The sequence below is a fragment of the Cinclus cinclus genome, chromosome 26 (assembly GCF_963662255.1).
Source record: "Cinclus cinclus chromosome 26, bCinCin1.1, whole genome shotgun sequence".
Classification (NCBI taxonomy): domain Eukaryota; kingdom Metazoa; phylum Chordata; class Aves; order Passeriformes; family Cinclidae; genus Cinclus; species Cinclus cinclus.
The window spans coordinates 5535748-5657054 of NC_085071.1; the positions used below are offsets into that span (position 1 = coordinate 5535748).

Here is a 121307-nt window from a genome sequence, read left to right on the forward strand (position 1 = left end):
AGGAATGTCCTGCTCAGCTCAGCTCCTACCTTTGATGGTGAGGTTGAAGCAGCCCAGCCTGTCCCCAGACAGGGAATCGGAGCCGCACTGCAGGACAACAGCGCTGGGCTGGAACGTCTCCATCACTTTGGAGATCACCTAAACAACAAAGTCTTGTCACCCCCCTGCCCACAGGCCACTGTCCCAGCAGCACAGGGACAGCCAGGCACGTGGAACCATCCCTGGAGCTCCCACAGCTGCCCTGACACTGGGGCTCTCACACCGAGGAGCTCCCGCACAGACCCCGATTGTCTGTGGGGGGAACAGAGCCCTTGGTGAGTGTTACCACAGGAATAAATAAATTTAAAAAAAAAAAAAAAAAAAAAACCACCTCAATAAAATCCCTCAAAGAACGGTCCCAAGGACCAAGTGGGACCCACAGAGGAACCCTGAGCAGGAGAGGATGCACTCACAGGTTTGAAAATGGCTTCGTAGGACTCGTCGTCGATGCCGTCGCGCAGCGGGTAATTCACAGCGTAGTATTTCCCTTTGCCTGCCCCGATGTCCTGGGGGTGAGAGAGGACACCTGAGCTCACCAGAAACCCAAATCCTGCTCCAAACTGGACTCCACATTAAGCAAATATTTAATGGCATTAATATTGTTAAAGATTAATTTCCTGCAGAGATGCACGGCAGCGGTGTGGGTTGGCCGGATCGGTCAGCGAATCGATTCAGTCATCAAATTCTGCTTTAAAATAAAAATATTTTACTCTGAAATAATAGGTATTTTAATATTTCTTTTATCACTTTACTCTGAAATAATAAGATGTTTTAATTTTATCACTCTCGCACCCAAGGGTTTATTAAAAATTGCTATTTTATTTATGGTGCAGCACCAAGCTCATGGCAGGGCTGAAAAAAAGATGAGAGGATTTAGATCCAAAAAAAAAATCCACAATTCCTGTAAAAATCCCAGAAAAAGAAGTAAAGAACCTTTCACCCCCGAGAACAGAAGTTGTGGCAACGTCACAAACCACAGGTGACACGGGGCTGAGTCACAGCAGGAAATGCCAATAAAAATCCACTCCCTCAAACAAATTCACCCAAGAGTTTGTGTCACCAAAAATTTCACTTTTGAGGTAATTAATTTTTTTTTTTTGGTGAGCACAACCCCACCAGAGAAAACTGAGAGCAAAAATTTGGATAAATAATAATAAACCGAATAAATAATAAGTTGAACAAATAATCAGAGAACTTCCCATCCTCACCTCTGCCCTCAGAAAATGGCCGGCACACAGGGACAGCCAGAAAAAGCTGGAAAAACCCAAATTTCATGGGAAATTTTGTGGTTCTCACCCTCAGGTCCCCAGTTCCTGGGAAATATTCTCCATATTTGTGGAAGGACACGGTCATGACTCGGTCTGTGGTGTAAAAAGCCTCCTCCACCCCATCCCCGTGGTGGATGTCAATGTCAATGTACAGCACCCGTTGGTGGTACCTGGAAAAAAAATCAGAATATTGTGTTTATTCCCAGCAAAAACTGCCTGCAGAGCAGAGGAAACTGGGAGGAGAGCATGGAATTCAGGCCAGGATTACCAGGGGAAAGAGATGAAGGAACAGAAAATAAAGTGATTTTTGCTGGTGAGTTTGTGTCAGATTCAGCCAATAAAGTGCATTTTTAATTCACATTTTTAAGGCAGGTTTTGGTCAGATTCAACCAATGAATTGCTGAATTTTTAATGCAGATTTTGGGCAGATTCAACCAATGAATTGTATTTTTAATTCACATTTTTAATGCAGGTTTTGGTCAGATTCAACCAATAAATTGCTGAATTTTTAATGCAGATTTTGGTCAGATTCAACCAATAAATTGCATTTTTAATTCACATTTTTAATGCAGGTTTTGGTCAGATTCAACCAATGAGTTGTATTTTTAATTCACATTTTTAATGCAGGTTTTGGTCAGATTCAACCAATCAATTGCATTTTTAATTCACATTTTTAATGCAGTTTTTGGTCAGATTCAGCCAACAAATTGCTGAATTTTTAATGCAGGTTCTGGTCAGATTCAACCAATAAATTGCTGAATTTTTAATGCAGTTTTTGGTCAGATTCAGCCAATGAATTGCTGAATTTTTAATGCAGTTTTTGGTCAGATTCAACCAATCCCTTGCATTTTTATGCACATTTTTTCTGCCTTCCCCCAGTGAGGTTTTCCTGGAACCAGAAGCTGTCACAACCACAGGGGAGCGACAAAAAATCAGCAAAAAATACAACACCCCCCCAAAAAAAAAAAAAAAAAAACACAAAAACAAAAACAAAACAAACCAAAAAAAACCCCTAACAACAAAACTCCAAAAATCCTCTACTGCACAAAGGAGAGGCGAGCAAAGCTCAAAAAATCATTTTTGATGGGGGGAAAAAATAGGGAATAAAATCAAAATACAGATGAGGAAGCAATGAGGGAGGGAGAGCAGTGGTGCTGCCCATACTTGAGGAGTTCCAGGATGGCCAGGACGATGTCGTTGACGTAGCAGAATCCAGAAGCTTCTGATTTTTTGGCGTGGTGGAGCCCTCCTGCCCAGTTCACTGCAATGTCTGTCTGCTGCTTGTTCAGCTTCACAGCACTGGCTGGGGGAGGGAAGCACACAGAGGTGAAAAACAGCAGTGAAAAAGCCTGAGGTAGAGATTGAAGTGAAGATCCAGCTCCTCCAAGGGGGTTTTTTTGTGGAAGTTCCTGTTCAAGGTTCTGGATGTTCCCCACAAACTAAAGGAAAATGGGGGATATTTTGAATTTTTTCCTGGTTTTGATTCACAAGACAGTCACCAGCTGGGGTCACACTGGAGACAATTTGGGATTTATCTGAGATATATTCAGGTTATTGAGTGAAAATGCATCCAGGTAAAAGGAAGTTCTCCTCCTCACAGCCCCTTCCATTAATTTTCTGCACGTCCTGGAATCTCCCAGGATCCAAATAAATTCTAAACTCTCCAGCCCTGGGAGCAGAGAGAGAGAGAGCACAGAGCTGCTTTAAAAGCTGCTGGTGGCACAGGAAATGCACACTGGAGGTGTCATTGTGGCAGCAGCAGCCACAAAGCTCTCACACAAACAGCTCCCCAGCAGCTTTGCTGTGAATAGTGAAAAAATAAAATATAAAAAAAAAACCATTTCAATGTTTTCAGCTCTCAAACCTTTCAGTTTCTGTTTTGCCTCATGTCCAGAGTTGATGTTTTTTTAAAATCAGCAGCGAAAGTCAACTTGTTCTGTTGTTTTTTTTTTCTTTCCAGGTTGTGTCTGCTCAAGGTAAGATTTTTACAATTTTTATTTTCATGTAAAGCTCAGGTTGATTTTTTTTTTTTTTTATTCAACCGTGCTGTTGTGGTTTTGTTTTAACTCTGTCACTGGTGATGTTACAGAGCCATTCACACCTTCAGGGAGGCAACCCAAATTAGTGATTAACAAATGGAAAGGGATTCAACAGGCAAAGCTTGGAGAAATCTGGATTTAATGATGGAGTCAGCAAGAGGTTCAAAGGGACAGAACTACACAAAACACAATAAAAAACACACAGGATTTGTGATCTTACCAACAGATCCTCCAGCAGAGAGCTGACAGAACTCAAAGAGCCCATCAAACACAGGGCAGTCCTCCCCAACATTAACTGGGAAGAGAATGGAAAAGAATCATTGCAATAAAACCAGAAATAAATAAAGACTAACAAAAATAATAATAAAAATTCTGCAATAAAAATGCAGAAATAAAACCCAAATCTTACACCAACCGTCTGGATTCGAAAAGCGGCCAGAAATTGTTAAAACATAAATTATAATATAAAATAAATAATAAAAGCTAAGGGATAGATGTGAAAGCCAGGGACTGTGTTGTTGCCATTTTGAAGAACTCACATCTCTGCATCTGCTTGCTGTACTCAGACATGTTGTCAGGGCGGATGGACCTCAGGAATTTGATGTAATCATCACTGTGGTACTTGGTCATCTCCTCTGCATTGGCCTTGTGGGGACGCTGCAAGGACAGCAAGGAGTGCTCTGCAATCATCCCCTCCCCTGATTCCCATCCCAATCCCAGATTTACCCCCAGGAACTGCAAAAAATATCAAAGCAGAGGTGTTGAGTAGGAAAAAGTTGAATTTGAAAGGTAGGAATGGTGCTGTTGGTGAGTGGGTATGTACAGATGTGGGAATAAATTTAATTTCAAGGATTAAAAAATAAAAAGCAGTTTTCCAATTTTCCTCTCTGAAGTACAGAACTCCTCACTTCAACACTGAGAAGGAGCCAGGAATACACAAATACACCACAAATTGAGGTTTATTCCTTTCCTCTAGGAGAAAAGCTCCACAATTAAAGCCTGAAAGATAAATTATGACATCTAATAATGAGCAGCCCCACACTTACATAGATCTCCATCTTCCTGTAGAGCCCATAGTTGAGCAGGAGGTTGTGGGTCATACGGATCCTGTGGGGTTTCATGGGATGTCCTTGGCCATAGTAATAATTCCCAACATCCCCTGGAAGCAGAAAGCAGAAAAGAAATTCACAGAAAGCAGAAAACAAATTCAAAAAGCAGAAAGTAAATTCAGAAAGCAGAAAACAAATTCTGAAAGCAGGAAAGAAATTTGGAGAGCAGAAAAGAAATTCCGAAAGCAGAAAACAAATTCTGAAAGCAGAAAAGAAATTTGGAAAGCAGAAAGTAAATTGCTGATAAATTCAGCAGAAATTTCTGAATTTATCCACAACTTTTGGAGAGGGAACTGCAGCCCCCTCTGGGATCTGTTTCTCCACCTTCCTGGCACACGGATATCCACGGATTCACCCTCAAATAAGGCAGAAGTCTGGAAGTTCAGGGGAGGTGAGGCAGGGAGTTTGGAATGGCACCAGGGGAAGGAAGGGGCAGGAATTGGTGCTGGATCCTCTCCCACCCCAAAGCATGGCATGGTTCTGCCAGCACACAGGAAGGCTCTGGGGCCAGAGGAGCTCTGGGCTGAGTGCCAGGAATGTCTCCCAGGTTTCAGGGAGGGCAGGGAGCAGGATCCCCGGGGGCCAGGGGAGTTAATCCCGGCTCAGACAGTGACTCAGCCCCGGAACACCCGGCCTGTGCCTCACTCTCCTCCTGTTTACCCAAGGGAATTGGGATCCAGGGAACTCTGAACTCAGCAAACACCACCCAGCTCTGCTCTCACAGCTCCACGTTGTCTGCAGCCCTTTTTATTCCTTGAAGCCCTCCAGAGGATTCCCAAGCCTTTCCAGCCACCTCCCAGCAATGATTTTATGGGACTAAAGGAACAAAGTCGCCTCCCCACGTGGATTTTCTGCTCCAAACTGAGCTCGCACTTCACTGCTAACTTTAATAAAAACTGGGGTTTTATTCACCCTCCTTTCCCAGGGGGACTCATTTCCCTGAAATTCAGAGGAATTTCACTTTCAGATTTCTGCCTGCTGCCTGATTTGGCTGCAAGCCTCATTTTCCTGGGAAACCAGACCAAGTTGTTCTTGGGGTTGAACAACTCCTGCTCCTTTTGGGAAGCAGCAGATCCAATCCCAATCTGGTCTGGCCGGTGACTCAGTGGGGAGAATTCAAATTTCATCACCACTCTCCACCTTCAGCAGAAGCATTTTTTCCTCCTGTGGACCTGCAATCTATTTTCATACAGGAAAAGGAGATGCCAGAGGAGCAAATCCCACATCCAAGCAAGTGTGCTGCTGGAATTTACCTGTCTGTGGAGCTCTGGGGAAATGTTCTTTCAGTAAATAGGATGGTTTTCAGTTAAATACTTTTTTTTTTTTTCAGTGAAAATAATTATATTTTCTACAATTTTGGAAATCCATGCTGGTGTTTTCCCAGGGTAACCATCCTGACAGTTTTAGGGATGTATTTTATTATCTCTAAATCCAGGTTTGGGGGAATTTGGAAGAGATCTTTGAGGCTCTGCTTAGAAAATACCAGCACAGAATCCTGTGAATCTTTTAAAAAAATCACCATCAGCTGTCCAGGGAATGCCCTGGGCCAACCCTGAGCTCCTGTTCCCTGTGCTGAGCACATCCCAAGCCCTTTGGATCCATGGATCAGCTGCTCCTGGACGTCAGAGCAGATTAAGGAGTGTGAATTTAGCAGGTTCTGCTGGGGTTAAACAAATCCCTTCATGGGGAGCTTTGAATGGAGGTGTTCCACCCAAACCTTTCCACAGCCCCTCAGGATTCCTATAAAGGACCCTTTGGATACCATACCCCAATTCCTTCATCCCATGAAATTCAGGGAATTCCCACACCAGGTTGGGCTGTTCCAACCTCACAGTGTGGAGGATGAAATAATAAAAATAAAGGGCTCAAAGAAACAAATTATTTATTTCCCCTCAGCCGTGGATGTTCGAGAGCTGGTCACAAAAGAACAGTGAAAAAAAATATATATATTTTTTAAAAAAAGGCACTAAAACCACAGAGTATGGAACCCAAATTTGTGAAATTCCTGCACAGCAAAGACCTGCAGGGCAGCAGCATTTCACACAAAACAACTCCTTATTTTGTATTTCACATATAATTAAGTGCCTTTAAAAATTATAACCCAGAAGGGCTGAAAACCTCACATTTGAGGAAAAAAAATTCACATTTTTAGAGGGGATAAAAAGCCTTCAGCACAGGATTTGGAAGAGCCTCCTGCACTACTCCAGCACTGGGCACATCCTTTGAGAGGGGAAAAAAACAGCAAGACCAAGTTTTTATTTGATTTCAGGCTAAAAACCGTGATGGAACAGAGAACTGCACAACAGAAAACGAGTCAGGGTGCCAAATGAAAAGGGAAAAGGAGAGGGGCAGGACTGGGATTTCTCCCCCAGGACACCCAGTGAGAGATTTGGCCACTCTGTTCTTTCCCTGCTCCACAGGGATGGTGAGGCACAACCAAAATCCACAACCCAGAAGTGAAGGATGCTCCTGGACAGACAGCCACGCTGGCTCCCAGAGCCTTTTTGTTCCTTCCTGACACCAAAATCACCATCCCAGGAGTGGCTCTTCCTCCTCAGAGCCCATCCAGAGCTCCCCAAAATCCTCCTCCAGCATCTCCAAAGCTTCTCCTGGCCTCCTGTCCCTTCCCAGCCTTTCCCATCTCCCAAATCCCCAGATCCCCAAACCTCCCCATCCCATTCCACCCCTCTGATTTTTCCCCACTCTTCCCATTCTCCTCCCCATATCGCTGCCCTGCCCCCTGCACTCTCCCTATGCCCCTCAACCCCAATACAAACCCCACACAATCCTTGATTCCCATGCCCTGATCACCCCCAGCATCCATCCCTGAACCCCCAGTGACCTCCCCACAACCTTTAAACCCGCCCCTCACCTCCATATCCTCCAGTGGTCCCCATTACCAACCTCTCATCCCACCCCAGCACCCCCATCGTCCCTCAGTGACCCCCATTACCCCCACAGACAACCCCACCGCCCTCCCCAGTGACTCCCATCACCCCCAGTGACCCCTCACCCCCAGTAATCTCCATCCCCTCCCATTCTCCCCTCACTCCTCGCCCCCTCCCCTCAACCCCGCCTCCTCACCCACCCCCCCCCACCATCACCGATGCCCCCTCAGCCCCTCACTCCTCCCCGCCCCGGGACGGCTCCCCCGAGGCCCGGCGATCCCGGTGGGTGCCCGCAGCCCCTCACCATCGTAGTAGTAGCAGACTTTGCGCTTCGTCCCCTGCGTCAGCGCCATTTTCCTGCCTCCCCTCACAGCGCCCGACCCGCCGCCGCACCGCGCAACCAACCCTGCCCGCCCCGGGCCCGCGGCCCCACCTCCCGCGCCCGTTCTATCCAATCACAGCTCTTTGTTCCGTCCCCTTCCGCCCTATGACCAATCCCAAGCCGTAGCGGCACCTAGCAGGTTAGGTTGAGCGCCGGGGCGCTTGGGCTATACCACTGCTGCGAGGGATGGGGGAGACGGCTGTACCATCTCTGAGGGGGGGGCAAAAGAGGAGAGGGTCCAGGTGGGAGGGGAGGAACCATTCCCTGAGGGGGGGGCAGGCAGGTGGGGATGAACCATCCCAGGAGAGGGGGGTCCCCAAGGCAGGGCTGACCCACGTGGGTGGGCGAGAGAGGGGCCGGGGGGATCTCACAGGGCTGGGGTGGGGTCAGGGGGGTCCAAGGGGCTCCCCGGAGTGGGGTGGTGCGAGTGGGGTCCATCCGCCGTGGGTCTCACCCCGCAGACCCCATCCCATGGCAGCCTGGCACTGCGAAGCCCCTCGCCGCTGAAAAGGCTTTTATTTCCCCAAAATTATTGTGGGACGAGTCCTGCAAATGCCGTGGGTGGAGAAGGAACATCCCACGGCTGAGGGGTGCAGTGGCCATCACCGGGGGGCAAAGGGGGGCACAGCCAGAGCGGGGTGAGGTGACCCCTGGGCACCTCCTGGGGGGATGGAGCCTGGATCTGCCCCCTGGAAAACGCAGGGACAGCAGGGTGGGCACCCTCCGGGCACCAGCAGAGTTCCCTGTGCCATCCCCCAGCTTTTCGGGGGGTCTGCTTTGGCCGTCCATCCCCATCTGAAGGGGGCGAAATCCGCTGCTCCCAAGCTCTGGAGCGCTTCAAATCTTCCCTGCAAGTTCCAGGCAGAGCTCACCCCCAGCCCGGGGTGATGTCCATGGGGATGGGGGGTACCCCCAGCACCCCAAACCAGGGCTGTGCAAGCTGCAGGACCCTCAGGGCTGCTGCTGGTACTGGCCCTCGGTGGCGGTGAAGAAATCCTCGAGCACGCTCTTCATGAACTCGAAGGTGGGGCGCTCCTCGGGGCTCTCCTTCCAGCACTGCCTCATCAGCTCGTACAGCTCTGCGGGGCAGTTGTCCGGCTGGGGCATCCGATAGCCCCGCTCCAGGTTCTGGATCACTTCGGGGTTGGTCATCCCTGGAGGGAAGGAGGGAGGGCAACACGTCTGGGTCACCCCTGTGGTGTGGGAGCCACTCTGGGGTTGGTCATCCCTGCCAGGACAATGCCCAGGACTCAGTTTGGGTCACAGGAACCACCCCAGGGCTGGTCACCCTTGCCAGGGCAATGTCCAGGTCTCAGTTTGAGTCATCTCAATATCACAGAGACCACCCCAGGGTTCCTCAACCCTGCAGGATAATGCACAGGTCTTGGTTTGGGTCATCTCAGTATCACAGAGAGCACCCCAGTGTCAGTCACCCTTGCCAGGACCCTGTCTGGGTCACTCCCAGGCCACAGGAACCACTCCAGGCTTGGTCACCCTTGCCAGGACAATGCCCAGGACTCAGTTTGGGTCACCTCAGTGACACAGAGATCCCCCTGGAGTTGGTCACTCCTACCAGTGACCACTGTGGCACCCAATTTGTGCCACCCCCACCTTGCAAGGACCACCCCAGGCTTGATCTTCTCTGCCAGGACAACACCCAGAACCCAGTCTGGGTGACAGGTACCACCCCGGCCTTGGTCACCCTTGCCAGGACAACACCCAGAACCCAATCTGGGTCTCGGGTACCACCCACCCTCCCAAAACCGCACCTGGGGGAACCTCCCATCCCCTTTCAGCCCCTCCAAGCCCTCCCCAGGTGGCTTTGGGGGCCGTGTCCGGTGAAGCCACGCCGGGCTGGATGGAGGGCAGGGAGCCGGGCTGGATGGAGGGCAGGGAGCCAGGCTGGCAGAGGCGTGCGTGCAGCACTGCATGCACACACTCGTGGGCGTGCCAGCCCCGCAGCTGCCCCAAAATCCTGACCTGGATACGGGATCCGGCCGTAGGTGACGATCTCGGTGAGCAGGATCCCGAAGGACCACACGTCCGACTTGATGGTGAACGTCCCGTAGTTGATGGCCTCGGGTGCTGTCCACTTAATCGGGAATTTCGCCCCTGGAAAGCGACGGGAGGGGAGGGGATAAAGAGCTCTGGCTGAGCTGGAATCATCGCGCTGGGTTTAATCCGATGTGACAACCCCCAGCCAGGCTCTGTCGCTGCCTGGGGGCGAGCTGGGTTTGGTGGCCGAGCCCCCCTGAACCTGCGGTAGCCACGGGAAGCAGGAGCCCTGGGTCCCCCTCCAGCTGCGGGGAGAGAGATGGAGAAGGGGAAAACATCCTGGCACTCCCTGCTGCAGCTCCCCAGAGGTCCAGGCTGCCTGGGGGTCCCTGTCGCGATGTCCCCAAGCTCTGTGACCACCCCACCCCCCCGGGCTGGGCTGGGCTCACCCTCCCGTGCCGTGTATTCGTTGTCCTCGATGAGCCGGGCCAGCCCAAAATCGGCGATTTTGCAGCACAAAGTGTCCGAGACCAGGATGTTGGCGGCCCTCAGGTCCCTGTGGATGTAATTCTTGGCTTCGATGAAGGCCATGCCTTCGGCAATCTGTAATGATGAACGGATTGCAATTGTTAATTAACAGCTCCAGCCCTGCAGAGCTCTCCCAGCTCCATCCCCATTTCTCTGCTTCCCTCTCACCTGCGCTGACATGTCCAGCAGTTTGGTGATGCTGAGCTTGACTCCTTCCGAGGTCTTGAGGAAGTCCACGAGGCTGCCTGTGATGGAAGCAGGAGTTGTCAGCTCCTGGGGGGCCATGGTGGGGGTCACAAAGGCACTGTCCCCCCCCAAAAAAGACAAAAGGCTCTGGGCAGGAGAACACACAAAGTTCTTTTTCCCCAAGATGGAGGTGGGAGAGAACAAAGAGGGCTGGAGGCAAAGCAATCTCTCAGATTAACAAATTTCCACACGGGCAATCTCATTTTTACTGTTTTTGGAGCCTGCACTGGGAGGTGTTGCAGTCACACCCCTGGAGGAGTTTAAGAAATGACCAGCACAGCGCTCTGGGCCAGTTTAGGCAGCGATTTTTCACAGCTTGAACTCTTCCCTGAACATCTTTTCCAGCCTTAAAATTCCAGAGCTCTGTGGACACATCCCTGTGCATGGAGCAGCACCTGCAGGCAGCCGGGGTGGCCTCACCCTTCTCCATGAACTCGGTGATGATGTAGATGGGCTCCTTGGTGACCACAGCGTAGAGCCTCACCAGCCGCCGGTGCTGCAGCTTCTTCATCAGGTTGGCCTCGGCCAGGAAGGCGCTGGGGGACATGCTGCCAGCCTTGAGGCTCTTCACTGCCACCTTCGTGTGCCCGTTGTACAATCCTTGGGGGAAAATCAGGGAAAAAACGGGATCCAGACACAGGGCAGGTGGGAATGGTGGTGCCAGGTATGGAGGGCGGCTCCAGGGAGCATCCCAAGGCAAAGAGGAGATGCTGGAGGTTCCAAAAGTTGGGTGGGAGTTGGGAAGATTGGCTGGAGATGGGGTTTGACGGCCCAAAATGTTGTGGGATGGAGGGATGGAGGGGAGCAGGGAGAGATGGGATGGGATGGGATGGGATGGGATGGGATGGGATGGGATTTTGGGATGGGATTTTGGGATGGGATTTTGGGATGGGATTTTGGGATGGGATGGGATGGGGGGAGCAGGGTAACCTCGGTGGCTTCCCCAGAACAGCACTCAGGGAGCAGGAGGGGTTTATGTGGCTGGATCTGCCTCCAAGCCCCCACAGCTGCTCCAGCACTCCAAGCACAAGGGACACTCCCAAGTGAGGACAAACCCAGCAGCTCTGCAGCTCCATGATCCCACATGTCCCCCCTGTCCCCACCAGCAGTGCAGGGATCCAGGGATGGCAGGAAAGGGAAGTTTGTGCTGGGCTCTCCCTTCTTCCAGGACCCTCAAAGCCCCAGTCCCACACCTTGGGCTGTGCTATGTGAGATCCCAGCTGGATTTTTCCCAGCTGGAGGATCCTGCTGCTCTTTCTGGTGCCCCAGCCTCAGCCTGACTCACCCATCCAGACCTCTCCGAACTGTCCCGCTCCCAGCTTCTCCACCAGCTTCAGAGACTCCCGCGGCACCTCCCACTCGTCCTGCCACCACGGCTTCTGCGGCTTCTGTGTCCGGCAGGGCTTGCCCAGGCGGCAGCAGAGCCCGTCGGAGCTGCCTGGGCCAGGGGGAGGCAGAGCTGGGCCAGCGTGGGGCACCCAGCACCAGCCAGGGCTTGGGTCCTGCTCATCCCGTCCTGTTCCATTCCCTTTCTATCCTCCAGCCCATCCCATCCTGTCTCAAAATCCCATCCCAAAATCCCATCCCATCCCAAAATCCCATCCCGTCCCCGTCCCATCCCATCCCGTCCCGTCCCGTCCCGTCCCGTCCCGTCCCGTCCCGTCCCGTCCCGTCCCGTCCCATCCTGTTCCCGCCCCATTCCCACTCATTCCCACTCATTCCCATTCCCCATCCCCATCCCATTCCCGCCCCATCCCGCACGTGTGTAGTGCTGCACCAGCTCCCTGAGGCTGCCGAAGGGGCTGCGGGGGGAGATGTAGAAGCCGCCGCTGTCCAGGTTCCGGATCTTGTAGTGCTTCACCGTCTCTCCCTGGCTCTCATCCAGGTCCCGCACGGACAGCGAGTACGAGCCTGGGGACAGGGACAGGAACAGGGACAGGGACAGGGACAGGGTCACCCGTGGGACCCCAGCCCCCTGCTGTGCCCCCCCAGAGCCCGAGGGAGCCGCGGGTGGCACCTTTGGAGGTCTCGCTCTCTCGGATGAGGAAGGAGCCGTGGGTGTTTCCCGAGGCCAGGAGCTGCCTCTCGGCGTCCTTGCGGCTGATGTTCTTGAAGAACCACCTGGGGGACACGGGGTAGGGATAGCGCTCAGGGGACCCGACCCTTGGGGGTTTTTTTTGGCTCCTTCCCAGAGCTCAGATCCCGCCGGGACTCTGCTGCTGCTCGCTCCCTACTCACGGCTCGGGCTCCAGGCTGTTCACCAAAGCCACGAAGTTGTGGGGGATCAGTCCCTCCTGACCCGTGGTGAGCGACTGCGCCTTCCACCACTCCCCATTCCTGCAAGGACACAGCGCAGTGAGACCCCCCCAGACCCTGCAGGGACCCCCGGGGGTGCTGGGACACCTCTGGGATTTTCTCACTCTTCCAGGACACGGAGCTTCTCCCCCTTCCGCAGCCCCAGGTCCCCGTCGTGCTTGGGCTCGTAGTTGTACAGGGCCACCACCAGCTTGTCTGGGGGGACAAGAGGAGGGACAGGGTGGCAGTGACCAGTTTGGGGGTGTCACCGGCACCCCGCAGCCACAGCCGTGCCTCACCTTGTATGGGGGAGCACAGAGGTGACGGGGACTCGTAGGACACCAGAGGGTCTTGAACCTCAGAGCCGTTGCGGATCAGCCTCTGCCAGGGGACGGAACCCTGTGAGCCCTCAGCCTGGGGGATTTGGCCACCTCTGGGGGTGTTTGGCCACTGGGATTGGGGTCTGTGAGCCCCTCCTGACCTGGCGTTTGCTGTCGGACTCGATGGGGTAATTGCAGTGCTCGCAAATGTCGATGTTCTCGATCCAGTCCTCGTCGTACTCCGAGCTGCAGCAGCAGCCCATGGTGGCTGCAGGGGACAAAGGTGACACAGGGAGCCTTGGGACCTGAATCCCTGCCTCTCCTCCTGCTCCAGCAGGTCCCTGTCCCTGCATCCATCCCTGGATCCATCCCTGCATCCATCCCTGCATCCATCCATCATCCATCTATCCATCCATCCATCCATCCATCCATCCATCATCCATCATCCATCCATCATCCATCCATCCATCATCCATCCATCCATCCATCCATCATCCATCATCCATCATCCATCCATCCATCATCCATCATCCATCCATCCATCATCCATCCATCTATCCATCCATCATCCATCCATCCATGCATCCATCATCCATCCATCATCCATCATCCATCCATCCATCATCCATCATCCATCATCCATCATCCATCCATCATCCATCCATCCATTCATCCAGCATCCATCCATCCATGCATCCATCATCCATCCATCCATCCATCCATCCATCCATCCATCCATCTATCCATCCATCCTTCCATCCATCCATCATCCCTCCATCCATCATCCATCCATCCATCATCCATCATCCATCCATCATCCATCCATCATCCATCCATCATCCATCCATCCATCCATCCATCCATCCATCCTTCCATCCATCCATCATCCATCCATCATCCATCCATCCATCATCCATCATCCATCATCCATCCATCATCCATCCATCATCCATCCATCATCCATCCATCCATCCATCCATCCATCATCCATCCATCCATCATCCATCCATCCATCCATCCATCATCCTTCATCCATCCCCCCATCCGTCTGTCCATCTGTCTGTCCATCCACCTTCCCACACCACCTGGCCCAATCCCAGCCCCTCAGCTGATCTGGGAGCATTCCCTGACTCTCTGTCACCAGCCCTTATTCCCTCCTCATTTATCCTGCCTTCATTAATTAAAACCACTGAAAGCAATTAGTCCCCAGCCTGCGGCCGCCTCCTGTGCCGGCTCGTCCCCGCCGTGCAGCTCTGGAGCTGATCCCTCTGCTCTCCCTGCACGTACCGACCTCATCATTAATATCCCATTAGCAATTAATACACTCCTGCAGCTCGGCCTTAACGAGGCTTGCCCATCCCTGATCCTAAAATCAGCTCCTGTGCGCTTCCAAATTCCTTTTCCTACAAATCCATCATCCAGCCCCCGTGGATATTCCTAACCCCCGACCCCTGGAACACCCTCAGGGCTCAGCCAGGGTGGTGGCACCGCTGTCCCTGTCACCGCTGTCCCTGTCACCGCTGTCCCTGTCACCGCTGTCCCTGTCACCGCGGTACCACCACGGCACTGATGTCACCAACGCTGCGTGGGCTCTGCCATCACCCCCGGGCACCTCTGGCCTTCCTGAGAAATGCTGAGTTTGGCACAACCCCTGGAGCAGCGCGTGGGCTCCGGAAAAGGCTCTTCTGCAGAATCCCCCCCACCCACGGGGCCAGGATCCAGCTCCAAGTGGCTCTTCAGGGACCCAGCTGTGACTTCTGCAGGGCCTGGGGGGATTTTGTCACCACGAGCCAGCCCAGGTGTGTCACCCCCAGATCCAAACCCCGCCGTGCCAGCTGGGAGGTGGCAGCCAGGCCGTGCCAAGGTCCCCGTGCAGTTCCCGGTGCCCGGCTGGGCTGGGAGATGCTTTGCTGGGGTGCTGGCATTGTTTGGGTTTTTTTCCTCTTTCTCCTGCCTGGGAGTCTGGGTTTTCAGCAGCACGCTCAAAAATCCATCTTTTCCCGTGGTGCCAAGGGGGACACAGCGGTGGGGGGCTTTGTTTGAGACTTGGGGGGGGGGGGGTCCCTGGGGAAGGTTTGGTGTTCCTAAGGGTGGTTTGGGGTCCCTGAGGAGGGTTTGGGGTCCCCGAGGTGCTGCCAGTCCCCAGTGCCAGTCCAATCCCCCCCAGCCTGTGCTTCCAGGTTTGATTTTCTACACCTCCCTCAGGTGCAGAGGTGGCAGGGACACAAGGACTGTCCCCACAGCAGCCACAGGAGCAGGTGACAGGAGATTTTGGCCAGGAGAACACTCAGAGCGAGGTCCCCATGCCCTACAACGCTGGTCTGGGGACTCAAAACCCATCCTGGTGCCTTCAGCTCCTGGTGACACCTATTTGGGGACAAATTTTGGCACCCAGAAAGGGGTTTGGCCGCACTGCTGGCAGGGTGACGGCGTTCAAACACAGATTTTCTTTTCCTGACTCTTTCCTTATAGTTCCCAACACCATCAAAACTTCCTACATTTCAGCTGGTAGCCAGAAGAGTAAAAAAAATCCAAAATTCATCAACATTTTCAGGGCCTTTCTCAGCAGGACTCAGCTCAAACCCGGAATTTATGGACAAGAACGACAACAAAGTGCCTGCATTTCTTGGCCAGGGTGAAAGGACAGCTGAGAAATCCCAAATCCATCCTCCTGACCCCATGGAGGAGCTCACCAGAGCTCTTCAAACACCTCCAGCAGAGGAGAGCAGTGCCTGGAGCTGTTTTTTCCTCCGGGGTGAGGAGGGAGGTGCTGCTATTGTGCCTTTTTTTTTTTTTTTTTCTTACAGCCCCAAGCCACAACGTAATTTCCAGCCCAGCAGCAGCCGTTTCACCTGCATTCCGGGGGATAGATTAAAAAAAAAAAAAAAAAAAAAAAAAAAAAAGAGAGAAAAAAAGAAAAAGGGTGTTTGAAGTTTTGAAGTCGGTTTTTTTTGTTGTTGTTTTTTGGGGGGTTTTTTTTGGGGTTTTTTTTTTGTTTTATTTTTTTGGTGGCTGCTTCTGTGCAACCGAATTTCTTTGTGCCAAGGGGCCTGGCAGGGAGGGGTGGCTGTGGGGGTGCCCCCTGTGCGTGCTCAGGTGTGCACGGTTGTCCTCTCCAGGTGTGTCCTCCTCTCCCTGTTTTTTTGATTTTTGTGGGGTTTTTTTTTATTTTATTTGGAGCCCCCCAGCTCCCTGTCCTGTTCTGTCCCTTCCGCCCACGTGGCCCTGGCCAGGTCCTGTTGGTTTGTCACCGGTGTGGGTGGTGAGAAGCGCTGAAATCTGGGCTGACCCCATCCCTGATGTTCTCCCAGGTTCAACTCTGTGTCCTTGAGCCAGCTGTGAGCCAGCTGTGAGCCAGCTGTGAGCCCTCTGGGTGATCACCCAGCGCTGGCAGTGACACCAGGGACCGTGTCCCCATGTCTGCCACTGCAGCAGGGAGGTGTCTGCACTGAGACAGCACCAAAAAATGGCAGTTTCTGAGCGCCCGAACCCCCCAAATTGGGCACCAACCCTGAAAGATCGGCACCGAGCTGCTGCCTGTCCCTTGGCCACAGCCCTGGGGACAAAACTCCTGCCGTTCCCTGGGGACAAAGCTGCTGCCTTGCCCTGGAAATGGGCTTTGGGGAGAGCCCTGCAAAGGTTCTGGCACTGCCACCCCTGGCAGGACCCCCAAGCGGGCAGGGGACATTGGGACAGCGCCTTTCCCACCACCTGGGAGACCCCAGAGGGATTTGGGGATCCCAGCCTGGCTCCCCCCATTCCCTCCCCCCCCGGGTTCCAGCGCTCTCATCCCCACAAGAACAAACCCGAGCCCCCCCATTTCCACCCCTGCGAGGGGCACTCGGAGAGCGCAGCTCATCCCTCTACCCCCCACAGGTGCTCCCCAAATCCCACCTGGAAGCCCAGACCCCTTGTCCCGGCTCTCACCTGATGGCAACGAGGTGAGGACCGGCCGCTCTCAGAGTCCCATGTCCCGCTGGGGCCGCGCCCGTCACGTCCTCCCCATTCCCCCGGATCCTTTGGGGTGCTCAGAGGAGCCCCCCGAGCTCCTCTGGGATTTTTTGGGGATGCTCAGAGGATCCCCCCGAGCTCCTCTGGGATTTTTTGGGGATGCTCAGAGGATCCTCCCGAGCTCCTCTGGGATTTTTTGGGGTGCTCAGAGGAGCCCCCGAGCCCGGCTGGGATCCTTAGGGGTGCTCAGAGGAGCCCCCCGAGCTCCTCTGGGATTTTTGGGGTGCTCAGAGGAGCCCCCCGAGCTCCTCTGGGATTTTTGGGGTGCTCAGAGGAGCCCCCCGAGCCCGGCTGCGCTGCCACCGCCCGCTCCTGCTCTCCCCGCCTTGCCCCGGCTTCCTGCCTCATGAGCAAACTCAAGAGGAGCAGACTCAAGAGGAGCAAACTCAAGAGGTTCTCAGCTCGCTCCCGACCGCAAGAGCGAGTGACAAACCCCGATGGCTTCCTGCCATCCTCGGGTCCCTCCTGGCCAGGGTGGGCGAGGGGATGCCGAGAGCCTGAGGTGGCACCTGCTGCCCTCGGTCCCCTGCGCTGTCCCCTCCCCGTGCTCTGTGCCAGGCTGGCCGTGCCCTGCCACACCCTCGGTCCCCTCTGCCCCTCTCGCACCCCCAAATCCCCTCCTGGCACCCCCAGACTCCTCCTTGTGCCCCAAGATCCCCTGTGCGCTGTGGGACACATCCTGCAGCTCCCGGCCCCCTCTGCCGCTGTCACCTCCGTGCCACCGCAGGCTTTGGGAGCCGCGGTGACAAAGGCTGCAGCTGAGGGGACACGCCGTGGCCCTGGCGGGGTGGCAGCCCTGTTTTGGAGGCAGCTCAGAGCACAGCAACCGCAGCAGCATTGTGTTGGCTTCTTTGATACAACGTGAAGCCACGGGGAGCTCGGCGAGGCACGGGCAGGAAGCCCGGAGGTGTTGTTGGTGGGGGGGGGGGGATTGTGGTAATTTGAGGGGCACATTCGGGCTCTCCTCGTGTCCTGGGAAGGAGAAACAGCTCCCAAAATGATCCCTGGGTCACCCCGCAGCTTCCCTGGCACTGCTTGTGCAACGGGTTCTGTGAAAGTCACATCCCAGAGCAGCGCCTGGAGCTGTCACCCTCCCAAAAAAGGCCGGGAGCCACATCTGGTAGGAAAAAACAGCAGTTTCCACCTTCACCTCCTTTTATTCTGCCTCAAAGGGTTGCTCCCCACATTCCCACCGGGATTGACCCCACCACCTCCATGGCCAGGGCCCAAAACCATTCCAGAGCCATTCCTGTGCCATTCCCAGGTCACTCCCGTGCCATTCCCGTGCCATTCCAATGCCATTCCCAGGCCATTCCCAGGTCACTCCCGTGCCACTCCCGTACAATTCCCGTGCCATTCCAGTGCCATTCCAGTGCCATTCCCGGGCCATTCCAGTGTCACTCCCAGGCCATTCCCGTGCCATTCCAGTGTCATTCCCAGGTCACTCCCGTGCCATTCCCGTGCCATTCCCGTGCCATTCCCGGGCCACCACAGCATGGCATCACCCCGGTGGAGCAGCACCGCCTGCCCCGAGTCCTGAGAGATTTGGGGAGGGATCTTTGAGCCCCAAACCCCGCCGGGCTGCCCGCGGGGCTGGCTCAGCAGAGGGAGAAGCGCCGGGAGTTGATGTTCATGCGGGTGACTCCGATGTGCTTGAGCGGCGTGGAGAGCAGGAAGGCGGCCTTGGGGGGGATGGTGCAGAGCAGATCCGAGTCTTCCTCGCAGCCCTCGAGGCCGAAGGTGGCGTCGTCCAGCATCTCCTTGTGCTGGTGGCAAGCTTGCTCCACCTTGAGCCGGTGCAGCCGCGCCCGCAGCCGCATCAGCTGCTGTGCCAGCCGCTGGTCCAGAGCCTGCATGTCCCGCTGGGGGGAGAAGGGAATGGGGATGCAGCAGGGATTGGGCTCGGCCAGGGCACAAACCCAGCGTGGGCACGGTGACAGCGCGGGGACAGCCCGGGTTGTGCTGTCTCTGCCACCCCCGGAGCAGCAGAGGCGGTGACAAGAGCTGACCCCCGCAAGGCCACGACCCCCGGGTAGAGCTGTGACACCGCAGAGCCACGGGAAGAAACCCCAAAAAACAAAAAAAAAACTTGGGAAAATCCGTGTACAACCAGCGAGGCGAGCAGAGGAGCTCAGACCGCGACCCTGCCGTGTCACCATCGGGCACGGTGTCCCCATCCCGGTCCTTGTCCCCCATGTCACTCACCAGCTCCGTCCTGAGCCACTCCAGAGCCGCCTCCACGGTGGCAAAGCCACAAACGCCACCATCCTGCTGCTCCTCGGGGCGCCCGGGGTTTTGTGGTGTCCCCCAGGTGTCCCCGGGGCTCCGAGCACCCCAGCGCTGCCCCCTCACCCGAGCTTCCCACTCCAGGTACGAGGGTCTGCGCGTCTGCAGCTTCAGCTTGGCCGTCAGTGCCTTCACGCTGTCCAGGTTCTCCTCCTCCCAGGTGGGCTCCTCCTCGCCCAGTTCCTTGAATTTCAGCTGGCTGAAAGCCATGGTGAGATAAACAGAGCCCCCCAAAAAAAACCCTGCTGATCTCTGCCTCCTCAACACCTCTCCCCGGGGAAATGAAGCCCCCGCTCTGACCACGACCACCCAACCACTCCGTGCCCCGGCTGCACCCCGTTCCCGGCTATTTATCCACCCCTGGAGGACAAGTCCGATGGGCAGGGATTTCCTTATCCAGAGGAGTGCAAAGGAGGAGTTGTATTCTTTTTTTTTTTTTTTTTTTTTGGCTTGTTGTGTTTAGGAATTTTTTGGGTTTTTGTTTTTTGGTTTTTTTGTTTTTTTTTTTCCGTTTCTTTTCTTTTTTAACATCATTGTCTCCGCCTGGGAGGAGACTCGTCGTTCCCGGACGGAGCCTTCACCGGGCATAGAGGAGCGGGAATGATTTATCCCCGGGTTCAGCCTCTCCCCCGCCCTTTTGGGGGCCCAAAAAAAGCCCAAGGAAGGAAAAAGAAACGGGGGGTGCCCACGGGGGGCAGCCGGGGTCCCGCACCCGGACGGGACCTTAAGGTGGAACCGCTTCCGGATCTGTCCTGTGCCAGCTCCTCCCTGCCCGGAGGGGTCCAGGGACAGCGGAGGCAGCTCAGGGGTCTCACCTGTGTCCCGCGGGTCTCACCTGCCCCGTAGGTGCCCACTCCTGTCCCCTTCAGTCGCCCCCAAATTCTCCGCCTGCTCCCCCCCGCGCTGCTCTCGAGTCCCGCTGTCCCCTCGCGTGTCCCCCCGCACGGGTCCCCCCGGTGTCCCCTCGATGTCACACCGCACGCAGTGACCCCCCCCCCCCAACCTTTCCCCCAGCCCCAGAGCCAGCCCCGGGCATCACCGCGTCCCTCCGGACCGGGCCACCTTAAACCCGACATCCGCCGGCCGGGCCGGGCCGGGCTGTGCGGGGACATCGCTGCCAACCCCCCCCTCTCCGCTTACACCCCGAGCTCCCCCTCCTGCACCCCCAAATCCCCGCCCTCGCACCCCGAACTCCCCCTTTAATGCCCCGCTGGCACCTCGAGGTCCCCTCCTTGCACCCCAAAACTCCCAGTGTGCCCCTTCCCCAAATCCTCTCCTTGCACCTTGAGACTCTTCCTCGTGCCCCAAGGTCCCCTGCTTGCACCCCAAAATTCCCGCTTGCACCCCAAAAATCTTCTCTTTATGGAGCTCTGAGGTTCCCTGTTTGCACCCCGCGTGTCCCCCCAGGTCCCCGCGTGTCCCCCGCCCGAGCAGGTAAGCAGAGGGGTGACCGGGGCAGGAGCACCGCCACCCACCCTCCTCCTCCTCCTCCCTCCTGCTCCCTCCCCAGCCCCGGGGGTGGCTTTGGGGACAGCAGAGCCCGTGAGGACCCTGGCAGCCCCAGCTCGGCAGGGAAGGACCGGGAGCTGCTCCCTACAATCCCATTCCCACCCCCCCCCCCCCCCCCCCCAAAAAAAAACCCTCTCCAGCACAGCCTACGGGAGGAGCTGGAGCCAGCTCAGCTCTCTGTGCCTCAGTTTCCCCATCGCCTACTGGAGGGAATGTCGCGCTGGAGGTGACAGTGCCAGCGCGGAGAGGGGACAGCCCGCGTGACGCGCAGGGAAGGGAAGGGAAGGGGTTTCCAGGCGGGCCGAGAGCTGCAGGATTTCCCCTTTTTCCCTCTCCTCCCTCCCCTCGCCGGGCAGAGGCAGCGCCCATGGAGTTCTCGGAGCTGATCAAGACGGCGACAGTGGAGAACGTGCTGCTGTCGCGCCCGGGGCTGCCGGCGGTGCGGGGCACCCTGTGCATCACCAGCCACCACCTGCTGCTCTCCTCCCGTCCCCGCGGCGACCTGGAGCTCTGGCTGCTCATCCGCAACGTGGACGCCGTGGAGAAAAGGTGGGGCTGTCCCTTCCTGCCAGCCCTGTCACCCCTGCCCGAGCTGGGGGATCCCCCCCGTTCCCTCGGTGGGCACCCCACGGGCACCCGGCCCAGCCGTGCCCTTCCTTCCTCTTCCTCCCGGGCCTCCTCGGCAGCGGCGGGCATTGACCTCCTCTCGCCCTCAGAGTGCACAATTTAGGCTGGTACCAACCCCCCCGGACTGGCGGCTCCCTGCGGGACACCAGGTGTGGCTTTTTTGGCTCTTTTGCCTCTGCCACCCACCCACCGCGCCGCGCGTCCCGGCAAACGAGAGCCTCAAGTCCGGCACAGCTCCGGGGGGAGAGGGCAGCTCGGTGCTGTCTGTGTGTCCCCCCCCGGCAGCCCTGATCCTCCATCCCGCCTCCAGCAGGATCTGCGGCTCCTCCGGAACCATCACACTGCGCTGCAAGGACCTGAAGGTGCTGCAGCTGGAGATCCCGGGCATGGAGCAATGTCTGAACATCGCCAGCTCCATCGAGGTGAGCCCGGCCGGCGAGCAAAGGTTTGGCCGAGGGAAAAACGCAGCCGTGTTTGCTCTGGCTGTGGCGTTAACTGGGTAAACACGCAGCTCCGGCTGGCACACGGGGACGGTGCCAGCGCTCTGCTCCGCGCTCGGTGTCCCTGAGCGGCTCCGGTGTCCCTGAGCGGCTCCGGTGTCCCTGAGCGGCTCCGCTCCCGCTCGTGTCCCCGCCGCAGGCGCTCTCCTCGGTGGACTCGGTGATGATGATGTACCCGTTCTTCTACCGCCCTCCGAGCCTGCGGCTGCAGCAGGGCTGGCACCGCTTCCCCCTCGAGCGCTTCTTCCAGCAGCTCTCCTCGCAGGTGAGCCGGCCCGGAGGGATCCGCGCTTCCCCCGCCCCGGGCCGGGCTCGCCGTTGATGTCGCCTCTCCTCCAGACGAGCCAGTGGCGGCTGAGCACCGTGAACCGGGACTTCAGCGCCTGCCCCTCGTACCCTCCCGCCGTGATCGTGCCGGCGGCCGTGGGCGATGACACCGTGATCAAGGCGGCGCGGTTCCGGCAGGGCGGGCGATTCCCCGTTCTCAGCTACTTCCACCCCAAAAACGGCACCGTGAGTCCGTCCCGCCCCTCGGCCCCCCGTGCCTCTGCCCGTGTGCTGTAGGAGGAGGGATTCCATCTCCATAGAATTCCAGAACTGGGTTGAAGGGGAGCTGGGAGATCATTCAGTGCCACCCTTGCCATGGCAGGGACACCTTCCACTGTCCCATGCTGCCCGAGCCTGGCCTGGGACACTTCCAGAGATCCAGGGGCAGCCACAGCTTCTCTGGGAACTCCATCCCATCTATCCCTTCCCTCTGGCAGTGGGAAGCCATCCCCTGTGTCCTGTCCCTCCATCCCTTGTTCCCAATCCCTCTCCAGCTCTCCTGGAGCCCCTTTAGGCCCTGTGAGGTTCTCTAAGGTCACCCTGGAGCGTTCTTTTCTCCAGGCTGGATATTCCCAGCTGTTCCCTCCTCTCCTCCAGGCCCTGCTCCGCAGCAGCCAGCCCCTGACAGGTCCCAACCGCCGGCGGTGCCGCGAGGACGAGAAGCTCTTGGGGACAATCCTGGATGAGGGCGAGCGAGGTTTCATCATCGACACGCGCTCAGCCCAGGCGGCCAAGCAGGCACGGATGAGCGGCGGCGGCACCGAGCCCAAATCCTCCTACCCCCAGTGGAGGAGGCTCCACCGAGCCCTGGACAGGTGAGGGCTGGGTGCTGTCCCCTGTGTGCCACGGGGACGGCGCCACCGAGCCCCCCACGCCTCCGTGCCCTCCCGCAGAGGCCGGCAGCTGCAGGAGAGCTTCATCAGGCTGGTGGAAGCCTGCAGTGACCCCTCGCTGAGCATGGACCGCTGGCTGGCCCGGCTGGACAGCAGCCGCTGGCTCGGCCACGTCAAGGCAGCCCTGAGCACGGCCTGCCTGGCTGCTCAGTGCTTGGACAGGTAAGGAGGGGCTGCACCTTGCTCACTTTTCCCAAGTCCCCAGCGTGACCCAAAATCTGGGTGTCACCCCTGGGATCACCACGGCAGGGAGGACTCCAAGGTGCTGGTGCATGGGGCGGAGGGGACAGACACCACGCTGCTGGTGACAGCGCTGGCCCAGCTCATCCTGGACCCGTCCTGCCGCACCCTGGAGGGATTCCAGGGGCTGCTGCAGAGGGAATGGATCGAGGTGAGAGCTGCAGCGCTGAGGAGGGTGGGGACGCCAGCCTGGCTGGGTGCTCTGACCCCGCTGCCCCCATAGGCTGGGCACCCCTTCCACCTGCGCTGCGCCCGCTCCGCCTCCTCCCACGCCCGAGGGAAGCAGGAGGCGCCGCTTTTCCTCCTCTTCCTCGACTGCGTGTGGCAGCTGAGCCGCCAGTTCCCCTTCTCCCTGGAATTCGGGGAGCAGCTGCTCCTCACCCTCTTTGACAACGCCTACTCCTCTGCCTTCGGCACCTTCCTGTGCAACAACGAGAAGGAGAGGTCTGTGTGGGGCCACCACCACCCTGCAAAAACCCCTCCTGGCTGTGGCTGAGGTGACACCAAACCCTGCTGGGGGCTGAAACTTGTCCCACCTGTGCCCCCCAGGAGCCTGTGTAAGGTGAAGGAGAGCACACACTCGCTCTGGGCCTGGCTGAACCAGCCTGAGGAGAAGCACAAGTACCTGAACCCTCTCTACTCACACAACCCCTTGGTGATCTGGCCCTCGGTGGAGCCCCAGAGCATCCAGCTCTGGCAGGGTGAGCGGGATCCTCCCAAAATCTGCCCTCGGCTCCCAGCTGGGCTGGCTCAGGGGAAGCTGCTGTGCCTTTGCCTCTCTGACAGGGCTGAAATAACACCCAGCCCCTTCTCTCCCAGGTTTGTTCCTTCGTTGGATCCGTCCTTCCCAGCACCTCGATGAGGCCTGGGCAGAGATCCAGAAGCTGGTGCAGGGAAACAACTCCTGCATCAAGGAGAGCACAGGGCAAAGGCTGAGCCAGTCCCTCCCTGAGCCCACTGCTGGGACAGAGAGTGGAAGATGAAGCGTGGACAGTCGGGTGAACACGAGATTTGGGACAAGGTGACACTGGGTGTTCCCATGGGAAGGGCTGTGCAGGACACAGACCCCATGGACAGATTCCCCCTTCCCAGCCTTCAGCTGCCCAGCCTGAGCTTGTTTCAGTAAATCTCTCTCCCAGCCCTTGCCTGCGTCCTGCTCTTCCATAGGGAAGCTGCTCCTTCCTTCTGGGATCTCAGCAGTACCTGTGGATGGCTCTGGAGATAAAGGGCAGGAGGTGACACAAATAACCCCAAGAGGACACACTAAACCAACAATCCCCACTAAATCACAAAGGCTGCAGCCTCAGTGTCGTGCCAGTGGCTCCGAGCTGGGAGCCAGCCTGGGAATTTTGCCCTTGGGCCCAGTTTTGAGGAAGGAAAGAGGAAAAAAAAAAAATAAAAAAAGAAACACCACCTCTCTGGAGAGACAGGAGGGTGGGAGGGTGAGGCTCTGCAGCACGAGGTCCTAGGGCAGGAAATAACTGTTCCATGAGGAAAGCTGGCTCGGGGTCAGCCCAGCAGATAAACAAAGGGGCCGGGCGCGTGCGTGGCAGCTGGAAAACAATTCCTGGCTGCTGCACTTCCAGCCTTTTCACACTTCAGGGCTGGGTCTGAGGCTGTGGAGCCTCCCTGGGATGGAGTTCATGGAGGGGCAGAAGTCCCAGGAGGAGCAGCACTGCTCCATGGGTGTGGAACAAAGCACTGACAATAGAGCTGGGAAAACAAAGTCCTCGGGTTAATTTTTGGTTCAGATGTGGAAAAAAAACAACAAACCAACTAAAAAAAAAAAACTCAGAGAGGTGGTTTGCCTTGTGTTTAGAAAAGATTTCTATTTATTTCCTCTTTTTTTCCCCTCCCCTGATTTATAAATATGCCCAGCAGGCAGGCAGCCAACCCAGTTCCCTTCACTTTTCTTCCAGTAAAAGCCATTCCTGCCCTTTGCTTGAGTTCCCACTTCCCCAACTTCCCCCAGCCCCCAAAATCGCTGCCAAGAGTAACTTGAGGCCTGTCCAACAATCCTGTGGTGGAGCCCACGGACTGGGCAAGGGGTTGGAGAAGGGAAAAGAAGAGGAGAGGAGAGGGAAATTTCTCCTTCAGGCTTCAAACTCGAACTCGAAGTACTGAGGATCGAAGTAATGGATGCGGACGTAGCCGTCCTCACCCCCACTGCTGTAGCTGCAGGGAGCAAAGGGAAAGTCAGGAATGCTGCTGGGAGCAAAGAATGGGAAGTGTGGCCTCACCACCCCCTCCTAAAAATCATACAGGAATGACAAAGGGAGAAAAAAGATCAGTGATGTGGCCAAAGTGTAGGGCAGGATGTGAGTGACCCCCTGGGCTGGCAGAGAATGGGAGAATTCAGGTGCTGGTTTCATTCCCACCACACAAATCCTGTGAGTCTGGTCATATCCCAATGAAAAAGTGGGATTGGGGACACTGCAAGATCCCCAGGGAGCCTCTCACCTCTTCCCATCAGGGTGGAAGGCGACGCTGTTGATGGGCCCGAAATGCCCCTTGACTCTGCCAAACTCTTCCTCAAAAGCCAAGTGGAAGAACCTGGCAGGAGGAAGATTTAAATTGTCACAAAACCACAGAATCCTCAAAAAAAATAATAAACCTAAAAAACCCTCTCAAGGGCTTCTCCAGCACTGCCAACTTCCCAAAAGAAAGGGAAATGCAATCCTTGGGATGTCAGGAGTGCTCTGGGTGAGGATTCAGACCAACCTGGCCTCAAATTTGCCAATCCTGGTAGAGGTCGTGGTCACATCCATGGCCTCCTGCCCTCCACCCAGCACGACCTGCAGGGGAGAGAAACCAGAGAAATCACAACCCTCCAGTGCTTCCCTCTGGGGTTTTGGGAATCTTGGGATCACTGAGGTTGGAAAACACCTCAAAGATTGAGCCCCAACATTGATCCCCACCTTGAAACCAGTTTAGAGCAGTGAGTGCCAGGTCCAGGGGTTTCCTGGACATCTCCAGGGGTGGTGAGTGCCTCCAGCACCTCCCACTAATCCATCAGCAGCCCTCCAACCCTCAGAAGAACTCCCACCTCCCTGACACATTTGATCAAAGGACACAAAACTTTGTTCCCAGTGTCCCGGCAAAATTCCCCAGGCTCATTCCAGAGTCCTGCTTTTAGGCTGGATTGGGAACACTCCCAATGCAGGAATCCCAGGATTAGTTTGGATTAGATTGATCTGAGGAACCTCATCCTTACATGGTCAAAAATGGGGGAAAGGGCAGCAGAATTCACCGGCCGCTCCGTCCGGAATGTCTTCAGGTGCTCCAGAGATGTGCAGTCAAAGAGCTACGAGGGAAAAAGGAGAAATTTATTAATTAAAATTAACTCACACAGCTCCAGCTGCTAGGCCTTATCTGGATGGATGCTCCCTCTGCAAGTTCAAATCCCAAAAATACTCCTCCAGAAAAGGAAATCTTTCGCCTTCCAGAGGTGGCAAAAAAAAAAAAAAAAAAAAATTTCAATGCTTGACTGTTCACTTAGCACCTCCCTTTCCTCACTGAACATTCCCAAGGAGCACAACCCCCTCTGAGCAGAGATCCTGCCAGGAAATCTCCAGAGGCTGCTGGAAAAGCTCACCTTGGCTGTGTTATCCTTGGAAGCAGTGATGAACATGGTCATGTCCCGGGAGGTCTGGATGTCGTTGATTTGCTTGGTGTGCTCCTTGATATTTGACAGCTGCTCCCCTGACTGGAGGGGAAGAGGAATTTTCAGGGAGCTGGGGAATGATTCCCTCTTTAAAACAACCTGGGAGATCATGGAATAGAACCCTGGAACGGTTTGGGTCAGAAAAGAATTTAGGAATGGATTCAGTTTCACATCCCTGAACTGAGGTGTCACCTCCAGCCTTGCCTGGAGGAGCCTCATATTTTAACAGGGAACAGTTTCCAGGGGGCTGGGAAGTGATTCCCACATTAAAAATAACATGGAATAGAACCCTGGAATGCTTTGGGTTGGAAGAGAATTTAGGAATGGATTCAGTTCCAGGTCTCTGCTCTGTGTCAATTCCAGCCTTGCTCAGGGGAGCCTCCTGAATATTAAAATAAATATTTAAATTCTCCTTGCTGAAGCTGCTGTTTACAGCCCCAAAATCCCACATTCCAGCCCTGATCCCCATGGGAACGCTGCTCCAGCCTCCCCCCAGGCCCTGACCTTGGCACTGAACTGGTTGAGCTCCCCATTCTCATGGCCAGCAATGATGAACTCCCCGAGCGGGCCCCACACGGCGCTGGTGATCTTGGAATCACTGCAGGGAATCTTCATGTAGGGCTCGCTGTTCTCTGTGAGAAGGAGGAATCAGGAAGCCCAGAGGGATTGCAGCCAGCATTCCCAGCCCCCTGAGAGCCCAGGGGAAGCTCACCAATCTGGCTGGGGTCCCGCAGGTCGAAGAAGCTGACGAAGCACTGGTATCCCATCTGCTTATCCGTGGAGAACATGATGATGTTCCCTCCAAAGTCGAAGCCACACGTCCTCACGGCAGAGCTGGTCTTCACCAGGGCCAGCTGCTTCCCTGGGAACAGCACAGGGATCATTGGGATCATTGGGAAAGGAGGGCAGGGACAGCAGGAGGGGCTGGGAGTCACCACTGATCCACTTGGGAATCACTGCAGGCTATCCCAGCTTTTAGCATGGAATGGGCTGGGCTGGAAGAGTGGAATGGGTTGGGCTGGAAGAGTGGAATGGTTTGGGTTGGAAGAGTGGAATGGTTTGGGTTGGAAATGTGGAATGGGTTGAGTTGGAAGAGTGGAATGGTTTGGGTTGGAAGAGTGGAATGGTTTGGGTTGGAAGAGTGGAATGGTTTTCCAGCTCTTCTCAAGGAATGATTTGGGTTGGAAGAGTGGAATGGTTTTCCAGCTTTTAGCAAGGAATGGGTTGAGTTGGAAGAGTGGAATGGTTTGGGCTGGAAGAGTGGAATGGTTTGGGTTGGAAGAGTGGAATGGTTTGGGTTGGAAGAGTGGAATGGTTTGGGTTGGAAGAGTGGAATGGTTTGGGTTGGAAGAGTGGAATGGTTTTCCAGCTTTTAGCAACAAATGGGTCGGGTTCAAAGAACTGAATGGTTTGGGTTTGAAGAATGGAATGGGTTGAGTTGGAAGAGTGGAATGATTAGGGTTGGAAGACTAGAATGCTCTTCCAGCTTTTCTCATGGAATGGGTTGGGTTGGAAGAGACTTAAAAGCTCTCCCAACCCTGGCCAGGGACACCTCCCACTATCCCAGGTGGCTCCAACCTGGCTTGGGACACTTTCAGGGATGAGGCAGACACAGATTTCTCTGGGAATTCCATCCCAGCCTCTCCCAGTATCCACCCAAACCTCCAGTGGGAAGCCACTCCCCGTGTCCTGTCCCACCATCCCTTGTCCCTCTCCAGCTCTCCTGGATTTTCCCAGCCTGGCTCTGTGGCCATCCCAGGGGATGTCCCCCAGGCTCAGGAGGTGTCCCCAAGGGGAATTTGGGAATGGCCTCACCTGTCTCACAGTCCCAGAGCCGACAGCTGTTGTCTGCAGAGCCGGTGAGGACGTGCCTGGTGTCCCCTGTTAGGGACCAGTTAGGGAATATCAGCCCCAAATTCCACCGGCTGGACACTCAGGGAGTGTTTCTGCACCAGATTAAAAAGGGATTTGGGGGGCAAAAACTACCCCAGGAAAGGCAACGCAGAGCCCAAGCGTTCCCATTGTAAAATCTCACCAATTTCCCATGAGATTTGAAAGAAAAGGCTCAGTTTCTTGCATTTAAACAACTTTTCCATACTTTCGTCTCTACAGCCCGTGGAAAAATCTTCCCAAACATACAGGGAAGCAGCACAAAGCACAACAAATCCAAAAATTTGTTGGGATGTTATCCCAAACAGCAGCAACGCAGGAAAACCACCCAAAAAATGGGGAAAGGAGGCAGCAGAAGAGTGAAATGCTCCTCTTTGAGAGGAAAATAGGAAGCAGCCGGGAGGAACCGCCGGGAATGAATCAGCCACTAAAATATGGGATTAAACCGGTTTTGGGGATCAAAGGATACAGTCGGCATCCACACACCACACAGCTCCCGTGTGCCCATTGTAGGTTCCCAACCTCTCCCCATTCACGGAATACCAAACATTAACAATCTGCGAGGAGAAAAAAAAAAAAAAAAAAAAAAAAGATAAAAAAATAATTAACGATCAGCGTGTTAATTAGGGCGCGTTAATTACCTGGGGTGGGGAGCACTCACAGGATCCTTGGCCACGGTGAAGAGCAGGTCTCCCTCGCGGTTGTATTTGATCTGCGTGATGGAGCGCTCATGGCCCTGCAGCAGGATCGGCTTCTGCAATTAATGATTAAATAATAAATGAGCGATGGGAGGGAAGCGGGGCTGAGGCCGGGGGACGAGCGCAGGCCCCGGTCCGGGACTCCTGGGACACGGAGGGGCAGCCAAGCCGCGGGACCGGGAGCGTGGAGCCGCTAAATCATCTCTGGAGACCACAAACCGCGACCCCCGCGCCCGTGGCGATCTCGTTCTCACCATGGCGGCCGCGCTGAGGCGTGAGGGGAGCCACACTTCCGGTTTGGGAGCGGAAATACGTCACAACATAACGACAACAGAGATGCTTCCGGGTAAACCAGGAAGTGCCTCGGCGTTACCATGACGACCGCAGGTGAGGGGAGAATAATGGCGGCCGGGAAGATTTGTTTGGGAAGGAGGGAAAACGTGGCTGAAGGAGGCTGTGAGGGCTCAGAGGAGGTTGTGGAGAGGGGATCGGGCTGTTCTGGCAGGGATGCGAGCACGGAGTGGGAAGGAGTTGAGGGATTATCCCGGCACTAGCGCGGGCTGCTCCGAGCTCCCTCCGGGCCGGCTCTGGACGCTTCCCGCTGTTCCGCAGGCCAGGCCGCGGCTCTGGCGCTGGTGGCCGCGCTCTGGGGTGGCAGCGGGCCCTTCCTGAGGGTGGCATCGGCGGGCGTGGAGCAGCAGCGGGGCCGCGGCCGCCTCCGGCAGCTCCTGGCAGAGCTGCGCTTCCTCGGCCTCAACCGCAAGGTGAGAGCCGGCTGTTATCGCTAATAAATTAGTTATTGGCTTTTGCACGTTGGTATTAATTTTGCATGTTGTTGTTAGTAAAGGTTTTGGTATGGTACCATCTCTAATTCTCTTTTGATATAGTATAATTCCTTGGTTTATGTATGCACAGTGTAGATTATATATAAATAGTAGTGCGATAAAGATATCGTAGGCCTTAGCATAATGTTAAAATAGATATTTTTACAAATAACAAATTATTCGTTTTTGCATGCTGTTATTAATCACAACATTTTGACATGGCACAATATATAATTCCCTTCTAGCTGCTTGCTAAAAGCACCACATTGGCCACAAAAGCTGACATATTCTATTAAAAATTATTATAAATTGTATTTTCAATGTTATCACTCAGACATTAGCTGAGTTATTCTTACCATTGTCACTTATATATGTCAATAAATTTAACATAATGTACAATACGTAATCTGTCTTTTAATATTTTGCAAAAGCCTAAGATATATACTATACTACTATATAAATAAATATATATATAAGCTCCACAGGACATTGGCTACAAAAGCTGACAGATTATCCTATATTAAAGCAATTAAAAGCGATTACACCTATATTATATTCAATAAAAATTAAAATTATGAATAATAATGTACAAAAACTAATATACAACAGGGAAAGCCAATGACTACAAAGTTATTTAGAACAAGCCTCACCCAGATTTGTGTTTTCCTGCAGTACCTGGTGCCCTTCCTGCTCAACCAGGCTGGCTCTCTCCTCTTCTACCTCACCTTGGCCACCACAGGTCAGTTCCTGCTGCTTTTTTTTTGGGGTGGGTTTATGAGATTTTTAGATCAGAGCTGTGGGTTGGTGAGTGGGTGAAACACCAAGCATCTCCTTTGGAAATAATCAGAAATAAATCAAATTTCTCTAATTGAAACTTGCATTTCAGACCTGTCCCTGGCAGTTCCACTCTGCAACTCCCTGGCTTTGATTGTGACCTTGGTGACTGGGAAAATCCTGGGAGAGGACATTGGTGGGAAAAGTGAGTCCCACTTCCAGCATTTCCTCAAGAAATCAGCTTTGATTTGATTTATATGATATGATTTGGTTTATAATGTGGGGCTCTGATCTGAACACTCCAAACACCCCACAAGGCTTGAACTGGGTCAGAGCAGCTTTGGCTGCATGATTTGAAAGGGAATTGAAACAGATTTTAGGGCTGGGCTGGTAAATTTAGAACCTGATTTAAGCTTAAGAGAGTTTCTAGGCTTGAGCTTGTCCCTCAGGAGATAAAAACTGAATAAAATGCCCACCATGGAAAAGGAATGGCCCAAAAGCCCCCAAATGTCAACCTGCCCTGCTCAGGTGGTCAGGAAAAAGCACGAAATTGGAAAGTTTCAAACTTCCAGGAGCTGGAAAAGCAGCTGGAGGTTGTTGTTGGAGGCAGATTCCCAGTTTGTCCCTGTTGCTTCCCACAGGAGCTGTGGCAGGAATGGTGCTCACCATGCTGGGAGTCTCCCTGTGCGTGGCTGGGGCCTGAAGGAGAAGCAGAGCAGCAGAACCTGATCCAAGGCACCTCCCCTCGTGGCTCAGGGGGCTCCAGGCTCAGTTTTGGGATGGCAAAATCCATGGATTGCATTCCCTGAGCACCAGGCCCATCCTAGGTTCAGCCAGTTCTGTGCCTTAAGGGATTTTTGGTGGCTCTTTTGAGACCACAGTTGTTAAACTGTCTTGTGCTCAGTACTGCAGGGATAAGAAATGGTTAATAAATTATCCATTGTGACCTCCTGGCACTGATGGATTTTTTTAATTACCCCAAACCCTTCTGACCACCCCAAAACCCTTCAGCCAGCCCCTCATTGAACACAAACCCTTCTGCTAAGCCAAAACCAAACCCTCCTGAACACACCAAACTTTTCCAGCCACTCTAAACCCTCCTGGCCATCCCAAACCCTCCTGAGCAGCTTCTTGGCTACCCCAAACCCTCCCTGCCGAGCCCAGCTCCTTCCCAGCCCAGTTTCCATGGATGCAAACCCAGCAGCAGGAAGTTGTGGCCACATCCAACACCCTCAGAGCACCAGGAACCACAGGGCTCTTGGATTTTGATCCTCCAGGATTTATTCACAAAAAATAAAAATAATTCCAGAACAGAAGGATCCTCATCTGCAGTGTCCACACAAGGGTCAGGGAGGGAACCACAGCACCACGTGGGAAGTCCCTTTCTGTGGGACCTGGAACATCCCTGAGCTGAAAGAATTGACAAAGCACCAGGTCCTTTCCTGGCTTCCCTGGCTCTGCCCCAGGAGAGAATTCCCAGATCCAGAGGAAAGGCAGGAATGAGCCTCATCCATCACTCCCTGCCGACCTGCACAGCAATCAGGGAACTCCTCCCCACTCAGCACTTCAGTGTTCCCAAAAATCCACCACGTGCAGATCCTGGATATTGCAGAGCCAGCCCAAACACAAGGATTCCCAAGTGGAATCCACAGAGTTCTGTGGGTAGAGCTCATTCCTGCTGCCTTCAGCCATTCCAGCACCAAAAGCACCAGCTAGAAGTGAAAATCCTCCTTTTCCCAACTGGATCATCCAGCTCAAGAAAAACGGGGATGTCGTGGATCAGGACACACCACAACCCCCCTGGCTGATGATGTTTAATCCTGCTTGGACCAAATATCCACAAAAGGATTTTCTTCCCACATTTTTTTCTGGAGTTAGAAACATCCCACAAAGGTGGAGCTCCCCTTGAGCTGCCATTGTCACATCAGGACTGGTGCTGCTGCTCCAGGGTTTCTCCACACCAATCCAAGAACTCAGGAATTCCGGAGTGGTTGGGAATTCCCAGCTTCTGTTTCAGCATCAGGAACTGCGAGCAAGAGAAAAAACAAGCACTGGTGATGAAATCCCTGCCACATCCACTCCAATCCCTGGAAAAAACTGAATGCAGCCCCTTCCAGAAGTGTTTGGGAAGAGGCAGCAGCAGCTCCTCACGTGTTTCCTGCTGGCAATGGCCTGCTGGATCCACAGCAGCTCCATCAGGAGATGGTTCCTGTGGGACTGCAGCTCCGAGCGGGGAAGGCCCTGCAGGTCCGCTGGGATTTCTGCCAAAAAATGGGAGAAAAACAAAAAATCCGGATTGTGGGAGCTGTTTTAGCTTTCCCAAGATATTCCTGAGGTTTTGTGTCCCTTACCTGGGCTGGCTCCCAGGTGGCTGCTGTCCCATTCCGAGGCCACGCTGTCCTTGTCCCACTCCTGGCTCCCTGCCAGGGTTCTTCCCTCCTTTTCCAGGCTTTTATCAGCACCAGACCCCAAATTAGGGGGTTTTGGGGTTGTCCCACTGGACAGGGGGGCTGATGGGGGGATGTTCTCAAAGCTCCCAGCCCACTCTGCTCCAGGGGGATCCGGCTTCTCCAGGGTTTTTTTGGGAATGGTCTCATTCTTTGCAGCCTCCGAGGGCTTCCTTGGAGAGGGCTGCCCAAAGGAAAACAAAAAACCCAATACAGGGAGGGGAAAAAAAACACAAAGAAAATATTTTAAAAATCAAGAAAGTCTAAAAGAAAATATGAAAGAAATATGAAGGAAAGATGAAGAAAATATAGAGAAAAATACAAAGAAATATTAAAGAAAATATTAAAATACACGAAAGAAAATCTAGAAAAGAAAATACAAAGGTCTGGAACGTAGCTCTGTTTGACCCATCACAAAGTTTTTCCAGGGCCAGGATAGAAGGGACCAGGGAAAAGGGAATCACCTGGGCAGGGTTGGGACAGGGCAGGGGAAAAAACTCAGGACCTTTAACAGGTTACAATTCCTATTCCTGGGAATGCTCCCCATTCCAGGGAATGTTCCCCCCACTCCCCATTCCAGGGAATGCTCCCACTCCCCATTCCAGGGAATGTTCCCCCCACTCCCCATTCCAGGGAATGCTCCCACTCCCCATTCCAGGGAATGTTCCCCCCACTCCCCATTCCAGGGAATGCTCCCACTCCCCATTCCAGGGAATGTTCCCCCCACTCCCCATTCCAGGGAATGTTACCCCCACTCCCCATTCCAGGGAATGTTCCCCCCACTCCCCATTCCAGGGAATGCTCCCACTCCCCATTCCAGGGAATGTTCCCCCCACTCCCCATTCCAGGGAATGCTCCCACTCCCCATTCCAGGGAATGTTCCCCCCACTCCCCATTCCAGGGAATGCTCCCACTCCCCATTCCAGGGAATGTTCCCCCCACTCCCCATTCCAGGGAATGTTACCCCCACTCCCCATTCCCGGGAATGTTACCCCCACTCCCCATTCCTGGGAATGCTCCCAGTCCCCATTCCCGGGAATGCTCCCCCCGCTGCCCACAGACCTCGAAGCGTGGCCGCTGCAGAACGCGGCCGGTCCAGCGCAGCTGCCTCAGGTCCCCCTCGATCTCCAGCACCACGGCCTCGAACTCCTCCCGCAGGCCCCGGAGCCGCCTCCGCAGCAGGAACCCCCTGGCACAGGCCTGGCACGGCCCGGGGGCAGCGCTGGAACCGGGCCAGGCCCGCGGTGCCCCCGAGCCCCTCCCTGCCCGCACCAGAACCGGCACCGAGCGTGGCTGAGCCCAGGGTGGAGCATCCCCCCCCGCGTCCAGATGTGCCCTCATGGCCCTTTCCAGATGTGCCCCCCACAGGCCCCATCCATCTTCCCTTCTCTAAATCCCATCCCTCCCCTGAATCCCTTCCCTAAACACCTGAATCCCCTCCCGGTCCCCCAGCCCTGTTTCCCCGGCGCTCTCCCGCACCTGCAGCCGGGTCACAGCACGGACGAGCCGCCGCCGCTCCTCGGCCTCAGCCCCGGCCCGCGGGCCCAGCGCGGCCGCCATGACCGCGGCGCCGCCTGCTGACGTCATCGGGCCGCGACCGGCGCCGCCATGGCGGGGGGGACCCGGCCGGGCCCGGTTTGGGGGTCCGGGAGTGGCGGGGACAGGGACAGGGTCGGGGTCAGGGCGCCGCGTCCTCGGGGTCCGAGCTCTCGGCCAGGTGCAACTTCTGTCTGAGAGCGGGTCAAGGGAAGCGCCAGCACCGTGACTGTCACTAGTGTCATTGTCATTGCTGGCATTGTCACCGTCATCGCTGCCGTCGCTGTCACTGCCATCATTGTCATCACTGTCACCACCACTACCACCTCCACCACTGCCACCACAGTCACTGCCACCCCTGCCACTGTCACCGTCACCAGCCAAGGATACATGGAGCTGCTGAGCTCTTCCAGCTGTGGGAGCAAAGGCAGAGGCTGAGGGGCCAGAGGGGACCCCGGGGGTGTCACAGCGCTGGCAGGGGACAGGGCTGACACTCACGTGTGCCAGCAGCTGGTCCAGGTTCCTGTCGGCCGCCACCTTCTTCTGCTCCTCGGGCAGTTCCTCCACGCACACGTCGAGGCCGAAGTGCAGCCGCGCCAGCTTCTCCTGCATCTCCCGCACGTGCTCCAGCTGCTCGAAGGAGCACTCCTTCCCTGGGGAAAGATCCAGAACATTCCATCCCACCCTGCTCCAGGAAGAGACCCATCACAGCCCCAGCCCAGTCCTGACAAAGAACCAGGACATTCCCCCATTGCAACCATTCCCTGGATGCATGGGAAGGAGCTATCAAACCTTCCAGCCCATTCCTTCCATATAGATCCATCCCAACCCTCAGCCCATTCCTTCTTCTCTATGGATCCATCGCTCCATCCATCCATCCATCCATCCATCCATCCATCCCTCCATCCATCCATCCATCCATCCCTCCATCCATCCATCCATCCATCCATCCATCCATCCATCCATCCTCCAGCTCATTCCTCCTTTTGGATCCAGGACATTCCCCCATCCCACAGCTTCGCCGTACTCATGGAAAGGATCCATCCTTCCCTATAGATCAAACATTTTCCCCATCCCACCCTTTCCTCATGGATTCAAAATTCTCCAGCCACAAAATTCCCCAGCCTGTTCCCTCTCCATGCCCATCCCATCCCAAAATCAAATCCCATCCCATCCATCCCTCCTATCCCGTGGATCCACCCCACCCCTCAGCCCCCGTTCCCCCCCTCACCGAACGCCTGCAGTTTTCCCGAGTGGAAGTCGCTGAGGAGGCCGAGCAGCCCCCCCTCCATCTCGCACACATCGGACACATCCGTGAGGAAGCTGTGCTGGAGAGGGGCCCCCCGGGACCCCCCCGCGCCCGCCCGCGCCCGCTCCTTGCTCGTCCTGCGCGGGGAACACGGCGTTGGCATCGCCCCGGCCGCTCCCTTCGGGGTCCCCCGGGTCCCCCCCGGCCGCACTGACCGGCGGGGCCGCGGTCGCTGCCGGGGCGATGGCAGAGAGGGCAGCGGCAGCGCGAAGGACGTGCTCTTGCTCGGGGGAAGCGGCCGTGGGGCTCCGGAGGGCAGCGGCTGAGCCAGGCAGGGCTTGGGGCTCCGCTTCTTTCTCCGCTCCTCCATGGCTGGGGGATGCGGGGGATGCGGGACGGGCACCCTGAGTGCGACGGACACGGCGCTGGGAGGCTCCTTCCCTGCACGGAGATGATGGCTCGGGGAGAGAACGCGGCTGCTCGGGGACCCCCGGGACAAAAGGGGGGACAGCCAGGGACACCGGGACCCCAGGGACAAAGGAGGGACAGCCAGGGACACCGGGACCCCCGGGACAAAGGAGGGACAGCCAGGGACACCGGGACCCCCGGGACAAAGGAGGGACAGCCAGGGACACCGGGACCCCCGGGACAAAGGAGGGACAGCCAGGGACACCGGGACCCCCGGGACAAAAGGGGGGACAGCCAGGGACACCGCGAGCCGCACCAGGGCTCGGTGGAGCGGGAGGACCGGAGCAGGAGCTCTGTTTTCCCGTTCCCGGGGGCTCCGCTCTCCCCGCATCCCGAGCATCCCCGCAGGAGCTCGGCCGGGTCTGAACCGCAGCCGCAGCTCCGGTCGGGCTCCGTCTCTCGATGGAAAAGAAGATTTTGGCCCCGAACCATCCCGTGGAGAGCGGGACCGCATGGGGACCGTCACCCAGCCCTTTGTCCCGCCGAGCCCCCTCGAACGGCCCCGGGACGGGGCAGCCCCGGGAGCTATCGGAGCACATTTGTCCCCTTTGTCCGCAGCCTCCCGCCGCTGTCCGGAGCGCCACGGCCGGGACTGACCTGCGCCAGGCCCGCTCCGGCCTCCGGGACCCGATGGACACCCCGATCCCGCCGGACACCGTCCGCACAGCCTGGGATTTGCATTTAAAGGGAAAGGGAACTTCCTCCGGGCACCGCCGGACACCGGCTGCTCGCAGGATTCTCGGACCTGGCCCCAGCCTCATCCCCGGGATCAGCATCCCTCAGGATCGGGAATGGGGCGGGATCCGATCCCCGAGCCCCCGGGGTCGTTCCTGCCACCCCCCGGCCGCGGGCTTTACCCCGAGTCCCCTCCGGTGTCCCCGCAGTGTCGCGATCGCAGGATCCGATCCGTCCCTGCTGGAAGGAGCCGGGCAGGGCCTCCAGCCCTGGCGCAGGGACGGGATTAAACAAGTCCCGTCCCCCCCCTCTCCCGTTCCAGGCAGAGCGCGGCTGCTCCGGTAAATCCCGGCAGGATTTTAAACCGATTTTGGACGTTTTGGAGCCGATAGGGGCACAAGGGACCAGCCGGGGGTTTGGCAGCCCCAGGGCCGGGACTCTCAGGGCTGGTGGCTCTTGGTGGCTGCAGCATCCCGGGGAGGGAGAGGCACGCTGAGCCAGGTGCTGGGGACACGCCAATGTCCCCCCTGACCGGGGACATCCCAGCGACAGCAAAATGTCCCTCCCAGCCTCCCCCACTTCGTTCCCACTGGGAATGCAGGAGCTCTGGGACGCAGGGAAGCTGTGATGTGGACACCCCGCAGCCCACAATGTTCACTCCCCCCCCGGTAAAGGAGAGACAGCAGAAGCAGCAGCGAGGGTGGGAGTGTTTCTATTGGATACAGGATACACACGACAGCCCCCGCGGGGGTTTCTGTACCGTAACAGGGAAAAGATGGGGGGGGGGGAAAGGGGGTTTGGTGAATTTCTAAGGGGTTTTCCTTTTACTGAAGTCCAGATCCCGGCAGCAGCCCTCGCCCAGCCCGGCTGCTGGGAACGGGGCGGTGCCACCCGGCCGGGGCTACATTCATGGAGCATCCCGGAGGAAGGGGCTGGAAGACAAAGCCACCACAGCTCCAGGGATTGTCCCAGGGGATGTCCAAGCCACGGCTCTGTGGAGCCTCAGAGCCTGTCCCTGCTGCCTTCCTTAGATCTGGGTTCCCTGTAACCCCCTGGAGGAAAAGGGGACACAGAGGCAGGTCCTTCATGGAGGGAAGATGTGAGAGCAGCTGTGGTGCCAGAAGAGAATCCCAAACAGATCCACTGGATACATCCACGGTGGGGAACGTCTCCAGGCAGCTGGCTTCATCTTCCAGCACAAGGAAGGCAATGCTGGGAATAAAGTCTGTCACAAAGAGAAGCTGCAGCGAGGTTTGAAGCGAGTCGAGTCTCCCAAAACAACACCGAAATGACAAAGTCTTGAGAAACTAAGGAAAATCCCAAAACCTGTGCCAGCAGGTCCCACTTCTGTCCCTAAACTCCCTCCCAGCACATCCAGGCCCCGCCGGGCCAGGCAGCACTGGGGAAATCTCTTCCAAGCACAGAGGAAAGGCAGAAGTGGGGCTGGGGCAGCGCAGGCACGCCCAGGCAGGAAGGAGCAGCCCCAGGGCACAGTCCGGGAGCAGATCCCGGCGATCCCGCTGGAGCAGCAGCTCGTGGAGCACGCACAGCTCTGAAGTTTGATCCTTCTGGAGTTCCCAGCTCCCCAATCCCTGTGCACAACGATGCAAAAACACTTGGGAATTAGACCTTTGGATTAAATGTTTAATACACTTTGTGCACGTGTGCGTTCAGCAAAGAGGCAACTGTGAATCGTAAGGCGGTTTTGAGACACTGGCAGGGCCTGGGAAGAGCAAAAAATTCCCGGGGGTGGGACCAGGCACCCCGTTCCTGCTTCTCCTTGTCCCCATTCCAGACACAGAACCCCTGGAGAGGAGGGGAACGGCCTCTTGTGCCCTCAGCTCACACACCAGCAGGAGCCAGTCCAGGAGCTCCCTCCTGCCTGGCAGAAGGAAGAAGGAGAAGCCAGCGCTGAGAACGTTCTGGAATTGTCCCAGCTCTGCTTTCAGCCCAGGGTGGAGTCACTGTGACGGTGGAGACGTGTCCCTTGTCCCTGGGCCCTGGATCTGCTCTCCTGAGCCTGCCAGTGACAAGGTCCTTTAGTGAGAGGGACGAGCAGTTGAGGCTCCATATTTTCAATATTCACACAGCCAGGGAGCTGGGTGGGCCTTTCTGCTTCTCATGGATATCCATTAAGTGTTGCCCTGCACATTTTTAGATATCTCATATATATATTTTTTATATATATATATATATATATATATAAAATCTTAAAAAAAACCCTCCAAAAAACCTAAACTAGGAAATCTCACATCCCCAGGAGGGCTGTGTCCTGTCTTTTCCCACCTGTCCCAGGACAGGCAGAGGAGAATCTAAAGCAGCTCCCAGGTCACCCTCCCTCAGCCCAGCTCTGTGCCCAGCCCGGGGCTCACTCAGTGCCCTCCTCAGTCCCGCTCTGCCCCGCCCCTCCCGTGCTCAGTTCCGCCGGGATTTCTGCAGGATCCGGGTTCTGCGGGGCCTTTCCCGAGCTCTGGGAATCCGGAGCTGCCTCGGAGCTGTCCCGGGGTGGCTCCTTCAGAGGCTCCAACAGGTCCGTGTGGGCACACAGGTCCTGCACTTTCTTGTTGAGGTCGTTGCGCTCCGTCTGCAGCGCCCGGCAAAGCTTCTCCAGGCGTTGGATCTTCACCTGCAGCCCCTCCAGCTCCTTGTCCCGCAGGGTTTTCTGCAGGACAGAGGCAGAAAGGGAGAGATGAAAGCCCAGAGGGATAGGAGGGGATAGTGACAGGACTGGGGGATGGTTTTCAATGGAGGAAGGGAAGGGTTAAGTGGGATATTGGGATGAAATTCAGGGTGGGGCACAGCGTGCCCAGAGCAGCTGTGGCTGCCCCTGGATCCCTGGAAGGGTCCAAGGCCAGGCTTGGAGAAGTTTGGGATAGTGGGAGGTGTCCCTGCCCATGGCAGGGGGTGGAACTGGAGGAACTCCAAGATCCTTTCCAACCCAAACCATTCCATAACTGATTCTAGGGAAACCTGAGGTGAAAATCCCCGTGACCAAGCAAACCTTCAGCACCCAAAGCACCAAGGAGCTTCTTTTTCCCTTTGCCCCCACAGAGCACCAAGGCAGGAGCTGTCCTGTGCTCACCCCACCCCTCCCCAGCTGCTCCAGAGCCTCCCCTCACCTCTTCTGCCATCTCCAGGAGGGCCTTGTTGCTGCTCTCCCAGCGGGAACGGTACATGGTGGTCTCCTTCTCCAGCTTCTTGATTTTCTTGGTCATCTACAGAATCACAGAAAGGGCACAAATCCAGTCACAAAATGTCCTGAGTTGGAAGGGACCCACAGGGATCCAAGTCCAACTCCTGGCCCTGCTCAGGACACCCCAAAAATAAACAAACCTCAGGAAGAACATTGCAGTGACATCCCACAGTGACATCATGTGTCACCCCAAATTTTGGGTGCAGACCCAAAATTAACTGGAATTATGGAGCTGGGGCTCTTCCAGCTCCCAGCAGCACAAAGGAAAAAAGTGTCACCCACCTTCTCCATCTCCTGTTTGAACGTGGTGAACACTTCGCTGCTTTTAGAAAGGGTGTTCTGGAATTCCTCAAACTTCTCTGTGTACAGAGCCAGCTGTGGGGAGAGACAGGGAGCTCAAGGCACCCAGTGCCTGGAGAGGGGAGAGGTCAGCCAAGGGCTGAGCTGCTGCCCTGGGACATGGACAAACAGCACGAGCTGCTCTGCCAAAGGAAAATTCAGACCCAGGAAAACTTCCTCAGAGCAGAGCGCTCTACAAACACCTCCTGGCAGTGGCAGGCTGATCCCATGACTGCTCCCAGTGCTGGGAAGCCATCCCTGAACAAAGCCTCAGCTCACCAAAACCAAACCCCAACTCAGGAGGGATCCTGCCCCTCTTTTCCACATGAAGGAACTTTGGGTTGTTCGGGGAGGGAGGGAAACCCCCAAACAAAAGAGGCAGAGCACACAGAGCAGGGAGCTCACCTGCTGCTTGAGGTGGGTCTCCTGCTGCTTCATCAGTTCACACATCCTCTGTGATTCCACAGCTTCCTTCAGCAGCTGGGGAAGAGCAAAGCAGTTATCTGGGAATGCTCTGGGTGCAGCCCTGCACAGGAGAGGCACGAGGAGCACAGAAGGGCTCCAGCCTGGCTCCCAAAGCAGACACTGGACGTGCCAAAATCTGGGATAACATCCAGGGATCCACACTAAGAGGCAAAAAATGTCCCCAAGCAACTACTCCCAAGACTTACAAAGTCCTTCTCCCGCTGGTGCCTCTCCTCTGCCTCCTTCAGCATCTCCTGGGCCTGCTGCAGTTTGGCATCCACCAGCTGCTGCTGCAGCTCCTTGTGCTTGAACACCTTGTCAATGTGCTGTGGGGGGGGACAGCACAGCTCAGGGAACATCCAGAGCTTCCCCCTCCCCTGTGGCAGCAGGAGCAGCCTCTCCCTGTCCTGACCCACCTCCTCCCTCAGCTCGTACTGCTCGATGAGCTTCTTGAGCCTCTCTGCCAGCTCCATGTTCTCCTGGCGCAGTTTGGAATTCCTCTCGTTGTGCTGCTCCATCTGCAGCTGGATGTCGTTCAGAGTCACCTGGAAGTGTGAGGTCACCTCCTTCCTCTTCTCCTCCTCCTCCCTGGCACGCTGGACACCTTCCTCCTGCATGAGGGAAAGGGAGAAAACTTCCCAAAATGATGTTGCCAACCCATCCAGCCTCCCATTATTCCTTATATCCATCAGGAAAGGGCTCTGGGGCTTCCCCCTTCCCTTCCTTCTAAAATTCTCTATTGTCCTCAGAGATACACAAACTTTTACAGAAATGCTTGTACATAGCTGGGCTATAGTAAAATAAAATAAAAAAAAATCTTCAACATTTGGTATCTCTGAACCAACAATCCATGATTAATTCGACAGAAGAAATGTCTGAAGATTACTGTATTTTCTTTTTCTGCAATTTCAAATGGCATCACATGGGCTGAACTGCATTTTGTGGAGGCACCCTAAACTGTGCTCTAGGGATTAGTGAGGGTGTGAAGCTTCACAATGAAATTTTCCTGCAAGTTTTTAACAAAAATCAGACCTGTCAATTCTGACCACTGCTATGAACATTGGCCAGGCTACCGGGAACCTGAAATAACAACTGGGATACTGCAGGTGACGATGGCTCAACACCAAAATTACAGCACTGCCCCCATGGCACAGCGAGGGCAACCACTGGCAGAGGTCAGTTTGCCCAAAAGGCTCACGAAGAGCCCATGGAGGGGCACCCAAAAGCTGGGGAAGGAACAGAAAATCACCTTGAGGGTTCGGTTGTGCCTCTGCAGCTCCCGGCACAGGCTCTCCAGTTTGCTGCGGGCCAGGATGGCTTTGCTGTGCTCACTCTGCAGGTGATCCTTCTCCTGCACCAGCTGGCTCTGCTTCTTCTGCAGGATCTTCATCTGCTTCTGTGAGTTCCTGTGCTCTTCCAGCTGGGAGAGGGAAGCACGGGGAGTGGGAGAAGCACGGGGTGTGGGGGCTGCAGGGCAGAGCTGACCCCACTGAGGGGACATGAGCTTGCTGTGCCCCAAGGACAGCTCTGTGACACTTCTGAGCAGGGCAAGAGTGACACAGAGCACAAGGACAGGGGACACGAGCTCCCTGTGCCCCATGGACACTTCTGAGCACACAGGAGTGACACAGAGTACAAGGACCTTTCTCTTCCTGAATTCTCATCCTGCTGGAGTTGGAAGGAGCTCCACGTTCCCCCAGCACAGGGAAAGGCCACCCACAGACACTTTGGACATGCACAAGCAACCCCAAACCTCCTCCAGTTCCAGATCCATGCTTGGAACACCACCTTGGCTCTGGTTAAATGTGGGATCAGGCTTTGTGTGTGTGAAAACAGATCAGAGCTTCTCTTGCACCCAGATTTGCCAAAATTTCTTCTGTCCACGCTTCACAAACTACACCAGGCTGGACCCAGCAATGCCCATCCTCTCTTATCCAGAGATCCCAGGACACCACAGAGCTCCAGAGTGTCCCTGGAATGTCCCTCTCATCCTACCCCAGCCCCAGGACTCACCAGCTCAGCGTATTTCTTGCAGAGTGCTGCCAGTTTCTCCTCTGATGTGCTCAGGGTGTTCAGGGTCTGCATCAGCAAAGTGATTTCCTTGCCTGGAATGAGACATAGAGTGGGAATAATGCAATAGATAGGATAAAATGGCTTTACACAGAGTTCTGGAAAGGTGAGAAAAGGAGGGACTGAGCAGGTACCCAGTGCATTCCCAGGATTTCCCCATGGTGGGAGAACAACTGGAGCAGCTGGATTTTGGAGGGGAAAACCATCCCTGGGCCGAATGGAGCCAGCTGTGCCCAGCAGAATAGAAACCCACGGAACTCAGAGGCTGCACTGGGTGCATTCCTCACCCCCACAGAACAGCAGGATGATCCCAAACACACCCATGGTTCTGACTTCCCTGAGGATGAAAAGTGTGGGATAAAATCCATTTATCCATGCATTGATAGCCTCGGGCACAGCTGGAGCAGGGAATCCTTCACCTAAACCCTTGGGGAGCAGGGAATCCTTCATCTAAACCCTTGGGGAGCAGGGAATCCTTCACCTAAACCCTTGGGGAGCAGGGAATCCTTCACCTAAACCCTTGGGGAGCAGGGAATCCCTCACCTAAACCCTTGGCTTTCTTCTTCTCCTGAGCTTTCTTCTGATCCCTCTCGCCGCCCTCCTCTCCAGGCCGGAATTCCTCGTTTCCCTTGGTGCTCTCCTTCTCCCCGTTCATCTCGGGGCCTCCTGGTTCCTGTTCCCCGTTCCTGGGGGATTCACTCCGTCCCTTTTCGGGTTCCTCGGGCTCGGGAGGCTCTCCCTGCCCTCCGTCCTCCCCCTGGTTCTCCTGGCTGGCATCCACACAGTAGGTGTTGAGGATGTCCTCCAGCTGCCGGCTCAGCTCCTCCGAGACGTCGCGCACGGCCGGCCGGGAGGGTTTGGGATCTTCCTGTGTGAGAGGAGCTGGGGGGAAAAAAAAATAAAACATTTGGGCTCCCTCCTCTCACCATGCTGGAGGTTTTTCCTAGCTGGATTTGCAGCAGGATAAGCTGCTTTGTTCCCTGCCTTGACAATGGCAGGGCATTCCCAACAGCCTCTCCTTTGATCAGCAGAGCATGACCAAGCCCCTGACATCTGTCTAGAGGGAAAATTCCCCCCTCTCCTCTCCTTTTTTTTTTTTTTTTTTTTAAAAAAAAAAGGAAAGAAGGTTGTGTGTGAGATTTTTCCTCCCTGGAGGAATTGGTAGCTCCAGGGCTGGGTTTTTTAGCATGACAATGGATTTTAAACCTGGGTAAGAGCAGCTGAATCTCTGGGATCAAACAGGGATGGAACAGGCAGAACATCCTGGCAGCAGCCAGGAAAGGGGAACTCCTCCATGGCTGCACACACACAGAAAAAGGGAGAAAACCCCAGGATTTTCTGCCCTGGAAAAGCAGGATTTTCTGCCCCTACAACGAGCTGGATACAGCAGCCCAGTCTCACATAGAAAAAGCAACTCCCTGGCTCTTCTCAGGCTCCAAACTGCCCTCACACATTCCAGGGAAGGCCAGCACTGCCCCCAGAACCCCGAAGTCTCCAGGGGTCCCCCACCTTCCAGGGGAGCTGCAGCCTCTGGTGAATCTCCCTCTTCCAGCCCCATCCCGCTGCTTGTTCTGGAAGGACGTGGAGCTGCTTTGGTCTCCACTGCCTGGTTCTTCATCACAGCCTTTCCACCCTCTCAGACTGCAGAAACAGAAAGGGAGATGCTTTAAGGACATCTAGAGGATTTTTAGGATCAGCTGGGCTGGAAAGGAAGAAGCCTGCTCTCAGCAGAAGCTCTGTGCTGAGGAAAGCATCTCTTGATTCCCAGTTTGTGTCAGGATAATTCCCACTGGAATCCCCCCATAGAGCAAGGCAGCACCTCCCAACCCACAGACAACACAATTTTCCCACTAGGCACAACCCCCTCAGCCCTTCCTGCCCTTCCCAACTCTTGGGATTTCAAAGCTGGCCCAGAAATCAGAGCCTGCACAGCACAGAGATCAATTCCTATTCAATTTCCCAGCTAAGGTGAACCTGAAATCCCAGCTCCTCATCCTCACCCCCTCCACCTCCGAGGGGTTTGGATGTTCTCAGCCTCTGTGTATCACACTAATTGGAAGCTGGGGGTGTGGACTGCTGGTCCGGAGGGGAGGAAGGGGCTGTTCCCAGATCCCACCGGGGCTCCTGGAAGGAAAACCCGAGGGAAAAGCGGCGGCAGCGCCCGGCCCGGGTCAGCACCCACGTGCGGGATGGGATCTCCGGGACAGCGCCCTTCACCGGCACCTGCCCCGCGCCTCGGGCGCTCCTTTTCCGCTGCTGCAACCGCGCAGCTCCCGGTGATAACCGGGGCTCGGGGGTGATAACCGGCCCGGCAGCACCCCGGCCCACCGCTCAACCGCCACCGGCATTCCCGACCCGGCCATCCCCGCTCCCCCGCCGCAGCACGGCCCGAGCCGCCCTCGTTACAGCGGCAACCGGCAGCCCCGGCCCAGCCCCCGGTGGAGCCCCCGCCGTCGCCCCCCCGTTACAGCAACCCCGCGCCGCCCCCCTCCCCGCACCGCGGTGACGTCACTCGCGCACCCCGTGACGTCAGCGCCGGCGGTCTGACGCAGATGTCGTCTAGTTCCTCAGCCAACGGGCGCGCAGGGCACGGCGAAGGCCCGGCGCATCGGCGGGGGAGGTGGGTGCCGGTGCCCGGCCGGTGCCGATGTCGCGGCGGTTGTGGCGGTTCCGGCGGTACCGGCGCGGAGGGAGCGGCTCGGCCCGGGGCCTCCAACGGCCGCGCGTGCGCCCGCCCGCGCCGCCGCCCAATCAGCGCCCGCCGCGCGGGGGCTGCCGGGAAACACCAGGGATAAGCGGCAAGCGCGGCGGGAGGCCCTGAGGGGACTACAGCTCCCGGCGTTCTCCGCGAGAGAGCGGCAACAGGAACTACAGCTCCCGGCATGCTCAGCGCGGGAATGGCCACAACAACTACAGCTTCCGGCCTGCTCTGGAGGCCTGGAAGGAGGAGAAGGAAGAAGGGAAGGGGGAAAGGAAACTGAATCCTACGAGTACCGCTATGCCCCGGGGTTGGGGAAGGAAAGGGGGAACGAGACACGAAAGAAGGGAACAATGGCCCAAAACTCCCAGCATGGCTGCCCTGGGGAACAACAATTCCCACCCTGCTCCTCTGGAGGCGGGGAAAAGGCAAAACTGTGGCCTACAGCTCCCAGCACGCCCCGCACTAGAAACTACAACTCCCAGCATGCCCCGCGCGCCATCCCGCCGTTACCGGGCACCGGGACCCCTCCCAAGGACACCAGCACCCCCAGGACAGCACAGCCGGACACCTGCACAGGTGGACTTTATTCGTTCCACAACAAGGGCTCAGCTCGCCCCCCGCACCCCCGAGCTCGGTGTTGGCTCCTCGGTTTTTCACTGAAATAGCGGCAAAGTCACTCCAAAGGCGCCGAGGGAAGCTCCGCGTTCTGCCCCAGGGCATGGGAAGGAGCAGGAGGAGCAGCAGGACACCCCTGAGCCCGGGGGGTTTCCAGGTGTGCCTGCCTCACAGTGCTTAGTTACAGCAATTACAGAAATTTCAAGATATATTTTTCTTCTCTGTGGCCCAATTAGACAAATATCTCCCTCTCTATAATATAAAAAATACAGAAATTTGCCATTTTTTTGGAAGTACAATGTGCATTATCCGACTGTGAGCAGGAGGTAAACCTGAAAACCTTGGTGCTGTTGGAGCTCCCATCACCGCTGGCAGGTGGAGCCAAAGCTTCCTCCACGCCAAACCACCCCAAGGCAGGAAAAAACCCAGAATTCAGCCCATGTTTCTCATGGCAAATAAAAGTATTTCAAGTAAAGATGAAGGTGGGTTTCAGCATGTCAGAGCTCTGAGATCAGTCAGTACAATGCAAACCAAACCTGTGCAACAGCAGCTGTGCTTCCTGCTCCAAAAAAATCCACCCCAGTTCCCATCTTTGGGCTCTTGTTGCTTTTTTGTTGTTGGTGTTTTTAATCCTTGGAAATAGCACTAGCAGTTCTTAAAAAAAAAACAAACAAACAAACAAAAAATCTAGAGAAAGGGAAGCAGCAGGAAGAAAAAAAAAAACAAACAAAAACTTCCCAGCAGTGAGAACTTCTCGTTTTTCTGTCCATTTTCAGTATTTTTCATCAGGGAACTGGTCCTGGGATCACCAGGACTGTTCAACTGAAGGAGGAAGGCCAGGGCTAAACTTTGCTCTTGGCATGTTAAAGAGTCTTTAATAAAGAATAACGTGAAAAACAAAAAAAACCCAACCAAAAAGCAGAAAACAAAACAAAAAAAATAAGAAAAAAATTAAATAGATCAACCCACGTTTTGTAGAATTACTGTGGCCACAACTGCTTCCTCCTCTCTGTGTCCTCACCCAACCCAAGGCTGGAGTACCCGAGGTAAAAACTGCATTGGGGAGACACCACCACAAAGAAGAAGCCACCAAGAGGTGCCACCTGTCACCTCTGTGTCCTTCCTGCCTCCAAAAACAACGTGAGCAGCAGCCCAAAGAAACAAAGAGCAGAAAAATTCCCCTTTTCTCCAGGAGTGCTGCTTGTATTTGTTGAGTTTTCCTAAAACAGGTGGTGTGGGTTTCCAGCCTTCCCAGCAGCTTCCTCTCCCAAACTTTCCAGAAAGTCTGTGGTGGTTTATTTGGGGTTGTGGGGTTTTTTTGTTGTTTTGTTTTTTCTTTTTCTTTTTTTTTTTTTTTTTCTTTTTTGAGGGTTTTCCCCAGGATTATAGCTGGAATCCTTCCATGGGAGCCTCGGATTGCTGGAAGATGTATTGCTGCTGGTTCTCATCCACCTGGGGAGCCACACCTGCGTCGTCCTCCACCCCAAAATAGTGCTCAATCAAATCAAAGGCTTTCTGGTAGATCTCTTGGTTCTCATGGCTCTGGAGGAATTCGATTTTATCCAAACCTTTGGAAGAAGAAAAAAAAAGGGTGGGATGAAACAAATCCATTCTCCGTCCTCCAAAGGATTCTGTGAGAACTGATACTGAAATTATTCCAAAGATGTCCCCTGATCTCAGCTCTACCAGGCAGGTTTAGCTCATCCAGATGTGCTCCCAGCTGCAGGCTAATCCCAGATTCCAGTGGAATTAAAAATGAGGGATTGGGTAGCTGCAGGGGGTAGGGAGGAGCAGGGCCTGTCCCAGGAGCCTCCAGCTCTCACTGCCCCAATTAAATCCACTGCTGCACTGAGAGCATCCATGCACAACACACCCTCAGGAATTCCAGGAATTATCCTTCCAGGGAGAATCAGGACACTCAGAGTAATGAGAGGGAAAAGCAGACACTGGCAGCTCACAGGGAATTTCTGACCAAAATAGGAATTTGCTCCTCCTCAAAGCATTAAGAGCAGGACAAAAAAAGAAAAGAAAAAAAAAAATCCACCAAATTAAGTCACTCCAGGGAAAAGCAAAGTCTCCCTGGATTTCCAGTGTAAAACTGGGTACAGTCAGAGCAATTTTAGATCCCAAACTATCACTTTTTACTTAACTCAGCACATTTCTGGTTAATATTCCCACCAGGTACAAACCACGATCTTCAATTTTGACTCCAGGTAAGAGCTTTCACTTCCAAGTATTTTCTCATCACCCACTAAACGAGTTTGAAAAGATTTTTGGAACAAATATTGGCTGGTTTGGAATATAATAAACCCTTCAAGAGAGCAGAAAAGCAACCCAGAGACCCCTGCAGAGCCCAAAGCCCCACCTACCATAGGCCTCCTCAATCAGGCTGCAGTAGGGGTTGATCCCAGACCCACTCTGGTTGGCTTCCTGCTCTCCCAACCTCAGGATGTTTTCCAGCCCATTCAATGCCACCAGAACAATCTTGGAGTCCATGACAGTCAGCAGGTCACACAGAGGTTTGATACAACCCAAATTCACCAGGTACCTGCAGAGAGAGAGAGAGCAGCACCAGCATCACTGCGTGCTCAGGAGCTGGGAAGCATCACCTTTGGAAAGCAAAGGAGATGAGTCCAACTGAAATCCAGAAATTTACCTTAAAATATGCATTTACAGATCTGCAAGGTTAATTTTGATCCGTTTATCTTCATTTGTTCACAGCCCTGTTTTCAGTTTGTTTTTTTTTTTTTTTTTTAAGGGAGCCACTTTTGAAATCCAGGTGCTGCTCAAATTAAGTACACAATGGATTTTAATCTGTCATTAAATTTAGATATTTAGCCTCAACGATCCAAGGAGAGATGGAGAAAGTTTGGGATTAGATTATCCTCATCCAGGAAGTTACAAATGACAATCCAGCTCTGCCTGTCTCAGTTACTCCCCAGAATTTCTCCAAATTTTGCCTGGAATTTTTGAAATTTCCCTCACAGCAAAGCTCAAATGAAGGTTTTGAAATCCAGGTGCTGCTCAAATTAAATCCACACTGGATTTTAATCTGTCATTAAATTTGGACATTTAGCTTCAACAATCCAAGGAGAGATGGAGAAAGTTTGGGATTAGATTATCCTCATCCAGAAGGAAATTACAAATTACAATCCTGTCTCAGTTACACTCTAGAATTTCTTCAAATTTTGCCTGGAAATTCCCCTCAAGGCAAAGCTGCTAGGAATTCACCCAGATGTGCTCCAGGAGGAGATCCTCAGGGAATACCTGATCTGCTCTGGAGTCCCTCCTGATGTGGCATTGGTGATGGCCCAGGCTGCCTCTTTCCTCGTGCGGAATTCTGCTTTCTGCAGGATTTCAATCAGCACTGGGAAAATGTTGGCATCTATGACTGCCTGGGAAGAGAGGGCAGGGAGAGGGGCTTGGCATTGGCAGCACTTCCAAAAGGCTTCCCAGCACCTGAAAGAAAGCTCCACCTCCATATCCCAACGTGGAGAACTTCCCAAGATTCACCCCTGCATTGATTTTTGTGGTTTAGTCCTCGGCCAAATCTTATTAAAGGCAGATATTCCATAACCAGCACAGCAGACAATCCCTGGAATTGCATCAATACTGTGGGAATGATGAAAGCTCTGCTCTGCTTGCCTATGTAGGTCAGGAAAAGGATAATTAAACCTCAATGAGCTCCAGCTCTTCAAAGGGATTGAGGATGGAGAAATAGGGGCTGTATCTCCTCTAATTCCAATGATTCCAGACTGGGGGTTTCAGTCCATGTGCTGCTGTCATTCCCAGTTTTTAGCTCGTTTGGCTGCAGCAAATTTGCAAAATACTGCAGAATAAGAGATATGAACCAATCCAGCCTTTAAGGGTCAGGGTAAGGAAAAAACTGCAAATCCTTAATGCTAAACCTGGAATGTGGGATCACTGCAGGCAGGCTGGGGAAGACTGTACCTGGATTTGTGCTCTGTTCCCTGCTGTGATGTTGGATATGGTCCAGCATGCCTCTTTCCTGATGGATTCCTTGGGACTGCTCAATAAATGGAGGAGGCAAGGCAGGGCTGAGCAGTTTAGAATCACCTTTGGGGAGAAAGGAAGCACAAAGTGAGATCACCAGTGCCAGGCACTGCATTCCCTGCAGGAAATTCCTCTCCTCTCACCTGGGTCTGGATGTCATCCCCTGTCACGATGTTGCCAACTGCTCGAAGAGCTGGAGAGGCCACTTTGTAATCGTTGTGCCTGCAGGAAAATTGTGCAAAATACAAATCCAACTCCATCAGATCACCGGGATATCCACAATGTTCCCATCATCCCACCTGTGTGATTTCCTTAGGATTCCACCCTCTGCCATACAGAACACAGGGTAAGCTGAGAATATTGCCATTGAAAACAAAGCTGCAACACAGTTTGATCCTTGGCATCCTGACTGCACCCCCTTTTCCATACAGATTTTTGAGAAAAAGCCAAGCTGATTTCTCCTAGCTATTATTCTTTGATTTGCCTCATAACCAAGCTTCCCTTTGAAGTTTGAGAGCACACAACACTCTGCAATCATTAAGGAAATCCGAGAAAGGAGAGAGAAAGTTCTTCCCATTTGTCTGTGCAGTTGGCCCACACTCAAAAAAGTGGCTGAGTTTCCAAAGTTTGGAGTGCTCTGATGGGATTTAGATGGATTCTCACTCAATCTCCTGACAGATACTCACATTAAGAGCTCCACCAGCCTCCTGCACACCCCTGAGTCCACCACAGCCTGGATCTTCTCGTTGGGACCATCGGACAGGTAGGACAGAGCCCAGCACGCGTCTGCCAGCAGGTCAGAGTCACTGTTGAACAACAATCGGGACAACACTGGCAGGCAGGGGGACACCTGCAACAACAGCCACCACCCAGGGTTAGTCACCAGGCCAGGACCACCACACCTGCAGGCAAACACCTCCTGCTCGTGCTGACTGCTCAGGTAAAGTCCTGCATCCCTTCTCCAACTCAGCAGCTCCAAAGCCACCTCAACAGCTTTGTTGCTGCACTTAAATTACACTGAGGAGCTACGCTGAGCTTTGGGAGTTTCTGTAAAAGACTTAATATTCATACCAAGTTCACCTCAGTCATTTATAATGGGTTTATATTGACACTCAATTGGGATTTTACTCTTCACCACAGGTTCTCCAGCTTTGATATGTGAGGTTTCACTTTAAAAAAGTGAGAGTATGCTGATTTAAAACATTTTTTGTGTTGCCAAAGGAGGATGAGAAATCTGAAAAGCCAGCAGGACCTTTAGTTAGGTTCCCTGGACAGGGAAAGGGAAGACAGCTCACAGGAGTCCTGGTTTTTAGCATATCCAGGTCTCAGAATAGTTGTTGGTCATAACTGAAGTCTCAAAATTCCAGAGCTTTTAAGAAAATGGTTTAGAGAAACCTTCTAGGGAAGCCTGGGCCTGTCCCTTATTTGAAGGGTTCAGCAGAAAGGTTGGGAAAAATTAAACATCCAGATCAACCTCAGCAGGAAAAACATCACCCTGTGCCCTCCTAGAATTCAAGAGCCCCAAAGAACCCAGACAATCACCTGAACTGTGTGTGTCCCCATCACCTGGCTGCCATCAAGGCTTTTCTTCTCACCTTATCAAATTCAGGAGGTGGACTCTTCCCTCTGCACAGGTTTGACAAGGCCCAGACAGCATTTCGTGTCATTGTCAGCCTGGTGGACGTGGTAAGGAGCCTGAACAGAGAATTACCAGGGATTATTGTCCTTGATGTGGGAGCAGAGGGACCCAAAATAATTAAAACTAAAATATTTAGCTCCAATTCAACCCAGGCAAACAATCCCAGCCATCACCAGAGACCAAGGGACAGGAACTGCTCTCAGTCTGAGCTCAGAGTGTCCATCTGGGACAAAGCCTCACTTTTCCCTTTCATCTTTAATGAAGATTAATTCTTGCCAGAGCAGCAAGAGTCCAGGTGTGACAGATCTACATTATCACCATGCTGAGGGAGGTGCTGTGACAGACCTGATCCTGCTCCAACCCCAAAAAAACCCCCACAGCCCCAGCAGAGAGCAGGAGCTGAGGGACTCCCTGTGACTCCAGGAGGAGCAGGACCTGCCTCACCCACAGAGCAGAGTGAAGGAATGTTATCCACAGAAAACTGCTCTGAACCAGAGCTTTGATTCCCAGGGATCCCTCACTGCCAGAGATTCTGTGAGAAATGCTTCAGAGATTCCCACTCTGAATCAAAGATTTGATTCCCAGGGATCCCAGCACTGCCAGGGAATGTGGAAGGAATTTTATCCATAGATTCCCACTCTGAAGCAGAGCTTTGAATCCCAGTGATGCCTCACTGCCAGGGAACCTGTAAGGAATTTTATCCACAGAATCCCAGTCTGAACCAGAGCTTTGATTCCCAGGGATCCCTCACTGCCAGAGACTCTGGAAGGAATTTTACAGAATCCCAGTCTGAACCAGAGGTTTGATTCCCAGGGAAGCTGTGGGCACAGCTCCAGCACTGCTGCCCTGGTACAATGGGACTCCCAGAAGTGCCCCTGGCCACTCACATTAATAAGGGAGGAAGAATGGCACAGTTAAGGACGTAATCTCTACACACAGAGCTGTCTCCAGCAATGTTCCCCAACGCCCAGACAGCCTGAAAGGAAACAGCAACAGTTTCAGCATCCAGTTTCTAACAGGGAGAAATAGGCAGTGTGATGAGAAATCAGTTTTTCTGTAATTCCAGGCAACAATCTGTGCTCTGCAGCCAGCTGGGATCATTCCATTTAAACACTGCATTTTTAACATTAACATTTGAACGTTTTTCACCTGAAATCCCAAAGTAAGGAGTGATTCTTACCTGCTCCTGAACATCCTCAAAGTCAGAGTTTAAGAGCTCTATAAATATGGGAACTGCCCCAGCCTCGATGACTATTTTGGTTTGTTGGGAAGTCCCTGAGGCGATGTTGGTCAGGGCCCACGCAGCCTCAAACTGGGGACAAAAAAAAAAAAAAAAAAAAAAGTGAAAAACAGGAATAAAACCAGCCTGGTTCAACAAACCAGCTCTCATTATATTCTGGCTAAACGATTCTGCTACAAAGAGAGAAAGGAAGATAACACCTCAGTACTCCAAAGGATTTTATTTTCTTGAGCAATAAAAGAGCCACAGGTGATCAAAGAGTGAGCACCAGGTGTCACCACCACATCATTTCTCCTCCACAATCTCCTCCCAGCAAGAAAAGTCAAGACACACAGTGCAGGACCCACAAAATAGAAGCTTTTCTCTATTTCATCCAATATCCCAAAGATTCTGCGAGTTCAAGAGAAGCTGAGCAGAAATTCCCTGCTTTTGTTTCTCTCTTTTTTTTTTTTTTTGGTTTAAAACCAGATTTCCATCCAGTTTTTTCACAAATTAAGCCCCTCTGGACATGGCCTGGGCCAGAGGGCAGGGATAAAGAAGAAAGCAATCAACTTGGATCAAATACCATGTATGGAAGTTTATTTAACCCCTCCAAAGAAACCAGGACTTATTACCAAGCTGGAAGGAATTTCAGGAAGCCACCCAGGCCTTCCCTCTGCCCCAGGCAGGACCAGCACTGGCCAAACCCATTTCTAACATTTCTTGGCCTCTGCTTAAAAGCCTCCAGCAATGGAGGTTTTACTTCCCACAGTTTTTTGTTTGTTTTTTTTTTTTTCCTGCAGGTTTATCCCATGGTTCCACCAGCTCCCAGCAGAAATATCAGCTACAGGAAGACCAAACTCTCCTCTGCTGCAGCTGAATTAGGTGATTTTTGCCAGATTTTTTTCCCAAGAATTCCGAGCAATTTACCTTCTTTTTTTTTAATTTTGCCTGAGCATTACAGACCAGTTTTGTCTTCTATAGATCACATAACCTGCATTTTTGGGGTTCAAAACATAATTTTCCCTTGATAGCATCTGTGGGTCCACAGTTTAAACAGCTCTACACCCTGAAGAATTAATATCAGAAACTCCTTTACCTGTAATGTGCAATTTTCACTTCTTTTCAGGAATTCCACGAATCTCTCCACCACTCCCTGAGTGTTTATCACCTCATCTATTGGAGGATTTGGTTCTGAAACAGCAAGGCAGAGTCAGGGAGTGAACAGGCCTCAGAGAGGGGAGTAACAAGCCTCAAGTGTGAATTTAATCAACTCCAACTGCACTGAACTCATTGAGGAAGCATGGCAGAATAAATTTCTGTACAATTCACCCAGCTGGCAATCAGCAATACAACAGATTATCACATTTCTAGATGACGGAAATTCCCCCCCCCCCCTCCCCAGCCTACAAAGCTTTTGTGCACAAAGCCTTGTAAAAAGGCAGGCTCTGTTGGATCCTGAGGCAGGGTGAGTTATTTTTACCTTTGGAGAGTAATTTCCTGAATTTCTGAGTGGTTGCTAGCTGTAGGTCAGGGTCATCTGAGAAAAGCATCTCTACCATCTCTCCTGTGATCAATCCCTCCTGAAAAGGTGCAGAGAAGAAGAGAAAAATGGTTCCACTTCAGACTGAGATGATTGCAGGCATCACACACAGGACATCCTACCACGATTTGGGCTGAGCCAGAAATCCAAAAAGATTCAAAACTGGGGATCCCAGCACAGCTTTGACTTCCTGGCAGACTCTTCCAGTTCACATTTGCAATGCTGGAGGGGGAATGGGATAAAATGAGAGGACACTGGAGGAGGATTTTGGGAATAACCCTGGATAAAGCAGAGTGAGCAGCAGGATGGGCATTCCCTGGCATGGAATTTGCAGGGCTCATGGTGTCCCTCTGGATCTCCCAGGAATATTTTTTCCCCCTTCAGGAATAGATTTCCTCTTTGCATTTTAGCCAAGGGTTTGTGGCTGTTCCAGCTGCACTTACACAAATATTCTTGAAAGTATGAGAATAAAAACACTGGAGTTTGGCAGTTCCATGCAATTACAGAATGCCAGGATGGTTTGGGTTGGAAGGAGCCTTAAAGATCTCCCCGTTCCACCCCCAGCCAAAGGCAGGGACACCTTCCACTATCCCAGGGTGCTCCAACCCCCATCCAGTCTGGGATAATTCCAGGGATGGGGCAGCCACAGCTTCTCTGGGAATCTCTGTAGGGCTTCACCACCCCAAAAGCATAAAATCTGTCTGAAGGCACCTTACCCCACACGTTGTGGAAGTAACGTAGGAATCCACCAGGAGACTGTCAAACATGGAGTCATCTTCATTGATCAGCTCCACATTCCTTCTTTTGAAGAGCTGGTGGGGACCAAAACACAGGGGTTGTTATTAGAAAGCAAGGATGAACAGGCTCCACAACTGGATATTCTTGTTCCTCAACCAAGATCCTTGCTGGAGTGCAGGTAACCTGAGCAAAAAGTGGTCATTAATAGCAGCTCTGTACTCTCAGGGCTGGTCTGGCACAAAAAGTCTTGCTCTCAGATTTTTAAGTGCCCAAATCACTGAGCCACCCAGGCAGGCAAGTGGAGAATTTGACCAAAATCAGGAAAAAAAAAAACAGCTTGGATAAAGTGCTAATAAAGCAAATATTTAGTTCTATACATCAGGTGGGAATCACCTCGTGCTTCCAAAAAAAAGAAATACATACTTTCACTTGCACTTCCTGTTTCTCCAGGAAACAATCCCACTCACTAATTATATCTTAAAAAAAAAAAAACAACAAAAAAACCCACCACCACCTTTAAAATCAAGGATCTGTCAACAGGGAAAAAAAAAACAAAAAAAAAACCACCTCAAGTAGCCCAAGAACAAAACGCTTCCATGTGAGCTGGGTCCAGAGGGGGGAGGGAAAAAAAAAATAATAAAAAGAGAGAAAAAAAAAGCAATATATCAGTTAAAAGAGGAAAAAAAAAAAATAATGACTGCCTAACTTTAATGCACAGATCCTTGAAGATTCCAGGTAGGAAGCAGCAGAGTGTGGGCTGTGTGAAGGCTGAGCAGAAGCTCCTCAAGCTGACAGGTACCTGCTGCTCTCGTTTCTGTTTGCGCAGCTGAATCCCCTCCTCTTCCCTCCTCCTGCGCATTTCCTCGGGATTTAGGGCTTTGTTCTTGTAGCTCTTCATTCGATAGTTTTCTGTGGAAACAGGAGGAATTCTGCCTCAGGGTTCTTGTCACTGCTCCTGTGTGTTCTTCCCATGTGCACAAGGCATGGGATAAGCAGATGGAATACGTTTATTTACTCCGAGTGGTTTTTAGCAGGAATTTTTATTTCCTTGTTATCAGCATGTTTTGTTTTTTGTTTGTTTTTTTTTTTTACCAGAGAGCAAAAACCCAAAAGAATGAAGGTGTTAACAACAACAACAGAGCAGAGCTGCAGGTGAGGGACAGGCCTGGGGGAAATAGGGCTCAGACTCAGGGAATAAAACACAGGACCTACTCCTGCTGCTGCTTCAGACCTGACAGTGCAGCAATTCCAACCTGATTCCTTCAGAATTTCCCTCCCAGCCAGGGAAGGGACACTGCAGCACCTGGCACAGGTACCAGGACCAAGCTGGAACTGAGGTAGGGAAGAATAGAAACCCCCTCACTGCTCCAGCTGGAATTCCCTGCTTTCTGCATGCCAAAACTCTCCCATTTCTGACATTATTTCCACAGCTGTGCCTTTCTCTGGATAAATCTCAGAGGCCCAACCAGCCCTGAACCAAGTTACTCCTTGAGAACTCATCTGAAAACCAATGCTTTTGGTTTTTCTCTTTTCCCCAGCTGCTAAGGTGGGAGTTTGTGGAAGTTTGCAGTTTTATCTCCTCCTCATTTCAAGCCTGAGGCACCTTCAGCCCTGTGGCTCACAGAAAGTTTCAGTCCCACTTATCAACAACCTCCAGCCACTCTGGAGCCCTTCCAAGATCAGCTGGAGAATTGTCAGACTCAAAAGTCCACAGCCAACCCAAGAAAAAAAAAAAAAAAATCTACTAAATACAAATATCCAGCTTTTCATTACAAAGGAGAGATAAAATAATTGGGGAAAAAAAAATAATTATTTTAACAGGAGAGGAAACAAAATACTTTCAGTTCTATGATTTCCCAAAACCAGCTAAAAAGACACCAAAAAAAGAGAAAGAAATCTACAGGCTTTAGGGGTTTATATCTGACCATACAACAGCCAGGTGCCACCTAGATAGAGACTTTAATTCAGAAAATGTATTTAAGCACCACTGTTATGTTTCTATTTATATTTCCACCCCATGCAGCCACACAGTTTAGTTCTCCAAACAACTTAAGAATCTTAATCCTCATTTTGGAAAGCAAAGCCTTCAGTTCAAAGGTGGTTTTGAAGGAAAGGAGGAAGGAAAAGTGAGGATACACAGGATTACCAGGCAGTCACAAATAACCAAGTGACACATGACAGACTGAGGAACACCCAGCACCTCCTCCTTTAAGGTTGGGGTTTTTTGTTTGTTTGTTTTTTTTGTCCCAGAGCATCAAGAACTGTCACCCTGCAGGGAAATCCCAAAGATAACTCTTCAGGGCTGGATGTCACAAAATTCCCTGTTTTTCCTCCCCCAGTTTATCCCCGCAGATGATTTCCATTGATTTCTCCCAGCTCATCACCTCTGGCAATGCTTTAATGACTCGAGAATGCTGATTTGGGACATTCCACCCCATTTCCATGGCAATGGGGGTGAGAAATGCAGGAGCAGGACCTCACAGTGAGCTCCAGACTGCAGCTGGACCAAAATCGTGGAATGAAACACAGCAGGACAAATTCTGTGTCTGGAATGTTTCAGTACCAAACATCCAGTTCATTTGTGTTAACTGTAAACTCCAATTCCATCTTGAGTCATTAAATTAGGATCTGGGAATACCTGGGCTGGCAGCAATGGGGAAGGAATCCTCTGCTCCTAATCAAGCCCCAAATTTCCATTTTCCTCTGGAAAGATTTGCTTTTACAGAAGTGCCAGTGAACTCGGAACTTCAGAGAGATCATTCAAGAAATTCTTGCAAGATTCATTCAATTTTAAAAAGTTTTGGATAAAACATCCTTTCTGCTTTAGGAATCCCACAGTTTTTCAAGTTTTTTATCTCCCTGGATTTGTGAAGATCATTTATAGCTCCAGAAAGAAAAAATAATGATAGTAACAATAATAATAATAAAGTATTTGCATTTCAAACTTAAGGATGAAACTGAATTGAACAACACCTTCCCAATTTCCTGTGCAAAGGAAAACCCCTCAGGAGCTGGGAGAAATTTGGCCCCTCTTGGCTTCACTGAGGGGGGAAAAGAAAAAAACTCCAGCTCTCAAGGAATTCTGAGTCCAAGTTGCCACACATAAACTGTGGGCCGAGAAGGCATTTCCCACTTAAAAAGAAAGTTAAAACAGGGTGAAAGTTTAACTTTGAAGGCTCAGCAGGGCACTCAAATCCCTGTAAAGCCACGGCAGGAAACTTTTAATTTCAGAGTTGTTAATATAACAGCTTCGGGATATTCCTGGATCAGAAATCCAACCCTGCCTCTTCCCAACTTCCTGCAAAAAAAACAACAACAACAAAAAAAACCCCCATTTGCTTCCATCATTTTATCCAGCTGCTGATTAAAGCCTGGGAGCTGAGTCACTGCAGGATTTGTGCTGCTGAGTCAGGGTGAAGGTACACAGCACTGCCAGACCTGACACGGCTTTTTTGGAGCCAAAATTCCCTTTCCCACAGGGAATATTCCACAGGGAATCTTCCAAAGGTGGCTGTGGACACACAGCCTTGGTCAGGAGGGCTGACAGCTGCTCTCTGCAGTGGGGAAGGGTTGGGGAATTATGCAAGTGTAAATAAATACACTTGAGGAACTTCATCAGCACTAATCTGCCAATTAGTGCCCGCTGGGGACATTCCCAGCTCTCAGGTGACCTCCAAAGGCCCTTTCCACTCAAGTTTTCCCTGGGATGGGATAAAATTGGTGATTTATAATTTAAACTCCTCTAAATTAGACAAATTGCAGCAAAATAAATAGAGTGGACTGCTGAGTTTCATGGGATAAACCTCATTCCTCTTATTTCTCCACTTCCCTGAAGATCCTTCTGTCTCTTCCTAACATAATTAATATCTCTAGAGGACTCTCCTAAAAAATAAACGTGTCCAGGACAACTTTATTAAGTGAACTGAAACCCTAGAAAAGGCAGACTAAATCATTTGTACTACTTAAATACAAATCAAATGAAGAAATACATAAAAGTAGTTGAATTAATGTGGAAAAGGACAGCTCTGTGTTGCTGTCAAACCCACGGTTTTTTTTACTAAAAATCTGATAGTTTTGGAGTGAATTAATTAAAAAAGGGGCGGAAAATCACTTTGTTTGAGTTTTGGAGTGAATTAATTAAAAAAAGGGGTGGAAAATCACTTTGTTTGCTCTGAAGACAGAAGCTAAACAGGAGAACAATTACACCACCAAAAAAAAAAAAAAAAAAAAAATCCTGTCAAATATCCCCAAGTCTGAACTGTCCCTGGAATTCTGGCTGCAGTTAAAGCAGCACAATTCTCAGGCAGGTTTGGTTTGTTCTCACAGGGTATTTGACAGCACCAAACTCCCCAGAGGTTTTTCCAGAGCTGTCGCTGTGCTCCGGGACAGGCTGTGCTGCTAAATCCCCGATCCCCGCAGCGCTTTGGCTCGTTCAGCTCTCGGGAGCCAGGGGTGTGATATCACCGCTGGAATGTGTGGAACTGAGAGGGGGAAGGGACGGGCAAAAAAATTCTCTTTTTGGGGGAAATTCACTGTCAGGCAGAGTTGGCGTCTCGTTCTCGAGGGTCAGGGCAAGATTAGGAATCTTTTTTTAGAATGTCCCTGTCCCGGTAGAAAAAGAACACAGCAACTCTTCAATTCGGTTCTTCCTCCTGATTTGATTCTTTTATCCCAAAATTTGAAGGGTTTAAAGCTCTCTTCAAGCTGGTTTGTCCGTTCTGAAAATTCAGATTTCCTTTAAAAATGGACCGATCTAGCACAAGTGTCAACTTAGAACAGTCCCTAAAACAACGAAAAACTTGAACTGAATCTACTCAAACTCGACCCAGGAAAGTTACAGATTAAAACCGACCAGAAACACTCAGGAGATAATTACAGAGGGATGTAAAATTCCAATAACCCTTCCAACATGTGCTTTGCCTCAGAAACAAACAGGACTGTGTGATTTGCTAAGCAGATTTATCTGGACCTCAGCAGCCCCAGAACTGAAAGCCTGAAGGAATCAGAACTTTCACTCACACAGGATTTTAATGATCACACTCTTGCCCTTGACAAAGTTCATGTTTGCTCTCCTGAACTAAAGCAAACAAAGCAAAACAGCCAATTAACCGTTAAATTCATCAGCCACGGGAGTTTTATTAAGAATTGAGCATTTATACTGCTCCATGGGTTAAACAGCACCAAAAAAAAGGTATTTAAAGATGTCATCTGCACGGCAAACGAGGAACGAACTGATGACAGTTTCCAACAGTATCATTAACTTAAAATAATGAAAAAAAAAAGCCACCAAACAGCCTTAGCTTGTTTAAAAATAATAAAGTTACATGAGGATAATTCAAACAAGGGTGATATTAAACTCTTAGAGTGGTGGGAAGAAGGGAAAAGCTCTTGTGCACAAATCTCTCAGCTCCACATAAAACTGCCCCAAGAGTTTCCAGACATTCCCACCAGGCCCCAGGACATTTTTCTCCTCGGAGCTGCCGGTCCAGATTTTACATCTCAAGCCATAAATGAAAATTCCGAAGCTGGTCAGGGCTAGGAGATGCAGCAGCCACACACAGACCTGGTCACTGACACCACAGCAGGGTTTGGGAGGTGGAAGAAAAGTTCCTGAGGAGATCCTGACAAGCAAGATCCCACTTCACAGGGAATTTTTGAAGCTTCACTGAATCTCTGGTTTGGAAGGAGCTGAAAGCTCATCCAGTCCCACCCCTGCCATCTTCCACTATCCCAAGTTGCTCCAACCTGGCCTGGGATAATTCCAGGGATGGGGAAGCCACAGCTTCCCCTCGTAGGAAATTTCTTCCCAATATCCAACCTAAACTTGCCACTTTAAAACCATTAAGCTTCAAAAGCAGCTCTGGTTAAAAGACAACACTACAGGTGGAAGATGGAAATATTTTAATCCTTATTTCCAGAAGATCCTCACACAATTTTAAGGAAAACACAGCTGCTACAGGCTTGTTTTTTCCACCTCATCCTTCCAAACCTTGTCTTCCTACAGGAATCCTCAAAAAAAAAAAAAAAAAAAAAAAAAAAAAAAAAAAAAAAAAAAAAAAAAAAGCAAAAAGCAGCAAGCCACCTCTCCTCCCAGAGCTGGGGACCTCCCACGTCAGGCACCTCAAAACAAAAAGCTGCTGAAATCAAAGCAGTTTTTCAAGGGGCAACCACGAGCTGGGATTTATTTACAGGGGACAGAGACCTGCCTGCAGGTCCCACTCCTTCCCAGCAGCGTGGTGGCACCCACGGTGACACAGGGACAGCCCAGCACGTGCACAGCGACACTGAGGGCTGAAGCTTTATTTGAACAGAAGTCACAACAACCGAAGCCCTGATGGGTTCTCAGAACTGCCAAGAGGTTTGTTGGATCCTCACTTGAACCCTGAGCTCTGGGAGAGGTCGGAATTTAAATCGAGAAGTTATCTGCGAATTTAAACTGAGCAGAGGTTTGACAGCCCGGTGAGGCTTCAACTGCAGCACGAGCAGCCCCGAACACCCCAAAGTTTCAGCAGTGACACCCCAAAACCGGGCTCTTACAGCTCTCACAAGCGAAACCGGGGCTCTTGCAGCTCTGACATCCCCAAACCGGGAGCATTTCACCATTCACACCTCGCAACCCGCAAAGGGTCACAATCCCCGGGCCGCCCACACCGAGACCCCCCTGAAGGCGCCCCGCGCCCCCAGACCCTCCGGGATGACTCAGCGACCGCGCCGGGCCCGCCGCCCTCAGCCCCGGGAGCGCCCGGGACGCCGGTGAGAGGCGCGGGCGCCGGCAGCGCGGGGCGGACGCGCTGCGCACGCTGCCCGGCCTCGGAGCGGCTCCTCCGGCTCCACCCCATCCCCTCGGTCGTGCCCGGAACTCCCCAGGCCGCGCCCGCCCCTCAGGGCCCTCACCCATCGCGGCGGCTGCGGCGGTGGCTCCGGTGGTAGCGGCGGCGGCCAAAATATGGCGGCACCGGGCGGGGCGCGGGCCGGACGGCGGCCGCGCAGGGACAAACCTGTGCGCGCGGAGACCGGCGGAGCGCGGCCGCGGCGCTCGGGCGCCCCCAGCGAGCGGGGGCGGAACTGACACAGGGGTGACCTGTCACTCGTGTCCCGTCACTCGTGTCCCGTCACTCGCGTCCTGTCACCTCTGTCCTGTCACGCATATTGTCACTCGTGTCCCGTCACTCGTGTACCGTCACTCGCGTCCTGTCACCTCTGTTCCGTCCTCTGTCCTGTCACGCATATTGTCACTCGTGTCCCGTCACTCGTGTCCCATCACACATCCTCGTGTCATTCACGTCCCCTCAATTTGGGTCCCATTCCCTCGACTGCAAGAAGGGAAAGGAGCTGGTTGAGGCCAGCATACCCCCACAAGAAGTATCCCTTAGGAATGGTGCCACTGTAAGGAATCCTTGGGACAAAATCCTTCCGGTGCCAGCAGCCCCGTGGCATGATGGAATCATGGAATATCCCCCTTGGAAGGGACTGTTGGATGGTGTTTTCCATCTCTCCAGGCTCATGGGTGATGTGCCACTGGCTGGTTTTATGGGGTCACTCAGAGCCCTGAGAAGTGGGGGACAGAGTTTGAGAAGCCTGGGGTAGCAGGGATTCCTTCCCCTCTCCTGAGGGAGAGGGGAGTAAAGAAAAATGGTGTCATCCCCACCCTAGACGAAATGAGAACACCCGGCACAAGCAGAGACTCTGAGAACTCGTTTAATTGCTGTTAACTGCAAGTCTGTAAAAGGTCTGGAGAAAGTCATTGTTACAAAACTACCAGCTGTTAGAATTGTTCCTGGTTTGTCACCCCAGCTAGAAAAGGCTCAGGGAGATGCAGAATAGTTCAAGAACAGAGAATATTGCACAACCAACCCAACGGTTAATTCGACTAAAGAAGAAAAGAAAGTGACACAGATGCTGCACCCTCGAGCTGTGCTGTGGGATCAGCTGGACTCACACCAGCCCCATGTCCCCACTGGTGTCCCATGTGTCCCCTGCCCACCATAATCTGAGCCAGGACAAGGTGAGGCTCTGCTGGACCCACCACACCCCAGGCAGGAGCAGAGCTGTCCCCAGAGCTTTGCCAGGACAGGGATGCTCCCACCAGTAATCACCTCAAAAGAGGAAAAACACAACCCCAAAACCCCAACTCTTCCAAGTGCACCCCATTTAGTGCTGTCCAAACCCAGCAGGAAACCCCCAGCCTCAGTGGAGGGGGCAGGACAAAGGCAGAAAATGTCACCTCACCACCCCAAAGGCCAGGCAGAGCAGCGAGGGCACTATCCCCTCAGGTTAACTGTGCATTAGCAACATCTCATGTCGTGACAAGGAAACCACCCCAAAAAGAGGACGTGGGGCTGAAGGAAACGTGGCAAGCAGTCACAGGGGCTGAAGTGAAGGAACCCAAGGGAGCACAGCAAAGCCTGTAGAGGCTGCAGGGCCTGGCACGGGTGGGACAGGGGTCAGATGTGGGGACACAGCTTCAGCCAGCAGGGACCACCCACATTTGGGAGTCTCTCTCTGCTCAGGTTGGCCAAGAAGAGGTTGAAGTGGTCAGTGGGTCAGGCTGGGCCTTTGCAATGGCTGAACTGGGCACCAACACGAGGGGTTCTGCTCCCAGGTGACCCAAACCACTGCCAGCCCAGCAGGGCTCAAATAAGAGCAAGCCGCGAGGATTTTGCTTGGAGAATTTAACTAGAAAGCCACAAAACCCAGTGCAGGAAGGTGGTGCAGCTGCAAAGGAGGGGAGGAGCAGGCCTTGGCTCTTCCAGGAACTGCTGGAAACAGGAGTTTCCATGAGAAAAAGCTTCCAAGACAAAAAGCCAGGCAGAAGCTCAGCGTTTGGCAGGGAGTTTGGCTCCTTCCAGGGTCAAAGCCACGAGCCAAGTGCCTTTTTCTGCAGCACCTCCAGCCCTCAGGCCCTCCCTGGGTGTTGCTTTCCGGGTGGGAATTGCGGAGCAGCGAGCGGAGCAGGGACAGCTACATCCAGGAGCCTCTCAGCTGCAGGTTACACGTGCACACACAAGCAAGGAAGGAGCCAGCTGGCAGCCTGGCAGCACCCAGCACACCTGGCAGGGCCCCGAGTGCCCAGCTGGCCCCAGGGACCCCTCACTCTGCCTCTTCCCAACACATCAGGGTCAGTTTTGGCTTGGCCAGTCTCTAGGACCTACGGAGAAGTCGGGTTCCTGTGTGCCAGTGATTTCCTGCTTCCTCCTCCTGGATCTGAAGGGGTCACTTGAGTTGCCCACAGGTTTTAGCAGGAATGGAACTCCTCCAGCCTGGAACTGCAACCCCCAGCACAGTCATACACAAAGGAACAGCCGGTCCGTGATTGAATTCACATTCAATGGTGGAAATGAGCCTGTGACACACACTGGAAGCAGCTGCTTTATTCCCAGTCTTCCCACTCTTCATCTTCCAGCTGCAAACAAGAGGAAATTAATTTCTGAACTGTTTCTAAGCTGTTTTAAACCTCTTCTGTAACTCAACAGCTCCTCCAACCCAGGGCACCTAAGGCAGCACAACACCTGATGGATCCTCACACTCCCACACACTCCCAACAGGGATTCGCCTGCTCTGTTTCCCAAGCCCACCAGCCCCTCTCTGCTCATGCAGCAGCACCCTGAGGGGTTGGTGATACTTTTGGGAGACAGTTCTGCCTTCCCTGACTCACCTCCCCAGACATTTCCACCTTGGACAGTGCCAGCTGCACCTCCTCTTCCGTCATGTCCAGATCAAAGTCCTTTTCCCAGTCCTCGCTGATATCTGTGCTGGAGCCTGGAAGCACAAACATCCCCACTGAGCCACCAGAGCTGGTTCCAAAGCCCTGGAATTCCCAAGGCTCAGAGCTACCACAGCCTGCCTGAGCAGGGAAAACCTCCACATTCCCAGGAACGCCTCCCTGACGGAGATGGGATGGACTGAGCTTGCTTCCCTCACAGCCAGGGCTGGTGCAGAACAAGTGGGAGACGGGAGTGCTGAAACATTTTCTCCTCTGGCCTGGGAGAACTGGGATGTGTCAGGTTCCAGTGACACAGAAAGTGCAGCGGATAAGGAATGACAGGAGGGACTCAGATATGGGGATTGTCATTGCCCCAGCAGGGACACTCCTAGGGATGAAAGGCAGAGGGAAGGAATCACCACATTCCCTCCACAGAGCTCAGCTTTTCCCAGCATCCAGGGACCAAAGGCCTGTTCTGCTCAGCCAGCAGACCTTTGATTTCTTTCCCCTTCCTCTCCCTCACCCCATAAATGCAGAGCCCTTTCCCCAAGAGCTGCCCCTCCCAGTGGGTTCCAGGCCCCACACAAACCTTTCTTGCCGTTGTTGGAGGGGGTGGATTTGCCACTATCTGAGTTGAGCTCGAAGACTCGCAGATCTGTGGGCCCTTCCTCTCTCAGAGTCTCTGTCCTGCCCTGGCCTTTGCTCTCTAGCTCTCTGAGCTCTGTTCCAGCTGCTGGCTCCAAGGATGCTGCTGATTCCTCAGCAGGTGCAGAAGGCTGAGCAGCTTCTGGGGGCTTTGGCAGGGAGCTCTGCTCTTCCAAAGTGGCCTCCACCAGCCTCTGGGAGAGGTCCTCGGTGCCCATGGGCGGAGCTGCAGTCTGTAGCTGGGTGGCAGGCACAGAGGCAGGGTTTGCAATCTGAGTCACAAGGGACACGCTCTCGCTGCTCTCTGAGGGGCTCTGCTCCACTGGGACCAGCTCTGGAGGCAGCACAGCCCAGCTCTCCCCAGAGGGAGCAGCAGGGTGGTTTCCCTCTGGGGCTGCTGGGGCCGATTCTTTCTGTGCTGCTCCTGGAAATGTGATGTTTGCACAAGGCAGGGGGGACATCCCCAAGAACTCCTCTGTAGGGAGGCAGAAGAGAAGCAAGAGATGTTTCAGCAAGTGCAGCAGCAACTGGGCTGGGAGCTGGATTCCACAGAATGTCCTGAGCTAGGAAGGACCCACAGGGATCATCCAGTCCAACCCCTGGACCTGCACGGACATCCCAACAATCCCACCCTGTGCATCCCTGAGAGCAGTGTCCTGGAGCTCTGGTAGCTTTGGGGCTGTGCCCATTCCCTGGGGGGCCTGGGAAGTGCCCAGCACCCTCAGGGTGAAGAGCATTTCCCTGATATTCAACCTAACCCACCCTGACACAGCTCCAGGCATTTCCTCAGATCCCATTACACGTCACAGAGCAGAGATCAGAGCTTCCCCTTCACTGCCCATTGTGATTTGTGAGAGTGAGGAGGAGCCACCACCCCATGAGGAGTTCTCCACAAAGCCTCCCAGGGCCCCAAAACCTGTCCCACCTTCATCTTCCTCCCAGCCTGGCTCCTCTTGGTGCATGCTCTGCTCCGCTCTCTGCTTCAGAGCCTCCCTGCGGGCTTCATCCTGCAGGGAATTCAACATCAGCAGCCACTCATATCCCCAATCCCTTCCTTCCCCCAGGCATTTTGGCACCACTGACTCCAAGGAGTCGCCCCAGATCCCTGTTTTCCCAGGAAAACACCCCCAGGGAGCTCCCCCAGCCTGACCCACCTGCTCCAGGCGATGCAGTTTGTAGAAGTAGCGCTGCCAGAACTCCAAGTGGGAAACAGCCACAGGGACCTGGGGAAGGGATCAGGGAAAGGGATGAGCCCCTCAGAGGGAGAGCTGCAGCTGCTGCTGTGCCCCTCTCTCCTCCCAAAGCTCGCAGCTTCCATTTTATTGCAACAATTTTTCCATAGTTTACCACGCAATCTGTTTTCATTCCAGCTGCAGGGGACAAACAGCTCAGGGCTTTCCTGAAGCATTCCACAAGTCAGGAATTGCCCAGGCAGGGCCTCACCATTTTGGTGTAGAGTGCCCGGATGGAAGGGCTGGTTGCCAGCAGCTCTGCAATCTCCCCTTTCTTCTCCTCCAGGTTAAACTGAGCGAGCCAGGCCTCGAGCAGCTCAGCAGGGCCTGTTTGGGACATGCACAGGAATGAAAATCCTTGGCACAAACCAGAGTTTGGGGAAGTTTTATTGAAGAGATGCTGGGGCAAAGGAGGAGGGACACACAGGGCTCAGACCTCCTCTGCCAGCCCAAGACCATGTGGCAAACCAGACCAGTAAATTCAGCCTAAGCTGGTCCTTGAGGTAAGAGCCAAAGCTGCTCTTCATAGCTGGCCCCAGCTACAGCCAAGCCAGCCCTGCTGGCCAAAGGCTTCAGGGAATTCCAGCTGCCCCCAACCCCCCTAGGGGCAGCACCCTGGGCCCCCCTGCACCCTCCCATACCATCGGGCTCATTGCAGTAGGTGGCTGGGTCAGACTGGAGGCTGTAGAGACGAGCCTGGAGGAGACACACAGGGACAGCTGTCAGGGGAGGGACAGCAGCAGAGCCAGGGGACAGGGCTCAGGATGTCACACCCCAGAATGGGACACTCACCTTGGCACTGTCGTAGGGCTCGGTGGTACCTGAGGGTGTTGCCATCAGTGTGATCACATCACAGTCAATGGTCTTGTCCGGGGAGGGAGCAAAGGTGTCCGAGATGACCCCCAGGAAGTCAGAGAGCCCCTTCCTCACCCTCTCAGTGGCACCTGAGGAGCCTTCCGCCCTCTTCAAGGCAAGAGGCAGCACAGTGTCAGTAAGATCCCAGAATTTCTGGCTAGGATCCTTGAGGAAGAAGGATCTCTCCCTTTGGGAAAGCGCTATGGAGGAGACAGGGCTGGAAGGGAGTGGTGGGAGGCACCTGCCTCTGGGGGGAAACTGAGCTGAGGCTTTGTGGGAAGGACACAACCAGGTTTGGGGCTGCCTGGTTTGGAGTGGGACTGTCCCAGCAGCAGCTGTACAGGACTGAGGCTCACAGCTCTTGTGGAGAGCCTGTGTCACCCTACAGTGACACTGCCAGTGTCCCCTCTGCTCAGCACAGCGCAGAGGCAACCACAGGAACCTTCCTGTGTTCATCTACAAGAGCAGAGGAGACAGGACAAGGTGGAATGGCCTTCCAGCTGAAGGAAGGTGGGGTTAGATGGGTTATTGAGAAGGAATTCTTCCCTGTGAGGGCGGTGGGATGGAATTCCCAGAGAAGCTGTGGCTGCCCCATCCCTGGAATTATCCCAGGTCAGGTTGGACAGGGCTTGGAGCACCCTGGGATGGTGAAAGGTGTCTCTGCCCATGGCAGGGGTGGCACTGGATGATGTTGAAGCTCTCCCAGCCCCTACTCACTGCCAGCTTGTCCTTGACCACGCTGGCCGTGGCGGCGATGGTGCAGGCAGTGTCGTGCTGCACCACCTGGGTGAACTCAGCCAGGTCCCGCTTCATGAATTCCAGAGCCTCTGTGGACTGCAAGGAGACAGCAGGTGGATTCTCCAGGCTTTTGGCTCCCCAACAAAGCCGTGGTCGCTCCCAGCACGTTACAAAAACTCAAGTGGGAGAGTTTAGCCCAGCCGAGCCCTCACCCCAACCTGGGCAATGTGTAAGACCAGAATAACCTGAATAACAACAGCATTTGCTATGCCCAGAACACATTCCAGAAGGATTTATGCCAAGACTAGAAAAAAACATAGGTCGGGAAAAGCCTGGGTTTAAGTTTTGTGTATAATTAACACAACCAGTCCTGTCATGGGCAGGAAATTACACACCACAAAGCCATGCCAGAAAGCACAACCCCCTCTACTCGGGGGTGATTTTCACATGACAGAGCCCAGCACAACCCAGAGTTCGCTCAGCCAAAGATCCTCAGCAAATCCATCCCAGTCCTGCTTTGAGGAGACCCTCCAGGGCTGTGCTCCAGCCCCGTGGCCTCACTGGGCCCTCAGGGCTGCTCGCCCCGTCCCGGTCCCGACCGATCTCAGTCCCTCCCCGTCCCGTCCCGGTGGTTCCCACCTTCTCCTTGACAGCCTGGTAGCTCTGCTGGAGCCAGCTCCGCCACCAGCCCCCGTCCTCCCTGCGCGGGACAGGACACGGCGTCAGGACACGGCCACACAAACACAGAGCCCGAGCCCAAACCCAGATCCCAACCCCAGACCCAGACTCTGATCCCAACCCCAGATCCCGATCCCAGGTCCAGACCCAGACCCAGATCCCAGATCCCAACCCCAGACCCAGACTCTGATCCCGAGCCCAGATCCCGATCCCAGGTCCAGACCCGGACCCAGATCCCAGATCCCAACCCCAGACCCAGACTCTGATCCCGAGCCCAGATCCCGATCCCAGGTCCAGACCCAGACGCAGATCCCAGATCCCAACCCCAGACCCAGGTCCCAGATCCCAAACCCAGCCCCGCTTCCCGGCCCCCCCTCGCCGCTCTCCATCCCCATCGCGGTCCCGTTCCCGTTCCCGCCCCTCTCCCGGGCCCGCCGCCCCCCGGCCGTGCCCCACTCACCCCTCCGCCATCTTGGCGGTGTGACGTCACCAATATTTACCGACCCCTCAACCCGCGGGCCCTGCCTAGGAGCCGGTTGTCCTCTGACGTCACTTCCTGTTCCGCCCACTCCCGGGTACGGCGGCCGGGCGGGACCGGGGCCGGGCGGAGGTGAGCGATGGGCACCGAGCGCTCCCCGGGGCGGGCGGGGACGCGTTCCGGGGTACCCCGCGACCGGGCGGGGCGGTGCTTAGAGCAGGGAGGGGTCCCAGTACCGGGCAGGACGGTCCTTGGCGCGGCTGGGGATCCCGACACCGGGCAAGGTGGTCCTTGGCGTTCTAGGGGATGCTGGTCTGGGAAGGACGGTCCTTGGTGTTTCGGGACATCCGCTGGGTACCGGCGGGACGGTGCTTGGAGGGGTGTGGGACCCCCGGTAGCGGCGGGGTCGGGCAGGACGATTCTTGGCGGTGTCTCCGGGGCGCTGTCCCGGTACCCCCGGTGTCCCCGCAGCGCTGGGAGGGGGTGTCAGTGCCGGTGTCCCCTCGGCGCCGGTGTCCCCTCGGCGCCGGTGTCCCCTCGGCGCCGGTGTCCCCTCGGTCCTGGTGTCCCCTCGGCGCCGGTGTCCCCTCGGTGCCGGTGTCCCCTCGGTCCTGGTGTCCCCTCGGCGCCGGTGTCCCCTCGGTCCTGGTGTCCCCTCGGTCCTGGTGTCCCCTCGGCGCCGGTGTCCCCTCGGTGCCGGTGTCCCCTCGGTGCCGGTGTCCCCTCGGTCCTGGTGTCCCCTCGGCGCCGGTGTCCCCTCGGTCCTGGTGTCCCCTCGGTGCCGGTGTCCCCTCGGTGCCGGTGTCCCCTCGGTCCTGGTGTCCCCTCGGTGCCGGTGTCCCCTCGGTCCTGGTGTCCCCTCGGTGCCGGTGTCCCCTCGGTGCCGGTGTCCCCTCGGTCCTGGTGTCCCCTCGGTGCCGGTGTCAACTCGGTGCTGACGGCTCACTCTGTTCCCTGCACAGCCATGGAGGTGCAATCGTACTACACCAAACTGCTGGGGGAGCTGAACGAGCAGCGCAAGCGGGATTTCTTCTGCGACTGCAGCATCATCGTGGAGGGCAGGATCTTCAAAGCCCACAAGAACATCCTGTTCGCCAACAGCGGCTACTTCCGAGCGCTGCTCATCCACTACATCCAGGACAGCGGCCGCCACAGCACAGCCTCGCTCGACATCGTCACCTCCGAGGCTTTCTCCATCATCCTGGATTTCCTCTACTCCGGGAAGCTGGATCTGTGCGGGGAGAACGTGATCGAGGTGATGTCCGCCGCCAGCTACCTGCAGATGACAGATGTGGTCAACTTCTGCAAAACCTACATCAGATCCTCCTTGGACATCTGCAGGAAAATCGAGAGGGAAGCAGCTTTTTACCAGGCTGACAGCGGGAGCTCAGCCAGGGAAGGCACATCCTTGGGGTCGGCCTCCGTGTCCTCCCTGCAGGAGAAGAAGAGGATTCCAGAATGCCAGCGGGATCCTCCTTGTGGGGACTGCAACAGCTGCCACCCCTTGGAGCTGGTGGCCCGGGACCCGCTGAGCAGTAACTCCCCCGATGGCTCCTCGCTGCCTAAAGGGGTGGAACCCAAGGTGGAGTTTGACCCTGATGAGGTGGAGGTGGAGCGGCTGCCGCAGTTCCCCGCCCCGCTGTCCCTGGAGCAGATGGAAGAGGGGCAGCCCGTGGAGCTGGCCTGCAATAATTACCACATGAAGCAGTTCCTGGAGGCTCTGCTGCGCAACAGCTCGGCCCCGAGGAAGGAGGACGTGGTGCATCACTTTGTCCGGGGATTTGAGGGTAGGGCTGAGGATGCAGGAGTAGCCATGAGCTCCATGATGGACATTCACAGCGACTGGTATGGTGAGGACACAGGTGAGAGGACTCGGGGGGTGCAGGCTGTGCAGTGGAGGAGGGAACAGCTTTGTTTGGTCTCTTCTTTTGTTACTCTTGTTCAAGAATATTTTGCTGAAATATTTTGGCACGATGAAATAAACTCTTGTTGTGCACTTTTAAAGCAGCTGTACTCGTTTGTTCTGTGCAGCCCGTGGCAGGTGAGTATTCCTTTTGGAGCAGCAGCTGCAGCTCCCAAATCACCCCCAAACTCCACTTGGGGTGATTCTTCTTTAATAAACAAACTCACTGGGACCTCGTTGAATGGCAGGTGTGATTTTAAAAAGAATTTTTCCCTCTCAGTGGCCAAAAAGAGCAATCCAAGAGGAGCTGAGCTGCCACAGGAGGGATCTGCTGCAGGACCTGGTGCAGCAGGAGGAGCTCATCCCATCACAGCTCCTGCCAGTGCTGCTCTGTGTGTTCCTGCTTGGAACTTCAGGGGGCAGGAATCAGTTTTATCCGACACTGAGGGACTCCTACAGGAATTTCAGGAGCACTGAAAGTTTTCAACTCTGTGGTGTAGCATAAGGTTGAGGCTTTTTTTTCCACTTCTCAGCTGCCCCAAGCCCAGCACCAGTTGGATTATCTCAGGAATATTTCCTGGCAGCACTGTCAGGCAATTGGAGAAGAAGAAAATCATGCCCATGTGCATTTCTCCTGATGTGGACAATAAAGATTTGGGCATTTAATCAGGTTTTTGATAAGTGCCTTGTGAGGACAGGAGGTGGCTGTGACAAACTGTGAGTGCCACAGGTGCTGAGGATGTGACAAATGCCACAGGGCTGGTGCTGACTGTAGCCAGCAAATTTATTTTAATGTCATCTCCAGCTCAAGCTGCCTGTGTGACTTTAAAGCCAATAGAAGTGACAAATCCTCTCCCTGCTTTCAAACAGGGCACTGATAAAATCACAAATCCAGGGTTTTACTCTCAGTACAAAAAGCACTCACGCTGGTGCTTTTTGACATGTGGCAAGGCAAGAACATCCAACACACAAATTTCACTTCTCTTTTTCCTCTGTCAACATCTCCAGGCTGTTCATGAATCATTAAAAGGGAAATGCTTCCAGAGTTTGATAGGGAACATCAGGAGTCCTGACAATGTATCAGAAATGTTAGTGGGAGATGGTTTTTTTGTGGGAGTGAGGGAAAAGAAATCAAACCTTCCATTCCTTCTGTTTCTGTGCTAAAACAGGATTTTGTAGCAGTGAGGAGAGTGGGAGTTTCTCAGCTTTCAGTGGTGCTGCTGCCTCAGTTTTTTCACAAGGCACCAGAAATAAGAAATACCAAGTCCTGATAAAAGAATGGTGTACTCAGGTTAAGAGATGAGATAAATATCATTTCTTTTCAAGTGTCTGTTCCAGTCATCCTTCACAGAAGGCAGGAAAACAGGCACCTGTAGAGCACTGGAAGCAAGGCAGGACTAACAACTGGGTTGGTTGGCGTTTTAATGAAGTTCTAAATGCTCAGCAGGGATTTGCAATCCCTTGGGAAGTTCCAAAATGGGGTGAGCTGACTCTCACTCACATCATTAATACCAGACACACCTTCTTTGATAGTGGGTTGGATAAACTTTAATACAAAGGATGCTCTGCAGCCTCACCTGCTTGACACACAAAACATTTCCCTGAATCAGGTCTCCTGGAACAAGGAAAATTAATCCTTTGGCATCACATCTCCACCTTTCTCCTGGAAGGGAAGCTGGGCTGGTGCTGAAAAACTTGGCAATGCCCAAGTTTCTGTAAAATGGAATCTTCAAATTTAATTCTGTTCTTGCACCTGAGTCCATCAGTTTGTGGTTTGGTTTTAGGAACGGTAAAATATTGTCAGGAAATATACTGGAGTCTTTCATCTCATTATACCCAACAGGAAGGCAGTAGAAATAAGGAGTCATATTTTCATATCTAAATATGAAAGCACAGGGACAAAAAGGGCTATTCCAATCTGCAGTTTGTGTTAAAGGTTTTAGTTTCTGGTGCTGTTTAATGATAATGGTTTAATAATTAAAAGAAAGGAAGTGGCAGAGATGGAGCGGAGAGCCCACTTCACTAAAAACAGATTTTTGGTATTTAATTAAAAGTCATCCTAAAATAAAATCAATGTTTTGCTGTGATGAACAACAGACTGGCTGATTTTCCAGCTGCATGAATTCTGCAATACCACAAACTGAGGAAATCCCAGGTAAGAGAGAAGAGAGGAAAACGCACAGCTCCCACCTCGCAGGACGAGGAGCCCGAACAGCAGCTCAGAAAATACCTGAGCTAACCCAGTGTGTTTTTATCCCCAAGGCGACGTGCTGGTGGTACCCATCAAGCTGCACAAGTGCCCGTTCTGCCCCTACACGGCCAAGCAGAAGGGGATCCTCAAGCGCCACATCCGCTCGCACACCGGGGAGCGGCCGTACCCCTGCGAGACCTGCGGCAAGCGCTTCACCCGCCAGGAGCACCTGCGCAGCCACGCCCTCAGCGTGAGTGCCAAGGCTCAAATCCACCTGGGGAGCTCGTGGCTGAGCTTTCCTTGCTGTTTTCCTGTTGTGTTTCCCAAGGGATGTTAGTGTTGTCAACGCGAGAGCTTTTCGGTTTAGTTCGTTGTTTTGGTTCTGTTGGATGTTTGGTATTTGTCCTGGGTTGGGTAATAAGGGTTTTGTTTTGTTCTCTCCAATTTGTTGGATTGGATTTTGGGGAAGGAATTCTGCCCTGTGGGAGTGGTGAGGATGTGGATTCCTTGTTGCTGGAAGTGTTCCAGGCCAGGTTGGAGAGAGCTTGGGATTGTGGAAGGTGTTCATGGGCTGGACAAGCTCTAAGTCCTTTCCCAAACCATTCCATGATTTCATGATTCTTCCACTTGGGTAGCCCAAATCTCTGTGGCCAGAATCACCCCTTCAGCTGGAGTGTGGCTTCTCTGTTTTGGCAATCTCTCCACACCACCAAACTGCCTTTTTGCCCCAAGTCTGTTTTCCCTGCAGGTCCATCGTTCCAACGAGCCCATCATCTGCAAGGGCTGCAGGAGAACCTTCACCAACAGCCTGTCCTAGGGGCATTTTATTCTCCCAGTCTGTTAGATTGGATTTTGGGCAAGGAATTCTTTCTTGTGAGGGTGGTGAGGCTGTGGATTCCTCATTGCTGGAGGTGTCCTAGGCCAGGTTTGCAGCAACCTGGAACTGTGGAAGGTGTCCATGGGCTGGGCAAGCTCTAAATCCCTTCCAGCCCAAACCATTCCATGATTTTTGTACTTTGTACTTTTGGCCACAAAAGATTTGGCCTTCAGCTGGAGTGTGGTTTCTCTGTTTTGGCAATCTCTCCACAGCACCAAACTGCCTTTTTGCCCCAAGTCTGCTGTTTTCCCTGCAGGTCCATCGTTCCAACAAGCCCATCATCTGCAAGGGCTGCAGGAGAACCTTCACCAACAGCCTCTCCCAGGGGCTGCGGCGCTTCGGGCTCTGTGACAGCTGCACCTGTGTCACCACCACCCACGAGGACTCCATGCCCATCAACCTCAGCCTCATGGAAACAGCCTCAGAAGGGCAGGAAAAGGGGGATGCTGACAATGATTGGCCCATCTACGTGGAGTCTGGAGAAGAAAATGACCCAGCTGAGGATGATGATGGTGATGACAAGCAGGAAATCCACCGGGGTTTGTCAGACAGAGAGACTTTGATGTAGCAGTGAGAGGAGAGGGGGAGCACTGAGAGGTTCCCTGGAAGAAAACTGCACATTTGCTCCATCAGTGACACTGTGCTGGTTTTTATTATTCTGTTTTTTTTTTTTTTAATTAAATTGTGGGGAGAAATGGAATTTTTAATAGTTTTTAAGTTTGCAGTGCTGTGCACCAGAAATCTGGGAAGAATTTTCTGGCTGGGGCTCCCAGAGGTTGGACTTGAGCAGTTTCTCTTCCTCCTGGTTTTGGTTTTGCAGGTGGAACACCCCTGGGTTGTTTTGGGGACAGGTTTCTTCAAATAATGAGTCGTGGTCCTTAATCCCTGATCTGAAAGGGGCACCACCTTTTCTCTGAAGATGACATGAAATGTGGTTTACATTTCTTACCTTGGGACTTTTCTGTCTTAGGACAAGGTTGTCTAAATCTAAACCATAAATGTTTGATGAAACTGGATCTGACCTGGAAACCAGGGCAGAAAAACCAGGATAACAGAAAAAAAAAAGAAAAATGCTGCTGCTGAAAGGATAGACAGGAAGTATAAATCTATTTCACATAATTAATTGCAGGAATTTAGAGACCAAACTTCTCTTTCTGAATTTTTACTGCATCTTCCTCTTCTTAGAGCTGTAGATCTTCAGCTGTGTTTTAATGTCATTCAGATATCTGTAGTCTTGGCTTAAATATCAAGGACAAATATTGGTGTTTTAGTGGCCAGGACTGAGAAAAAAGCCCAAATTCTTTTCAGCTTTTTACAACAGGAGTTAAAAAGCTGTCAAGCAGGTTCCTTGGGAATTTTGAATGTGGCAGATTGAATAACCAGATCCACACCTGCTGTAGCTGAGGAGCAGTGAAATGTCTGAGCTATGCTATAAAAGAGCTCTGAATGCCCTTCTGGAATCTTTTTCTTTCTCTTTTACTGTAATTTCTTTTAGAATTTGGGGATCCTCTCATAATTTATGTTTTGTGATTTTATCCAATATTTATTTTTTTTTTAAAAAAAACCCTCCACTGTGGACCTCCTGTTTCTTTGCTGGGGCAGCTAAAGGTTTTCAAAGGAGGATAAATTTTGTCACTTTTCCGGCAGAAAGTTTTTTAAAACTATGAAAACTCATGCTGGGAATCTTTATCAGAAAACCCAGCACCACCAGAAAGCCTGTTTGTTTAGGGATGACCTCCTGTTCCCTGACAAAGGGAAAAAAACTGAAATATACTGTGAAATAAGACTGTTAATGCTTCTTCACTCTGCTGTTCCTAAGTGTTTCATGAAAAGGCAAATTTGAGGAGTCTTTTATGGCTGGAGCAGAATTCTGTAGACAAATTTGGCTGACAAAGAGTGAGGAGCTCCTCCTACTTGGTGCTGTTTCCTGAGGGTTTTTGGTGTAAAGATTTTCCACTTGGCAAACCTAAAAAACCCTAAGAGCCCTCTGATTTAACCAGGGTTGTTGTTTTTTTTTTCTCTGTACATATTGAAAAAGAGCAATTCAGCTTTTCCCTCTGCTTCATCCAGCAGTGCAACAGTTCCACTGTCATGTCAGATTTATTTGTGAGAGGTGATTCTGCTCTCACAAGTGCAGCCAAGGCTTCATTACCACACCAGGTAGGATGAGGAAAGAAGAAACAAAGTTCTTTTTCAAGAATTCACTTTACTGGTAGCTGCTGAAAAAAGCAGAAGGTGAAGAGACTTCTTTTGGAGTGGTCTGGTCCAAGTTCTTGATGAGTGTCACCATGTAATGTGACATTTTCTGGCATTATTTTCTGCCCTTTAATTTGGGTGAGTTTCAGTCATCCCTGTTCCAGGTCAGCTGGAAATTTGAGTTTGTAGGAGCTGGAACACAGGACAAAACCTTTACAAAATTCCCTGTTCTAGAGCCCCTGTTTTAGTCCATGTGAATTAAGGGACATTGAAAGGACAACTCATGGAGGTGCCACCTTTGGAGTTGAGCTCCTCTGAAAATCCTGCTGTGGTTTTGGCTCCTTGGTGTTCTTGAAAACCTGAGCAAAATGTGAGGCTTGGAAACCTGTTTGGAAAAGCACCAGGGCTTGTCTTTTGGGCTGCTGGATTTTTGGTTGAATCCACCCAAAACTGTAGGGTGATAAAGGTGATAAAGGAGGCACTTTCTGCCTTGAGAGCTGTGGATAATCTGAGCTTTTTTGGGAGATTTGCTGATGCAAGTGGGGCAGGAATGTAAATAGGGGATCCAATTAATATTTAATGACCAGAACTCTGGTCATGAAGATTCCACCTCATTGTAAATATTAGTAAAAGCCACTAAACCTGGAATATCATCTGAGCCTGGTCCTGCCTCGTGCTCCACAAGGTTGGGAAGTTCCTGGCGTGGCTGAGCTGACTCTGAGCCTGTGGAGACACTTGGAGCAGGGGAAAAAAAAAATAAAGAACCTTGCAGGAATGACTGCAGAAACCTTTTCCTTCACCCTGCTGTCTTTGGTTTTAGAGATTGTCCTTGTGTGTTTGTGCCTAGAGAATGGAGCTGTCAGGGGTCCGGGGTGGGCGGGTGGGGGAGGCTTTTCCACAGGGAAAGTTCCACCAAACTCGGGGTTTCCTGTTCAATTTTGTCATTTTGTGCTGCTTTGTTTCTTTGTTTCCCGTGGAGTCTTTTCAGCCTTTGGATGTAGAAGAGGATGGAGTTTATCCACATTTTTGTGACTGGGGTGTTCATGTAAATCCGTTTGCTTGTGCTTTCCGCTTCGTTTTCTGGATGTTTCCTCCTGAAATCTTCCATTTGTAGATCCAGCCTCTCCAAGTTTTGAGAAAATAATGTTGGCTGTTTAAAAACCTTCCTGTGGTGCTTGATGAAGAATCAAAAATCATGTTTTTAGGGGAGTTATTTCTAATAGAATCTCTTTCTCAAAGGTTTTTAAATGCCGTGAAGACAACAGATCTTCAAACTTAGCTCGTTGTACTTGACTTTGTTTAGGAATACACATTTTAATGTCTTTTTTATTTTTTTTTTTGCACAGAAATGCACTGTATTTCACTGAAGGAATACATGCTGCACTGGTATTTGTAGTGCATTTAACCTCTTGGTGCAAAGCCCTTGTAAATCTTCCAAATGTGGTCGTTGAATTTCCTGATGTTTTGTAAGACAGTTTCATAACTGAAGTCCTTTAGTCCAGTAATGATGACAGATTCTTATAAACTGAACCTTATTTGTGGAAGTGACTCAACTATATTTGTGGAGCATCCTGGAGTTTTTTGATTGTCTAGAAAATAAAACTCTCTGAGAGGGTTGCTTTGATTTTTTTACTGTTCAAATGTTGACTGAGTAAACCTGAGAGGGTCTAGATTGAGGCTCACGTTTCAATTTCTGGCATTAAAATTCAATAATTAATATATCCATTGAATTAATTTGGTTTAAAAATTAGTATATCCACTTTTGGAGACAGTTAGTTTGCAAGAAAATCAGTTTTTTGGAAGGAAAGGATTAAAAAGATCCTGTTCACTGTAACTCCAGCCAAGTGAGATTTTTAGATAATCTTTTATTTTATTAACATTGACTTGTTTTTTTTAACAATCTTTGTGGTTTTATGTTAATTCAACTTTTAAAACTCCTTTTAAAACTCCTTTTAAAACTTCTCATTTTTCTTGCTGGGGAGCAGACACTGATCCCAGCTAGGAGGAAATGCTTGTGGAGATGGGGAGGACAACATCCCAAATATTCTTTCAAGAAAAATTTGAATAATATCCAATATTTCACGAAATAACTTGCTGCAAGTACACAATTTTTCCTTTTTTTTTTTTTTCCCCATGAAAGATGTGAGATGTTGAAGAACTCAGAAGGGATGAGGGTGTTTATTTCCACCTTTGGTGAAAAGGATTTTTTGTGGGGGATGAGGAAAGCAGGAGAGCAGGGCAGTCAAGAAGGTGTCAAAGAACTCGGGAATGATTTGGGGAGAATTGTTTGGATCTGGCCCTAAATCATCAACAAGAGCTGTATGTAAATCCATATTTGAGTCTGATTTTTGTCCATTTTGAGACATTTGGCTGTTCTGGGAAAATGGGTGAAGAGTTTAATGAGGGTTTTAATTATCTTGCTGGAACAGGGTTAGGATTTGGGGTTCCACCAAATCTCAGACTTTTCCAAATTATTGGATTTTGCTGCCAGAGGGAAGATTTCTCCCTGGAGTCAGGGGTTTAGGTCAGGACATTCTGATTTCCTGCTCATTTTGAAAAGGAAAGAGATCTCCTGGTGCCCCGGAGGCTCCATGGGTTTGGGATTTGTACTCAGAAATTGGGATTTGTGCTTGAACACAAAGGTGGAGCTCAAATCCAGGGTGATTTAACTCTCCTGGTTTGGTCCTTGGGGAAAGCTGAGGACAGGAATGATGATGCAAATGAAGAAAACCCAAATCCAAGCTGGCAGTGGTCACATGAAAATTGTAATCTCATTCTTAATTAGTTTATAGGCTTTGAACAGTTGCTTAAGTTGTTTTAGTATAGGCTCAGGAGTTTTTCCTTGGTAAAAAATATCCCTGGATAATTAAGAGTTAGAAAATGCACCATCACTGAAGGCTGTGATTCCTGAGGAACATTTATTTTGAGGAAAACTGAAATCTTTTAACTGGTGCCACTGTTAATTAAACTATTATAATATAATACACAACACCATTATATATTATTACTGTTAATCCTATTTGGTTAGCAAATCCAAGGAGGAATGTATGTTAATTTTTCTGTGAGCAAGAAAAATGTAATTTTTTTAAGTGTAACTGTTCTCTGCAGAGCAGATTCTTTACACTCAGGCTGTGAGGAGCAGCTCCTTCACCTCCTTCACACAGCTGCCAAGCACATTCCCTCTGGATAAACTTTCCAAACAGCATCTCAAGTGGAACTTTCTCAGCTGAAATTGGCTCCAAAATTTAAAAAAAAACAACCCAAAAAAAAAAAAAATCCTCTCTGCATGTCTGGCATTGTTTGGGATGCATTATCTGCACAACAGGATGAAATCAATCCCATGGATGAGAAATTCCAAGTTTGTTCTGTGGTTGTTCCTGGACCCACAGCACAGAGCAGTGAGCAGGAAGTGCTCTGAGGAAAGCACTTGTAGCATCTTTGAAATTTCTAATTAAGCTACTCTAGATATCATTGAATATTTCCCCCATATTTTTGAAATTCTCCTGCCTGTTCCTGGCACATGGAGAACCCTCAAGCTCCTGCTGACATTGATACAAAGCCCCAGTGACAGAAGACTGAAAGCACCACCCAGCAAGTCAAACAGAACAAATACCTCCAGATAATTCTTTTCCAAGGGAAGCTTTCAGCTGATGAAATAATTTGGGCAGAAATGTGGAAAAAAAAATACGTAGAATATTGAGCAACAAGGTGTCATTATTCATGGTCTTTAAGGCTCTTCCCTGCCCAAACCATTCTGGGATTCTGTAATTTCATGTTAAATAAAAAGATGTGCTACTTAGTTGGCTTGACAGGCAAAAATAAACTTGAAAGGAATTAATTCAAGACATATTAAAATCTGATACTACACATAAATGGTCTGGTTTATATTAAACAATCTGTTTGGTTAGTTGGTTGTATTATTTATTTCTCAGTGGTAAGAGCTGTGAGAAGCTGGTGTGAATTCCAGTTGTTTCATGTTCAAAAATGATTAATTTAGAGTAGAATCTCACAGAAGCAGAATGGGTCTTATTAAGATTTTAAGAGCAGGGCCTGGGTTTGAAACGAGAATCTACAAAACTAAGGAAGTTTATGAAAAAGGAGGAATTAAGCTAGGAAAGAATATTGTTACATGTGCATCTACAAAATATGAGGAGGTATAAATGGGAGATGAATAAATGCATTTTAATTAGTGGGAAAATGGTTCTAATGATCAAAGGAAAGAGTCTTTGGATTGTTATTTTTAGATAAAATCTTTAGTCAATTTTGCTACAGTGGGAAAAGAAAGATAAATTGTTTCAAGGTGGAACCTCTGAAGTTAGAGAAGGGAAGGCCGAAAATGCCACAAAGGGCACGGTAAAGGAGGAATGGTTTCCAAGGAAAAATAAATATTTATGAAAAATAACTGGGGCGTCAAAATCACAGAAAAGACCCTGGCGGTTAGAAGAGGAAGGAGAAAGATACTAAACTTCGAGGGAGAGAAGGTGAGAGGTTCAGCTTTCACTTTCAGCCATGCATTCTTCAGAAGATAACAGATACCAGCAGAGAAAAGAAGATGTCACATCTCCTTTGGGGGACGCTGCAAGAGAAAGGGGAAGGATTTGGGTCATCGAGGCCCCTGCTATAGATAAAGGTGTGAAAAGGAGGCATCTAGGACATCCCATCCCCTCCCGGGCAGCATGTGGGTGTGGGAAGCGGCGAGCGGCGGCGGCCGCGGGGCGCTCGGGCCGAGGCAGGCGCTGGGCTGCGGCTGCAGTCGGTGCGTTGCCCCTTTAATTGTGTCCCCAGCCCTCGGGCGTCTCTGTCCAACGCCCACGTCAGCAAATACCTTTTGTTTCTCTCCCGTTCGGGCTCGCGGGGCTCGGGGGCTGCGGGAGCAGCGGCGCGTCGCCTCCAGGCACGGCGAGCCCCGAGGCGGGGCCGGGGACCCCGCAGCCACCGCCCGCTCCTCCCGGCTCGGCGGCAGCCGCCCGCAGCACCCCGCCGGTGAGTGGCGGCTCCCGCACGCCGGTAGGCCGGGAAGGGCGCTGGGTTTGGGGCGGAACGGGCCCCGCCGCCAGCCCGGCTGCGAGCGGGCGGCGAGGAGGAGGGCGCGGGGCTCCGCAGTGGCCGCGGGTGCCTCGGGCCTCCCGGAGCCGCTCGGAGCCGCTCGGTGCCGCGTCCCCGGCGGGCGCCATTTGCAGCCCCGGGCGCGGACACAAAGGGGCTGCGCGGGGCGGGCGGCGGCGCTGCCGGCGGAGGGGGCTGCGGGCGGCGGGGCGGGAGCGGCACCGGGCTCTGGGCACCGGGCTCTGGGCACCGGGCACGGACACCGGGGGTTCTGGCGGAGCGGCGGACGCGGCTCCGTTCCTGCGGGCGGCACGCCCGGCTCGGGGCGGTCCGTGCGGGCGGAGGGCAGCGCGCTGCGGGCCGGGGCTGGCGGGCGCTGCGGTCCCCGCGGCGGGAGCGGCGCCGGGACCGGGACCGGGCGGCTCCGGCGCCGTCGGGCGTCCCGAGCTGCCGGGACCGGGAGGGCGGGTGAGTGACGGCGGCCGCGGCCAATGCCGGGGGAACCGGGCCGGGGCGCTGCCGCCGAGCTTTGCTCCCGGAGCCTTTGGCGGCGGCCGGGCTGGAGCCCGGGCGGAGCGGGGCGAGGCGGAATCGCCGGTTCCAGGCACGGCCGCGGTCGTGGCCGCAGCTGCTCTTGGCTCTTCGTCTTCCCGGAGCTGCCTGGAGGCTGCGCGGCTCCAGCGGGCGGCACGAATCCAGCCCCGCATCCAGCCCGCATGCCGGAGATGGAGATGCTCCCGGCTGTAGCAGACGCGTCTCTGCCAAACAACACGGTCTTGGCTTTGTCATCCCTTTTGTCCTGTTGGAAAATGAGCATATCGTGGTTTAAATATATTTATAGATTTTTTTAAAAAATGAGATTATTTGTAAAGATAGCTGTAAAATTAACTCTGGCATCTTTGGTTGAGTTACACAGTATTGAAGTCAAGAGTGTAAAAATTTTCTTCATTTTTTCTAGAGCGACGTTTCATTTCACCTTTTCTGGGATGGAGATTTCTTCCCACCAGTTTCACCTCTTGCAGCAACTAAATGAGCAGCGCAGGCAGGACTTGTTCTGTGACTGCAACATCCTGGTGGAGGGCAAGGTCTTCAAAGCCCATCGCAATGTGTTGTTTGCCAGCAGTGGCTACTTCAAAATGCTCCTTTCGCAGAGCTCGAAGGAGACGAGTCAGTCCACGACAGCCACTTTCCAGGCCTTTTCTCCTGACACCTTCACAGTTATCCTAGATTTTGTGTATTCAGGCAAACTGTCCCTCACTGGTCAGAATGTCATCGAAGTCATGTCAGCTGCCAGCTATCTGCAGATGACAGATGTGATCAGCGTGTGTAAAACCTTCATAAAGTCGTCGCTGGACATCAGTGAGAAGGAGAAGGATCGCTACTTCAGCCTGTCAGACAAAGATGTGAGTTCCAACGGCGTGGACCGATCCTGTGTGTACAGTGGAGGGTGGAGGGCAGAGAGCAGCCCCCCACAATCCCACTCCAGCCCAGACCCTGGGACTTGTATGATGGGCGGGAACACTTGGAGCAATTTCAACTATTACCCCACCTCTCAAAGAAATGCCCAGCAGCAGCTGTCCAAACACGAGCAGAGGCAGGATTCCATCAAGAAATCCCGGCACTTGGGGCTGCAGCAACCTTCAGACATCCCCCACTATAAATCAAGCAAGCTGGAGGACAGGGCTGCCGAGCCCGCCGGCCACGCTGCGCCGGCCGAGGAGCAAGTTCACATTGATCCCGAGGTTGAAGCTCCTCATGTGGGTTACCAGTTTGGCCAAGGGGCTGAGGTGATGCCCAGGGGCTTGGCTGTGTTGCAGCAGGAGCACGAGTCACCTCGATCCTCCAGTAAATCCAAATCCTCCAAAGCTGAGGAGCAGTACGGGAGCATGCCTTCCATCCTGGGAGTCATGGGGAACTGGGCTGAAGGTGAGTGGGGTTTTGTGGTGCTCGTGCACAGGCACCTTTGAATCCTCTCTTCTGGCCCTAAGAAAATAAAGTCTTACTCAATAGTAAAGCACAGCTGCCAAAAGGACAGGTGTATTGTCCAGGAATATATGTTTGGAAAGCTTAACTCTTGATTTTTAAAATGATTTTGAGTTCTTGAAGAACCTGGGGTATTAAATTTAAAAATAAATATAAGTTGGGATATTTTTAAGCTCATTTTCATGGAATAACAGAATGGAAAGGTTGGAAAGGACATTAAAGCTCATTTTGCTCTGCTCCCTTCTATGGGTAGGGACATCTCTCACTCTCCTGGGTTGCTCCAAGCCCTGTCCAAGCTGGCTTTGCCAGGTCTGTGTTAACACAGCCAAATTTCCACTCCTCTTTTGTTACACTCCTGTGTAATCTACAGGAAAACACAAAAATCTTTGTGCTTGAAACAACCCATGAATACTATTTTAATAAAACCAATGTGCTATTCTTCTCATAAAACACCTTTTCCTAGAGCGTTACATGACATGACATTGATTTTTTTTTTTTTTTAAAATCCTGTTATTTTCTGACAGATGACCTGGCCAGGATGAGGTTCAAATGTCCATTCTGCAGCCACGTGGTGAAGAGAAAAGCTGACCTCAAGCGTCACCTTCGCTGTCACACGGGGGAGAGGCCGTACCCCTGCGAGGCCTGTGGGAAGAGATTCAGCAGGCTGGATCACCTCAGCAGCCATTTTCGAACTGTGAGTATTTTTAGCAACTGCCATGATTTATTTAACGTGTAAATCTGGCTAATTAAGCACGGTGTGAGTGTATCTGGTTGATCTAGTGACTCCTGTAAAGAAGAGGGGAATAGAATAATTAATTTGGTTTGGTTGCAGTCGAATTGAAGGATAATTTGCAGGGAAGGGGAGGACTTTGTTGGGTAGCTGATGGCTGGCAGAGTTCTCTCTGCACAGCTCCAGTGGGCGATTCCCGTGCGTGGGCTGGTGCAGTTCAGAGTTTGGCGTGTCTCAAACTGAGCAACGCTGCGATTTGACGCTGCTTTTTGCCAATCTCCCCTTTGTGGATGCTTTACAAACCCATCCCTTTGGATTTTTCCCAGATCCACCAGGCGTGCAAGCCCATCTGCAGGAAATGCAAGCGCCACGTGACGGAGCTGACGGGACAAGTTGTGCAGGAGGGGACCCGGCGCTACAGACTCTGCAACGAGTGCCTGGCTGAGGCTGGCATTGACAGCATCCGCATTGACTTGGAGGCTGAGGCACCTCTGGAATTCCCACAGGATGGGGACAAGGATTCCAGGTGGCACTACGGGGAGGACAACAGATCTGACGTGGAAATCGTGGAGGACGGCTCGACCGACTTGGTCATCCAGCAAGTGGATGACAGCGAGGATGAAGCAGAGGAGAAGGAAGTGAAACCAAATATTAGGTAGCTGGAAGATAAAAATCGAGAATTCCGTGGAAGAGGGAGAATGTACTGTGACCAAATGTTCTCTGCCAGCTGGTGGTGATCCTACAGAGATACGTGGTTGAACAGGTCCAGACTTGCATGTATTTATGGACACGTCATTGAGGCCGTGCTGGTTTGTTAGCAGAACCCCCATGCTTTGTTTTGGTTAAAAAAAGAATCCATCCTGAAATTCTGGATAAACAAAAAAACTGCGGTATTACGTGGATAATTTTTATAGCGGGCAATGGGGAATGTCTCAAAGCCTCTTGCAAAGGAAGTGAGGTTGAAATACTCCTAAAAAGTCACAGATTATTGTAAATTGCCCATTTTTTACACTTGTAGAGAGGTGGGGTTTATATCATTGGATGATAAAGTTCCCACATACCCTCAACCTCTCTTGAGTGGTCAGAAGTGAAGAGAATCTTCCAGGAAATTTCATGCAATCTTCATGTTATGATAAGGAAAAGGGCAGCTAATTAAGAAAGAGCATTTAAAATGTTTTGGCACTTTTGTCTGGAAAAGGACTTCTGTAAAATGTATTAGGATTAGGTGAATCTTTAGTAGATCACATGTTCAAGACTCATTTCTTTAAAAGAAAATAAGGACATAAATGCTTAACACAATAAAATTCAAAATTTGGATCATTAATTGATGCCAGTAGACGTTTTAGTCACAAAATTAAGATCTCAGACTGGGCTGTTTTAATAAACACTATTAAAATACTCTTTTAAAAAATATTTTGAAACCTTTCAAAAGTGCCCAGACATGGTGGGATTGTTGGGGTGCAGGGCCACGAGTTGGATTTGGATGATCCTTGTGGGTCCCTCCAGCTCAGGATACTGAATTTTGTGCAGCTTTTCCAGCCTGTACCAGTGAGACCAAAATGTACTGGAAGTTCTAGACACCACATTTGTGTTATTTCACCCACAGTTAGGCTACAGAGATGAGAAATGATAAAGAAATTTTATTTCTACTTGGTTTTGTTGCTTAGTGAGTTTCTTTTACCCAGCACTGTCAACAGGAGAGGAGCAGGAGATGCTCCTGGGGTCCTGCTGCTCTGCATTCCTTGGACAGATCTGAGTGTTATTCCAGTTTTTGGGATCATGGGACTCAGTGGCTGTAGACTTAGAAAATTATATATATATTTTTTCTTTTTTACAGCTTTGTAAGCATGTTTGGCTGAACCCCGGGGTTTCTTACACAACAATCCCATATATATAGATATATATATACATATATATACTATATAATCTTTCCCAGGGACAGTTAAAAAGTCACTATTTTATTTTTAGTTGTGTAAAAACTGCATAACTTTCTTGTATCATCGTGACCAGAGAGTGCAGCATTTTCATTCCAGGCTGCAGGTGACCAACCTGACCAACAAATGACAAAGTGAGAACTTCATGCTAAATTCAGTGTAAGCATTAAGCACCTTTCTCTCCATGAGAAGCATCTCAAGGATACAAGAAATGGTGTTTTATTGTTCCTAGAAAAATTCTAATTTATTGGTTTAGGTTTGGGGAGGGGGTGACTTAATAATCTTCGTGATGACCCAGAATGAAAATATCTTAACCAAGACTTACACTCGATTTCATGACACACTTGGTCAGCAGCCCAAAGATGGACTTGATGTGAAAACAGACAATTTATTGGAGCTTTTAAACTCCTAAAATGCCTGTTATGAAATGGCTAAGAAATATTCCAGAGTAACCAGGACTAAATCAAATACGCAGAAGAAATATTTCAAAGAATATGGAATAACTTTGCTCAAATTTCATAGATGTTTCCCTTTCCATTAAACATTTTGACAACAAACAGGTATCAGTGCCTGCTGTTCCAGGATAAAAAGTGGCTGGAATTGGTCTGTGTGTGTTTGGGGATGAAGAGGAGGGAAAAAATAAATTGTTTCATTCCAGGCCTGAAATCTTAACTGCCAACTGCAAAGGTCAGACTATTAAGTGTTTCTTAATAGTGGGGGTGTTTTTAGAAGCAAAGGGATTTCTGGATCAATACTTAATTTAATTAGAGATCATCAATCTAACAGTAGTGAGGACCAGATGCTTCAGAATGAGATCTGAAGTGGCTCTAAATGGGCAAATGGAACAATCTAACCATAGGAAGAATTTACAGGCAGATTAATTGTTGATTTGCCAGGCAAATAAGGGCTTTTTTTTCCTGGATTTCTATGTTGTTATTCTCAGTAGTATAACTAGATATCTGTAGTCATTTTTAAAGTATCTTATTAAGCTTGGAGATTTAGCTCAAGGCTGCGATTCCCACAGGTCAATGATGTTTTTCTGGTTTTTAAAAGTTGCCATTTTTACATTTGTTGCCTTAATTTTGGTTGTTGTTTCCTTATTTTTGTATTGCAAGACAAGATAAATGTTAAGTGCCTTCTGTTTTCCACGTCCTTCATTTTACACTCACGTGTTTTCCACTTTTTTTTTTTTTCTCTAAATGAAAGCATTTGTTTTCTTTTTGTCTCCTTCCATTGCCTCTGATTGTCTTCTTCATATTTCTGTGAGGATCACATGCCCCTCATCAGCACAAGGAAAATTTCCTTTCCTTTCAAGGAGGAAAGTAAAGACCACATAGGGATGTTCCCACTGAATTTATTTATTTATTTATTTCCTTGTATTTCTTTCATCTTTATGTCTCTTAGGGACAAGGGTTACTGCTGGACTTGATCTTGAAGGCCTTTCCCAAGAATTTTGTGATTATTTTTGCTTGATTTGTGTTTACTTTGTGTTCACAAAACCACAGTCAAGAGTGAAGACAATGATCATCATCTTCTAATTAACATCTCACCTCTTAACTATCCTTATTTTCTGACAATATCTTCCCATCCTTTCAAAGGTTGAAATACTGAATTAAAAAATTCCCTCTCCCCCTTTTCAGGTGTTTCTTACAAAATTCTCTCTGCCCCAAAAAGCTTAGGACTTGTGTGATGATTGATTAATCCTTTCACATAATTTCCCTGCTTTTTTTTTTTTTTGCCATTAAATTACTTAAACATCCGTATTTACTATCCAAAAAATGTTACTTGTCCAATGTTCCATCCTCCAGGATTTTGGGATCCATCTCAAGTGTTCAATAATAACATAAGGGGAAAAAAAACCAAAAACCACTGTTGGATATAAAATTATGGGATATACATTTCCTCCCTGAAGCATCTGGTCACCGTCAGAGTTATCCCATTAAAAAGCCATGCCAATGTTTACCTTTCTTATAATTACTGTTGGTTGGAGGCAACAAGTACAAAAATGAAATAGAACAACAACAAAAAAAATCTCCAATTCTGCCCAAAAGATTGGGTTTTGAAGAAAAGGATGTTCTAATCCTCCAGCCCTTGCCTGCAGAATTTTTCCATTAGGTACAAATTCGTGCCAACGCTGTCTGTTGAGTGACGGGTATGAGTTGATAAGCTACTAAGAAAAGCTTAGAATAGCATTTAGTTAAATATTTTCTATACTGTTTAACTTAAAACCTTTCTACATTGGAGGCATAACCTTTCATCCTATTTAACTCATGAAATGAAAAGAGGAGGCTTACTCGGTGCATCAAGAATTTTGAACAGAACAAGAGATTTTGTAAGGAAAATTGGGAGGAGTGGCTGGAAAGAGCCTTCCCTATCTTGGCTTAACTGTTGGAATAAATTAAACACTATTGAAGATCTCACCCGATGCTTGACTGTGGAAATGGGAACTGTTCTTTGCCAGGTTCTTGCAGCCTGCTCTGAGGAGGTGACTGTACCCATGACTGCAGAGCTTCCTTCTCAAAATTATTCCATGATCTCGAGGAATAAGACTGAAAGAAGCTAATCTAACAGGCACGAATTTCAAAGTGTCTCGTCTTCTACCAGGCATCCTGAATCCATTTTCCACCCAGAAAGGAAAACAGGACAATTGTATTGACAATTGTGTATTGCACTCCTACGTGCAGCGTTTTGCTTTGGGATTATCCTCATTGTTTGAATACATAAATCCCGTTATAAAAATGCTGCGATATCGAGTTAATATCATTAATCCTACACCGCGGAACTCCGGATCTCTGCCTTTCACCGTTCAGGTGGCGCCTTCCGTCCACAAACGCACACAAAGGTAGCAACAACAAAGCCTTGTGTGAGCAGGGCAGCGGCCTCGGGGCAGCATGTGGGTGTGGGAAGCGGCGAGCGGCGGCGGCCGCGGGGCGCTCGGGCCGAGGCAGGCGCTGGGCTGCGGCTGCAGTCGGTGCGTTGCCCCTTTAATTGTGTCCCCAGCCCTCGGGCGTCTCTGTCCAACGCCCACGTCAGCAAATACCTTTTGTTTCTCTCCCGTTCGGGCTCGCGGGGCTCGGGGGCTGCGGGAGCAGCGGCGCGTCGCCTCCAGGCACGGCGAGCCCCGAGGCGGGGCCGGGGACCCCGCAGCCACCGCCCGCTCCTCCCGGCTCGGCGGCAGCCGCCCGCAGCACCCCGCCGGTGAGTGGCCGCTCTGCTCTGCGCTGATGGGAAGGACCGGGCGGGCGTCGGGGCTGGTGGCGGCTGCGAGCGGGCGGCGGCGAGGAGGGCGCGGGGCTCCGCAGTGGCCGCGAGTGCCTCGGGCCTCCCGGAGCCGCTCGGAGCCGCTCGGTGCCGCGTCCCCGGCGGGCGCCATTTGCAGCCCCGGGCGCGGACACAAAGGGGCTGCGCGGGGCGGGCGGCGGCGCTGCCGGCGGAGGGGGCTGCGGGCGGCGGGGCGGGAGCGGCACCGGGCACGGACACGGGGGGTTCTGGCGGAGCGGCAGCCGCGGCTCCGTTCCTGCGGGCGGCACGCCCGGCTCGGGGCGGTCCGTGCGGGCGGAGGGCAGCGCGCTGCGGACCGGGGCTGGCGGGCGCTGCGGTCCCCGCGGCGGGAGCGGCGCCGGGACCGGGCGGCTCCGCGCTGGAGGAGCGGCTCTGGCGCCGTCGGGTGTCCCGGGCTGCCGGGGAGAGAGCGGCCAATTCGGCCGGGCCGGTGAGTGACGGCGGCCGCGGCCAATGCCGGGGGGCCCGGCCCGGGAGGGCGGCGGTCCCGGGGCGCTGCCTCCGCATTCGAGCGGCCCCGATGCACCGGGGCGGAGGCTTCGCCCATCGCGGACCCGCTGCTCTGCCCACGGCGGGAGGGCCAAATTCTCTCAGAGAGTCTGAGAACCATCGTGGCTTGGTCGATGTGATTTTCATTCTTTTGTGATACGGAGTAATCCCGCTGGGACATCTTTTCACCTCTTTCGGAGTTAAGTTTCTTCTCTCTTGTTATGCGGAGTAGCAGCCGCAGGGAGATGGGAGATACTTTGGGAATGTGACAGCGCTTTTTAAAACGAGAGCTCATCTCTTTAAATTGCATCATTGATTTAGATTGTAATGATGATGTTTTTTTCCTTTTACAGCAAGCCTTCCTCTTACTCCCTGTCTGGGATGGAGATTTCTTCCCACCAGTCTCACCTCCTGGAGCAGCTGAATGAGCAGCGGAAGCAGGACTTGTTCTGTGACTGCAACATCCTGGTGGAGGGCAAGGTCTTCAAAGCCCATCGCAATGTGTTGTTTGCCAGCAGTGGCTACTTCAAAATGCTCCTTTCGCAGAGCTCGAAGGAGACGAGTCAGCCAACGATAGCCACGTTCGAGGTGTTCTCTCCAGAGACGTTCATGGTTATCCTGGACTTTGTGTATTCAGGGATATTGTCTTTAACGGGTCAGAATGTCATCGAAGTCATGTCAGCTGCCAGCTATCTGCAGATGACAGATATCCTCAATGTCTGCAAGACCTTTATTAAGTCCTCATTGGATATTAATGAAAAGGAAAAGGATCATTACCTCAGCCTCTCGGCCAAAAGTGCAAGCACTGAACCCACCCCCGCCCGCCCAGCTCTTTACCGCTCCAGAAGGAAAGCAAAGAGCAACCCCCGGCGTTCCTACTCGATCCCGGATGAAAAACCCAACGGGAACGAAAACTGGAGCAGTTACAGCAGCTACCTGTCCTCACAGGTGATCTTACAGCGGGCAGAGACCCAGCTGTCCAAAAGAGGCAGGAAACAGAGCTCCACGAGGAAGCGCCGCAAGCACCTGGGGCTGTCGCAGGGCCGGGAGCCGGGAGGGTGCAAATCGGACAGGGCGGAGCGAGCCGGAGCCTCGGATGCCGCTCACATCTCCCGCGAGGGAGAGGAGGCCGAGTTTGATGCCGAGAACGACGTGGATCGGGATGATTTTGGCTATCATCCCGGAGCAGATGGACCCAAGAGGTGGTCGGTTACTCAGCTAGAACAAGAACTTTCCAGAACTCCCGAGTTTATGGAGTTAAAGGCAGAAGAACTGTACACCTCAATGCCCACAATTTTAGGGGTAATGAGTAGCTGGAATGAAGGTAAACAATAGATACCACTCGGGAAAGTTTGGTTTCATTTAGGAGAATTCAGGTGATTATTTGGAAAGAATTAGTATGGCTGCTTGGAAACCATAAAAGTGCCTAGAATTATAGGGGATTTAATCTACTCCATTTTAGTGCTAACACTAAAATTTTGAAGCCAGTATGGGGCATGGGAATTGGAATGGGACTGACCCAGGTATTCTGTAAATTCAACCAAAGCATTCCAGATTATCTGGGCCCAAGTGGAGTTTGATGAAGCCTCAAGGGCTGTAACTGGGGACCTGAAGGATTGAGTTTCTCCAATACCTGACAATAACAGAGGTGTTCAACCCCAACCCAGTCCAAGTGGACATGAGAGGTCCTGGCATTGATGGGATGTTGCATTTTGGGATCTAACCAGCCCAAACTTCTGACATCAGCTGCAAAGCTAACAGGTTTATTCCCATGTGCATTCCTTTGGAAATGAATATATCTGTAGATCATAATTGCATATCCTAAAAAATATATCTTTTTATATCACACAGTGATTATAATTGTCAAAGCTATGAACCATTAGCTGGTGGAAGAGTCAGACAGGATGGCTCTATATAAATACCTGCATATTTATGATCACCTTTATATCTAAAAAACGTTGTCAGTAAGAAAACATTGTCAAGTGGTCAATTAACATGTTAAATAAATAAAAATGCAAGCTGGGGGAGATTATATTAATAAATCTATATCCCTCAAAGCCTGTATTTTATGTATCATTATATACTTATAGATAATATAATACATACTTATATAAGCATCCAAATATCCCAAATATTGGGGATTGTTCCTATTTAAAGAAAACTCGAGCTGTCACATATTTTAAGCTGAAAATTGATGAAAGAGCAGCAAGAAAGCTCTGCTGTGTCCTGTCCCTGTGTCTTGGGGTGACTTTATGATGCTTATATCCCCAATTATCTGTTCTGTTTATGCTGGATATTAAGTTCTGCACCTTTAAGACTGATTCTGAGAGCAAAGTGGGGGAGAGAAGACACGTGCAGTTTGTTTCCAGAATTCAGCATGTCTCTTGGGGTGGAGGCCTTCATGTGTCTCTGGTCTCTAGGTTTTTTGGGGGGTTTTAATACCTTTCTGGTCCCTAAGCTTATTTTCTAATCCATGCCCCTGTACTGTAAAAATTCCATGTTAAGGACAATACTGAAGCTATCTCCAGATAAGAAAATAAGCCTAGGGATCAGACAGGTATTAAAACCTCCCGAGAGACAAATTCCTCATCCCCTGCTCCTCCTCTAACCAACTGGGTACAATTACTAATAAATCCCCCAAACACCCTGCCAGGTGACCTGCCCCGGATGCGTTTCAAGTGCCCGTTCTGCACCCACACCGTGAAGCGCCGGGCGGACCTGAAGCGTCACCTGCGGTGTCACACCGGGGAGAGGCCGTACCCCTGCGAGGCCTGCGGGAAGAGATTCACCCGCCTGGAGCACCTGCGCAACCACTTCCAAACGGTAGGAAAAACCAGCGGGATGGGGACGGGAGGAAAAGCCAACGGGATGGGGATGGGAGGAAAAGCCAACGGGATGGGGACGGGAGGAAAAGCCAGCGGGATGGGGATGGGAGGAAAAGCCAGCAGGATGGGGATGGGAGGAAAAGCCAACGGGATGGGGACGGGAGGAAAAGCCAACGGGATGGGGACGGGAGGAAAAGCCAACGGGATGGGGATGGGAGGAAAAGCCAGCGGGATGGGGATGGGAGGAAAAGCCAGCGGGATGGGGACGGGAGGAAAAGCCAGCGGGATGGGGATGGGAGGAAAAGTCAACGGGATGGGGACGGGAGGAAAAGCCAACGGGATGGGGACGGGAGGAAAAGCCAACGGGATGGGGATGGGAGGAAAAGCCAACGGGATGGGGATGGGAGGAAAAGCCAGCGGGATGGGGACGGGAGGAAAAGCCAGCAGGATGGGGATGGGAGGAAAAGCCAGCGGGATGGGGACGGGAGGAAAAGCCAACGGGATGGGGATGGGAGGAAAAGCCAACGGGATGGGGATGGGAGGAAAGCCAGCAGGATGGGGATGGGAGGAAAAGCCAGCGGGATGGGGACGGGAGGAAAAGCCAGCGGGATGGGGACGGGAGGAAAGCCAGCAGGATGGGGACGGGAGGAAAAGCCAGCGGGATGGGGATAGGAGGAAAAGCCAACGGGATGGGGACGGGAGGAAAAGCCAACAGGATGGGGACGGGAGGAATATCCATCAAGGTTGAGGATGGGAGGAAAATCCACCAGGATGAGGATGGGGATGGGAGGAAAACCCACCAGGGTTGAGGATGGGAGGAAAACCCACTAAGGTTGGGACAGGAGGAAAACCTACCAGGTGGGGACAGGAGAAAAACCCATCAGGGTTGGGGATAGGAGGAAAACCCACCAGGGCTGGTGGATCAGGGGGTCCATTGCTCTGACCCAGAATGCTGCAACCTTCCCAGAGAGAGGGTCCCCAACTTTCCCAGAGAAAGGGTCCTGCAAGGGACAGCCTCCTGGGGGTCTCTGGCAGGTCTCTGTGTGCCAGGTAACCTCAACAAGTGGGCAGCCAGTGGATGCAAGAGATCAGTTACTGGATTAAAAGTAAAAATAATTTAGGTGGCATTCCTTAATTGGACCATTTAGCCTTAAAAGACCTTGTAGAGAGACACACATCTCCATTTTTAGATTGTTAGCTAGAAGTGCTGGAGAACTGACTGTAACATAGATAAGAATTAATAAACATCTAAGTCTAAACAAGAAATACCATCTCTTGTGCATTCAATCCCAACCCTGGCAAAGAAAAAAGACTAAAAAAAAGCTCAGAGCTCCTGCTGGTTGTGAAAGTGTGAACCACTTTGCTGGTGGCAGCTGTGTAGGTATCTCCAAACACAGAAAAGCAGCACATCAGCTTGAATTATTCATTATTTAACCTGGCAAAATGTATTTAAATTTTGATATTTTTTTAGCACGATTCAGCACGTTTTCATTTTTCATTGTCTGAAAAGAAAAACCAAACAAACAGATGAAGGCTGAATTTCTAAATTTTAAATCCTTTCAGATACACCAAGCTGGCAAACTGATCTGCAGGAAGTGCAAGCACCAGGTCACGGAGCTGACGGGGTGTGTGGTGCAGCAAGGGACACGGCGCTACAGACTGTGCCACAAGTGCTTGGCAGGAGCCAATTTCGACAGCATTGCTGAGGATTTCAATGCACCTGAACATTCCCCTGTCTCCTCCACGGGAAACAAACGTCCCAAATGGGCTTTGGAGGAGGAGCAGAAATCAGATGAAGAGACAGTAGAGGAGGAGCCCTATAATTTGGTTGTCCGACACAATAATGATGATGTTCCCGATGAGGTAAAGGAAAAGGTGAAGCCAAATCTTAGGTAGATCTTGGTGTATTTGTTATTGTTGTGTTCAAGATTAACTGACTCGAGTCCGACCAACTATTACTGGTTTACTACTTTTAATAAAATGAATTATTGCTAAAATTCTGTTCTGAGAAGCGAAATTTGGACTAAACCAAGTTGTTTTGCAAACATGGGACAGTGTAATGGCTTCTAAATGTCATGCAGAAATTACTGAGGATCATAAAATAAAGCCTGAGTTGGAAGGGACCCACCAGGAACATCAAAGTCCAGCTGCTCATTTATTACCTGGAAACTATTTAAAAGAATTGTTTTATATTTCATCAAAGACTTGCTCAGAGCTCCTGCTTGTCATGAAAGTGTGAACCAGTTTACAGTTCTACAAAGCTTCTGTACAATACAGATTTTTAAAAACCAAATATTGCTTATGTGCTTTGGAGAAACTCTTACTGAGGTGAGCAGCTGAAAAATGTTAAACCACTTTTTTTTTTTTTTTGCTGATATTGTAATTAATTTGTACATAACACATCAGAAACTTCCTAAGAAAGGAGTGAAGGAAATAAGTGGAGTTCTTCCTGCTGAAGAACCTTTTTACAGCTTCTTGTAGTTGAGAAAAGCATGATTTAGGAACTCCCCCAGGCAGAGCTGAGTAGGTGAACAGAGTGTCTGTAGTGCACTTGGATAGTATATTTGCCTTTTTTTTTTTTTTTTTTTTTGTACTGTGAATTTTATAGAAAGATACACCCACGTGGTTCCAAGGAAATAAAAGTGCAATCACTGGAAGTACAGTTGTCAGGTTTTTTCCATTTTTTTCCCCCAGGACTGATGCAAGATTTGCTTAAACTCATCTACTTTACTCTAGGAATAAAGAAGCCAAGTCCCCTGAATTTCAGTGGGACATTTGTGACTTAAAATCATGGAGTTACTTTAGAAAGGCTCTCCTGTTTGTATAACTTTAGGGTGCTTGGCAGCATAAAAACATTTTTATAAGCACAATTTCCCTCAGAGGTTAAGCAACCTTTGAAGTTCTGGAGTCTCTTAAGCTTTTTTTTAGTCATATTTATTCCCCCAGTCACCCGGACCAGAAAACCTGCACTTGGTAGAGAAACTAAAAATGCTGAGTATTAAATGATTAAAAAAGAAAAGCTCAAGGAGTCCACAGAAGAAACCTTCTGCCTGAGAGCAGAGAATGGCATTCCCAGTGGATACTCCTGAGAAAGAGCCACTCTTGGGTCTCATGTCTCATTTGATGCTGTGTTTCCTTTCCCGTTAGCAGCATCTGTAGCCTGAGGTTCCTGCCAAGAAAGCAGAAATTCCCCACAGAGAATTTGAGAGCAGCTATGTTGATCCACATCCACGTTCTGCCTCCAACAGCTGCCATTAAACTTGGAAAAAGTGAGAATGGGGCAAGCTTCTGTAATAATTCCCTAATGCTCTCCCAATCTCCAGCCTTCTTCAGTTCTCCTTGAGATTTGTACATTTAATAACCACCAAGGCTGGTCTTTTCCAGGTCCTTCATCACTCTTTCCTTAAACTTCCTACATCTGCAGGATCCTTTGGCACCCCAAGAAGGGTTTGCAGTCTGAAGGTTTGTTTTTGTTTTAATGACCCACTTACAGGACATTCTGTAAAGCCCTGGGAGAGTAGCACTGTGAGCTGAAACCTGCCACTGCCACAGCTGTGCAAATGGAACAAGGTGAATTTAAAGCCTGATTTATAGCAAGTATTTAATAAATATTGAAAAAAAAAAAAACTAGATTAATAACACTTACTTAGTTAATTCCAAATGTTTTCCTAGCAAGCTCCTGTCAGCATTTCAATAAGCAGAGCACTTCAGTGTGTTACTATAACCTGAGACTGATCTTGGGGCACCTCAGCATTTGCCTGCAAAAATTAAAATTTAAAATTTAACATAGATTTATTTTCTCATGTTTTGGAGAGCCGGGCTAAAGGAAGGCTGTCCTCAGCTCCTACACCCACGTCCCCTCAGCCCCTGTGCCCATCTCCCCAGCACTGCCCCTGAGCCTGTGCCCATATCCCCACAGACCCAGCTCTGCCCCTCAGGAACTGTGCCCATCTCACCATAGCCCCAGCCCCTCACTCACCTCCCCACAGCCTCTCAGCCCCTTACTCACCTCCCCTCAGCCAGAATCCATCTCTCCGTGACCACTGACCCTCAGAGTCCATCCCCACAATCACTGACCCTCAGTGTCCATCTCCCCACACTCACTGACCCTCTGTGTCCACCTCCCTACACTCACTGACCCTCTGTGTCCATCTCCCCACACTCACTGACCCTTCCTCAGTGTCCATCTCCCAACAGGCACTGACCCTCAGTGTCCATCTCCCCACACTCACTGACCCTCCCTCGGTGTCCCTCTCCCCTCAGTCACTGACCCTCTCTCGGTGTCCATCTCCCGTCACTCACTGACCCTCCCTCGGTGTCCATCTCCCCTCACTCACTGACCCTCCCTCGGTGTCCCTCTCCCCTCAGTCACTGACCCTCCCTCGGTGTCCATCTCCCCTCACTCACTGACCCTCCCTCGGTGTCCCTCTCCCCTCAGTCACTGACCCTCTCTCGGTGTCCCTCTCCCCTCACTCACTGACCCTCTCTCGGTGTCCATCTCCCCTCAGGCTGTGGAGAACAAAAGCCGCCTCAACTCGACGCCTGATTGGCCATCCGCAGTCACGTGACGCGGGCAGCCAATGATATTCCAGAGCGGTCTTTGAGGGGCCGCAATGGCGGCTGTGCCCTCACAGCCGTTGGGGCTCGGCCTGAGGCGAAAGAAACCCCCAAGCTCAAAATAATGCTTATTTTATACCATTAAACTGGCATGTTGCAATTCTTACTTATAAGAAAAAAAAAAAAAGTCTGCTCATGTTTGTGGGGAACAAAGCACAAGCGTAATTTATTTATGTCTGAATTGACTGGTCAGTATCACTCAAAAAGCCATTAATTGTTTCAGTCCAAGTTTTATTTCAGCATTGAAAGTCTCTTAAAAAATAAGAGGGGGTTTTATCCCTCTGTCTTTACAGCATGGATATAAAACCAGAACTATTTAAGATGACTTTATAAGATGAGACACCACAGTGAGGCACTTGGAGCATTTATGGTAACAGAGCAGGCCAGGCCCGTGCTCCTCACATTTAAATTAAATTAAAACATCAGGTAATGCACATTTGACATCCTGTGATTTACAAAAGAAACCCATATTTTTGATTAATTCTGATTCAGTCAAGTCCATAATCCTTTGACATTTAAGGATTGTCTGTATTGTTCTTTTTAAAAGACAGGCTGATGCAAACCATGCTTTCTAAAAAAAGAGTCAATTTTCACAAGATACAGATGGGAGTGAACCCAGGGAGAACCTGGGACACTCCTTTCCATTCCCTTCTGGAAGAGCAGCAAAGCTGCCAACTTTTTAGACTTATCATAGGTGATAAGAGGATTCCAAGTACAGTCACATGCTTTAAGATTTCACGTGGCAATTTATTTACAGCAATTCAGCACCACCTGCTGGCATGACCTCTTTTTTAAGTAGTTTAAAAGATGTGGTGGTTTGTTTAATTGAGATAATTTTTTTAGGTGTCTAATTTTAAATACTCAAATTTTTCTCCACATTACATCTGAGCCACTGCAGCTATTTTGGATTTATGTAATATGGAGGAGGAACATCAGCTCAGAAATAGAATATGAAATATGCAAATGAAATCAATCTAGATGAACATTATCTCCCGTCACGCTGCAAAAAAGGGAGTGTTTTAGTTATCAGCTCCACCAATTTCTGTATTTCATACAGCCCCTAGCACCTGGATCAGCCTTAAAAGCTGCCTGCCAGCATTCCTGGGAGAATTCCAACCTGTACAAACCTCTCCTTCTCCATATCCACCAAAGCTCAATTAATTCTTCTTATTCTCTGTCTCAGTGAAAACAATCTGATGTTCCCTGCAATTAGGCCCTTCAATTTCTGATTTTAACTGGCCAATTCCTTAGGTTTTTTTTTCCCCCCACAGGGATTACAGTTTTAGGGGCTTCTGCCAGATGATGACCCATACCCACACAGCCACACTCTTCTTGCTTTAAATATCAATGATGACAAAGACTTCTGGCTTTTCATCTTCACAGATCTGCATTGCTGAGTAAGTTATGGCTTTGACTTCTGTGCCCTAGAAAAGAGACAGAAACCATACATTTCTAAATTATATCCCTTTTACCAGTTCAGAACCCCCAGATCTCATCACTTTCCTCAAATGCTATCCATTTTTTTCTCCAAAAGCTGTAACTATATTTGTTCTGATGAATAAGGAAGTTGCCACACTAATGACAAGCCAAACAGTGAAAAGGGAGCTCTTTCTTTATTTTTTATCCTCTTAATACCACAAATTCTTCCTCTTACCTCCGACAGACCATTAACATTTGCTATGCTAAAAATTACACAGATCAAGACATCAGATTTTGCTTCTAACAATTCTTTAGAAAAAAAAGAAGGAATAAAGAAGCAGAAACTGTCTAAGCATAAATCTGTACCAACAGTGTGAAACCCAAACACCTAAGTTCTGAATACAGACTGATTTTCTGTGTTACCTATCTCACAAAAAGGAAGCAAATTGAGTTAATTTGTTGAATTTTGCTTGTTCTGAGGAAATGTCAACAGTTTCAGGGACACATTCACAAAACCATGCAGAAAGTGAGATCTTGAGTTTGGTGGTACTTCAGCCATGTTTATATTTTGATCTCTGATTTAAAGGACACCACACCTCCTCCTCCTCCTAAAATGGAAAAGAGGAACCACTGCCTACCTGTGGGTGTTTGTCTAAAGAGAACTCTTCTCCCCATCTGTAAAGGCAAAAAAATAGAAGAGAGGTGTTGTAATTTTGGTAACATTTACCAAATGCTATAATTAGTTTCAGTGATGAGCACAGAACAGTGAGATTTTCATTTGAAGCCTCAAAGGAAGCAAGAAAAGTCCACAATCCACTTTCAGACAATGGTTAAACTCACCCAATTGATCTTATTTTGAACTGCATTCGGTCAATGTGAAGCACTTTCACTTCCTGCAGAGAGTGGGAGGAGAAATGTGTCAGTCACACCTTCCACCTTCAGGCAGAAATTCCCAGTAAATCTCACTTACTCCTTAAAAGGTTATTTTCCATTATTTAGACACCTTCCACCAGCCCAGCTTGCCCCAAGCCCTGTCCAACCTGGCCTTGCATTTTTTGTGTTCCTTTTTTTCCCTAAAATACCATTGCATTCAGAGCTGGGATTATCAGGGAAGAGCTTTTGTTCTACAAATGGAAAAAGCTGAAGTCAGAACACTTACCCTGGGTATAAAAAACTCATCAGCACTGAATTTATACAGCCATTCATCCAGGAAGTGGAAGAGAAGAGACAACAGGTCATGCCCTGTGTGGTGGAAGCAGAGATTATCTCAGCAAAAACATTTCTAAGACCACCTCAGATGTACAGGAAATTCAGATAACAATGCTTAATTGTATTTTAATTAACTGCACTAAGGCTATGTGTAAAGATTGAGATTTTTGGTACCTTTCTCCCTCTCATAGTTCTCCATAGAAGTGCCTCACCTTCTGCCAATACCTCTACTGTATCCACAGGTTCCACAGTGCCTGTGTCTGTCATGTAACCAAACATGGCCATGGCACATTGCTCAAAGGCTTCTTCCAACGTGTCTCCCCAGGCATGGAGCCTAAAAACACATGGAATAATCACTGGAATATAATACTGGGTCACAACAAACAGAAACAGCCCCAAAGTCACATGCAGGTGAAAAATCAGAACATGGGAGTTCAGGCAGAGGAGGTGAATGAGTAAAAACCACCTGGTTTATCTAGAAGAAGTTTGTCAGGAGAGTTTTGTGGGAGAACATGGAAAATAAATGTTTTGCCAGCCACCAAGAAAGTTCTTTCCTCATGTGGCTAATTGGTGTCTATAAAAATAAACCACACAGAAGAAATTTTGTTGAAAAGGAGGGATTAAAAGGAGATTTCAAAACACATTTCCAAATAACACAGGGGCTTAGTCAGAAGCACCATAGGAACATGAGAAAAGAAACCAAACATGATTCTATGGTGTCTCAAAAGCAGGAACAAAATTGACCAACAAAATGACATTTCAGAGCTCCACAAAATGTTACATCTACAAACTGCCCTTGGCTGTTTCTCCAGGCTTAAAGCAGTATAAAAAATAATCAATTTGTCACCCTGAGAAATCCCAGGTGCCCACACTTACTGCACATCTGCTGTGTGATCCAAATCTGAGGGGAAGCAAAAAGAAATTATGTCACCAAAAGCATTTATAACACAAAGATTAAGAAAAACAACCACAAGTACCTGATTTTAATGAAACATTTTTGCATTCATCTGCAGATGTGATAAAACTATTTTGTAGTATATTAGAAAAACTTAGCACAGGTAGAATTTTGGATTATTTCTGCCAAAAAAAACCCTGTTGAATGTGATTATGTCAGTGCAGGGTTTGGCTGTTGTAATCCAACAGGCTTCCACAAATTAACTGCATTAAAAAGAAACTTTCACCAGGAGCAAAGAGTTTATGCTGAAGTCTACAGGACTGGAAATTATTCATGCAGAGGATGAGATTTGCAAATATTTCCAGCTCAGTGAGGAAATCTACCTGTCCACACCCAAAAGCAGCCATTATGCAAAGAGAAAAATTTAAACCATAGGATGGAATATAAAATAGAAGGCAAACTTCACTCATGAAGCATGATTAACATCCCATGTATCCAGCTGGACATGAACCTCATTTTATATTTATTCAGAGGAATGAAAGAAATGCAAAATTCCAGCAGAACTAAGTTGGGATGTGAGATAAATGCTCACTTCAACTGAAAAATTCTTCTGGTGCTGTTTAAAGAGATCACACACTATTAAAGGGCTCTCAACAACGGTCTCTAAAGCAAACAAATTCCTCTGGATGCAAAAGAGGGATAAAACCTCCTCCAGTTATGGAAACTGCATGGCTGTTGTGGTGTGTCACTGTATTTCTGCACTTCTATCAAATAAATAACTGGACACAGCCTAAAAATATCAATTCTAACAGAGATATCAGAAACAGTCCCTCCAGACAGACACCGGTGACCGAGAAAACAGGCAGGGGGTGGATCCCTGCCTTAAGCTGGCCCTTGGGCTGCCACACACATCCTCTCAGGAGGCATTCCAGGGGTGGGGAAAGGTAGAGATAATCATCTTTAAGTAGAATAAGAACACCACACACAAGGCCAACACACTTTTGAATGTCTCTTCCTACATGAGAGGTAGAAAAACTGCTAGGAAATGGCTCAGAAGAGGAAAAATAGCTAAGAAATGGCTCAGGAGAGGAAAATAAATAAATTACTTTCAATTAAGGAATTTATTCCCATCATGAGTGTTTTCAGTGCCCGTCACAAGAGAAGCATGATGAAGAAAATTTCTCATTTCTGTATTTCCCCTTATCCTCCTTGCCCTCACAACAGCACTGTCACACCCACACCTCATCACGATAATATTAAAAAAAAAAATTAAAAAATACTCACATTCATATTTCTTGCAGAGAGGGGGGTACTTGGCTTTCACAGCCTTCTGCTCCTCGGTCAGGTTGTAATCCCTGTCCTCGGCTGCCATGGCTGAGGGAATCCCTCCCTTCCTGCTGCTGGGGAAGGTCCAGGAATCCTCCCTCACTTCCTGGTTTCTCTGGAGTGATTCAACCTGTGGAGAACAGGGAGGATTCCTGTCACTGTTAAATTCGTGTAATTTCAGTTCTTTCCGGTCAAACTGGGAGATGAGGAAGTTGGGAGTTCAATCCCACACCCATGAAGTGATGTTTGTTCAGCCAGCAGAGCCAAGGGGAAATATTCATCGTGGGAATTGTGGATTTTTGGCCTTTTCTAGGGGGAATTGTGTTTCTTCTTCCATGTGTACACTGAGCATTCCGTTCATTCACAAATAATAAAATACAGCCCTGATGGGAACAGCTGTAAAGTAAATTAAACTTCCATGTTTTAGCTTAATTTTAATTTTCTAATTAATTTTTTGGAGGGTGCTCAGCCCACTGTACATCACACACCTGAAGTGTCACTGCCCGCAAACCCCCGTGACATGACCTTACAGAGGATAAAAAGTTGTGTTTTCTTAGGACAAGGATTACATTTAAACCTCAAAGCACATGTGTGGAGAATCCAGCTGTCAGCCCAGTGCAAGGGGTTTCCTGTGCTCTTTTTCTGGCTGCTTTTTAAATAAATTAAAAAAAAAATAAAATAACTGTATCAACCCCTCCATTTAAAAGTCGGATTCTTACACCCAATCTCATAAATTGCTGTTTTCCTGTTCATTTGTAAATCCAACAAACTGAAAAACCCCATTAACTTCAGACTAATTAATTTTCCTCTCCAGATTTCCAGACATCATAACCATTCTTTAATATTTTTGTGCACTGTAAGATTTATCCACAGCTGAACCAAACACTTCCCAAACAATGAAAAAAAAATAAAAAATAAGATATCCCTTAACTTTTTACACAGGAGTTGCTTCTTACTCCAAGGCTTAGGAACAAGATATAAGATTTTCAGTTCCTAATTTCAGGTAAACATCTAGGTATGTAGGAAAGAGAAGTCTAAAACTCAGAACTTGGGTTATATCTTGAGGAATAAACGCAGATATTGATTCGATATTTGATTTTAATCCTGTTAAGCCTCAGCTGTGGACAGTCAGGTTCCAAGTTACCCTCAGCAACCGATCAGAACTAGCAAATATTACACCTCTAAAACTCACCGCGGCACTGCATTGTGGAAAAAAAAGGAATATACTCGTGATTACAGAGAATTAATAAGGCGCCGAGGATACCCGATGGTGACGGGGCGGCCCTGGAAGGAGGCCTCGGCCCACACGCTCTCGCTCCCGCCCCGATACGCTCTGCCCACGGCTGTGGCGACCGCAGGACCCGCAGCCACCGGTTCGTTCCAAATCGGGGACCGGGAGCGAGGACCGAGAACCGGGACCCAAACCCGAACCCACCGCCCCTCAGCGTGGGGCGCGGCCCCTTTAAGAGCGCGCTGGGGGCTCTCCGGAAAATGGCGGCTCCCAGAGGGGAGCCCGCCCACGTGACAGCCGCGCGCGCTCCCGTCCCCGCCTCTTGCCCTCCGCTGATTGGCCGGCGCCTCCCGGCGGCGGGCGCTGATTGGGCGGCGTTGGCGCGCGAAGGGGTGCGCGGCGCCGGGAGCCGCACGCAGCGGGGGCAGGAAACAATAGACGGAGCCGCGGCCGGAGGGCTCGGAGCAGCGAGCGCAGGAACCGCCCGCCCTCCTCGCCCAGCCTTGAGCCCCGCGGCCGCCGCGCTTGCCTCCGCCGCGCCATGGCCGACAAGGAAGGTAAAAGCTCCGTATGGGCGGCGCGGCCTCCGCCGTGAGGCGCGGGGTGCCCCCCCTCCGCCTCGTTACGGCGTGAGGGGAGCGGGGCGGTGCCGCCAGGGGGCGCGCGGGGGCGGGGCCTGAGGGCTTCCCCCCCCCTCCCCCCCCCGGTCATGGCCGCCGCTGCCTCCCCGCATCCCTGGCACCAACCGGGGTGAGCGGCCCGAGCCGGCCTCTGCCCGCCCCCGTGCACCGAGGAGGGGGTTTGTGAGGCGGGGAGGGTCGGGCTGTGCCGTGCGAGGGGAGTGGGCAAAGAGCGCCCTGAGGGTGCCCCGCTTCGGCCGGGGGTGCCTCCGTTTTCATGGGTGAGCGCCGCTTCCGCGGGGATTCTTCCCTTCCGTGGGCGAGCTACGGTTCCTTTGCAGCGTTCCTTTTCCGTGGGGCTGGCCCCTTTCCACGGGTGAGCTCTGCCCGTCGCCTTCTCCTCTGCACCGGAGGCTGGTGACAGATGGGCCGAGAAAGTGTTTGAGAGCGACAAGGCAGCAGAAGGAGCCTTGGGAAACTGCATTTTGAGAACAAGTAGTTCAAGGCTGCACCCAGACCGGTCTGTTAAGCAGCAATTGCTTTATATCCTGCGTTTAAACATCGTTACAAGTCTGGGGTTTGTCTCGCTGTGCACTGAGTTTCAGTTGTGCTGCTCTAACACCATCATCATCAAATTATTCCAGAATGGATTGGGCTGAAAAGGATCTTAAACTCATCCCATTCCACCCTTGCCATGGCAGGGACACCTTCCACTGTTCCAGCTTCCTCCAAGCCCTGTCCAGCCTGCCCTGGGACACTTCCAGGGATGAAATTTGACATAATTAATATTAATTCCCACCCATAAATCCAGGAAAAAGGATTAGCACGTGCAGCAGGGGATTTTTAACTATTTAGTAACTACTCCAGTAGAGCAAATAGCAAACCAGGGTGTGATTGAGGTACTTGACTCTAATCCATTGCTTGCCCACAGCGCTGTGTGTCTGTAAATGAATTTATAAATAATTAATTGCATGTATTTCTTGAAAAAAAAAACACTTCAGCAGCCTTTGATGATGCAGTGGAAGAACGTGTGATCAACGAGGAATATAAGATATGGAAAAAGAACACCCCCTTCCTGTATGATTTGGTGATGACCCATGCCCTGGAGTGGCCCAGCTTGACTGCTCAGTGGCTTCCTGATGTCACAAGGTAAAGGGACCCTCCTGCTCTTTTTTTTTTTTTTTTTTAAACAGAATAAACACCAAATCCAGGATTGTACTGAGAGACTTTTCGGTTGAGATCACAGAATCCCAAACTGGTTTGGGGTGGGAAGAGACCTTAAAGCTCATCCAGGGACACCTTCCACCATCCCAGGTTGTTCCAAGCCCTGTCCAGTCTGGCCTTGGGCACTTCCAGGGACGTGGAAACCACAACATCTCCTGTGTCAGTACCTCCCCATTCTCACAGGGAAGGGATTTTGTCATCCCTGTTTTGTTTCTCTGCCCCTGCAGACCTGAAGGCAAAGATTTCAGCATTCACAGGTTGGTGCTGGGCACCCACACCTCAGATGAACAAAACCACCTGGTGATTGCCAGTGTGCAGCTCCCCAATGATGATGCCCAGTTTGATGCTTCCCACTATGACAGTGAGAAAGGAGGTAAGAGCACAAAAAGTGGGATTTTTAACCATTTTTCCCTTCTTTTCTCAACAGAAAATTTCTCTTTTCCTAAAGTTCAGGCAGCAAAGTTCAGATTTTACTTCTAAAAATAAAATTATTTCCAATTGGTGCCTCCTTAATAGACAAATACTCTGTTTCTTGAATGTGTTAAAAAATCTAATGATGGAAACACAAGGTGGAAGCTAATTGCAAAAGTATTTATGTGAGAAAGCCTCTCCCTTCCCTGTTTCTCAGGACCTGACCTTGAACCCTATGCAGTGCTTTTAATTGGTGATTTTATTACCACTCGTGCAAAGAAATTTACACAAACTCCTGTAAAAGAATGTTTTTTGTATCAGACAAGTGCAACATTTCAAACATCCTTCATTTGTCTGTGAGTTCTGCTGCCTGATTGCTGTCCCAGCCCCTCTGGGTTGTAATTGTGTTTTATTCCATGTATCAGACTTGAATTGGATGCTTTGTAACCTTTGTGGCTGTCCCGAGTCAGACATTTCTCCTGTTTGCATGGCTGAATCAATCTTTCCACCTGGTGAAAGTCCTTCATGATCCAGTGTTTGCTCTTTTCGCAGGAACTTTGGATTGTGCAATGAGTATTTTGATCTTTGGGCTTTTTAGAGTTGTTTATGAACATGGAGTTGTCCAATAAATACTTGTTTCTATTCTATTTTAGTACTTCTCAAAAATATTTAAAATTAACTTTCAAATAATCCACAACTCGATTATTTTTGCCCAAATTTCACAGTTTTATGAATCATTAAGTTGTTCTATGTATAAAGATAAAGGAGCTTTAACAAGTTGCACCACAGTCCAAAAACTGCAATTTGCTTTTACCACAACTTTGTCTATTTAGAGTGCTTCGTAGCAAAGCTTGAATCCATTCTTTGTACCTTGTTCTGAAACTGGCTTATTATTCCCAACTCTCTTATTCCTAGAGTTTGGAGGCTTTGGCTCAGTAAGTGGAAAAATTGAAATTGAAATCAAGATAAACCACGAGGGAGAGGTGAACAGAGCTCGGTACATGCCCCAGAACCCCTGCATCATTGCCACCAAGACTCCCTCCAGTGATGTCCTGGTCTTTGATTACACCAAGCACCCCTCCAAACCAGGTCTGTGCTTCAGAGAGCACCCAGCTCATCTCCCAAGGGTGGGAAAAAAAGCTTTAAAAATGCTCGGGGTTGCCCCTGATTTGGGATTTTTAGGGCAGAGAGGGTGTTTATTCAAGAGGTTATTTTGTATGAAGTTCAAGCATATGTATCCTTGCAAAAGGAAACATTTTCCTGCCCTTCCACTGCTTGCTTTGTCACCTCACTGTGAGGTATTTGTGGTGGTAGGAGGTGGATTTTTTGGAAACTCTGATTGGTTTGGTGGGTAGCTGAGCTGTTCCCCTGATATCAACAGTCATTTACCTACCAACTCATCAAGGTTGTTTAAAGTAACTCCTTTTGCCACTTGTGGGGAGGATTAAAAGTACCTTCCTCGCTTTAAAAGTGCAGTTGGAGATTATGAGAGGAAGAAAAATAGCTCACCTTATATTTTTGGGTGTTCAGCAGGAGTTTCCTGAGCAGTAACAGCTGAGCTGCTCTTCCTCCCTCCAGCTGGAACTCAGGCCAAAGCAAGGAGGTGGCTGCAGGGTTAAAGTAAAATTTAATAAACTTAATGCCAGGTATTCCAGGATGTGCTGGGAATGGTTCCAGGCATTGGAATCCTTACCCTGCCTTGTTCCAGATCCTTCTGGAGAGTGCAACCCAGACCTGCGTCTCCGGGGGCACCAGAAGGAGGGGTATGGGCTCTCCTGGAACCCAAACCTCAGTGGGCATTTGCTGAGTGCTTCTGATGATCATGTGAGTACCTGGAGCACAGCTGGGGTAAACCTGCACTTGCTGTGCCTTGGGAAGGGCAAAAACATCCTGGGTTTCAGAGGGAGGAGGCAAAGAGAGTCTAAAGATATCCATTTTTACATTTTTGTTGTTTTAAAGACCATTTGCTTGTGGGATATCAGTGCTGTTCCCAAAGAAGGCAAAGTGGTGGATGCCAAGACCATCTTCACAGGACACACAGCAGTGGTGGAAGATGTATCCTGGCACCTGCTCCATGAATCCCTGTTTGGATCTGTTGCTGATGATCAGAAGCTCATGATGTGAGTGGTGGAACCCCTTCACAAATTGTTCCAGCCCCTCAAGCTTTCTCATCTCCATAATCAGTGAAATGAGACACGAACCTTTTGTTAATTCCATGTTTTCCCTTCACAGCTGGGACACCAGATCAAACAACACCTCCAAACCCAGTCATTCCGTGGATGCTCACACAGCTGAGGTGAACTGCCTGTCCTTCAACCCCTACAGTGAATTTATCCTGGCCACAGGATCAGCTGATAAGGTATTTCTGCCTGGATCTTGGAATGTCCTTGCTCACTTTCTGGGGTGGGTGTACCTGTTGGTAATGTCAACAAAATATTTAATTTTTTTTTTCCCCCCTAGACTGTTGCTCTATGGGACTTGAGGAACCTAAAACTAAAGCTGCACTCCTTTGAATCACATAAAGATGAAATATTTCAGGTATAAAAAAAGTCTTTATCTTTTATCCTCACACACTTAGTTCTACTCAGCAGCCTGGAAAAGAAAAGTAGTTTTTCCACAATGATTTTGCACTTAAAAACTCAAATTCTATTCTTTTATCTGCTTAAACATCTCTGGGTGATGTTATTGTGGAGCTGCAGAGCTCCAGTACAGAAAGAGAGTCCAGAAAGGAATCAGGGAAATGCTCTGGAGCTTTAACCACAGCACAAGGATGAAATGGTAGCAGTGCAGAGTCCATTAAATTATTCATGGCAGCAGATTGAAGCAGGAGGCCCAGGGAAATGGCTGCAGTGTTTCCATCTCCTCAGCCTGGTCCTGCAGGAAGCTTTAACACTCTCTGACAAAAGATAATTGCTGATTTTGCTGCTCTCTGTTAAGAAAATGTTCACGTCATGGGCAGCACCTGCTTAGCAGATTAAATATTTCCAACTCGTGCCTTAATCAGAGGAAAAATATGTAGAGGTTTCTTTTTTTGGTGGAGGGATTATCAGTTCAGACTGTGTTATGTCTAAATAAAATTGCAGAATCCTGAAATGCCACATTAGTGTGCAGAATTCTGTGTTCCTTCCTAATCCTGTGATCCTATTATGAGTGGTGTGTTTTGGAGAGCTTTATCTCCAGCAGAAGCAATAAATTTAAGCTTTTTGGCAGTTAAGCTTAATTACAGTGATTTCTTTTCATGTGAGAGCTGTGCCTGCTGCTGAAGGAATCCATGGGTTCTATTTGTGCAATCCTTATTAAGATAAGGAGCAGCCAATACCCTTGGGAGCTGTTTGCACTTGGAAACACATGGGTTTTGTTGGAGGAAAAGGTCCAGGTGTCACCTTTTTTGGTGAAATGTCTTTTTTTTTGTGTGTGTGTGTGTGTGTGTGTGAATATTCACAATTCTTCGTGTGATAAACGTCATTCGCAGATATTTGTGTTGTTATCAATTTGAATTCTTGTAGAGCTTTTGGGGTACAAAATGAAGCGTTGGGGAATGTTACAGCTTCTCAAAACCCACTTCTAAATTTATCCCTGTCTGCAGGTTCAGTGGTCTCCCCATAATGAAACCATCCTTGCCTCCAGTGGCACAGACCGCAGGCTAAATGTTTGGGACTTGAGGTAAATCCCAAATTCCTCAAAATATTACTGATTAATTGCATTACACCTCAAAAAAAAAAAAGAAAAGAAAAGAAAAAAACACCAACCCCCACCTTTTCTTTTTTTCCCTTCTATTTTTTTTTGCAGTAAAATTGGAGAGGAGCAATCCCCTGAAGATGCTGAGGATGGTCCCCCAGAGCTGTTGGTGAGTCTTTTCACTCATTAATTATTTTCACTTTTTACTCACCCTGCAGTGCAAATTTCAAACCATTCCCCTTTTTGTTTCCTCAATCCCAGTTCATCCATGGTGGTCATACTGCAAAGATCTCTGATTTCTCCTGGAATCCTAATGAGCCCTGGGTCATTTGTTCTGTATCAGAAGATAATATCATGCAAGTCTGGCAAATGGTGAGTTCTTTGGGAAGGTGCAGGTGTTGAAATTCCTGGATTTTAGCATTCCTACTTTTATTTACAGCCCTCAGAATTACCCAGTTTGTAGCACTGCTGAAATCTCAAAGGGGCAGTGAAATCCCCTTTAGCTTTGGCCAGAGCCATGGTTTCCAAATACTCTGGAGATGTTTTGTGTTAAAAAAAAAAAAAAAAAAAAGAAATGCTGTTGCAGAAGGAAATTTTTCCCTTCTGTGTTTGAATGAAAACAGTGTGCGAGAACCAAGGATGAAGTTGAGATTTCTCTATTATTGTCTTAAAGAATATTTGAGATTTCATTCTCCAAAGATGAAAAGGATGCTGGTGAACAGGAACATTTTGCTGGCCCCTACGTTCCCAAGTGTTGAAGGTTTTGGAAAACAATCCTGACATTCAACAAGACCATTTTGCTAATTTTTTTTTTGTTTGTTTGTTTGTTTATCTCTAAATTTTATTCTTGGCAGCTTTCTGTGTAGTTCTTTTAGAAAGTGCTGCTGAGTAGAGGACCTACAAAATAAATACTTGAAACACTTTTGCAAGTCATGCAGTGGACTGTCCTTTAGCAGATTCCTTATTACAGGACATTTTTTGAGATTTATGGATAAAGTTGGACCAAAACTTTCTGGAATCCTCAGTGTCTCCATCCCTGTTTTGCAGGCAGAGAACATCTACAACGATGAAGATCCTGAAGGAAGTGTGGATCCAGAAGGTCAAGGGTCCTAGATAGCAGCTTCTCCCTGTTTTTAGTCTTTCTCCTTCTCTTCCCTCTCAGCCCTGACTTAACACTGGTTTTGAGACACACACGTAGACTTTGTGTTCAGCCATCCTCCTGTAGATCCCATCACAGGCTTTTCCACCCACACGCTGAGAATCCAGCACCCAAAAAAATAAAAGGGCTCAGCCCCCTCAGCCAGAGGCTGTGGCTCCTTGACCAGAATTGGTCTGGCTGTCTCTTTTTAACTGCCTTCATCACACAGCAAGCTTGGGATTAGTTTTTGTTTCCTCTCTCTTTTGCTTGCTCCAGCCACAGGCTTTTGCCTAATTTAAACAAAAGTTCCACTGGCAGAGCCGCCCGAGTGGGCTTGAGCCAGCAGAGATGATCCAAGTGTTAATCCCCTGACAGCTCAGAAATGGTGTGGAAGGTCTTGTCCTCCTCAGTACAGCTCAGAAGCCTTGGAATTCCTTTAATTATCTGTACCTTGTGGCTTTTTCAGCCTTTGCAGATACAAGACTTGCAAGTTCTGACTTGAACTGAAATTTCTCTTTTTTTTTTTTTTTTCTTTTTCCTTTTTTTTTTTTTGTCTCTCCTGGCAATTCTGGGGTTTTCATTTTTTCATTCCTTCCTTCCCCTTTCCTCCCTCCTGCTGGTTTGGATTCTTTAGCTATTCCTGCAGAGCCCCCTTCACCTCCCATATTTTTTGCTCTGTTGTGTGTTTCTTGAGCTGTGTTTTCACATAATGTTTCTTTCCTTTCTGTGAAATGGTTTTTAAAACTTGAGGGAGCCCTCAAGTTGTAAAAGGTGTTTGTTTGTACCAGCGGATGACCCCGGTGCCCTCAACAACCTTGGCAGCTGGTGGAAAACAAATGAAATGTGGATGAACTACTTTTTTTAGGAGTTTAGTCCTTGAGCACAAGGTCTGCACGTCTTCCACTCGGGTGTCCAGTGCCACCAGCAGCCTGTTACTCTCCATCTCCTCATGACTAATTGTGTGTAAGTCCTTCAGTTGGAATAAAGTTTTTCTATGTAAACGCTGCAAAGTTTGAGGAGTTTTGTGCTGTTTCTGCATTTACTTGCTTTGTTGAGGGTATTTTCAGGGGAGCTGAATGTGATCTCTACCTCTGTGTGTCCATGAGGTTGCTGGTGGAAGTATTTTTTTTTAATGGTGAAGGCATCAAATTGGATATTTCTCCCCCTCTTATTCCTGCTGCTTTGTGAAATAAATCAGTGAAAACTTGAGCCCCCAAGCAGCTACCAAATCACTGAATTGTTCTTCCTCTCAAGCCCTGCTGCTGTCTGCATTTTAACTCTGCCTTTAGCCCTTTTCACAATGTTTTTTGTTACCCTACAGCACGAATTTGATACAAACACCTTGGTTTGAAAGACAAATTTTGGCTTTTTGGGACGCAGCTCTGAGAGTGAAAAGGCTCCTTAAACTCTGATCTTTTATTTTCAGTGTGAGACTCAATATAAAGTGGAAACCTCTTCCCCACCACCTCATTTCTGTGGAGCATGTCCCAATACAGCAGAAACTTTGGAAATACAAAAGAAAATCCTCTTCAAAAGAGCAAGCTTCTCTTGCATGTAAACTTTAGAAGTCAACCCCCCCCCATAACACTGGCTTCCTAAACAATCTGGACCAAGACAACATTTTCCCAAACACAGCAAAACAATCAGGTTATCCTCATCCACATCCATTGTTCAGTTCCTCTGGGGAAAAGAAGTTTTTTTACACAAGCAGCAGCAGTACCTGGGGAAATAACCCAGGGAAAGGATTGTCTGGTATTCCTGGTTCCAGGCAGCTGCTGCACGTCAGGCAGGGTAAAGCAGCAGGTGGAGACATCCCTTGTATCCTCTGTCCACTGCTTTTTGCTACAAAGAGGAAAATTCTATGGTTCTAACAGTCTTGCTCTGCTTTCTCCTCCGATTTGCAGAGGTGGCCGTAGATTTCTAAGCAGCTCCTGTGAGGAGAGAAAGGAAATTTAGGTCATGGAATATTTACATCAATGCTTTGGCTGGAGAAAAGGGGGGAAAAAAGGTTCTTTTCATAGTATGGAAGAAAAAGGAATTGGGAAACACTTCAAGAGGCTCAGTCCATGGTCTTGAAGAGTGTGTGGGCCCAGCCCTTCCAGAGCCCTTGGCAAACAGGATTTAACAGAAGGGAATATCGTTTTTAGGGGGAGCTACTGGAAAAGGCAGCTCGGAGCTGCACTTAACTCTGAGCTCCCTGGAGCAAATGTGAAAGCTCATGTAGAGGTGTCACTTCCAGGGATGATGATTTGTAGAGTCCAGGAGTTAAGAGACTCCCCTGCTGTACTTGGGATTAAATGTGGGGTGTGATTTAGGAGAAACTTGTGCTGCAAGGACAGAGTGGTGTTGGGATCTGGGCTGAATCCTAAATGTAGTTTGTCCCCTTGGGAATGGCTGGTGACAGCATGGGCTCAGAGAGCTCATCCCTATGATGGAATAAATAAACTTTGGGGTAGGGAATGTCCTGTGGTGTGTTTGAATGAGGAGGTTTGGGTGGAGAAGGGGAAATAGGAATGCTAAAGGAGCAGAGAGGCTGCAGAAAATGGTTAAGAGTGTGTCCAGCTGAGGCTGGAATAACACAACAGCTCCAAGCTGGGTGGGTAAAACAATCCACAAAGTTACAGAGCTTTAGAAATTCGTGTGCAGTGAAGACCCAAGTGAAACCAGGAGAGGACAGTTCCAGCATCCCCAGCACAGATTCCCAAAGCCAAACCTCAGCTCCTTTCCACATATTCCTAAGGAAACCACCACTTAAATTGCCACACCTACTTCTTGGGAAGCCACTCCACTCCTCTGTAGGAGTTTCCAGCAAATCCCTCTTTGCTGTGGGGCAAAGGAGCTGGAATTCCTTTGGAAAAGGGGGCTGTGTGTCCCCCAACTGTGTGACCCCACTGTAGACTCTTCCCCACCATAGCTTTCCTCCTCCCAACCCCTCTTTGGGATGATCCCTGCTTTGGGATCAGACCCAAACTCACTTGTAGATGGAGAGCTCTCGGTGGAGGCTGGTCCTGAGCTCCTCCAGCTCCTGATTCTTGCGCTGCTGGAGCTGGACCCCGTTCTTGAGTTCCTTCAGCCTGTCCTCCAGCTCCTCCACCTGCTCCTGTGGGGAGAACGTGAGTGGATTAGCTGAGGAAGGAGCAGCAGTGCTTCCCTCATTCTCCTCTGGGCTCTCCCTGTGGATGGTGCTGCTCGGGACAAGCACAGCCAAGCTGTCCCTGCCCAACCACCCTCTTTAAAAACCTCTGTAAAAAAAGCTTGGCTTTAATACAAAGGTGGGAATTTTGGCTGGGCTGTGCTTTGTCCTTAGGCTCCTCCTGGCTGCTTGGTTTTGTCCCCTAAAATACTTCATATGTGTTTTGAGAAGCTGCCAGATCTGTATAAACCCATGAGTCAAAAGGCGATAAATAAGGAATTTGGGAAAAAGAAAATGTGGAGGCACACCCGGTGTCCGGGGCACCCTGAAAATCCAGGACAAGCCATGGCATGGGTGCTGGTGGTTCTGATCCCCATCCCAGCAGGGAGGAGCTGTGATGGAAGGGGAATGGCAGCTTCCAGAAACTGCTGGGAGGAGGCAGCGATTGCGAGCCGAGAAAAGAGAGTGTTGAAAGGGGGGAGATTAATTGTGGAGCCTCTTTGCCAAATGTGCTCTTGGAGATATTGAATTGCCTTGTCCCTCAGGCTGAGGGGATGCCTGGTCCAGCCAGAAATAACCCTCCCAGGAGGCAGCCTGGCCCCAGGGCTGTGGGGACACAGGTGAGACCCTTCCTGGCAGCAGGAAGGGCAGAACCTGCCTCAACAGGAGAGGGATTTGAAAGAAAAGCCACCTGTATTTAAATTTGACTTTTCTGAGCGTCTTGGCTCAGTCCAGTGCTCAGAGGAGCTGCGGGAAGTGTATGGTGCATGTGCTTAGCAGCATCACTGAGCTTTGGGAAGGAAATCCCCCATCCCTTCCACCTCATCCCCTGAAACCATTTCTGAGGGGCCAAAACCAGGTGAATATATTCAGGAGAAACCTATTTTTCAAGCTGGGTGAAGCCCTCAGCTTGCCTACTGCATCTCTGGGTTTGCTTTATGCTCAGAGGCTGCTGTTTCACCTCTCCCATACCAGGATGTGGGGTAATTTTAATTCCAACCAGCAGGAGATATTCCACATCCTCCCCATCCTCATCCACCCCACTCCTTCCCTGCACCCTACAAGTAAATCCTGCAGCATCCACACTTCCCTGGATGCAAAATACAATTCCCACTCTCAAAAGATGATGGAGTGATGCCCTTTGGGACACGTACCCGGTATTGCCCGACCTCTTCATCCCTTTTTTGCTTGACCAGGACAATCTGCTCCTCCAAGCTGCGGTTCTGCAGCCGCAACCGGCTGACCTCACCCTGCAGGGGCCTCAGGGCTTCCTTCATGCCCTGGATCTCTCCCTGCATCTCCTGCAGCGCCCTGGCCCCGGCCTCACGCCGCTCCAGCAGCCTCAGCAGCTGGGGCTCGTAGTGCTCCTCCAGCCCCCTCCGGCTCTCAGCCACGAAGCTCTCGAACTCCACGGAAAGCCGCCGGCTCTCCTGGAGGTACAGGTTGTCCTGCCGGCAGGGTGGAGCCTCCAGGCGCTGCCTCAGAACTTCCTTCTCCTTCTCACAGGTCTCCTTCAGCTGGGACAGTTCCCCCGAGAGCTGCCCAGCCTGGTTCTCCAGCTCTCCCTGGTAGGCAGCGTGCTGGGAGAGGTCGTGCCGCCGGCTCTCCAGCTGGTACTGGCAGGCCACGCATTCCTTGGTCACCTTGAAGAGTTTCTGCTTGATCTGCCGGATCTCATCCCGCAGGTTGTCCCTCTCCAGCTCCACCTTGGCCAGCAGCCTGCAGGCTGCCTGGATCTCCTCGTGGGCATGGCGGATCTCCTGCAGCGCCGGCTCGCGGAGCTGGGCCAGCTCGGCGATCAGGTTGTCCCTCTCCCTCTCCAGCTGCTCCACGATCTCAATGCACTCCTGGAAATAATTCCCCAGCTCTTCCAGGGTCAGGCACTGGTGCTCTGTGGCATCAGCATCCAGAGGGTTGCCCGCTCCCTCTGTGTCCATGTCCAGCGGGATCCCTGCCCCATCTGTGTTGTCTGGGATCCCTGCCCTGTCTGTGTCCATGGCCAGTGGGATCCCTGCTCCATCTGCATCCTCATCCAGTGGGATCCCAGTCCCACCTTCATCCACATCCAGCAGAATTCCTGCTTCATCCACATCCCCTGGGGTCCCTGTCCCACTTGCATCCACATCCAGTGGAGTCTCTACTCCGTCTGCATCCATGTCCAATGGGATTCCTGTCCCATCTGCATCCACGTCCAGCGGGACTCCTGCCACGTCCACATCCAGTGGGATCCCAGCCCTGGCTGCATCCTCATCCAGCTGGGTCTCTGGTGCATTTTGCTCCAAGGAAGGATCCCTGCTGGCAGCCTGCAGCTCCTGGTTGGAGTCTGGGCTGCCCCTGTGCAGGGGTTTAGATCCGTTCCCCGCTGGATCCAACGGGGTGTGAGGACATTCTGGGTGTGGAGCACTTCCTTCAGCTGCTCCCTGTGGGGCTGGGGATGCTCTGGCTTCACCCAGCAGCAGCTCTGGAGGGGGTTCAGGCTGTGCCATCAGGTCCCTGGAAAGGAGAGGGGATGTGAACCAATGAGTGTAACAGGTCCCAGCCTTTCCTCCCCACCCTGCGAGACCCCAAAACCAGGGGGGGGTTCCCATCATGTCCCTGCTGTGTCACCCACAGGGAGACAACCTGGGCCCAAACTGTCCAAAATAATGAAAGAAAATACTATTAAAACCTTATTAAACTGTCTGACTGCATGGAGGAGGAGTGAAGGCTGCAAACACAGACCCCCACCCCAAGGGCTGACCCAGGGCCAACCTCCCCAGCGGCACCGAGACGTGTGAGCACTCCCTGGAAAACTAGCCGGGATTTTAGCGGTGTGGCATAACCTCACGGCAAGGGAATGCGCTGCTGGAAGCACAGGCAGGCTCCGGGATGACTGAGATGGAGCGAACCCCACACGCAGAGCTCCGGGCGAGCGGCAGAGCCTGCAGCAGGAGCCGGCGAGCTCCGCTCTTTGCAGAGTCATCCGATCCCGGCATTGTCCCCAAGCACGGCACCTGCAGCTGCCACCACCACCACCAAACCCTCGCTCTCGCATTCTCCCGGCTGCTATTTGGGGGCAGGATGGAAACAACAACTCTCGGGAACGAGCCGGGGTTTTTCCTGCTGCTGTCAGGAGCCGGTGGGATCGGTGGGAGGATGCTCTCACCTCTCGGCCACGCCGCTGAGCTCATGTCTAGTCATTCCCGAAGGAATGAGCACAGGCTGGCACTCACAGGCAGTGAGCTCGGAGCAACGGCTTTGAGCAAAGAACTCATTTTCAGCGATACTTTCTCTCCTAATAAGGCAGTTTTCGGCACTGCTGACACTCCGCAGCCTCGGACTCAAGGGCCGGCGGCTGGAGAAGGGACAGCCGCTGGAAAGGTGGGAAAAGGGCTCCTCTGCCCCGTTTTTCCTTGCTCTCCCCTCTGCCAGTGCTTGTTTTTCAAAGTTCTTGGATCCGCTTGGCACTGGCAGGACGGGAGGGGAAGGTTCTCTCCCACCCTCCACCCCTCATCCCAGGGCCCCCAGAACTCCTGCGTGCCCCACAGGGATTTCCCCCCCCTACCTGATCATTCCATGAGCTGAACCTCAGATCCCCCCACCCCATCCCTGACCCCTCTCCTGCCCCGCACTCCTCATCTCACTGAGGATCCCGCACCCACGGACCCCCCCGGGGGACCCCGGCTCCTTTCCTTCCCAGTCCTGCTCACCCGGGTGGGTTCTTACCTTCCTCCCCTGGAGCCCAGCGCTGCCGGCTCTGCGCTGCACATGGGCTTAGCATGGGGCGGAGAGGGGTTATTAATAAACAAGGCTGGAAATCAGACTCCCCGGAGCAGCCGCTTTCCCCCGGCCACCGCCTGCAGTGCCAGCTGCGGCCGCTTGCCTTCCTCCGCCCCGGGAAGGAGGAGGAGGAGGAGGAGGAGGAGGGCGGGGAAGGCCCGGCTGGCTGCATCCCTGGCAGAAGCAGCCGCAGGGACGGGCTGCAGCCATCCCGCATCCCTGGAGAGCAGCCCTGGCAGCCCCCACCCCGCCCCGGCTGTTCCCAGCCCTGATTTATGGGAGAGCTTTGCTTTGTGGCCCCTTGCCTTTCCACTGGCTGCTCCTTCCCTGGATCCGCAGGTCCCCATCCCGCCGGGGTCCTGGGCAGGGCTGGGATGGGGATAATGGGGTGCCTCGCTGGGGTCTCTTGGGGCTGTGGGGTTTGGCTGCGGTGGGAGGGGAAATGCCAGAGGATGCAGCTCGTGGCCCCCAAATGCCACGGGCTCACGCCGAGGGTGGAATGGGATTTGTGAAGGTGCTGGTCCTGAAGTCTCCAAGTATTGATTATCGATGTGGTATTTTGATATCTCGGGGTCTTTTCTACGCCCCACAAACCCCAGTAATGGCAGAGCACAGCCTCTGCTTCCTCTTCCGCCCATAACCGATCCCTGCCACCCTTTTCCCTCTGTTTTGGGGATGCAGAAGGTGGCGTTTCTCCCCAAAAAGCCCCTTGGTGGCCGTGGTCACACTCTTGGCTGTCCAACAGCGACACTGCCCTCGCCCACTTGGTTTCCCACCTCTGCTCACCCACCCTTCCCTCCCACGGTGCCCATCCGCATTTTCCCCACTCTGCAGATCCTAAACCCACCTTTTTTTTCCCATCATATCACCCGCAAATATTTATCTAAAATTCCGATTTTAGGTACGTTTTGCCACGTGGGCATGGGTGCATCATCCTGGGGTCACGGTTTGGTTTGGCCACCCCTCGTGGAGGTGCCCCCCGTGCCTACCTCTGCCCGCTCCCGCTCCTGCTTTGCCCAGGAAGTCGCCACTCGCCTCTCAGGAAGTCTCTGGTTTACGTGCCCCAAAACCACCCAGCAGCGCACACCACAGCCTGCGACATCGCCCGGTGCCACCACCCCGTCACTGTCACTGTCACCTTGCCCATGGCTCGCTGGCCACAGGGCTGCAGAAATCAAGTTTAAAATAACAGCGCTGGTCCATCCTTCGGGAACAGACCTTTAAAAGGAAAAGGGAGATTTGACTGGGGATTTTTTTTCTCTTTTTTTGGATCCAGTTGCTTTTTTCAGCGTGACACACCTTCTTTTTCTCTTTTTTTTTTTTTTTTCCATGAAGCGCCTTTATTTTTGACTCAATCGGAGAAGAATGCTGTTAATTCGCACAAGTTGGGTGTATAAATATCTATCTAGAGCTGCGACTGCCAAGGGGAGAAACCTGAAGATCACACGGGCTGGGTCCAACAACCCTTGTAGGGCCTGGAGGGGACAATGACAGCAGCGAGCCCGGGCTGGGGTTTATCTGATGAGCTGCCAAGGGCAGGGTGGGGAGTGAGGAGGCTCAGCTGTTGCCCTGCTCCGTAAGCGGATACCCCAGCCCAGGCCCCGGCACGAGGATGTTTTGTGGATATAACCAGGCAACAAGCGGCTCCGGTGTCCCCGGTGTCCCCGGCAGAGCCGCGGGCACAACGCTGGGGCCGGGCGGTGCGGGGAGATGCCGCCGGCAGCCAACAACGTGGACTTTGCTCCGGTAAACAGAGCTGGCGGGGTGTTACCGGCGCTGCCAGAGCAGAGGAAAAAGGCAGGAGAGAGTTGGAGAGACGGAGAGTTTGAGATTCGGTTTTTGGGATGAGTGGCAGCGGCGTCCCCCGGCTGAGAAGGCTCGTGGGGAGCAAAAAGCAGCTGTGGGGAGCTTCACCCCCTTCTCTGGTGCCCTGGGGCTGTGTCTCCCTTCCTGGTGGATTTTTTTCCTTCCCGTCAAGCACGGCAGATCTGCCCCAAGGGCAGGGACCCGGCTGGCACCGCCACCACCAGCCTGGTACCGCCACCGCCACCGCCACCGCCACCGCCACGGCAGCTCCGTCCCCAGCTGTCCCCAGGGACAGGCTGGAAGTACCAGCCCGACTTCAGGGCTCCGGCAGCACCGGCAGCTCCATGGCGCGTCCAATGGAATTCCAGCGTGGATGGGATTTAGGAGGATTTAGGATCGCGGACAGCGCTGCGCCCTCGCTCTCTGTGTTTGCCGAGGGCGCGGGGGTTCGGCTGAGCCAGAGCCGGCCCCTCGAGTGTAGGAGCTGCAATCTGATCCCAGGAGGAAAGTGTGATTCATCCCTGGAGCTGGGAGCGTTTCCAGGGAAGGATGCTGGCTCCGAGGGCAGTGGCACCGTGCGCCCGCTCCTGCCCTGCCCTGCCCTGCCCTGCCCTGCCCTGCCCTGCCCTGCCCTCGCATGGTGGCCCCGGCCCGGTGAAGGGTCCCTCGATGACTCCCTAGCGACACGACGGGGGATTTGGCCAGGTTTGAGGGTTTGGATGGCACTGTCCCCTCGGGAACAAGCTGGTTTGCTTCGCCTCCTGCCTCAGTTTCCCCAGCTGAGAGGTGGGGT

The 121307-nt window shown here is 51.2% G+C and overlaps 17 protein-coding genes across 29 annotated transcripts in view; 6 read left to right on the forward strand and 11 right to left on the reverse strand.

The window, feature by feature from the left end:
• The window catches only part of HDAC1 (histone deacetylase 1), an 11299-nt gene extending 3603 nt beyond the window's left edge, over window positions 1-7696 (reverse strand). Inside the window, exons 1-8 of the mRNA XM_062509055.1 lie at window positions 7648-7696; window positions 4393-4505; window positions 3886-4003; window positions 3567-3641; window positions 2472-2610; window positions 1336-1477; window positions 453-545; window positions 30-138 (exon numbers count right to left, since the gene is read on the reverse strand). Of these exons, the coding sequence (XP_062365039.1) occupies window positions 30-138; window positions 453-545; window positions 1336-1477; window positions 2472-2610; window positions 3567-3641; window positions 3886-4003; window positions 4393-4505; window positions 7648-7696 (838 nt within the window). The remainder of the gene's footprint in view (window positions 1-29; window positions 139-452; window positions 546-1335; window positions 1478-2471; window positions 2611-3566; window positions 3642-3885; window positions 4004-4392; window positions 4506-7647) is intronic.
• A 910-nt stretch (window positions 7697-8606) lies between these two features.
• On the reverse strand, window positions 8607-13372 carry LCK (LCK proto-oncogene, Src family tyrosine kinase). Of its 2 annotated transcripts, XM_062509312.1 has the most exons (12): window positions 13271-13372; window positions 13089-13170; window positions 12915-13005; window positions 12733-12831; window positions 12512-12615; window positions 12256-12405; window positions 11780-11932; window positions 10915-11094; window positions 10417-10493; window positions 10170-10323; window positions 9706-9837; window positions 8607-8879 (listed from the first exon to the last, which is right to left on the reverse strand). In XM_062509312.1, the coding sequence occupies exons 1-12, from the start codon at window positions 13370-13372 to the stop codon at window positions 8677-8679; spliced, it is 1527 nt and encodes a 508-aa protein (XP_062365296.1). In that variant the 3' UTR covers window positions 8607-8676. The 2 variants fall into 2 exon arrangements, with proteins under 2 accessions (XP_062365296.1, XP_062365297.1); XM_062509313.1 differs by lacking the exon at window positions 11780-11932.
• A 4919-nt stretch (window positions 13373-18291) lies between these two features.
• Window positions 18292-20332, reverse strand: FAM167B (family with sequence similarity 167 member B). The gene is made up of 2 exons (XM_062509080.1): window positions 19326-20332; window positions 18292-18982 (listed from the first exon to the last, which is right to left on the reverse strand). Exons 1-2 carry the CDS (start codon window positions 19614-19616, stop codon window positions 18719-18721), a joined length of 555 nt encoding a protein of 184 aa, XP_062365064.1. The 5' UTR covers window positions 19617-20332; the 3' UTR covers window positions 18292-18718.
• Window positions 20333-20827: 495 nt separating this feature from the next.
• On the forward strand, window positions 20828-24946 carry LOC134053949 (myotubularin-related protein 9-like). The gene is made up of 11 exons (XM_062509329.1): window positions 20828-20840; window positions 21272-21464; window positions 21856-21964; window positions 22182-22307; window positions 22382-22555; window positions 22967-23184; window positions 23263-23424; window positions 23512-23653; window positions 23726-23946; window positions 24052-24203; window positions 24322-24946. Exons 2-11 carry the CDS (start codon window positions 21283-21285, stop codon window positions 24483-24485), a joined length of 1650 nt encoding a protein of 549 aa, XP_062365313.1. The 5' UTR covers window positions 20828-20840; window positions 21272-21282; the 3' UTR covers window positions 24486-24946.
• Window positions 24947-25329: 383 nt separating this feature from the next.
• Window positions 25330-30113, reverse strand: EIF3I (eukaryotic translation initiation factor 3 subunit I). The gene is made up of 11 exons (XM_062509330.1): window positions 30009-30113; window positions 29718-29810; window positions 29526-29613; window positions 28982-29047; window positions 27879-28028; window positions 27671-27798; window positions 27098-27208; window positions 26717-26806; window positions 26224-26297; window positions 25963-26055; window positions 25330-25677 (listed from the first exon to the last, which is right to left on the reverse strand). Exons 1-11 carry the CDS (start codon window positions 30009-30011, stop codon window positions 25596-25598), a joined length of 978 nt encoding a protein of 325 aa, XP_062365314.1. The 5' UTR covers window positions 30012-30113; the 3' UTR covers window positions 25330-25595.
• On the forward strand, window positions 30113-32308 carry TMEM234 (transmembrane protein 234). Its single transcript, XM_062509333.1, has 5 exons — window positions 30113-30210; window positions 30367-30518; window positions 31251-31317; window positions 31465-31557; window positions 31994-32308. Exons 1-5 carry the CDS (start codon window positions 30129-30131, stop codon window positions 32053-32055), a joined length of 456 nt encoding a protein of 151 aa, XP_062365317.1. The 5' UTR covers window positions 30113-30128; the 3' UTR covers window positions 32056-32308.
• Window positions 32309-32616: 308 nt separating this feature from the next.
• Window positions 32617-35364, reverse strand: IQCC (IQ motif containing C). Of its 2 annotated transcripts, XM_062509332.1 has the most exons (5): window positions 35279-35364; window positions 34862-34999; window positions 33704-33983; window positions 33504-33613; window positions 32617-33378 (listed from the first exon to the last, which is right to left on the reverse strand). In XM_062509332.1, the coding sequence occupies exons 1-5, from the start codon at window positions 35357-35359 to the stop codon at window positions 33277-33279; spliced, it is 711 nt and encodes a 236-aa protein (XP_062365316.1). In that variant the 5' UTR covers window positions 35360-35364; the 3' UTR covers window positions 32617-33276. The 2 variants fall into 2 exon arrangements, with proteins under 2 accessions (XP_062365316.1, XP_062365315.1); XM_062509331.1 differs by lacking the exon at window positions 35279-35364 and having other exon boundaries at window positions 34862-35189.
• Window positions 35365-35477: 113 nt separating this feature from the next.
• CCDC28B (coiled-coil domain containing 28B) lies at window positions 35478-36954 on the reverse strand. Its single transcript, XM_062508845.1, has 5 exons — window positions 36800-36954; window positions 36567-36721; window positions 35834-35988; window positions 35726-35748; window positions 35478-35529 (listed from the first exon to the last, which is right to left on the reverse strand). Exons 1-5 carry the CDS (start codon window positions 36952-36954, stop codon window positions 35478-35480), a joined length of 540 nt encoding a protein of 179 aa, XP_062364829.1.
• Window positions 36955-39912: 2958 nt separating this feature from the next.
• TXLNA (taxilin alpha) lies at window positions 39913-46495 on the reverse strand. Of its 4 annotated transcripts, none has more exons than XM_062508953.1 (11): window positions 46315-46495; window positions 45304-45435; window positions 44338-44676; window positions 43738-43829; window positions 42974-43144; window positions 42141-42335; window positions 41931-42050; window positions 41665-41739; window positions 41203-41295; window positions 40847-40942; window positions 39913-40389 (listed from the first exon to the last, which is right to left on the reverse strand). In XM_062508953.1, the coding sequence occupies exons 2-11, from the start codon at window positions 45410-45412 to the stop codon at window positions 40096-40098; spliced, it is 1584 nt and encodes a 527-aa protein (XP_062364937.1). In that variant the 5' UTR covers window positions 45413-45435; window positions 46315-46495; the 3' UTR covers window positions 39913-40095. The 4 variants fall into 4 exon arrangements, with proteins under 4 accessions (XP_062364937.1, XP_062364940.1, XP_062364938.1 ...); XM_062508956.1 differs by lacking the exon at window positions 46315-46495 and adding an exon at window positions 45977-45995; XM_062508954.1 differs by lacking the exon at window positions 46315-46495 and adding an exon at window positions 45795-45897.
• A 565-nt stretch (window positions 46496-47060) lies between these two features.
• On the reverse strand, window positions 47061-63215 carry KPNA6 (karyopherin subunit alpha 6). Of its 2 annotated transcripts, XM_062509104.1 has the most exons (14): window positions 63158-63215; window positions 57063-57172; window positions 56242-56337; window positions 55466-55565; window positions 55082-55176; window positions 53944-54075; window positions 53651-53739; window positions 52720-52819; window positions 51811-51974; window positions 51268-51346; window positions 51062-51187; window positions 50378-50505; window positions 49480-49658; window positions 47061-48678 (listed from the first exon to the last, which is right to left on the reverse strand). In XM_062509104.1, exons 1-14 carry the CDS (start codon window positions 63159-63161, stop codon window positions 48494-48496), a joined length of 1587 nt encoding a protein of 528 aa, XP_062365088.1. In that variant the 5' UTR covers window positions 63162-63215; the 3' UTR covers window positions 47061-48493. The 2 variants fall into 2 exon arrangements, with proteins under 2 accessions (XP_062365088.1, XP_062365089.1); XM_062509105.1 differs by lacking the exons at window positions 57063-57172; window positions 63158-63215 and having other exon boundaries at window positions 55466-55747; window positions 56242-56317.
• A 730-nt stretch (window positions 63216-63945) lies between these two features.
• BSDC1 (BSD domain containing 1) lies at window positions 63946-70644 on the reverse strand. Of its 5 annotated transcripts, none has more exons than XM_062509067.1 (11): window positions 70575-70617; window positions 70076-70136; window positions 69419-69532; window positions 68636-68806; window positions 68485-68539; window positions 68055-68170; window positions 67766-67834; window positions 67537-67618; window positions 66556-67086; window positions 65919-66022; window positions 63946-65666 (listed from the first exon to the last, which is right to left on the reverse strand). In XM_062509067.1, exons 1-11 carry the CDS (start codon window positions 70583-70585, stop codon window positions 65634-65636), a joined length of 1347 nt encoding a protein of 448 aa, XP_062365051.1. In that variant the 5' UTR covers window positions 70586-70617; the 3' UTR covers window positions 63946-65633. The 5 variants fall into 5 exon arrangements, with proteins under 5 accessions (XP_062365051.1, XP_062365050.1, XP_062365052.1 ...); XM_062509066.1 differs by having other exon boundaries at window positions 69416-69532; XM_062509065.1 differs by lacking the exon at window positions 63946-65666 and having other exon boundaries at window positions 65853-66022; window positions 69416-69532; window positions 70575-70644.
• Window positions 70645-70924: 280 nt separating this feature from the next.
• ZBTB8B (zinc finger and BTB domain containing 8B) lies at window positions 70925-76962 on the forward strand. The gene is made up of 4 exons (XM_062508946.1): window positions 70925-70946; window positions 71555-72454; window positions 74758-74936; window positions 75820-76962. The coding sequence occupies exons 2-4, from the start codon at window positions 71557-71559 to the stop codon at window positions 76129-76131; spliced, it is 1389 nt and encodes a 462-aa protein (XP_062364930.1). The 5' UTR covers window positions 70925-70946; window positions 71555-71556; the 3' UTR covers window positions 76132-76962.
• Window positions 76963-83791: 6829 nt separating this feature from the next.
• Window positions 83792-86177, forward strand: ZBTB8A (zinc finger and BTB domain containing 8A). Its single transcript, XM_062509094.1, has 3 exons — window positions 83792-84605; window positions 85313-85482; window positions 85845-86177. Exons 1-3 carry the CDS (start codon window positions 83792-83794, stop codon window positions 86175-86177), a joined length of 1317 nt encoding a protein of 438 aa, XP_062365078.1.
• A 5427-nt stretch (window positions 86178-91604) lies between these two features.
• Window positions 91605-96071, forward strand: LOC134053860 (zinc finger and BTB domain-containing protein 8A-like). Its single transcript, XM_062509126.1, has 3 exons — window positions 91605-92427; window positions 93868-94046; window positions 95612-96071. Exons 1-3 carry the CDS (start codon window positions 91605-91607, stop codon window positions 95942-95944), a joined length of 1335 nt encoding a protein of 444 aa, XP_062365110.1. The 3' UTR covers window positions 95945-96071.
• Window positions 96072-98669: 2598 nt separating this feature from the next.
• Window positions 98670-104981, reverse strand: ZBTB8OS (zinc finger and BTB domain containing 8 opposite strand). Of its 2 annotated transcripts, XM_062509053.1 has the most exons (8): window positions 104707-104981; window positions 103473-103644; window positions 102170-102194; window positions 101506-101627; window positions 101244-101326; window positions 100925-100977; window positions 100723-100759; window positions 98670-100089 (listed from the first exon to the last, which is right to left on the reverse strand). In XM_062509053.1, the coding sequence occupies exons 2-8, from the start codon at window positions 103558-103560 to the stop codon at window positions 100003-100005; spliced, it is 495 nt and encodes a 164-aa protein (XP_062365037.1). In that variant the 5' UTR covers window positions 103561-103644; window positions 104707-104981; the 3' UTR covers window positions 98670-100002. The 2 variants fall into 2 exon arrangements, with proteins under 2 accessions (XP_062365037.1, XP_062365038.1); XM_062509054.1 differs by lacking the exons at window positions 102170-102194; window positions 104707-104981 and having other exon boundaries at window positions 103473-103498.
• Window positions 104982-105190: 209 nt separating this feature from the next.
• On the forward strand, window positions 105191-112923 carry RBBP4 (RB binding protein 4, chromatin remodeling factor). 2 transcript variants are annotated; one of them, XM_062508867.1, is made up of 12 exons: window positions 105191-105302; window positions 106367-106514; window positions 106817-106962; window positions 107916-108089; window positions 108709-108824; window positions 108960-109120; window positions 109233-109359; window positions 109461-109538; window positions 110587-110663; window positions 110790-110847; window positions 110940-111050; window positions 111726-112923. In XM_062508867.1, the coding sequence occupies exons 1-12, from the start codon at window positions 105287-105289 to the stop codon at window positions 111789-111791; spliced, it is 1278 nt and encodes a 425-aa protein (XP_062364851.1). In that variant the 5' UTR covers window positions 105191-105286; the 3' UTR covers window positions 111792-112923. The 2 variants fall into 2 exon arrangements, with proteins under 2 accessions (XP_062364851.1, XP_062364852.1); XM_062508868.1 differs by having other exon boundaries at window positions 105260-105302; window positions 106370-106514.
• A 760-nt stretch (window positions 112924-113683) lies between these two features.
• On the reverse strand, window positions 113684-118698 carry SYNC (syncoilin, intermediate filament protein). The gene is made up of 6 exons (XM_062508849.1): window positions 118655-118698; window positions 118095-118283; window positions 117399-117442; window positions 116104-117311; window positions 114792-114916; window positions 113684-113747 (listed from the first exon to the last, which is right to left on the reverse strand). The coding sequence occupies exons 1-6, from the start codon at window positions 118696-118698 to the stop codon at window positions 113684-113686; spliced, it is 1674 nt and encodes a 557-aa protein (XP_062364833.1).
• Window positions 118699-121307: the final 2609 nt, after the last annotated feature.

Bases quoted from the DNA above. Each gene is read 5' to 3' on its own strand.
- LCK (XM_062509312.1), bottom strand. From the start codon at position 13,372: ATGGGCTGCTGCTGCAGCTCGGAGTACGACGAGGACTGGATCGAGAAC. The intron at 9,838-10,169 runs GTGAGCCCAGCC...GTCGCTTTCCAG, and splicing joins CGAATACACGGCACGGGAGG to GGGCGAAATTCCCGATTAAG. The intron at 8,880-9,705 runs GTCAGGATTTTG...CCTTCCCTCCAG, and splicing joins CGGCCGGATCCCGTATCCAG to GGATGACCAACCCCGAAGTG.
- FAM167B (XM_062509080.1), bottom strand. From the start codon at position 19,616: ATGGCTTTCAGCCAGCTGAAATTCAAGGAACTGGGCGAGGAGGAGCCC. The intron at 18,983-19,325 runs GTGAGTGACATG...TTCTCCCCCCAG, and splicing joins AGTGGCTCAGGACGGAGCTG to CGGGACATGCAGGCTCTGGA.
- LOC134053949 (XM_062509329.1), top strand. From the start codon at position 21,283: ATGGAGTTCTCGGAGCTGATCAAGACGGCGACAGTGGAGAACGTGCTG. The intron at 21,965-22,181 runs GTGAGCCCGGCC...TCCCCGCCGCAG, and splicing joins ACATCGCCAGCTCCATCGAG to GCGCTCTCCTCGGTGGACTC. The intron at 23,185-23,262 runs GTGAGGGCTGGG...GCCCTCCCGCAG, and splicing joins CTCCACCGAGCCCTGGACAG to AGGCCGGCAGCTGCAGGAGA.
- EIF3I (XM_062509330.1), bottom strand. The intron at 29,614-29,717 runs GTGAGTGCTCCC...TTCTCCTCGCAG, and splicing joins TCACCGTGGCCAAGGATCCT to ATTGTTAATGTTTGGTATTC. The intron at 27,799-27,878 runs GTGAGCTTCCCC...TCCTTCTCACAG, and splicing joins GCGGGACCCCAGCCAGATTG to AGAACAGCGAGCCCTACATG.
- TMEM234 (XM_062509333.1), top strand. From the start codon at position 30,129: ATGACGACCGCAGGTGAGGGGAGAATAATGGCGGCCGGGAAGATTTGT. The intron at 30,211-30,366 runs GTGAGGGCTCAG...GCTGTTCCGCAG, and splicing joins AAACGTGGCTGAAGGAGGCT to GCCAGGCCGCGGCTCTGGCG. The intron at 31,558-31,993 runs GTGAGTCCCACT...TGCTTCCCACAG, and splicing joins AGAGGACATTGGTGGGAAAA to GAGCTGTGGCAGGAATGGTG.
- IQCC (XM_062509331.1), bottom strand. From the start codon at position 35,140: ATGAGGGCACATCTGGACGCGGGGGGGGATGCTCCACCCTGGGCTCAG. The intron at 33,614-33,703 runs GTAAGGGACACA...ATTTTTTGGCAG, and splicing joins CCACCTGGGAGCCAGCCCAG to AAATCCCAGCGGACCTGCAG. The intron at 33,379-33,503 runs GTGAGGAGCTGC...TCTTGCTCGCAG, and splicing joins CCATTGCCAGCAGGAAACAC to TTCCTGATGCTGAAACAGAA.
- CCDC28B (XM_062508845.1), bottom strand. From the start codon at position 36,954: ATGGAGGAGCGGAGAAAGAAGCGGAGCCCCAAGCCCTGCCTGGCTCAG. The intron at 36,722-36,799 runs GTCAGTGCGGCC...TTCCCCGCGCAG, and splicing joins CAGCGACCGCGGCCCCGCCG to GACGAGCAAGGAGCGGGCGC. The intron at 35,530-35,725 runs GTATCCTTGGCT...ACCCGCTCTCAG, and splicing joins GAAGAGCTCAGCAGCTCCAT to ACAGAAGTTGCACCTGGCCG.
- TXLNA (XM_062508953.1), bottom strand. From the start codon at position 45,412: ATGAAGAACCAGGCAGTGGAGACCAAAGCAGCTCCACGTCCTTCCAGA. The intron at 42,336-42,973 runs GTGATTTTCTGT...TCCCTCATGCAG, and splicing joins GGCACAACCGAACCCTCAAG to GAGGAAGGTGTCCAGCGTGC. The intron at 41,296-41,664 runs GTGAGCTCCCTG...CTCTCCCCACAG, and splicing joins AGACCCACCTCAAGCAGCAG to CTGGCTCTGTACACAGAGAA.
- KPNA6 (XM_062509104.1), bottom strand. The intron at 53,740-53,943 runs GTAAGAATCACT...GTTTCCTTTCAG, and splicing joins TTGAGGATGTTCAGGAGCAG to GCTGTCTGGGCGTTGGGGAA. The intron at 51,975-52,719 runs GTGAGAAGAAAA...CTGTTGTTGCAG, and splicing joins CACCTCCTGAATTTGATAAG to GTGTCCCCCTGCCTGCCAGT.
- BSDC1 (XM_062509064.1), bottom strand. From the start codon at position 69,154: ATGAACACAGGAAGGTTCCTGTGGTTGCCTCTGCGCTGTGCTGAGCAG. The intron at 67,619-67,765 runs GTGGGTCAGGCT...AATTCCCTGCAG, and splicing joins AACTGCATCGCCTGGAGCAG to GATGAAGCCCGCAGGGAGGC. The intron at 67,087-67,536 runs GTGGGACAGGTT...GCCTCCCTACAG, and splicing joins AGGCTGGGAGGAAGATGAAG to AGGAGTTCTTGGGGATGTCC.
- ZBTB8B (XM_062508946.1), top strand. From the start codon at position 71,557: ATGGAGGTGCAATCGTACTACACCAAACTGCTGGGGGAGCTGAACGAG. The intron at 72,455-74,757 runs GTGAGAGGACTC...TTTATCCCCAAG, and splicing joins CTGGTATGGTGAGGACACAG to GCGACGTGCTGGTGGTACCC. The intron at 74,937-75,819 runs GTGAGTGCCAAG...TTTTCCCTGCAG, and splicing joins TGCGCAGCCACGCCCTCAGC to GTCCATCGTTCCAACAAGCC.
- ZBTB8A (XM_062509094.1), top strand. From the start codon at position 83,792: ATGGAGATTTCTTCCCACCAGTTTCACCTCTTGCAGCAACTAAATGAG. The intron at 84,606-85,312 runs GCTTGGCTGTGT...ATTTTCTGACAG, and splicing joins GGCTGAGGTGATGCCCAGGG to ATGACCTGGCCAGGATGAGG. The intron at 85,483-85,844 runs GTGAGTATTTTT...GATTTTTCCCAG, and splicing joins TCAGCAGCCATTTTCGAACT to ATCCACCAGGCGTGCAAGCC.
- LOC134053860 (XM_062509126.1), top strand. From the start codon at position 91,605: ATGGAGATTTCTTCCCACCAGTCTCACCTCCTGGAGCAGCTGAATGAG. The intron at 92,428-93,867 runs GGTCGGTTACTC...ATCCCCCAAACA, and splicing joins AGCAGATGGACCCAAGAGGT to CCCTGCCAGGTGACCTGCCC. The intron at 94,047-95,611 runs GTAGGAAAAACC...AAATCCTTTCAG, and splicing joins TGCGCAACCACTTCCAAACG to ATACACCAAGCTGGCAAACT.
- ZBTB8OS (XM_062509053.1), bottom strand. From the start codon at position 103,560: ATGGCAGCCGAGGACAGGGATTACAACCTGACCGAGGAGCAGAAGGCT. The intron at 102,195-103,472 runs GTGAGTATTTTT...GCTTCCCCTCAG, and splicing joins TCTCTGCAAGAAATATGAAT to ATTTGGATCACACAGCAGAT. The intron at 101,327-101,505 runs GTGAGGCACTTC...TCCACCACACAG, and splicing joins AGTAGAGGTATTGGCAGAAG to GGCATGACCTGTTGTCTCTT.
- RBBP4 (XM_062508867.1), top strand. The intron at 106,963-107,915 runs GTAAGAGCACAA...TCTTATTCCTAG, and splicing joins CTATGACAGTGAGAAAGGAG to AGTTTGGAGGCTTTGGCTCA. The intron at 110,664-110,789 runs GTAAATCCCAAA...TTTTTTTTGCAG, and splicing joins CTAAATGTTTGGGACTTGAG to TAAAATTGGAGAGGAGCAAT.
- SYNC (XM_062508849.1), bottom strand. From the start codon at position 118,698: ATGTGCAGCGCAGAGCCGGCAGCGCTGGGCTCCAGGGGAGGAAG. The intron at 118,284-118,654 runs GTAAGAACCCAC...TCCCTTCTCCAG, and splicing joins CTGGGCTCCAGGGGAGGAAG to CCGCCGGCCCTTGAGTCCGA. The intron at 117,443-118,094 runs GTGAGAGCATCC...TCTCCTTTCCAG, and splicing joins CTCAGCGGCGTGGCCGAGAG to GGACCTGATGGCACAGCCTG.